This window comes from Oreochromis niloticus, linkage group LG4 (assembly GCF_001858045.2).
Source record: "Oreochromis niloticus isolate F11D_XX linkage group LG4, O_niloticus_UMD_NMBU, whole genome shotgun sequence".
In the NCBI taxonomy this organism is placed as follows: Eukaryota; Metazoa; Chordata; class Actinopteri; order Cichliformes; family Cichlidae; genus Oreochromis; species Oreochromis niloticus.
In genome coordinates this window covers 21,764,271-21,869,297 of record NC_031969.2, presented here as the reverse complement: position 1 = coordinate 21,869,297, position 105,027 = coordinate 21,764,271, and the positions used below count along the sequence as shown (strand labels likewise).

Below are 105,027 nucleotides of genomic sequence, written 5' to 3'. Positions count from 1 at the left end.
AAGTACCAGCCTACTCAGCGACCCTCCTCCTTTTTATTGGGGTCTTGTATTCAGGACTGGCCTTTCTATTAGCCATCCTGCTCTTACAATCTATAAACGACAACAACACAGTGGTGAAAAAGAGTGCTCAACATCAGGACTGGAAGCATTTTGATAGCAAAGACTTTTAAATTGCAACTGGTGAAATTATGACAAGTTTGATCTTGGGATAAAAAACAGACTAAAGACCAATGCAAGTCGATACTAACCCTAACCCGCTCTTACCTGCTGGGACAAAACGGCAGCCCTCTCTTTGAGGCATCTGTCTGCAGGATGAAAGGGAGGGTCAAGTTAGGAGTGTGTAACACTGGCTCCCTATAGAGAGCTTTTTTTACCTGCACAAACGCTGTCCGCCACTGCTCCATCCACTGGACCACATCTGGGACACCCTTTTGGGTGAGATCAGTCAAGGGGCTGGTCAGGTCTGCAAACCCGGGCACGAACTGGCGACAGTACCCAGCCAGCCCCAGGAACCACCTGACCTCCTTTTTCGTCTTGGGATGTGGCAGGATGCAATGACTGCCACCTTCTCCGCCTGTGGACGCACCTGCCTGCCTCCCAAGTCGTACCCCAAATACTGTACCTCCCTCCACCCAGCTGTACACTTCTTCAGGTTGGCCCTGTGCCGCACCTGCCTCAGCGACTAAAGGACCACAGCCACCCACTGCACATGCTCCACCCAGGTGTCACTGTGCATGATCACATCATCCAGGTAGTTAGCAGTGTGAGGACGCAGCACCTCGTGCATGAGGTGATCTGTTGGCTGTTTGACAACTACTCTTCCTTTTGATATGAAAGGAAGGTTGGAGATTGGCCTATAATTATCTAAGACCACTTGGTCTTGAGATGGCTTTTTAAGTAAAGGTTTAACTACTGCCGACTTGAAGGGCTGTGGTACATAGCCGATTATTAGATGGATCATATTTAAGATTGACGCATTAATTAATGGCAGGACTTCTTTAAGCAGTTTTGTAGGAATGGGGCCTAAAAGTCACATTGATGGTTTGGAGGAAGTAATTACTGAAGTTAATGCAGAAAAGTCCATTGGAGAAAAATACTCTAAATGAATATCAATGGTACTGAAAGTAGCTGTAGATAATGTTACATGTGTGAGATGATTATGAGTATTTTTTTTCCTCTAATGGTTAAAATTTTAAGTGTGAAGAAATTCATGAAGTCATTACTAGTTAACGTTAAAGGGATGGTTGGCTCAACGGTGCTCTGACTTTTTTTCAGCCTGGCTACAGTGCTGAAGAGAAACCTGGGGTTGTTCTAATTTTCTTCAATCAGTGACGAATAGTAAGATGTTCTGGCTTTGTGGAGGGCTTTCTTATAAAGCAACAAACTATTTCTCCAGGCCAAATGACAATCTTCTAAATTTGTGACACGCCATTTCCTCTCCAGTTTACGAGTTATCTGCTTTAGGCTATGTGTTTGAGAATTATACCACGGAGTCAGGTACTTCTGATTTGAGGCCTTAGTTTTCACAGGAGCTGCAGTATCCAGAGTCATACATAGTGAGGAGGTAAAATTATTAACAAGAAAATCAACCTGTGTTGGAGTAGCGTTCAGGTAGCTGCTCTGCTCTGTGATTGTGTACCAATCTTGTAATCTTGAACCAAGTATATTTGTCTTATTTTTAGTCAAAATAATCTCATCACACTTAAAATAAGACACAATCTGCTTCAGAGTTATATTTCAGTAAGATTGTTTTTAGACAGCGCATCTTGAAACTAGAGAATTTTCACTTGTTCTATTGGCAGATTTTTTTCACTTAATACAAGATTTTTTTTTGCTTGGAATAAGTGAAAAAAATGTGCGAAATTGAAAAAGTGAAAACTCTCCAGATCCAAGAGGCACTGTCTTGACTCAAATTATGTTAAATTTAAGGTAAAGACCCCAAAGAGTTAATCTCAGACAAATGTTCACAGAAATTGGATCAAAAGGCATCCATAATCGCCAGTTATATTTTGGAGCTCAAAAGGTTAACCTTTTGAGCTCCAAAATATATTAATATATAATTTTGAAAAATTAACTTTTGTTAATTGAGCTTCAGTCCAACACAGCTTCTCTGGTCTGTCTGTGATCTCTACCAGCACTGCTGTTCAGAGACCAGACTTTCCAAATCAGCAGCTCTCTGGCCATCCAGACATCAGACTGGAACATGGATAAAGTTTATACATGTAAAGTGTCTTTGGGCTCACAGACTCCCCCCACCCCCCCCCATTCAAACATGCAGACCTTCTGGCCATTGTGGCATGTCACCAAAGTTTTCACAGAAAAACGTCAAAAAGTCAGAAAAAAAAATCTGTCCCCAAAAATGTTTAAGTATAGAGACCTGAAGCTGAAATTTTGCACTTAATATCAGTTGCTGAGGAACTTTGTGTTAGGGTACCCTGGTCATCAACCCAGAGTTCTGAATTTTGCATTATTAAATGAGCTGGGATTTTGATATTGTTTATAATATCTAGTATTTTGGTTTCTTTGTTAGAGTTCTCTGTCTTATGGTTTATGTCTCTGTGTTCCATAGTTGCACTGTCTGTCCTGTCAGCTGTATCCCGTTGTCAAGTCCGCGTCTCATGTTAATGTATCTGGTTTTGCTTCCCTTGTCTCGTTAGCCCTGATTTGTCCCAGCTGTGTTTCCCTCCTGTCTCCCATTCCCTGATGGCTCCCTCTGTGTATTTAAGCCCTGTGTTTTCTTTGGTCTGTGTCACAATCTCCATTATCCTAAGCCACCCGCCCGCCAAGCCGGCGGTGTTCCCAGTTTCGCCAGTATTCTGTTTTTGTCACTCAGTAATAAATCTTTGGTTTAACTCTGCACTTTTTGGTCCATCATTCCTCCTATCCTGCCTGCACAAAGCCTAAACATGACACTTTGGAATATAATTTAAAATAGCCAAATTTAAATATAACCAATGAGATTTTTTTTTTAAATTTATTTATTACTTTTTATTTAGCAAGCTTTAATTTTGATTAAACTGATCGTTTGTAACAATGAAGGAGATCTCCGTCAGCTCTCATGATGCAACTGCTGTGACAAATTTTGACATAATTATACAGATTTATTTTACAGTTTATTTTAACTGTTGAATCTTAATGGTTTATCACAGGGTGGGAATTTCAAGCTGCAAACTGTTTCTGTTTTTAAAAAACTGTTTTTATACATCACATTTTTAAACAGGCCCATTTTGTTTACAGATATTTAGTTATTTAATTAGATGATCCCATTGTTGTGCAAAGTCACCACAAAGTTTGACGTGTGCGAGAATAACTTGCTGTGAAAATGATTTTTTTACAGAGCTAAAGCTGAAATTGTAAACTTTATGTTGCGTCAGAATATGCTAATCTAATTATAGTTTTTAAATACAATACAAGTTAAAAGTATAAAATATAACCAACCATAGAGAAAGAATGGCTATTAACCATTCCAAAATAATAAAAAAAACGATATATACAAGACATATTATTATTGTTATTAATATTAATAACACAGACAAGCAAAATTAAAAAAACTCCAATGCTCCTCCTCCTGTTAGTTGTATTAAATAGCTCCTCCACCATCATCTCTCCACTCAGTTCTCAGCCCACTCAGACAACATGCTGGTGACTCTCTGTGCTCTCATCACTGCTCTAACATGTAAAGAGTCTAAAATATACTGAAGAATAGATCTCATGTTACATTTAAATGTCAGTGTGTTTCTCTTGACTCCATGTCTTCTTGTTGTTTGCAGGTGTGAGTGGTGTGACGGTGGTGACACAGAAACCTCCTGTTTTATCAGTGAGGAAAGGAGAGACGGCCACCATGGACTGTAACCTGGGGACTGTTACTAATGCTGTTGCTGCCTGGCATAAAAAGATTCCAGGAGGAAGTCCTCAGCATGTGCTGTATTTTTATCATAGCTATACTTCTCCATACTATGGCTCTGGGTTCTCCTCTTCAAAATTCACATCCACTCATCAGTCAACATCAGATTATCGTTTGATCATCAACAATGTGGAGGAGGGAGACTCTGCAGTCTATTACTGTCAGACATGGGACGGCTCTGCTAGCAGTGGGGTATCACAGTGATTCACACTGTGACAAAAACCTCCTCACTGATACTTCTGCTTTTTGATGCTCTTTCACATGCTGAAAAAAAGACACATCCGAGAAACACACTGAAATCCCACCACCTTCAAATACTGTGTTATTCTTTTTTTTTAATTAATTTTAATATTCATCATTGAAAATATGAATAAAGCAAGCAGAGGAATATAGAGATATTATTCAGCCAAACAAGTCAGAAGTGGACTAATACTGTGTATAACTAAAAGTTATCTGTAAGTAATAGAAATTTAGTAAACACCAGTGTCAGCTCTTAAATAGTGATGACTATACATCCAGAATATAAGAAAGGAAGAAAACGTGATGTGTGCGGATAAGGACATTTGCATTAAACTACAACTGTTCTGAATTTGTTGAGACTTGTTCTACCTCATGTTCTTATAAACTTTACTGTTTATTCTTTTCACATAAGTCCTGCTCACATTTCAGCTAGAAAGAGATTGGCGTTAACTAAAACTGTCAATAATCAGTTATATAATATTTATTCCCTTTGCAACAGTATTTTCATGAGCAATATGTCATGACAGCCATAAGTGTGTCGGTTGAACATGAGCCAGAAACATTTAATTGATGTTATTTGAATTATAAATGATTTTTTAATCTATGAATGAAAATCATTTTGTTGAATCTCCTCCTCCTTTGGTTTGCCTCTCCTCTGTGTCTTTATAAGTGTCAGTATCGCTTCACTTCTCACTACAATCCTACTCACGTCTCAGCTGAACAGTAAAGATCATTTACACATTACACTGACAACATGCTGTGGACCCTGTGCACTCTCATCACTGCTCTAACATGTAAGATCTTCTGTTTTAGGGTGTATATTTTTGGAGGTAAACTTTTCATTCATGTTTTTGTGTGTGTTTCCTGGCAGATGTTGATGCGGTGATCGTGTTGACCCAAACACCTGCTGTCCACACAGTTTCTCCAGGTCAACAAGCTGTTCTCAACTGCAACATAGAGAGATATGATAGGAATTCTGTTAGGTGGTATAAACAAGTTCCTGGTGAGGCTCCTCAATATGTTCTAAGTTTTCTTCATTCTAGCAGCTCACTCAGCTTTGGAACAGGATTCTCCTCAGACAGGTTCAACTCTAAATCCTCATCAAACATTGATTACCAGTTCATTATCAAGCAAGCAGAGACAGGAGACTCTGCAGTGTATTACTGTCAGACATATGATGACTCTGCTTCTGCACCCGTATCACAGTGATTCTGGCTGTGACAAAAACCTCCTAAGTATTACTTCTGCTTTTTGAGAAACTTTTACATGCAGAAAAAAGACCCATCAAGAAAATTCAGTCAAACCCACCACCTTCACATAACATGTTGATAAACACTCAATTTTGCCTTTTTTTTTTAATGCTTTTTAATCTTTGTTATTAAAAGCATAAAGAGCAAAGCACTGAAATATGTACGTCTCATTTGCTCACATCACCCCAAATGATCATTTAAACCAAACGATCCAACATACAGTATTTTATGTTGCTGTTTTTTAATAACATAAATTTTATAGACACTACTCGTAGGTCTAACTGTTACATTAACTGTTACATTCCAACTGCAGTTTAACTTATTGTTTAAAACAAAGTGTTGTTAACATGCAATTAAACAAAAATACAAAGCTATACTGAAGATAGTTTAGAACATCTAGGACATCTTCATTTATATTTAGTTTTTATTGATCACAAACATATTTATAAGGCAGAAGGAAAATGTAGAAGGGTGAGGATAAGGACACTAGTAAATGTTTGATACTTTTACAACCACTTTTCAAGAACATTATTTTTGTCAGACATGGTGATTAAACATGACTTTGGTAATCCTGATGTTGTGATTGATTGTATCTATTGTATTATTAATGTATATATTTTTCTATCATTTGTACAAAATTATTATGATAAGTATTGTAGTAAATAATTAATATAGATAATATAGAAAATGACGATTAATTCTGTAGATCAAATATTGACGATCAAACTGACTGACATAATACTCACGGAAAGAAAATAAACATTATCTACTCAGTGTCTTTTCTTAAGTGATCTTCTCCTCCCTTAGCGGGCACGTCACGCCCACAGGCACGTCACTGCAACCCCCTCTGGCCTCTGCTCCGTGGCTGCTGGATGACCTCTCGTTTGGGGCTCTCCTCAGTTCTTCCTAGCAGGGTGGCACGGTTGCCACTCTCCTGGGAAGGGAGTGCCTGGATCTCCTCCATACCTGCTTCATGCCCTGGGGGACGGGGCTATGGCTCCCCACACTCCCTAGCACAGTGGTTCCCAAACTTTTTTTGCTAGGCCGCCCTTTGTTTTACAAGAAAAATGTTCACGCCCCCTGCCCTCCCCGCGCGTGAGCGCACGCAGGCACACAAACACATCCTCCAACCACACATACCCCTATTTTGGTCCATTGCAGTTTATTTCACACCTCAAACATTTAGTAAACAATTAAGCAAATACAAGTAAACTGCAATAAAATATAGGTAGTAATACCATCAAGAAGTCAGAATGTTCCACTGAATAGTCGAGGACCAGAAATTGCATTTAAAATTGGCTTGTCTACTGCTGTTTGCTAAAATATATTCGTGTTGGAAATCTGAATAAGTTATAGGATTTAAACCATGAGTATATTTTCTTGTCATTACTGCATAGTTGTAGGAATTCATGTTTTGCTGTCTTTTTCCTTATTTTAATAAAATGCAGTTAAAAAAAAATTCATGTATGAATATTTTAAAATTTCACATAAAATACCTTAATTAAAGTGTTGTTCATTTAAACTGTACTCATTCTTCTTTCTTTCTTGCTTTTGTTGTTTTCTGGCAAAAATAAGAAAACATTTTTGGCTTAAGTACATGTGCTGTTTGTCACAGCGTAATGTACAATCGCTGCACACCAGTGAGCAGTGCTTCCTAAGTATAGATAAACATACAAAAGTCACAGTGACACTAAGATGACATGTTGTTTCTACCCTGCATTAATTTGCATCCTCAGTCAGTGAACCATCACCTTTCTCTCTCTTCTCTTGTTTCCCAGGATGCACCTGCATTAGTTCATCTATTATTTATAGATATATGTAAATGAAGAACTGTCAGCTTTCTGTTTTAACTAGTCAGTTTTCACAACCGTAGGCATCAAGAAATAGTTTTTTTCTTTTTTCTCTTTAAATATAAAACAGAATTGAAGAGCTTCAGCTGTGCACACCATCTTTTTTTTCAATCATGACCCAAGCATATCATATTATTATTTTAACATGCTCTAAATTACATTTAATATTAAGACAGAATTAAACAAAAAATAATCACCAATTCTAAAGTCTGACTAGAGATACTGTTAGTATTAGTGGTCACTCATATTTCCATGAGGTGTTCATCAGGTTGCAGTAATATCTTTCACTGTCATAACCCTCCAACAAATTTTGCAGGTTTTTCTCAAATAAAAAAATGGTTTACTTACTTTTTTTTTATGAACAAGGGGAAGCATATTAAAAGATCTGTACCACAGTGCTTTATTTTGTGTCAAATACCTCTTTACTAAGCAGCCTTAGGTCCACTTGCTGACTGTGTATAAGTTTGCAGTGTGTACTGGATAAACTGGATAAACTCCTGTTTTTGTAATTATTCAGTTTAATTTCTGCTGTTACTGATAGATAGATAGACACTTTACAATTATGATAAATATTACAATTAAACCTACAGTTTAATGTAATATTTAGGGGAAGGGAGACATCAGTAACACTCAAATTCTAAATAAAAAAATAAGTTAGCCTCCATTCAAGATAACATCACAAACTATGCAGGTTTACCCAAAGCTCCTCCTTCTGTCAGTCTCTCAGTTTCAGTGACATATTTAATGGTTCACACCTCCTCTCATCATCCTACAGAGGCAGTGAAATCTCTTTCCAAGTTACAAGTCCATTCTCAGCACACGGTGACAACATGCTGGTGACTCTCTGTGCTCTCATCACTGCTCTGACATGTATAGATCCTCATTTATACTTCAGATTAGTTGTTATTTGTTGGATTGATGTGTCAGTGGGTTTCTCTTCTTGTCATTTGCAGGTGTGAGTGGTGTGACGGTGCTGACACAGAAACCTGTTTTATCAGTGAGCAAAGGAGAGACAGCCACCATGGACTGTAACCTGGGGACTGTTACTAATAATGAGGCGCGCTGGTATAAACAGATTCCAGGAGGAGTTCCTCAGTATGTGCTGAGGATGTATCATAGCTGGAGTTCTCCTGAATATGGCTCTGGGTTCTCCTCTCCAAAGTTCACATCCACTCATCAGTCAACATCAGATTATCGTTTGATCATCAACAATGTGGAGGAGGGAGACTCTGCAGTCCATTACTGTCAGACATGGGACAGCTCTGTTAATGAGTTCGTATTACAGTGATTTACACTGTGACAAAAACGTTCTCACTGATACTTCTGCTTTTGGGGACTCTTTCACATACTGTACACTCACAACTCTTTTACAAACACCTTTTCATCCTTAATCAAGTTTTGAATAGACGCTAATTTCAGTAAGCTTTACAGAAATAACTGTTACATTCCATCTGCAGTAAAAGTAATAGTACTCAGTAAATCCTATTTACTCTTTCAACTTAGGGTATATTTACTTTTCATAGAGCTACATGCATGCAAATACTCATACTGAGGACATCAACAAACTTCTAAATATCATATCATGAACATCACTGCCATGAAATCCAGGATTTCAGTTTGTGCCTAATATTTTCACAGTACACTTTGAAAGCACTCAGAATAAAGGAAAAAAAAAAAACATCTTTTTTAAAATTCCTGCAGCAGTTAGTTTATTAACTTACCATTCAGAAATCTTACCATCTTTGCCACTGGATTTTGCTCAGACAGATTCAGAGCTTTAAATCCTAGAACAGCGAATACTATTTCATTACTGACGGTACAGAACTGTCGACTCGTTGTACTACACCTATTCTAGTGAAGTTGTATCACAGTGATTCAGACTGACAAAAATCTGAATGAGATACAATGCAGTGGTTATGTATTCCTAGTATTAATCAGGCCAAACCATAAAATCTTCAGGAAAACAACTAATGACACAGAGGAGAAAAAAAAAAAAATGTCTAAAGAGACAGAAATTGTTTGAAACACGTAAGCAGTGTTTTAAAATATCAATTAAGGGAATGAGATGTTGACAGTGAAAGGTGGCCTGAAGAGGATCTTGCAATTCCACATGCCTTATTGGTGCAGTTTTGTAAAGCCATGTGTACAAACTGAGTCACTGTGGTATTCGGTACCAAGCTGATTGTAACCAGTACTTTTAACTGAAAAAGACAGATTTTCTGATGATTCATGTTTTCATATGTTTATGTTTTGTTGTTATCTTATATTCATTTTTATTTATTGATTTAATTATTTGTGGCGGGGGGGGGGGGGGTTACTTGTATTATACGCTCTGTTAATTATGTGTAACAGGGAGAAATGAAACAGGGGGAAAGTTTTGAACATATGAAGAAACTGAGGCGCTAAAAATGCACGGAAAGTTAAATCTATGAGTAATTTGAAAGCAATCCTGCCACTTTGTGCAAATTAATATCAGCTAGTTCATTCCCAACTGACGGTCTAGAAAAAGGTATCTAATTTACCAAGGTGTGAAACAAGAAACATCTCATGATGGTAAAACCAATGAGCTCTCTCACAATCTTCGCAACCTTATTGTTGCGAAACATACTGACAGCATTGGCACAGTTGGGGTCATAATCTGGAAGTGGAAAGACAATCATTTCACCATAACCGGTGACAACCAGGTGCTCCCTGCAAGAGTTCAGACAGAGTGAAAAGAATCCAAGGACCATTTGTAGAGAGCTACAGAAAGAAAAGAAATCAATAAGTAATGCACTCAATTTTTCAAACTATAGCCTGTATGCAAAAATTCATTACTGAAGAAAAATCATGTTGAAGTGCATTTAAAGTTTGCTGAACAACATTTAGACAAGCCTAAGAGATACTGGGAGATATACAGTCTTGTCAGATGAGATACAAATTTCCACAAAATGTAATTCTTCGGATGGCATAATAGACACCATGTTTGGAAGCCAAAAGCCACTGCAAATCACCCCCAACAGAGTGAAGTTTGGAGGTGGTAACATCATTGTGTGGTGCTGTTTTTCAGCATACAGCTCTGGCATATGTCATACAACTGAAGGAAGGATGAGTGGAAAATGGACAGAGACATTCTTGATTTAAAAAAAAAAAAAAAAAAAAAAAAAAAATGCTGCCATCTGTCAGGACATTGAAGATGAAGAGGGTGGACATTTCATCAAGACAATTATACTAAATGCAGCCAAGGAAACTCACAACTGGTTTCAGAGAAGGAAGATAAAGTTTCTACAATGGACCAGGTAATCATCTGACCTGAAGACCTAAAAATCTGCACCATCTGAAATAGTTTCAAGTTGTTGTATGTACAGGAGACATGAATCCGTTATATTAAAAATGTGCGAAAAGGTGTCAAACCAAATGTGTATATTTTTATATAAATGTTGTTCACTGAAAATGACGTAAAATATGTTTTTGTTCACTCTTGTTTTCATAATATTTTAATTTGTGTTGAGGTTGGCATAAATTAAAATATGATAGGTAGGCCGGTTTTATATTTCTTCAATAGTAGTGAACAGTGTTATTAAAGTTAAAAGTAAACTTTAAAAGTAATAAGAAACTGGCCTAACAGTTTTTTTTAAAAAAGAAAGAAAATTACTCATCACCTTTAAACTTCTCCCTCTGTTCCTGCCCAGCATGCACCTGCAGGTCTTAGTATCTCATTCATAACCTCACGTTATCAGTTCTCTGTCAAATAAACTGATCCTACGATATGAACTGCTGACTGAAGATGTTTCAGTTGCTGTCATTTGGTCATTCAGAAACTGTTTTATTTTGGTCAAACAAAACTTTATTTAGACTTAACAATACATAAAGTCTGTACTTATTTTTATTTTTTCAAAAAAAACCCAAAAAATATCAAACATGGAGAGCTTCTGGCTGTGGCAACATGTCACCAAATGTTTTCACAGAAAAAAGTCAGAAAAAAAAAAAAATCTGTCTCCAAAAAACACAGTGCTGAAGCTGAAATTTTGCACTTGATATCACTTGTTAAAGGCACTTTGGAATATAATTAAAAATAATCAAATTTAAATATGATCAATCAGAAATGTTCTCTCTTTTAAATGTATCTATTAGTTTTTTTTCCAGGAACAAAGAAACCAAAACTAGGAAAACAGAACAGGAAAACGTGCCACCATTAGGGATTGAAAGTTTTCTGCTTTTTATTTGTTATTTTTGAAAATTTTGACGTAATTATATTAATTTTATCCTACAGTTTCTTTTAACTGCTGCATCTTAATGGTTTAGCACAACGTGGGAATTTCAAGCTGGAAACTGGTTTCAAAAATCATGATAAACTGTTTTTATACATCACATTCATAAACAGGCCATTCTCATTTGCAGACATTTAGTTACTTACTTAGATGATTTGTGCAAAGCCACCACAAATTTGGCGCATCAAAGAATAACCTACAGAGTTGAAGTTGAAATTCTAAACTTCATGTTGCTTCACAAAATGTAAATCTAATTGTAATTTTTTTTAAAATAAAATACAAGTTAAAAGTATAAATATAACCAACCAAAATACTGCCACATTTATGATATGGACAAAGTCACCATTCCAAAATAAGAAACAAAAAATGTATTTTAAAAAGGATGATGATGATGATGATGATGTTGCCACAGGGTAAATACACAAGACATTACCAACACCAATAATAATAATATTAATAACACAGACAAGAGAAAGAAAAAAATCAAATGCTCCTCCTCCTGTTAGTTGTATTAAATGGCTCTTCCACCATTGTCTCTCCACTCAGTTCTTAGTCCACACTGACAACATGCTGGTGACTCTCTGTGCTCTCATCACTGCTCTAACATGTAAAGAATTTAAAGTATACTTAAGGATGGACTTCTTGTTACATTTAAATGTCAGTGTGTTTCTCTTGACTCCATGTCTTCTTGTTGTTTGCAGGTGTGAGTGGTGTGACGGTGCTGACACAGAAACCTGTTTTATCAGTGAGGAAAGGAGAGACGGCCACCATGGACTGTAACCTGGGGACTGTTACTAATATTGTTGCCTGGTATAAACAGACTCCAGGAGGAAGTCCTCAGTACGTGCTGAGGATGCATCATCACTGGAGTTCTCCAAGCTATGGCTCTGGGTTCTCTGCTCCAAAATTTACATCCACTCATCAGTCAACAACAGATTATAGTTTAATCATCAAGAATGTGGAGGAGGGAGACTCTGCAGTCTATTACTGTCACACATGGGACAGCTCTGTGGAAGAGCATGTATCACGGTGATTTACACTGTGACAAAAAACCTCCACACTGATACTTCTGCTTTTTGATGCTCTTTCACATCCTGATAAAAGACACCTCTAACAAACACACTGAAACCCCACCACCTTCAAATACTCTGTTATTTATTTATTTTTTCTTTTAATGTTTTTCATTAAAATCATGAACCACCACACATGGGCAGTGCCACCTCCTCCTCCAGTTCCTCACACCCAGAGCTGATTTCAGGCAATCAGAGTTATTTAAGCCTCACGCTGACGTTCATTCACCGCCAGTGCGTCATCAACCCATGTTGGTAGCTGGTTCTCATGTTTCAAGCTCTGTTTGTGATTTACCTTGCTAACCTAACTTTCTTGTGTCTACAGTTCCTGGACTCATCTTGTCTCAAACAGCTTACACTCCTCTCTCGGACTCAATATATTAAACCACCATTTTGTAAATCACTCTGTGCCTCACCTGCCTGCCCTCCTGCCACCACACTCCATCCGGAACCTCCAGATCTGAGGTCAGCCTTTCCACACTGTTCAGTTCACCCTGAATTCTCGTCACCCTCCTCTCATCACTCTTTTCCTCCACCTGCAAGTAAGAATAGTTACATAATCTATTTACCCACTTCTGAGAGCCACTCGACTACTTCCCTAACCTCGTTATCCTCTCTCTTCAGTGTGATTGCTAACTGCCCCATTCCAGTCTGCATCCCAGGCCCTTTTTCCCCTTTCCAGATCCACGTCCCCTTAGCCACATTACCCCCAGCTACGCCACATCAAGTTCTACATTTCATTGCTTCTTGTCTGTCACGTTTCTGAGTCAAACCAATAAATATATTGCAAAACCTCCAGCTGTCTCTGCTCTGCTCCAGTTTTGGTACTGACCTCTCGGTCCCGTGACAGTATGTCCCATCTGGTACTGTAGCAATCAGAATTATTGTCTGAAGGCCAAGGAAATGTCTAACAGATTCATTTTCCCAAGTGGACCATTACGGCTTTTGCCATAATGGTCCACTTGATTGTCATAGATTGTTTGATATTTATTAAATATTATTGATTTATATTTTTACTTTTAAGTCATTACAATCAAAACGGACAGAACCAGGGGATAGCAAAGAGAAAGACAAAGAACAGAGAAGTTGGGAAGAGGCTAAAGAGAAGGAGAGAAAAGACACTAAAAATTAGCTTGATCACCTACTTGGAAAAGAAAACAAGCACAAAGAGAACAACACAGTAGGGAAACCACAGCAACAACAAAGTAACAGTAAATAATAAATATTGAACGTTACTGAGCAGCACACAAGACCGACAAATCACAATATAATTAGTGGCAGCAGCCGCCCAAGACAGTGTGTGTGTCTGTGAGTACCTGTTTGTACAGACCTGTGTACAAACAGGAACTCACCACCAGGATTAGCACAGTTGCATACTGAGTGTTAGTAATAGTGGTGCTCAGTTTCATCAGGTTGCACTAATATATGTCACAGTGATAATCAGATTGTTTAACTCTCAAGATGTAGATGAGAGATGCTGTATTTGTTTTTGTGAAACAGGGGGACTATGTCAAAGCACCTGTATCACAGTGATTAAATTTGTGAGAAATATCACAAAACTCATGTGGCTCAAGCTTGCAACAAAAAAGGAAGCCCACACAATTCTATTATTGAAATTATTTTCTATATTTGAACTCTTTGCTCAGTTGTTCATTATTCATTAATGACATAACATTTCATAAAAATGTTCTCCTAACCCTAACTACTCTAGTTTATGTGAGTTTACACAAAAGTTCATACATTGGTGTTGACTATGTCATTATAACACTTAATCATAAAAACTAGTAATGGTTAAAGCATCAATAATAAATCTGAAGGACATAACAGCCAATTTATAATAATAAAACATAACACAATTTTAAGGGAGGAGAAGGAAACGTAACTATCACCAAAAACTGAATTACCCTTCACTAAAAACAAGTTACCCAAAAACATCACAAAGTATGCAGGTTTAGCTCCTCCTCCTGTCAGTCTGAGTGTCATATTTAATGACTCACACCTCCTCTCCTCATCCTACAGAAGCAGTGCAATCTCTTCCCAAGTTACAAGTCTCAACACACACTGACATCATGCTGGTGACTCTCTGTGCTCTCACTTTTGTCCAAGATAAACAGGTTACCTTGGAATAATATGGTGAATTCACAGTAAAGCATTGTGTTGAACTCTTCATCTTCCACTTATGATATACACGACCCTACAACATAACTTCTTACAAACCAGTCTCTCATCCATCACTGCATTGGGTCCCTTTGACAGTTTCATGGCCAACGTGAGTCTGAAAGTCTGCAGAAAAGCAGTTAATCAATTCAACAGTTTTGTTGGGTGCGCATGACAGACATAAACTGCTTTCCATGATGAGTAAGGGTTTGCTTCTTTGCCTTCTGGTGTTTGAGGCGCGAACCAGAATCCCAGGTACATGCCCTGCAAAGGCCAGGTTTCTTGGCTCACAGAGATATTGAAAGGGCTGTACACTTCAGCTTTATAGTCATTTAAAGAGCTGTATGCTTTTGTTGTACAGCCATTTAAAGGGCTAAACACGCCGTGAAGCAGTCCAGTCAAACACAGCTGCATGCTTCTGCTGTATAGTTATTGGCAGCTGCATACCGAGAAGGGTCCTATGCACATACTGTCAAGTGTTTTCTGTCTGTGAGGAGCCTACACTTGACAAAGACCAGACTTTGAATTTCACTCCATTTATTTTTGACCAGTTTCAGGTTCGTTCAGGTAGGTAGCTGTTTTGCTAGATAGATAGGTAGTAGGTAAATAGGTGAAAAACCTTTAAACACAACAAAATAAAGAACATTTCGTCAATCATTCAGATAAATTAAATGCATTATACAGAATACATAACAAAAATATATACACTTCAGTGAAGCCATTTAACATAAACAAAAGTATTTAACTTTAGCTAAACTATCATTTAACCCAGTTTTAGTTTTACATTCATTGGTTTTTAATCACAGAGCTAAGTAATTTCAAACAATGAAGACGAAATAAACTGTGGTACTTAAATACACAAAATGCGTCTACCTTGCATTTTATACTTTTTATAAACAATTACATTTTCAAAGTATACATTTTAAAGTCTGCAAATATTTTAATAGAGACTTTAACCAAGGATTTTCTTTTACACAGAATTGTTCACCTTAAATCAAACCAAACATATTTACACTAGTTTTAAGATTTAACCACAGATTTGGGGTAGCTATTTTTAGTATTAATTAACATAAATGTGGGAAACTATCTACATAAACAATTTATTCAAACTTAAACATTCCTTTTAATATCAATATAATGCTTTAAACTTAAATGCAGTAACTATTTCCCAAAGCATAAATACATTTCCACAATTGAGCTTCCATAGGTCCCAAACGTATAAGCAGCAAATATGAGACCAAGAGCTTACCGATAGCCCGTCTAGTCCAAAGTCTTCCTCACAGTGGCAAGTGGATTGCCTTGTTTGCTGTCCTCTCAGTATGTCGCTCTCCGGTCAAATGACTGCTGCATGCATTTTAAGGCTTACTAGGCACGCCCGCCCTTGATTGCTCTAATTCAGCTCACCTGGCGGAGCAGCACGCATCAGGTCTAATCAGCAGCAGCGCAGAGCAGGTAGTGCAGGAGGAGGAAGAGAAGAGCAACAGCCACACCTACTAGGTCAGCGCGACACATACTTTAGCAGTGCCAAGCCATATTAACCCTTTGCTCGACTAGTCACAGTTGGCCATAACACAATCAAAGGTTAGCTCATTGATCCTAATTATTACATTTTTAAACAGTATTAATCCACATGTGTTCATTTATGTATCTACGAACTGTTTTCTTCATTTTCTGGTATTTATTTATTTAATTAATTAGATGATCCCACTGCCACGGCATCATTAACTTTAATAATGACACATTAATATAAGTTATTATCTATAAACATCTAACAGGAACAGAATTGGATGAAAAACACAAAACATTGGGCAGAAGACCAAGAGTTTCATGAATACAGTACCAGTCCTTTTTAAATCAAATCATCCTCCAAAATACAGCACCATGGCATCTACAGGGATTTCACAGCCTAGGTTCTTTCTTAGAGTTAGACATATATCGTCCCAAAATATTATAATTTTATTGCATGTCTAAAGATTTTGTGAGTGGGTGGCATTCATGTGACCACACTGTCTCCTACTTCTGTGATCCACATTGCTTTTAAGGTATAACAAAAACACAAATTCGATTTTTTTCCAGAAAGATTCTCCCAGTTTTTTGACCTTGTGTGTCACCCACATAGAAGATCAATGCTTCTTTGTTATTTGTATGTCTAGTTCGTTTTTCCCATTTTGTTTTAATGTCAGTATTATTCCCTTTGTGCTTCTGGAGACCTTGGGATACTTTTCCCATTTTTCTTTTTTAATGCTTCAATTAAAATATATACATCATGTTGTTAATAAAGAAATAAATGAAGAAAAAAAGACAAAAAATGTTATGATGATGTAATAGGGTGAAAGGAGGAGACACAGCTCCTCCTTCTCCTCCTGTTAGTTGTATTAAATGGCTCCTCCAGCACCTTTTCTCCAAATCAGTTCTTAGTTCACGTCGACATCATGCTGGTGACTCTCTGTGCTCTCATCACTGCTCTAACATGTAAACACTTTGACCTATATTGCACACATATATACTAATCTCAGTGTGTTTGTCTTGACTCCATGTCTTCTTGTTGTTTGCAGGTGTGAGTGGTGTGACAGTGGTGACTCAGAAACCTCCTGTTTTATCAGTGAGGAAAGGAGAGACAGCCACTGTAACCTGGGGACTGTTACTAATGCTGCTGCCTTCTGGTATAAACAGATTCCAGGAGGAGTTCCTCAGTTTGTGCTGTATTTTTATCATAGCAATAGTTCTCCAACCTATGGCTCTGGGTTCTCCTCTCCAAAATTCACATCCACTCATCAGTCAACAACAGATTATCGTTTGATCATCAACAATGTGGAGGAGGGAGACTCTGCAGTTTATTACTGTCAGACATGGGACAGCTCTGTTAAGGAGTACGTATCACAGTGATTTACACTGTGACAAAAACCTCCTCACTGATACTTCTGCTTTTTGACACTCTTCCACATCCTGATAACAGAGAGATCAAGCGAACTCATTATAAACCCACCAAGATAATGTGGTGGGTTTACATTATCTGCAACACATTATGCAGATAATATTTTGTAGTTTTTCTCTGTCAATTTTTGCAAATTTCTCAAAGCAGAATCATCATAACACTCATTATGCAGTTCTGACAAACAGTTAGGGCATTTTTTATGACACAGACTCACCTGTGCACAGGACACCCCAACAATTACAAAAAAAAACTTTTCACATTCGCCAAAACACAAATAATCAGTCATTCACTTCAATTCTGGGATGAATGAATGTAAATTTTTCACCACCCTATAACGACAGAGACATTGAAATATGACTAATATCTAATAATATAATATCTAATATCTAGCAACTCGAAGCTAGCAACTTGTGCTTTTTTTGGTCCAAACTCACACAATTAGTTTTTAAACATTGTTCTGTTATTTTTATTGACTGTATTTTTATTTTCATTTCAATTTTCACTTTAAATAAACAAAGCACCAGAATATACACACATTATTCACACACAGCCTCACATCATCAGCTTTTATTATTAATGTAGTGTAGCATATATTTGATCAACAACTGTGAAGGTTCTCAGTCATCCGGGTCATCTTCTTTCCAAGCTTCTTAGAATTTGATCAAAAACATTCTCAACATGCTAATTGTTAATATGATTTCAAGCCACAGTAAGACAAAACTAAAAAACATGAGACTACACAAATTCATTTGACATTACAGTTCAGTAATTTCACTAACTCATGCTTAACTAAAATTCAGTCAAAATAAAACAAGACTGCATCAAACTCAGATGATTTATAATGTCAGATTATTTCTACCTCATAAATCTAACTCAGATTTATGATGTAGAAAGAGTATGTAAACATATATAAATCAGTGAATTTTTCTTTCTTTATTTCTATTGTGTTTTTTTTTTCATTTGTTTGTTTTTTTAGATGATCATTTTACCTCATTTGTTATGAAAGATGAATATAAACCAGATACACTGATTAAGTACTTTATTTTTTGAAGAGTAAATTCAAAGAAGATATGAAATCATTGAGATTAAAACAATAATGCTCATATAAAGGCAATGTTCACTGTATGAAATTATCAATCATTTATATCACTTAATTTAGTTTCTATAAATAAAACTTTGCTGAATCTCCTCCTCTTTCAGTTCTGCTCCTCTGTGTCTTTATAAGCTTCAGTATCTCTTCTCTGCTCACTACAGCCCCTCTCATCTTTCAGGATCAGTTTCACCACCTACTATCATCATGCTGGGAACCCTCTGTGCTCTCATCTCTGCTCTAACATGTAAGATTTTCTTCTCATTTATATAACAGTTTGTATATTTTGAGGTAAATTTTTCACTCATTTTTTTCTGTGTTTGTTGGCAGATGTTGATGCAGTGATAGTGTTGACCCAAACACCTGCTGTCCACACAGTTTCTTCAGGTCAACAAGCTGTTCTCAACTGCAACATAGAGAGATATGATGGGAATTATATTAACTGGTATAAACAAGTTCCTGGTGAGGCTCCTCAGTATGTTCTAAGATTTCATTATTCTGACACCTCACTCAGCTTTGGAACAGGATTCTCCTCAGACAGATTCAACTCTAAATCCTCATCAAACATTGATTACCAGTTCATTATCAAGCGAGCAGAGACAGGAGACTCTGCAGTGTATTACTGTCAGACATATGATGACTCTGCTTCTGCACCCGTATCACAGTGAATCAGGCTGTGACAAAAACCTCCTAATTATTACTTCTGCTTTGTCAGACTCTTTCCCTTACAGATTATAGATCCATCAAGAAAATTTTAAAGAAAACCCACCACCTTCAGATAATGTGTTTTTAAATACTGGATTGCTAGTTTTTTGTTCTTAAATTAAAAGTATCAAAAGCAAAACAATGAAACACATTCACAAATTATCAGATAAATCAAAATTCAATTTCTCTCAATCAATTTGGTGCAATTCTCACAGCAGAAAGGTCATTCTGACCAGTCTACATGCTTTGCTCAAAACAGTTAGGGCATTTTTCATAACTCACACTCAACTGTGCAAAAGACAATGTAACTATTTTATATTTGTCAAAACATGAATAGTCTGTCAGTCACCTCGTCTCTGTGATAAATGAACATTTCCCCAGCCTGAAGACCAATTCATTAAAATGTTAAGTTTTTTGTTTAGTTTTGGGATAGAATAGAATAGAATGGAATAGAATAAACCTTTATAATCCCACAAATGAGAAATGAGGTTTAAATATTTCAGTAAGATATAGGAACTTGTTTTTAGACAGCACATCTTGAAACTAGAGAATTTTCACTCGTTCCATTGGCAGATTTTTTTCACTGAATACAAGATGGTTTTACTTGGAACAAGTGAAAATTCTCCAGATCCAGGATGCACTGTCTTGACTCAAATTATGTTATATTGTAAGGTAAAGACCCCTAAGAGTTAATCTCAGACAAATGTTGGCACAAATTGGATCAAAAGGAGTGCAAAATGGTCAAAAAATGTTATATTTTGACCTCAGATGGTTAACCCAACAAATCATGAAAAATGAGGTTTAAATTTTTTTTCATGACAGTGCATGACATTAAATTTGCTACTGGTGTAGATAATTGTTATACTGATTCTGGCCAGTATTATTTGTCCACTTTTCTCATTTTTATTAATTTGTAATTATTTCCTGAATGTCCTTCATGTATTTTGTCCTGACAGTCTTCCCTCCGTCCAGTGCTGAGCTTCAGTCCAACACAGCTTCTCTGGTCTGTCTGTCCAGTCAGTCTGTGAAATTTGCAGATGTGAGCTGGTTGGCTGGTGGTAGTCCAGTGAGCAGTGGGATCTCTACCAGCACTGCTGTTCAGAGACCAGACTTTACTTACCAAATCAGCAGCTCTCTGACCATCCAGCCATCAGACTGGAACATGGATAAGGTTTATACATGTAAAGTGTCTTTGGGCTCACAGACTTCAGAGAAAACCATCAAGAAGTCAGAATGTCCCACTGAATAGTCGAGGACCCGAATGTGCATTTAAAATCTGCTTCTTTACTGCTTGTGCTGTTTGCTCATTACAAAAGAATCTGCTCATAAGCACATTATTTTTAAAATGTAGTTTTTCCATAGTAAAACATAAGTAAGTAAGTAAATTCTGAAATACACGCTCTGAACATTAGAGAGCATCATTAAGTAAGAGAGGTCGGGTGTCACTGGTTTAAAATGTTGTTTGTAAGCTTCAGTAATATCCTCACACTTAGTGAAGCATCACCTTTAAACTCCTCCCTCTCTTCCTGCCCAGCATGCACCTGCAGGTCTTGGTTCTCAGGTGTCATTCATAACCTCATGTTATAAATAAACTGCGCCCTCCACCCCCCCCAAAAAAAAATCTTCTGGCTGTTGTGGCATGTCACCAAATGTTTTCACAGAAAAAAATCAGAAAAAAAATCTCTCCAAAAATGGTGAAATACAGAGAGCTGAAGCTGAAATTTTGCACTTAATATCACTTGTTGAGGAACTTTGTGTTAGGGTACCTGGGTCATCGACCCAGAGTTTTGAGTTTTGCATTACTATTGAGCTTTGATTTTGATATTGTTTATCATTTGTAGTCTTTTGGTTTCTTTGTTGGAGTTCTCTGCCTTATGGTTTATGTCTCTGTGTTCCATAGTTGCTCTGTCTCCCCTGTCAGCTGTATCCCCTTATCAAGTCCGTGTGTCTGTGTTATGTTTCCTGTTTTACTTTGAAAGTCCATGTCTCATGTTAATGTATTTGGTTTTGCTTCCCTTGTCTTGTTAGCCTTGATTTGTCCCAGCTGTGTTTCCCTCCTGTCTCCCATTCCCTGATGGCTCCATCTATGTATTAAGTCCTGTGTTTTCTTTGGTCTGTGTCGCAATCTCCATTCTCCCATGCTGTCCGTCCGCCTGCCCGCCGGCCGTATTCCCAGTTTAGCCAGCCTTCAGTTTTTGTCACTCAGTAATAAATCTTTGCTTTAAGTCTGCACTTTTGGGTCCATCATTCCTCCTATCCTGCCTGCACACAGCCTAAACATGACACTTTGGAATATAATTTAAAATAGCCAAATTTAAATATAACCAATCAGATTTTTTTTGTATTTTTTACTTTTTATTTAGCAACTTTTAATTTAGATTAAACTGTTTGTTCGTAACAATGAAGGAAATAGCATCTCCGTCAGCTCTCATGATGCAACTGCTGTGACAAATTTTGACATGATTATATCATTTTTATTTTGCTGCTGAATCTTAATGGTTTATCACAGGGTGGGAATTTCAAGCTGCAAACTGTTTCTGTTTTTAAAAAACTGTTTTTATACATCACATGTGTAAACAGGCCCATTTTGTTTACAGATATTTAGTTATTTAATTAGATGATCCCATTGTTGTGCAAAGTCACCACAAAGTTTGACGTGTGCGAGAATAACTTGCTGTGAAAATGATTTTTTTACAGAGCTAAAGCTGAAATTGTAAACTTAATGTTGCTTCAGAATATGCTAATCTAATTGTAGTTTTTAAATACAATACAAGTTAAAAGTATAAAATATAACCAACCATGAAGAAAGAATGGTTATTAACCATTCCAAAATAAGAAAAAAACTGTGTATACAAGACATATTATTATTGTTTTTAATATTAATAACACAGGCAAGCGAGAGAGAAAAAAAACTCCAATGCTCCTCCTCCTGTTAGTTGTATTAAATAGCTCTTCCACCATCATCTCTCCACTCAGTTCTTAGACCACTCAGACAACATGCTGGTGACTCTCTGTGCTCTCATCACTGCTCTAACATGTAAAGAGTCTAAAATATACTGTAGAAAACACTGTTAGATTTAAATGTCAGTGTGTTTCTCTTGACTCCATGTCTTCTTGTTGTTTGCAGGTGTGAGTGGTGTGACGGTGCTGACACAGAAACCTCCTGTTTTATCAGTGAGGAAAGGAGACACAGCCACCATGGACTGTAACCTGGGGACTGTTACTAATGCTGTTGCTGTCTGGCATAAACAGATTCCAGGAGGAAGTCCTCAGCATGTGCTGCGTTTTCATTATAGCTTTAGTTCTCCGGGCTATGGCTCTGGGTTCTCTGCTCCAAAATTCACATCCACTCATCAGTCAACAACCGATTATCGTTTGATCATCAAGAATGTGGAGGAGGGAGACTCTGCAGTCTATTACTGTCAGACATGGGACGGCTCTGTTTACAGTGGGGTATCACAGTGATTCACACTGTGACAAAAACCTCCTCACAGATACTTCTGCTTTTTGATGCTCTTTCACATGCTTTAAAAAATACACATCCAAGAAACATACTGAAATCCCACCACCTTCAAATACTGTGTTATTTGTTTTGTTTTTTAAATTACTTTTAATATTCATCACTGAAAATATGAATAAAGCAAGCAGAGGAATATAGAGATATTATTCAGCCAAAACAAGTCAGAATTGGACAAATACTGTATATAACTAAAGGTTATCTGTAAGTAATAGAAATTTAGTATACATCAGTCTCAGCTCTTAAATAGTGATGACTATACATCAGGCAGAAATAAATATAAGAAAGGAAGAAAACGTGTGATGTGTGCGGATAAGGACATTTGCATTTAAACTACAACTGTTCTGAATTTGTTGAGACTTGTTCTACCTCATGTTCTTATAAACTTTACTGTTTATTCTTTTCACATAAGTCCTGCTCACATTTCAGCTAGAAAGAGATTGGCGTTAACACTTAAAACTGTCAATAATCAGTTATATAATATTTATTCCCTTTACAACAGTATTTTCATGAGTAATATGTCATGACAGCCATAAGTGTGTCGGTTGAACATGAGCCAGAAACATTTAATTGATGTTATTTGAATTATAAATGATTTTTTAATCTATGAATGAAAATCATTTTGTTGAATCTCCTCCTCCTTTGGTTTGCCTCTCCTCTGTGTCTTTATAAGTCTCAGCATCGCTTCACTTCTCACTACAATCCTACTCACGTCTCAGCTGAACAGTAAAGATCATTTACACATTACACTGACAACATGCTGGGGACCCTGTGCACTCTCATCACTGCTCTAACATGTAAGATCTTCTGTTTTAGGGTGTATATTTTTGGAGGTAAGCTTTTCATTCATGGGTTTTTTTTGTGTGTGTTTCCTGGCAGATGTTGATGTGGTGATCGTGTTGACCCAAACACCTGCTGTCCACACAGTTTCTCCAGGTCAAGAAGTTGTTCTCAACTGCAACATAGAGAGATATGATAGGAATTCTGTTAGGTGGTATAAACAAGTTCCTGGTGAGGCTCCTCAATATGTTCTAAGATTTCTTCACTCTAGCAGCTCACTCAGCTTTGGAACAGGATTCTCCTCAGACAGGTTCAACTCTAAATCCTCATCAAATATTGATTACCAGTTCATTATCAAGCAAGCAGAAACAGGAGACTCTGCAGTGTATTACTGTCATACATATGATGACTCTGCTTCTGCGCACGTATCACAGTGATTCAGGCTGTGACAAAAACCTCTTCAGTATTACTTCTGCTTTTGGAAACGCTTTCATATGCAGATAATATATATATCCAATGAACTAAGTGTAATCCACTATCTTTAGACTGTGTTTTTAAACACTGGAATGTTGTTGGTGTGTGTTTTTTTTATTCACTTTAACCTTGATTATTAAAAGTATAAAAAGAAAAGTACTGAAAAATACATCTCATTCACTAACATTGGCCCAAATTATAATATGTAAAAACACATAAACCAAACTATCCAAGATACGGTATTTTATGTTTTTGCAAGTTATTTTTAAATAATAAAAATTTTATAGACTACTCTCAGCTCTTTCATGGTTATAATTGTTTAATTGTTACATTCCAGCTGCAGTAAATTTGACAGTAACCAGATTGCACAAATTCTATCTGTCAGACAGAAAGAATCAATAGAAATATACACTGGATTCATCAAAGACACATTTTTAAATGGAGAAGCAAATTCTCATTTCATTTGCTATATAGAGATGTGTTTATGATGTTTGTCTTAATTGTACACACATTTATATTTATACATTACATGTGTACATTTACATGTGTACATGTTCTGATTTTGACATGGTTACATATATAAATGTCGATGTTTTTGCTTTTGAAACTGTAATAACATATATTTTTTTTAACCTTTCTAGTTGGTTTTCCCTCATTTATCAAAGGCTAGGACTTCCTAGCTTCTGATTAGTGAGTGAAATCATGTGGGGAGTCCAAACAAGAAACTTAAGTTGTTGAAGTGTGCCAAGAACAAAGGTGCTGCTAAGAAAGATATCCATCTCCATCTGGGTGTTTATAATAGTTCAGACAGATTTAGTACCATATAATGAACCTTCACGTTAGATGTGTATAAGCCAGAAAGAAAATCTAGAAATTTGAAGACAAGAACACTAGAGATTTCATTCTTTTACAACCTTTTTTCAATAACATTATTTATGCAAGTCAGGTCTTTAAAATATGACCGTGAACTAGTAACACTGAAGGTGTGATTTACTACACTAAGTGTAAATATAGTTGAGATTGAAATGACTCTGTTATAGATACAGAGAGACTTCACTAAAACACAATTAGGTCACACATTATTATAATTACACATTATTAAGCATTAGTAAGCTACTAGTAAATACTTATTAGTCATTTATATATATACACAACCAGTCAAAAGTTTTAGAACACCCCAATTTTTCCAGTTATTAATTGCAATTTAGGTCATTCAAGCCTAACCTCTAGCAGTTCACCACTTACCTTTCTACCATTTCAAGGTAAGTGGTGAACTGCTAGAGGTTAAATAAAAGGTAAGGTTACCCAAAACTGAAAAATAATGTACATTTCAGAACTATACAAAAAGGCAAAGGCACAGGAAACACAGCAATGGATCAATGGAGGTTGATCAAGCCTTGAAAGCTGGTGCTACTAATTCCTACAGGTATTCCAACCTTTCTGGATTACTTACAACCAGTGTTGGGAAGGTTACTTTTAAAATGTATTCCACTACAGATTACAGAATACATGGCCCAAAATGTATTTTGTAACGTATTCTGTTAAGTTACTCAATGAGAGTAACGTATTCTGAATACTTTGGATTACATTATATTATCATGCTGTTTACAACTACATGAATGTACTATTGCTGTGTGATTTATTACTATTACTGAAGGTTACTCGCCATTTTTGCAGCGATCTCGTATAGAAAACTATTCTGCGCTTATATAAAACAGGTCCGCAGGACCTCTGGCTAATACGTCAGGTTCCGTGTCGGGCTCGTAGCTGAAAACTAGCTTTACTTTGTTGTCTCGGGTCAACTTTGCTAGCAAGAGACAGAGAGAGGCGTTAAATTTTGGGTTATCGTTCTCGAAATTTCCACTTATGAACTCGAAATTTTGATTTATTAGCTCAAAATTCAGAATCAGAATCAGAAAGACTTTATTTATCCCCAAAGGGCAATTAACATAAAACAGAGCAGCATAATGTTGAAGATACGGACAATAAGGACAGGCAATAAGAGTGACATAATAAATACACAGAATATACAGTATATACAGTTTTAAAATTACACATTTTAAAATTAAAGTGACTGAAAGGTGAATAAATAACTGTAAGTGACTAAAAGTGAATAAAGTGTTGGTAGTATAAAAAGAGTGTAGAGTAGTTTATGTTTCTTGTGTGGGAAATGGTCTTATCTGCTGGAGTTAAAAAGCAGAGTGGCTTTGGGGACAAAGGTGGCTCTCCTCCTCTCAGTCCTGCAGGAAATGCAGTGGCGGCGGCACCCAGAGGGGAGCCATTGAAAATACTTTGAGAAAAGTAGCTTGAAATTTCGAGTTAGCTCTGCCAATCAGTAATCTACGTGTCATGGTTCTGGGTCATTTTGACCCAGCTTTTTCTTATATTTTGGTATTTTTCTGTATTATGATTTATGTTCTGATTCTTTGAGTTGTTCTGTTTCGATTATTATTCTAGGTTTAGTTCAGTGTCAAGTTTGCGTCTTTGTGATTTGTTTCTTGTTTCCTGTTTTATTTTGATAGTCCCAGTCCTATGTCAGTGTATTCAGTTTTACTTCCCCCTGTCCCTTTAGCCCTAATTTCTCCCAGCTGTGTCTCCCTCCTGTTTCCTATTCCCTGATTACTCCAGTGTGTATATAAGCCCTGTGTTTTCCGTTGCTCTCTGTTGTGTCATTAATGTCTGTTACCCTGTATGTGCTGTGTGTTTGTTGTGTTCCAGCTCCTCTGTTCTGAGTTTTGTTTTATGACAAGGTTTTTCCAGCAATAAAAGCTACGTTTTTTTGTCATTGAGAGTCCTGCATTTTGGGTCCTTCTTCCCTGCCTGCCTGCACACAACCTATCATGACACTACTTGACAGACGTAATTTTCTTGTTACCCAGAAGAATATGGCGCAGAGGAACACGCACTCAAAACCGGATTGCAACAAATTGGCGCTTTCGAGAGTACGTTTGCTGATAGTAATGCCATGTGATTCAGCCAATAACACACAAACTTCTGCAACAATTTTGGGAAGAACTTTCTGAAGAATATTTGATTTCTATTGCAGAAATAATGTCAGGAGTGTGTTCAGCTATTATATCTGCCAAAGGTGGCTGCTTTGATGAGTCAAAAGTTTAGAATACATTTTGGCCTATAAATTGATTCCATGAGTTCTTTTTTTTAAATCCAAATGCTTATTTGTACTAAGCTTTTATTTTAGAGTGCAATGAGACATTAAACTGCATAATTGTCAATATAAAACTGGAAAATGGAGAAGTTCTAAAACTTTTGACTGGTAGTTTTTGTATATGCATTTGTTATCCTTTGAAATTCCTTATTAATAAACCTTTTAAAATAGTGAGTTGTCAGCCTCCTGCTTTGGAGTCCTTAAATTATTGTTGCTGCACTTGACTGTTACAGTTTCTGTAGTCTTGCATGAAGTATCAAGACATAATTTGAGAACCATTAATGGCTGAAGGTATCATTAAGGAATTTTTAATTATTAAAAAGTATATTGGAAAACATTATATCATTGTTATGAAATATAAGCAGACTGATGAGGTGCATGATATGTTGACAGTGAAAGTTGGTCTCAACAGGATGTTTCAGTTCCTCTCCCCTCATCAGTGACAGTCAGGAGGTTTTTGTACCGCCATGTATACAAACTGAATCACTGTGGTATTCGGACAAGGCACCAAGCTGATTGTGACAAGTAAGTGCTGTTTAAATTCATCCTGAAACATTAGAAAAATTCAGATAGTTTACTGAAAAGTTCTTAATTTAATATTTTTATTGTTCATAATCTTTTTTTATATATTTATAGTATCTGATGCAGAGCCAACTTGTATTTTATACGTTAGACATGATTATGAGTTATATTAAAATCGAGAAATGTTTTCAATCAATTTAAAAAAATGTTGTTTACTGAAAAAGTGAAAAATTTTGTCATTCAATCTTGTTATTTTCAAAGCATTTTAATTTTTTAAAAATACATAAGTCTATTTTGTCTTTTCTCATTAAGAGTTTTACCTGATTTAAAATATTAATTTAAAGCACAAAATTTAAAAATATCTGGCTTTAAACCTGTCACCTTTGAAATTGAAGGGAATGACTTACATTGTATAACATATTGCTTGACATATACTCGAGAATTAAAAACAAATTCTCTTGAATATAAAATTAGGGCTTAATTTAGTTTTGTTTTATTTTTTAACATTTTTTAAAATCAGTTGAAAATGTGTGATTACGTGTTTATTTATTTGTTTTTACAGATAAACTGTTTATTTTGTTTGATTTTTATGGAACTTATTATCTTTATTCTGTATTAAATCTTGTTGATTTTTTTTCATCACTTCTATTTTTATTACTCTAGTTCTATTTTTCCTGAACATCCTTCATGTATTTTCAGGCTCCAGCCTCCCTCCTCCTGTCCTGACAGTCTTCCCTCCGTCCAGTGCTGAGCTCCAGTCCAACACAGCTTCTCTGGTCTGTCTGTCCAGTCAGTCTGTGCCTTTTGCAGATGTGAGCTGGTTGGCTGGTGGGAGTCCAGTGAGCAGTGAGATCTCTACCAGCACTGCTGTTCAGAGACCAGACCAGACTTACCAAATCAGCAGCTCTCTGACCATCCAGACATCAGACTGGAACATGGATAAGGTTTACACATGTAAAGTCTCTTTGGGCTCGCAGACTTCAGAGAAAACCATCAAGAAGTCAGAATGTCCCACTGAATAGTCGAGGACCAGAATGTGCATTTAAAATCTGCTTCTTTACTTGTGCTGTTTCCTCATTACAGTCTTTACATGTTAGAAATCAGAATAAAGCAAAAGGTTTAAGTCATGTATTCATTTGCTGGTTTTTAACAAGTATTTTCAGGAATTCATGTTTTGCATTAAATTAATAAAAGCATTGTTTTAAAAAATGTGTTTTCTTGTGAATAAATGGGAAATTGTGTCACTGTTTCACACTAACATAAATTTAAGGTGATTGAAATGAACTGTTACATTTTAGAGAGGGGCACACAGAGGAACACACACTCATAAGCACACAATTTTTAATTGTGTTGCTCCCATATTTAAAACACAAGTATATTCTGACATACAGACTAAGTAATATTTGAACACTAGAGAGCATGATTTAATAATTCTTCCTGAGTAAGAGAGAGGGCAACTGTCACTGGTTTAAAATGTTAGCTGTAGATTTGTAAATGAATCTTCACTCTCGGTTAGTGAAGCATCACCTCTCTGTGCTTCTGTTTCTTCGTGTCCAGGATACACCTGCAGGTCTTAGTAACTCAAGTAAATGGCAAATATGCTCCCTGTAAAATAAAATGGACCTGCTGTTTTTAATGGAAATGTTTCAGTTCATATCATTTGATCATTCAGAGACAGCTGAATACAGTTCGATGTTTGCCTAAACCTAACTTACTTACTGTTAAAGAACACTAAATGAAGTCCCGTCATGAAACTAAACCTTTCTGCATCTTTCTGCTGTCGTTTCTTGTTTTGCATTGAACATTAAAACCATTACATATAACCAGTTGGTAATATCTAACAAGAACAGAAGTTGAATGAAAAACACAAAACACTGGGCAGAAGACCCAGGACCATGACACATGAAGGCAATCCATTTCTTCCACTTCTGTGAAAAGGCGTCTCCTTTAGACCTTTGCCAAAAACTCATCCCCTCATAAAGATTTCCTTTATATACCTGTTCTTGGAGCCATTTTTTTTTTTTTTGTAACTAACAATGAGCCTTTTTTTTAACCACAACATCCTCTTTAATTACTCCAAGATACAGCACCATGGGATCTACAGGGATTTAGCCACCTATTTCCTTTCTTAGAATTAGACATGTATCGTCCCATAAAATATTTGAACTGTATTGCATCTCCAGCGTTTTTGTGAGTGGGTGTCATTCATGTGACCACATTGCCTCCTGCTGCTGTGACTCACATTGCTTTTAAGGTGTAACAAAGACTCAAATTCAATTTTTTCCAACCAAATTCTCTCCAGTCTTTTGAGCTTGTGTGTCACCCACATAGAAGATAAATTCTCCTTTATTATTTGTATGTCTAGCTCTTTTTTTGTTTTAATGCAGGTTTTATTCCCTATGTGCTTCGGGAGGCCTTGGTATATTTTTCCAATTATTCTTTTTATATGTTTCAATCTTAGTATATACACTGTGATGCTAATAAAGAAATAAATGAAGAAAAAAGAAAAAAATATTATGATGATGTAATAGGGAGAAAGGAGAGACACAGCTCCTCCTCCTGATAGTTGTATTAAATGGCTCCTCCAGCGACTTTTCTCGAAATCAGTTCTTAGTTCACATCGACATCATGCTGGTGACTCTCTGTGCTCTCATCACTGCTCTAACATGTAAACACTTTGACTTATTTTGCACACATATATACTAATGTCCGTGTTTTTCTCTTTACTCCATGTCTTCTTGTTGTTTGCAGGTGTGAGTGGTGTGACGGTGGTAACACAGAAACCTGTTTTATCAGTGAGCAAAGGAGAGACAGCCACCATGGACTGTAACCTGGGGACTGTTACAGATGTCGCTGTCTTTTGGTATAAACAGATTCCAGGAGGAGTTCCTCAGTATGTACTGAGGTTTTATCATAGCTGGGGTTCTCCAAAATATGGCTCTGGGTTCTCCTCTCCAAAATTTACATCCACTCATCAGTCAACAACAGATTATCGTTTGATCGTCAAGAATGTGGAGGAGGGAGACTCTGCAGTCTATTACTGTAAGACATGGGACAACTCTGTTGATGAGTACGCATCACAGTGATTTACACCGTGACAAAAACTTCCTCACTATTACTTCTGCTTTTTGTGTACAAACTCAGTGCACCAAAGGCACACAATTAGTTCTTAAACATTGCTCTCATAACTTTATTCATTGTATTTTTTCATTTGCACTTTCATTTTAATTAAACAAAGCACCAAAATATACACACATTATTCACACATAAAACCTCACACCATCAGCATTTAATATTATTGTACTGTAAATATGTTTGATTAAAAAAAATTCCAACATGTTAATTCTGAATCAGATTTCAAGCTACAGCCTCTAGCTGCAGAGAATTTTTATTTTGAATCAGCTTTAGTTCATCAGAAGCATGTTCATGAGGCAGAAAGAGAATGTAAACATATACAGATCAGTGAATTTCTCTGTTTATTTATTTCTATTTTTTTGTTATTTTTTTAGATAATCAATTTATCTAATTTGTTGTTATGAAAGAGGAGTATAAACCATATACTGTCATGTTACGGCTGTGACCGGCAGGAGTAGGACCCAAACGCAGGACTTGAACTGAAAAAGGCAGCTTTATTTGCTGTGACAAAAACCTGGAATATTACAATTGAGAAAAACAAAAACAAAAACTGGAAACTAGAAAAACACAGAGCTAGAAGTTATCAGGAGCCACACAAAAAAAAAACCACACATAGCAATGAGGGAGTATGATGGCAGCAATCACAAATAACCAGACGTGAAGGAAATAAAAACTGGAAACATTAAGAAAGGACACGAGACTATCAAAGTAAAACAGGAAGCAGGAGAAGGTACGGAGATACAGACTTGACACAAAAATCCGACTGACAGCGGAGAGCGAATATGGAGCACAGAGACAAGAGTAACTAACAGTGACAAGGCGATGCTACTGATTGGGGAGACAACAGAGATGAACAAACACAGAGACAAAGTGATCACTCCAGAGTTGTGACTGACAAAAGTACAAAGAGTTTTGATGAGAACTGAGGTAATGTGAGAAAAACTGAAATAAACACTGAATTACTTTTTTGTGACTCATTTTAACATTTATCACTGAGTGTATAAATAAGCAAGGAATTTCAGTAATACTCACATTCATCTACAACAACACAAATGATCGTACATAAAACGTTTAAAAAGACAAAAATGTGTATGCTATTGTATGTGATTTGTTTTAATAATATACATTTGATGTATACTAGTCTATAGTGGTAAAACTCTGATCAAACATTGATTCCTAGTTCATAATTAAACAGGCAGAGACAGGAGACTCTGCAGTGTATTACTGTAAGACATGGGATAGCTCTGCTAACAGTGGGGTATCACAGGGATTCACACTGTGACAAAAAACCTCCACACAGATACTTCTGCTTTTTGATGCTGTTCCACAAACTGGTAAAAGACACCTAACAAACACACCTTCAAATAGTGTGTTATTTGTTTGTTTGTTTGTTTTTTCTTTTAATATTTATCATTGAAATCATGAACAAAGCAAACAGGGGAAAATCCACATGTTATTCAGCCACAACTACTCATATACACAACCATATACAAAAAAGCAGACCAACATTGTATGCTGTTATAAATAATATAAATTTCGACACCAGACTCAACTCTTAAATAGTTATAAACATACATCCAGTATCATTAAATGTAAGAAAAGAAGAAAATGTGTGATGTGTGACAATAAGGACATTTACATTTAAACTAAAACTGTTCAAGGAACTGCCTGTAATGATTCAAGTCTCTGATGGAGCTCCTCAGCATGTAGAGTTTTTCAATGAGGATAATTGACTTTACTTTGTAACAGGATTCTCCTCAGACTGACTAAATTTGACATCATAATTAGACGTAGATTAAGAGTTAAAAGGAGGAGACTAAGCATTGTACTGCACTGAAACATAGACTCTATTAAGTAAAACATAAGACAATCATGAATACTGAGACAAAAAAAAAAAAACACAACTGAGTGACACTACAGCTTTTATGAATTCTGAAGAGTTAACATTTCCAACCATTAATTGTAGAACAAAACACATAAATACAAAAATGAATATGAGTGTCTAAAACCAAAATGTTTCAGTAAAATCAAATTAGTCAGTCCTCTAATTGTTGTGTTTAACTCTCAAGATGTAGATAAAATATGCTGGTATTTGTTTTTGTGAATCGGGGTGTCAGTTTGGCCGGCGGTCATAGGTTCTGTCCAATAATATGATGCGAGACTGGAGTAAAATACATCCACTTTATTAAAGAAGGAGTATGACAACACCACAAACACTAACCTCAACTAAACAAAATGGCTTCCTTTTATACTCTACCTTTTCAGGTGAGCATTCGGGAATAGCCCAAGTGTGGGGGTTAACTAATCAACATGAAACCATAACCCTCCACACAAACAAACATGCAATAACATTAAAGCACATCACAAACATATACATATTTCCAACACATACTATAAACAAACCAATAACATAAGCTTCACCGATTACTATATAAATTAAAAACCCTCTTTATCCATACTCCCTAACCTGGCACACTGGTCTGCTCCAAGAGCTCTTAAACAGGTGATTGAGCCGCTTTCAGTCTTTTGCTCCACATCCTGCACGAAGTGACCAGGACAGGTGAGTACCTTTATAAGTTCTCATTTCACACACCTTTAGCTTATTGACAAATGATTAACTGCAAGCAGCTCTAACTTTGGCTCTTCTCTGACACAGGTAGGATGGCCAGTCCCACTGTCTCATCACCGTTACAAGCTGTCAATTTAATTGTATGTCAAATAACCTAATAAAAACTCCATAAGAACTAATGTGTTTTTTATTTATTACAGTATTTTAAATTCCCAATCCAACAATTCATCTCTAACAATGCAAACAAGGTAATGGAACCCCTGGTCTCCATTACACGGGGGAACTATATCAAAACGCCTGAATCACAGTGATTTCATTTGTGAGAAATATCACAAAACTCATGTGGCACAAGTTTGCAACAAAAAAGGAGCCCACTCAATTCTAGTACTAAAATTATTATCTTTATTTGAACTCTTTATTCAGTAGTTCAGTATTCATAAATGGCGTAACATTTTATGAAATGTTCTCCTAATCCTAAACACTCCGGTTTCATGTGAATTTACAGAGAAGTTCATACATTTCAAGGTTGTTGATTATGTAATTATAACAGTTAACTGTAAGGGTTAGCGGGATTCTGCTCTTTTTTTTTTTTCTCCAAACATAAAAACTGATAATGGTAAAAGCATCAGTAATAAACCTGAAGGACATAGCAACCATCCATACATACATACATTTTCTTCCACTTATCCGGGGCTGGGTCGCGGGGGCAGCAGCCTAAGCAGAAAACCCCAGACCTCCCTCTCCCCAGCCACCTCCTCCAGCTTCTCTGGGGGAACACCAAGGTGTTCTGAGGCCAGCCGAGAGATATGCATGTCCTGGGTCTGCCCCGGGTAATCCTCCCAGTCAGATATGCCCGGAACACCCCACCCAGGAGACATAGCAAACAATTTATCATAATAAAATGCAGTAGCACAATTTTAAGGGAGAGGAGGGAGACATCACAATCACCAATATTTATTAATACAAAAACAGAATTACCCTCCACTGAACATAAATTACCCAAAACATTACAAACTATGCAGGTTTAGCTCCTCCTCCTGTCAGTCTCTCTGACTTTCTGTCACATATTTAATGGTTCACACCTCCTCTCCTCCTACAGAAGCAGTGCAATCTCTTTCTAAGTCACAAGTCTCAACACACACTGACAACATGCTGGTGACTCTCTGTGCTCTCATCACTGCTCTAACATGTATGGAACCTCATTTATTCCTCTGATCGGTAGTTATTTGTTGGATTCATATGTGCTTGCATTTCTCTTGACTCCATGTCTTCTTGTTGTTTAGGTGTGAGTGGTGTGACGGTGCTGACACAGAAACCTCCTGTTTTATCAGTGAGGAAAGGAGAGACAGCCACCATGGACTGTAACCTGGGGACTGTTGATAACACTGTCCGTTGGTATAAACAGATTCCAGGAGGAGTTCCTCAGTATGTACTGAGGTTTTATCATAGCTGGGGTTCTCCAACCTATGGCTCTGGGTTCTCCTCTTCAAAATTCACATCCAATCATCAGTCAACAACAGATTATTGTTTGATCATCAACAATGTGGAGGAGAGAGACTCTGCAGTCTATTACTGTCAGACATGGGACAGCTCTGTTAGTGAATACGCATCACAGTGATTTACACTGTGACAAAAACCTCCCCACTGATACTTCTGCTTTTTGATGCTCTTTTTTCACATGCTGACAAAAGACCCATTCATCAAACTCAGTTTAAACCCACCACCTTCAAATAGTGTGTTTATTGTTATTTTTTATTTTAATGTTCATCAATGAAAACTCAACAACTTCAGACAGTCTGTTAATAAACACTGAATTACTTTTTTTGATATATTTTTACATTCATCACTGAAAGTATAAAATATTGAGGAGTATAATGACCACCAACAACACAAATTGTCACATATATGTACACAATTATGTGCATTTTAAATTATGTGCATCTAACACAATTCAACCAATTATGTGTGCGTTTTTAAATAACAGCAATTTGACAAACGGTTTCCTAAAACTCTGATAACTGTCACATTCTAGCTGCAGTAAATGACATTAATCAACCTAAATGGATACTGATAAAGTTGCAAAATGAAGTTTAAAAATGTTTCATATGAAATAAAAATGCAGCTAAATTGCATTTTATCTCTTGCTTCTCACTACAATCGTTTTCACATCTCAGCTGAATATTAAAGGATGTTTACACCTCACACTGACAACATGCTGGGGACTGTCTGCTCTCTCATCACTTCTCTAAAGTGTAAGATGTTCTTCTCATCTGTTTCATAGCCCATCTTTTTGGAGAAAGACATTTCAGTCATGTTTTTCTGTGTTTGTTGGCAGATGTTAATGCAGCAGAAGTGTTTATCCAGATACCTGCTGTCCACAAGGTTTCTCCAGGTCAAGAAGTTCTTCTCAGGTGCAGCGTGTTTGAATTATGTTAGATGGTCTAAACAAGTTCTTTTAAGGGTTCCTCAGTTTGTCATTCTGGCAGCTCACTTGGCTTTGGAACAGGTTCTCTGTCCCCAGAGGTGGGAAGTAACCAAGTACAAATACTTACTGTACTTAAGTACAATGTTTTCAACTAGCTGTTCTCAGCTGCAACATTGAGAGAGATGATAGGAATTCTGTTAGCTGTTTCAACAAGGTGCTGGAGAAGATCATCTGTATGTTCTAAGATTTTTCCATTCTGACAGCTCACCCAGCTTTGAAACAAGATTCTCCTCAGAAAGATTCAACTCTACGTCCTCATCAAACATTAATTATCATTTAATGATCAAGTTCACAGAAATAGAAGACACTGTACAAATCACAGTTGTTCACAATGTGTCACAAACCTCTTGAGCAGGACATATGCTTTCTTAGACTCATTCAGTTGAGTACAGTCCAATCAAGAAAATTCAGTGTAATGTACAACCTTTAGATAATGACTTATTAAACATTGGATTGCTCATTTTTTAAATTCTTTTTTAACCTTTAACCTGCTCAAATACAATATTAAAAAAGCAAACAGATTAATATCTAAATCCTGACCAAACACTGATTTCAAGTCTATTATCAATCATGCAGAGACGGGAGACTCTGCAGTGAGTTCCTGTTAGACATTGGAAGACTCTCCCAACAAACCACCATCATAGTGAAGCAGACTGTGGCCAAAATCTTACTGAGAGACATTACAGCTCTGATTAATACTGGCCAATAATGAGGACTTTATTAAATCTTGCACAAAACAAGTGACCTAAAGGAATAAACATGACTACACAGAGAGAGACACAGTTATAAAATGCAAACAGATGAAGTGAATGAGATGTTGACAGTGAAAGTTGGTCTCTACAGGATGTTTCAGTTCCTCTCCCCTCATCAGTGACAGTCAGGAGGTTTTTGTACAGCCATGTATACAAACTGAATCACTGTGGTATTCGGACAAGGCACCAAGCTGATTGTGACAAGTAAGTACTTTTTAACTGATCATAAAACAAGAGAGATTTTGCAAAAATCTACTGATGACTACTTAACTCAATATGTTTCTTGTTCAGCATCATTTTTTTATGATTTTGTACAATCTGAAATAGTTTCAGGTTGTCTCATATACAGGAGACATGAATTACTTATGTTTAAAAAATGTGAAATGGTGTCAAACCAGTTCTCTGAAAATGGTGTGAAATATGTCGTTTTTCCATTCTTAATGCTTGCATAATGTTTTAATTTATGTTTAGTTTGGCATTTCAAAAACATACATAGGCCCGTTTTCTCTTTCTTCAATAGTAGTTAACAGTTTTACTAAAGTTCAAAATTACTTTGAAGTGATTAGAACCTGGCTGTACACTTTTCTTTGACGTGAAAGAAAATTACCCACATTAGCTGACAAGTTATGCAGAAACCTGTAGAATTAAATCAAAGACATCTTACATGGAAAGTTAAACAGTAACTAATCATATTTTATATTTTAAAAATACAAAAAGAAATTCAAATGATATGTTGGACACATATACTTTAGTATTGTACATTAGTTTTGTTTTCTTCTAACTTCATAACAAATGTTATGTTTATTTCATATTGACTCTTCTTGATCTCTTCTGGTTTTATGACTTCATTTCCAATTTCCTTCTTTCCTTTCATTTATTTATTTATTTTTTTCTTGTTTTCTGAACATCCTTCATGTATTTTCAGGCTCCAGCCTCCCTCCTCCTGTCCTGACAGTCTTCCCTCCGTCCAGTGCTGAGCTCCAGTCCAACACAGCTTCTCTGGTCTGTCTGTCCAGTCAGTCTGTGCCTTTTGCAGATGTGAGCTGGTTGGCTGCTGGGAGTCCAGTGAGCAGTGGGATCTCTACCAGCACTGCTGTTCAGAGACCAGACCAGACTTACCAAATCAGCAGCTCTCTGACCATCCAGACATCAGACTGGAACATGGATAAGGTTTACACATGTAAAGTGTCTTTGGGCTCGCAGACTTCAGAGAAAACCATCAAGAAGTCAGAATGTTCCACTGAATAGTCGAGGACCAGAATGTGCATTTAAAATCTGCTTCTTTACTGCTTGTGCTGTTTGCTCATTACAGTCTTTACATGTTAGAAATCAGAATAAAGCAAAAGGTTTAAGTCATGTATTCATTTGCTGGTTTTTAACAAGTATTTTCAGGAATTCATGTTTTGCATTAAATTAATAAAAGCATTGGTTTAAAAAATGTGTTTTCTTGTGAGTAAATGGGAAATTGTGTCACTGTTTTGCACTAACATAAATTTAAGGTGATTGAAATGAACTGTTACATTTTAGAGAGGGGCACACAGAGGAACACACACTCATAAGCACACAATTTTTAATTGTGTTGCTCCCATATTTAAAACACAAGTATATTCTGACATACAGACTAAGTAATATTTGAACACTAGAGAGCATGATTTAATAATTCTTCCTGAGTAAGAGAGAGGGCAGCTGTCACTGGTTTAAAATGTTAGCTGTAGATTTGCAAATGAATCTTCACTCTTGGTCAGTGAAGCATCACCTCTCTGTGCTTCTGTTTCTTCGTGTCCAGGATGCACCTGCAGGTCTTAGTAACTCAAGTAAATGGCAAATATGCTCCCTGTAAAATAAAATGGACCTGCTGTTTTTAATGGAAATGTTTCAGTTCATATCATTTGATCATTCAGAGACAGCTGAGTACGGTACGATGTTTGCCTAAACCTAACTTACTTACTGTTAAAGAACACTAAAGGAAGTCCAGTTATGAAACTAAACCTTTCTGCATCTTTCTGCTGTCGTTTCTTGTTTTGCATTGAACATTAAAACCATTACATATAACCAGTTGGTAATATCTAACAAGAACAGAAGTTGAATGAAAAACACAAAACACTGGGCAGAAGACCCAGGACCATGACACATGAAGGCAATCCATTTCTTCCACTTCTGTGAAAAGGCGTCTCCTTTAGACCTGTGCGAGAAACTCATCCTCTCATAAAGATTTCCTTTATATACCTGTTCTTGGAGCTATTTTTTTTTGTAACTAACAATGAGCCTTTTTTTTTTAACCACAACATCCTCTTTAATTACTCCAAGATACAGCACCATGGGATCTACAGGGATTTAGCCACCTATTTCCTTTCTTAGAATTAGACATGTATCGTCCCATAAAATATTTGAACTGTATTGCATCTCCAGCGTTTTTGTGAGTGGGTGTCATTCATGTGACCACATTGCCTCCTGCTGCTGTGACTCACATTGCTTTTAAGGTGTAACAAAGACACAAATTCAATTTTTTCCAACCAAATTCTCTTCGGTCTTTTGAGCTTGTGTGTCACCCACATAGAAGATAAATTCTCCTTTATTATTTGTATGTCTAGCTCTTTTTTTGTTTTAATGCAGGTATGATTCCCTTTGTGCTTCGGGAGGCCTTGGTATATTTTTCCTATTACTCTGTTTATATGTTTCAATCTTTATATATACACTGTGATGCTAATAAAGAAATAAATGAACAAAAAAGAAAAACAATATTACGATGATGTAATAGGGAGAAAGGAGCAGACACAGCTCCTCCTCCTGATAGTTGTATTAAATGGCTCCTCCAGCGACTTTTCTCGAAATCAGTTTGTTGTAAAGGCTCACCTTTTAGCACATTCACTTCACCAGATGCACCTTGTTTCTTTTCCTCACCTTTAATTGGGTGTGGTGCTTGGCCTTAATTGCACTCACCTGTCACTCATTATATAAGGACTGCACTCACCTACCCCTCACTCTTCCTTCACTCCCACATGGGGCGGCAGCTGAGGTGAGTTTCTCTTTGAGTCTCCTGAGTTCATGTATTATTTTGAGTTACTTAAATCATACTCTATTTCCTTTCAGAGAGAGCAGTCCATGTGTGTCTTTCCTTCTTTGCTTTATTGAATTGAGAATAAAAGGAGAACCCTGTGAATGATTAGATGACTGCTTATTCTCATTCTGATCGGATGAGCCCATGATGCTGATTATTTAAACCCTGAGCCTTCCTTCCTCCAATACATGGTCCTCCGAGCCGGAGTAGTGTTAGCGTCATGGATTCACAGCAGCCATTGACTGAAGATTTGAGACGTTCCGGTCGTGAAAGGCGACCTCCTACCTACCTGCAGCAATATGACGTTCAGTACCCTGGGAGTATCAGTGCTAGATGTGATACAGAGAGTCAAACAGAATGCCAGCATAGTGACACAGACACACATGGGCTGAAGGATCCTGGCGGAGAGTCAGAAAGCCAACCAGAGACATCACCTGCTCCTTTACCTACCAGTCAAGATGAGGTGATGAGGGAACTCCTGATGACGATGAGGGAGATTAGGCAATTTATGATTCAATTATCTCCTCCCCATTCTCGCGGTTCCTCCAGATCTTCAATTCACACTGTCTCATCTGATGAAAGCAAATCCTCTGTATGCGGTTTACAAGTCATTCCCCAAACACATCAGCAACATGAGCAGTTCCCAGCGATTGATCCAGCAACCTGTCAATCACCCTTTCAGCCCCCACAGATTAGCCGTCAGTCTGGTGCAGTTCTGGCTGCTAGCCCTCCTTTCCCTAATTCAACAATATTGGATGCTGCAGTTCCTTCAAGTGGTTTGCCTAGACCAGTTTTTCCCACACCACTGCAAGGTCCCCACCAGATTTCATGTGTTCAACCTGCTGTTCCTCTAGATGAAGACCCCGCTCAACCTCTCATTTGCATTCCAGAACAAAGGCAGCACCCTCCTGTAAAGCCGCAACCAGCTACATCTAATGGCTTACATGAACAGAAACCTTTGGTACCTGTTACTGCTAGCTCGGGTCACTCCTCTAGCACTAGAACACATGTGTATAAGCTTGAGGGTCCTTCTTTCCCAGACCTTACCAGTGAAGATGAAATCCAGTATAGGCTGTTACGAATGGCCCTTACTAACCTTCTTGACCCTCATGAGACAGAGCACTTTAAATATCATGTCCTTCTCGATCATCTGAAAGTAGACCAAGCTAAACGGTTAGCTATTTCCTTTTCCTATGCTCCTGATCCATACACTCAAGCCATCAAAGCCCTTGATGAGCGTTATGGGCAACCAAGACATCTAGCATTGAAAGAGCTACGGAACATACTGGAGCTTCCTCCTATCAGAGCAGGTGATGGTCGGACTCTGGATAACTTTGCTCTTCGTGTGCAAGCTTTAGTTGGTTTGCTTAGCACTATGGGTGATCAAGGACGGACAGAACTAAATTGTGGCTCCCATGTTGATCGCTTACTTGAAAAGTTGCCTGCAGAGCATTCTAGTCGCTTCAAACGGCACATTTACAGGGAACAAGGAGATATGATGTATGACTTACCTTTGTTCTCATCCTGGTTGCAAATGGAATGCAAGTGTCAACCAAGAAAGGACAGTAGTCCGGTTTCATCCTTTAACCAGCCACGACCTGCCCGTAAGTACACCTCTCCACTTACAACAATATTACATGGGACAAATCCATCCAATCCTGTACAGGCAACACAACCCATCATAATGACTAAGGCAAGATGTGCATATTGCTGCTCACCTGAACACCACATTAGCAAGTGCCCTGAGTTCATTAACAAGACAAAGGATGAGAAAATACACTGGATAAAAGCAAACAAACGGTGTTGGCGTTGTGCTAGGACTCATCAGGCTGCAAAGTGCAATCTGAGAAAAGACTGTGCTACCTGCATGAGAAGACATCTACAGATCCTGTGTGAGGTGAATCAGAGACCTAAAACTGAAGTTAATCCTGTAGTGAGTACACTGTACTTTGATAAACCTAGTGACTGTCCCAGTGTACTATTGAAAGTTGTGAAAGTGCTCCTGCGAAATGGCAAAAGAACTCTTGAAACATATGCCGTACTTGACGATGGCTCCCAACGCACCATGCTTCTGACATCAACAGCTCAGCATCTCAACCTAACTGGGGAGGCAGAGAGATTATCACTCAGAACTGTCCATCAAGAAGTTGAAACTATTCAAGGTTCTTCTGTAAGTTTCCAGATTTCTCCCATCGCACATCCAGAGAAAACTTACACAGTTAATAATGCCTTCGCTACAAGTCACTTAGCACTTTCAGACCACACCTACCCCGTATCATCTCTCCAACGGAGATACAAGCATCTCCAAGGTATCCCATTAACCTTTATTAACAAAGCAGCTCCACTACTGCTCATAGGCTCTGATCATACCCACCTTATTACGCCTATTGCACCAATTAGACATGGACCATTTGGATCTCCTTCAGCAGTCAAAACCCGCTTAGGATGGACACTTCAAGGTCCGATCACAGACTTCCAACCCCAGAGCAGTTCCACGCATGCCCAGTGTTTGTTCACATCTTCCAGTTCAGGTTCAGGAGAACCGCTCCAGCACATCCTCGTGTCCACTGATGGCTCTGAATTCATTCAGCCACCTCCTACTCTACCATCAGCAGTACCTACGTCGTCACCGGCAGTGCCGCTATCACCAGTTCCACCGCCTGTGGCTGCCATTCCGCCAGTGGTCAGGGCACCGCCTGCTCCTGCATCACCTGGTCCTGCCTCTGCCAAGCCCCGTAAATTACCCCCAGCACCTGCAAAACTGCCTGACGGTCTGCAGGTCTGGGCCTGCAGCTGCATCCCACGCAGTTGGCATTTGGACCTGCTTTGCCGCCACCGCTGGCTACATGGTCATCCCCCTGAACTGTCTGGCCTGTGTTGACCTCCAGGTCGACCCCCTGAACTTATATTAGACCTGTAGAATGTCTGATTCCTCTGCCCCCGCTTCATGAAAAAGAACAACTCTAATCATTTGAACATATTTCTCAGTAGAAATATGGGGGCGGCTGTTGTAAAGGCTCACCTTTTAGCACATTCACTTCACCAGATGCACCTTGTTTCTTTTCCTCACCTTTAATTGGGTGTGGTGCTTGGCCTTAATTGCACTCACCTGTCACTCATTATATAAGGACTGCACTCACCTACCCCTCACTCTTCCTTCACTCCCACATGGGGCGGCAGCTGAGGTGAGTTTCTCTTTGAGTCTCCTGAGTTCATGTATTATTTTGAGTTACTTAAATCATACTCTATTTCCTTTCAGAGAGAGCAGTCCATGTGTGTCTTTCCTTCTTTGCTTTATTGAATTGAGAATAAAAGGAGAACCCTGTGAATGATTAGATGACTGCTTATTCTCATTCTGATCGGATGAGCCCATGATGCTGATTATTTAAACCCTGAGCCTTCCTTCCTCCAATACACAGTTCTTAGTTCACATCGACATCATGCTGGTGACTCTCTGTGCTGTCATCACTGCTCTAACATGTAAACACTTTGACTTATTTTGCACACATATATTTTAATGTCAGTGTGTTTCTCTTGATTCCATGTCTTCTTGTTGTTTGCAGGTGTGACGGTGGTAACACAGAAACCTCCTGTTGTGCCAGTGAGCAAAGGAGAGACAGCCACCATGGACTGTAACCTGGGGACTGTTACTAACTATGCTGCTTGGTGGTATAAACAGATCCCAGGAGGAGTTCCTCAGCATGTAGTGAGGTTTCATCTTAGCTGGGGTTCTCCAAGCTACGGCCCTGGATTCTCTTCCCCAAAATTCACATGTACTCATCAGTCAACAACAGATTATCGTTTGATCATTAGAAATGTGGAGGAGGGAGACTCTGCAGTCTATTACTGTAAGACATGGGACACCTCTGTTAATGAGTACGCATCACAGTGATTTACACTGTGACAAAAACTTCCTCACTATTACTTCTGCTTTTTGTGCACAAACTCAGTGCACCAAAGGCACACAATTAGTTCTTAAATATTGCTCTGTTAAATTTATTTATTGTATTTTTTTTCATTTGCACTTTCACTTTAAGTAAACAAAGCACCAAAATATACACACATTATTCACACATAAAACCTCACATCATCAGTTTTTAATATTATTGTACTGTAAAATATGTTTGATTAAAAACATTCTCAACATGTTAACTGGTTAATCTGATTTCAAGCCACAGTAAGAAAAAAATGAGACCACACAAATCCTCTTTATATTACAGTTCATTAATTTCACTAATTCATGCGTCACTAAAATTCAGTCAAAATAAAACAAGAGTGCATCAAACTCAGATCAGGTCCTTTAGTTGTAGAGAGTTTTTATTTTGAATCAGCTTTAGTTCATCAGAAGCGTGTTCATGGGGTAGAAAGAGAATGTAAATATGCAGATCAGTGAATTTCTCGGTGTTTATTTATTTTTATAAAAAAAATTTTTACTTAACAGTTTATCTAATTTGTTGTTATGAAAGAGGAATAAAAACCATATGCTGTCATGTTACAGCTGTGACATTGGATTAGGACCCAAAAGCAGGACTCAAACACTTGCTGTGACAAAAACATGGAATATTACAATGGAAAAAACAAAAACAAAATTGGAAACCAGAAAAACATAGACCTAGAAGTTAACAGGAGACACAGAGAAAAACCATAACAATAAGAAAATATGGTACAACACGACAACGGAAGGAGGAGAAAACAGGGCTTAAATACAGGGAGCAATGAGGGAATCAGACACAGGAGGAGAGAACAGCTGGGAGCAATCACACATAACCAGACGTGAAGGAAGCAAAACTGGAAACATTAAGAAAGGACACTAGACTATTAAAGTAAAACAGAAAACAGGAGAATGGTGACTTAACATGAAACGAGGAACACCGGAACGGCATAAAGAAAACATGGAGGCAGAGACTAAACACATCCTGAGATAAACACTAAGGGAGGGAGAACTAAGATCACTGAGAACTTGAAAGGAAACCAAAATCATGAACAACAGTAATCAAAGAATATAAATCCAAAACCTGAAACACAAATACTGAGTCGTAGACCCACTATACCATGGCATATACACTGATTATATCATTTATATTAGTTTTCGAAGAGAAAATAGAAAGAAGATTATATGAAATCATTTAGATTGAAACAATAATGCTCATATATAGGCAATGTTCACTGTATGAAATTATAAATTATTGATATCAGTAATTTAGTTTTAATCTTTTATAAAAGAAGCCTGTTTTTCTGAAACTCCTCCTCTTTCAGTTCTGCTTTCCTCTGTGTCTTTATAAGCTTCATTGATTACCACTTCATAATTAAACAGGCAGAGACAGGAGACTCTGCAGTGTAGTACTGACACACATGATGACATAATAATAATGAGTAAGTATCACAGTGATATGGCTGGGACAAAATGTACTCGGTATTACTTGTGCTTTTTGAGACTGGTTCATGTTAAAATAAAAGAGCTATTAAGAAAGATCAATGTAAACAACCACCTTAAACCTTTTCCACATTTGTCAAAAACATGAATAGTCAGTCAGTCACCTCTGTGATGAATGAATCCAACCTTTCACCATCCCTGAAGATCAAGTTATCAAAATATTCAGTTTGAAGTAATTTGATTGAAAACATTAATTCTGGATAGTATTCAGGAAAATGATCACTACAGAGTTGTTACTGACAAAAGTACAAAGAGTTTTGATGAGATTTTAGCCAATGCGAGAAAAACTGAAATAAACACTGAATTACTTTTTTGTTACTCATTTTAACATTTATCACTGAGAGTATAAATAAGCAAGGAATTTCAGCAATATGCACATTCATCTACAGCAACACAAATGATCATACACACAATGCTTACAAACACAAAAATGTGTATGCTGCTGTATGTGATTTGTTTTAGTAATATAAATTTGATGTATACTAGTCTATAGTGGTAAAAAACTGGTTACTGTTACATTCCAGCTGCAGCACATGTGGCAATAATCAGACTAGTAAAATAGATACATGTAAATGAAGAACTGTCAACTGTCAAGACAAACTTTTTATATTTAAGTTTTAAATGCAGCTAAATTAAAGTTTAGTTGGTAATCAATCATAAACACGTGTCGGTAGAAAGAAAATGTAATGTGTGAGCATGAGGACATCAGTGACAAACACTGATAAACATATTTTATGACAAACATGAGTGTAAATGATGAATATGAATCAGAAATGTGAAATGTGAAAGTGCTCATAAATCATTTGATCTATGAATGAAAGTAATTTTGTTGAATCTCCTCCTCGTTTAGTTTCCTCTGTGTTTTTATAAGCTCGAGCATCTCCTCTCACAATCCTACTCACATCTCAGCTGAACAGTAAAGATCATTTACACCTCACACTGACAACATGCTGTGGACCCTGTGCACTCTCATCACTGCTCTAACATGTAAGATCTTCTTCTCATTCCTTTTTTTATTCCATATTTAGAGCTCAACTTTTACCTTCATTTTTTTCTGTGTTTCCTGGCAGATGTTGATGCGGTGATAGTGTTGACCCAAACACCTGCTGTCCACATAGTTTCTCAAGGTCAACAAGCTGTTCTGCAACTGCAACATAGAGAGAGATGATGGGAATGATGTTAGATGGTCTAAACAAGTTCATGAAGAGGCTCCTCAATATGTTTTAAGATTTCTTCATTCTAGCAGCTCACTTGAATTTGGAACAGGATTCTCCTCAGACAGGTTCAACTCTAAATCCTCATCAAATATTGATTACTATGTAACCCAGCTGGAGAAAAATAAGATGAGCTTTATAAGGTATTTGTTTAGTTTCAGAGTCATTCTTTTATTTGTTTTATTTTATTGTCACAAGAAGTGATAATGTGAAAAAACGTTTTATTCCCACACTTCCTGCTGTGCCTAGCGGGAGCTTTATTTTGAAGTTTTCACAGGAAGTTGTGTGTTTACGTGGCGTATTGTTACCAGCCATTCGAGGTGAAAGAAAAATCCGAAGCTATCTTGATTAGCAGCAGAAACTGCTTCGGTTATGGAAGCAAGGCTTCATAAAAGTTGTTAAAAAGTGTTCAGAAGTTGTCAGCTAACATTTCAATAGTGAAGTGAACAGAGGTGTGGACTCGAGTCACATGACTTGGACTCGAGTCAGACTCGAGTCATTAATTTTATGACTTTAGACTTGACTTGAAAAAAGGTTGTAAGACTTGTGATTTGACTTGGACTTTTACACCAGTGACTTGGGACTTGAATTGGACTTGAACCTGTTTACTTGAAAAGACTTGATATTTTACTAGTGATGGGTAGATGAGGCCTCGTGAAGCGTTTCAGCACATTCCCCAAACTGTATCGATACTGTGTTGACACAGTGTTGCTGTTTTGCTCCATACTGACACCTGCTGGACCTTAAATATCATTGCAGGGAACTTACTTGAGACTCACAACAGACACTGATTCAATGACCTAGTCATACGTGTATACACTGTAAGGTATTGTACTTTCCATGGAATCATTTTATATGTTTTACATTGCAAATATTGTAGAAAACTTTAAAATATATTGTGAATGACATAAAGTAAAAATTAAAATGAAAGTATTGTGAATATAATATTACCCATTTAAATGTAATTGATTCAGAGTTTATTATAAATTTCTATTCAGAAAAATAAGTTTATCCAATGTTTTTGCATTCAGTCTATTGCGGGGGGGTTTTCACACCATTTCCCCAGCTTTGGAAAACTCACAGGCACAGATGAAGCTGGGGTACACAAAAACTGTAAAGTCAGGTGGAAAAGGTTCAGATAAGATGTCTTCCTCATCCCCCAGTACCTTAAAGGATCCTCTAATCTTGGAATTTTTCTCTCCGGCACTCTCCACAATACTAAGGGGTTGGCAGTCCTTTATAATAAACTTCAGGACTGCCTGGTCCAGAACAGTCTTCCTAGATGCTTGATTTCAAAATAATAAAACACATATTAATTTAAAAAAAAAATTGTTGATAAAGCTGTTCAGTGTCAATATAAGCCGACCTGTGTTCATTCTGTGTGTTTGTCTCCTCATTTTCATGTTTGGCTCTGTAATGCCTCTGTAACACTGAGGAGGTGCTTTTGTTTGTAAGAAAGCTCCGCAGAACAGATGCGACATTTATCCTGCATAAAATGAAATAAATAATTTACACTGCAAGTCACATTGCTGTTTTTCCTATTCTGATAGATTACACTGAAACAAAGACAGACAAACTATTTGCAGTTAAAAGATCAAAATGATCCCACACAGCAGAAACATTTCCATTTTGTTATGGAAAGATGTGTATTTTTATTTATCTTTGCGAGAGTCAATTTGTGGGGGTTTTTTGGTGGCGACTCGTTCCGTTGACAGATGCGGATGCGGTACCTTTTAAACACAGCTTGGCGCGTTGGTAATGAGCGATACAGCAGCTGTATCGATCACGTGACTTTTTCTTAAAGCGACGCACGCACCGATACAGGCATCGCTAGGTGAGCTTGATACATGCGCCGGTGCGTCAGTGTTGCTGGACCCATCACTAGTGAACAGACAAAAAGAGTGCACTCCAAACTACAAAAACACTAAGTGTGAAACTTCACTACTACTTTTGCTGACTAACGGATCATTACAGATCATTTCCTCATCCGATCTGTGCTTTGACTTGACTGACCTTCTATAAACTCTGAGGAACAAACTGATCTATAACATTGCAACCTAACAAATACTTTCAAAGGGACAATTTCAATGATTAAGGACAATGCATTTTATTTCTATTTTTATTTTAAGGGCCCTAGTTGTTGTTTTGCTGTGAAATTGTTGTGAAACTGTTACCTGTTTAAACTAAATTACAGTTAACTGAAATTTCTGTGTGTTATGATTATTCGCACTCATGTCCATCTCCTCCCCGAACCTCGAGTGAGGTGAGTAGGATACAACTAGTTTATTATCAATTGAGCAGAGACAGAAGACTCTGCAGTGTATTACTGTCAGACATATGATACACTCTGCTTCTGTGTACAAATCACAGTGATTTAGACAGTGACTAAAACCTCCTCATTAATACTTTCACTTACATATTATAGATTCATAAAGAAAATTCTAAAGAAAACGCACCACCTTCAGTTAATGTGTTTCTTAATACTGGATTTCTAGTTTTTTGTTCTTTAATTAAAGGAAAACAGTGAAACAAATTCACAAATTATCAGATAAACCAAATTACAGGTTCTCTCAATCAATTTGGTGCAATTCTCACAGTCCACTGTGCATGCTCATCTCAGAACAGTTAGGATACTTTTAATAACACAGACTCATCTGTGCAAAAGACACTTCAACAATGAAACTGTTTCACGTTTGTCAAAACATCAATAGTCAGTCAATTATTTAAACTCTGTGATGAGTGAATGTAAAACTTTGACTACACTACAGAGTAGGGCTGCACGATTTTGCATAAAATGAGAATCGTGATTTTTTTGCTTAGAATTGAGATCATGATTCTCTCACCATTTTCTTTTCCAATATAAATATTTATTGCACTTATTAACTGCACATCAACTTCATAACAGTTGAGACTGAACATAAAAACAATAAATGTCTTACTTGTCTACTCTTACGTACAAAACCTTAAAATACTGTACTGACTTTAACAATAACATTTTGAACAGTATTCTTTGCGTGTGTAAGGTGATGAGAGAGGTAGGTAATAGGTATGTTTCTTAAAATGTAAACCACAAATATTAACAAAATATAATGCTTGACATGACAATATGATAGTTGACCATGGCAGGACCACAACAGTGAACATAGTCCTTTTTTTATGCAGCCAGCTGCTTAAAGTTTTTTTGCCAAGAACACAAGTGGGTCAACATTTTGAGGCTTCAGTGAGGAACGGAGACACGTTACAATGTTCCCCCCCTGTGCTGAACACCCTTTCAGAAGGGGAACTTGTGGCAGGAATACAGAGGTATTTTTTGGCCAGTATGGACAGTCTTGGAAATTCTCCCTTGTGTTCCCTCCACCAGACTAAGGGGTCCGCTTCACTATCAATGTTGCTTAAGAGCAAATATGACTGTAGTTCTGAGACAACATCTTGCTCAGGCTGGGATGGTGCCTCATTGCCTTTTGCTGCTTTAAGGAAGCTGCCTAAGGTCTTTCGGCTCTTCTTCATGGGGGTGGCCGGGGATGCAGTTGAGGTGGAACTTTGCTTTAAAAGAGAGAATATAATTGACAAAGCTCATCTTAACATTCTATTTCACACCACAGTGTAATACCTTTAAAACAATAAAGTACAATATCTTTTTTTTTCTAATAATTTAAAATGTGTGAATATCATTATGAGTCTGATATGATCTGATGTAAACATAATTACCACAACGGAAGTTATGCTAGTCATCTCATGTGTCAGTCTGGCTTTGATAGTAGTTTTTTTGTCCTCATGGATGTAGTCCATCTTGAATCTTGGATCCAGAGATGTGGCAATGTCTAACAGCTCCTGTGTGTTTGGATCACTGTACTTTTCCTGAAGGTACCCCAGGACTTTGGACTTAATTGATCGTGTGAGATCCAAGTCATCTTCCTGCACAGCCACAACTGATGTTTCAAAGAGGTGGAGAACCGGTTTCACTGAGGAGATGCTCACATATTGCTCTCCTGAGAGGGCATCAGTGAAGTCTGTCAGTGGGCTGAGTGTTTTGTTGAGTGACTCAAGAACTTCAACATCCTGCCATGTTGGAACCAGGTGTCTAGCCTTCCGATCAGAGGAGAGAACATGTGAAATAGCAGGTAGCTGTTAATGTACCCTCTGGACCATAGCTTGTCTGGAGCCCCATCTTGTTGGACACTCAATTTTAAGCTTGTATTCTGGTAGCTTAAGCTCCTTTTGGGCCTCAGCAAGTTCCCTCTTCCATCTCCAACTGTAACTGAAGCAGTCCACAAGCTTTTTGCAGAGACCTACAGCACGATTAATTCTTGGATGTTTCATTGCATTCTCTAACAAGAAAAAATAGAAGAAAATTTGAATCAGTTCTTGTCATTAACTAATTTATTATTATATTTAAAATCTTACAGTATCATTATCAATATCATTATTGCCTAATTATTATTGTTTAAAACATACAGCTGTATTAATATGAACTATTTTTGTAGTATTATTAATGCTGCTATTGTTGTTTATAATATACATCATACTAGCATATAGCTATTGTTTTTTTAAACAAAATAAAATTATCAACTTACAAAAGCTTACCTATAGCAAGATGTAGTCTGTGGCCAAAACACTGAAGCTTTGTCCAGTTGTTAAGGGATGCTGCTTTCACAATGTTGGCTCCACTGTCTGTTGTTATGCACACCATTTTTTCCTCCTCCAAACTCCAAGAGATAAGACCCTCCTTTAATCCATGTGCAAGAGTCTCGCCTGTGTGATCCTCGGGGAAAAAGGCAGTTTGTAAGCACCGACTTTTCATGGTGAAGTCCCTGGTATCATAATGGACTGTCAGGCTCATGTATGGCTTCATAGTTCGGCTGGACCATAAGTCTGTGGTTGCCGCAAAATGTTGTACTGCTTGTAATTCTGTCTCCACCGTTGCTTGACACTGCGTGTATAGAGCAGGTAGTGCAACATTTGAAAAATAGTTGCAGGACGGCACTGTGTAGCGTTTGTCTAGAGTGTTGATCATTTTCCTAAATCCCTCGTTTTGCACAGTGTTGATGGGAGCCATATCTTTAGCCAGGTGATAAGTGATAGCCTCCGTAATTTCTTTGTGCCTGCGGGAGTTCGACGGGTATGGGGAAGCGCTGTATAAGGTTCCCGTTATTGATGTTTGGGTGGTTGACGGGGACGGATTTTCTCCTGTCACTTTCTTGGCCTTTACAGCTTCGTCGTATTGCACTTTATGGTGACGTTTGAGGTGGTTATACAGATTTGTAGTGTTACCTTGCGGTGCTGCTACTATGGCAAAACACAGCTTGCAAATTATATTTTTTTGACTCTCATCGTCTTCTTTGAAGCCAAAAAACTTCTACATGGAGGAATGCGAACCTCTTCTTTTACAGTGGGGTTGTCATTCTCACCGCCATCAGCAAACATTTCCTCTGTGCTCATTGTGTTTTCTCCCCTCGGGCAGTTTCTCTCATGTGCTCTCCATTGTTTTTTCCCTGCCAGATGGCTTCTGTATCATGTGGTATAAGGCTCCGCCCTTGTCATTTGTTGAGCAGGAAGTGTGAGCGCTTGTTTTCATACAGATTATGTCCTGGATCAAAATGCGGTACAATCGTCTTTTTTTTTTTTTTTTTTTTTAAATCGTTGTCATTTGGAAATGAGATCGCACATAAGTATGAATCGAGATCGCGATTTTCTAACGATTAATCGTGCAGCCCCACTACAGAGTCATCAAAATGTTTAGTTTAGTTTTTTTTTTTTTTTCCCTCAAACCATTACTGACCTTTCAACCACTTTTCAAGAATATTATTTTCGTCAGACATGGTGATTGAACATGACTTTAGTAATCCTGATGGTGTGATTGATTGTAGCTATTGTATTATTACTGTATATATTTTTCTAGCATTTGTACAAAATTATTATGATAAGTATTGTAGTAAATAATTAATTAGATAATATAGAAAATGACGATTAATTCTGTAGATCAAAAGATGAAGATCAAACTGACTTACATAAAACTGACGGGAAGGAAATAAACAGTATCTACTCAGTGTCTTTTCTTCTTCCTGGAATTCTGTCAAGAATACTTGAATGTCACGTTTAGTTAAGCAGGACTCAGAGCTGTGCAGTCAAAAGGGGTTTTATTTACAACACCGGGTGAGTTATTTCAATATATACGGTGATAATGAGAAAAGGGTTCCAGGGATTCCAAGGGAAGATCCAGGGATGGATTCCAAGGGAAGATCCAGGGTCGGGGAAAACTCACTCACACTCCTCTTTGTGCAGTCCCTGACAAGAAACACAATCAATCCAATTCCACACTGTGACTCACTCTCATCCATGTCAGGTCCAAGGGAAACAGGCTAGTGTCCAGGAAGATCTATACATGGAGACCGAGACAGGTGTTAGAAGAAGTACTAGGGAACACAGGAAAGCACACTAGAGAGAGCCGGGCTACACTAACAGAGGTAAGAACAACAACCCAATGATGAACAGCACTCCAACAAGGCCTTCAGTACTGCCTGGATCGATCAGCAGTGATAGGGATCAGATGAGTAGCACGCGGGTGTAGAAGCCAAGAGGACACAGGAGACCCGACACCGCCCTGGCAGAAAAGGTGAAGACAGCACCTTAGAGCAGCAAAAGGAGTGCCATGAAACTTGAATTAATTTCAAGTATTTCACATGGTTAAAAGATTAGTACAAGTGCCCATAAACCGCCAAGAGATGATCTGTGAATGTGCTTGAAAATAACTGCTGTGTATTGTATACAGTCATGTTAAAAAGACATTTCTTGTATTTTCCTGCTCTATTAGCTGGTCCAAAGGCTATCTGCAAATAGAAATTACAAAAACTAAAACTTATTTTATTTTCAAAAGCAACCAGATGTGGTCTGTAACGAAATGGGACTCCAGTGCAGAAACCCAAAACAGAGACAGCAGGTGGTTTAACAATATTTTATTGGTTAGGCTTAGACTTTGGAAATGTGGCAAGGACAAAAGCAATGCAACTTAGAGCTTGATGTGGCGTGGCCTGAGTAATGTGGCTAGGGAAATGCAAAATCACTCTGGCTTGATTGCTCCAGGTGTGCAGGAACTGGAGGAGGTGGCCCTGCCCAGGGGCGGATCCCAGGTAGGTTCAGGAGCGTCATGGAAATTCCACCCAACCACCGCAGACCATGACAAGTACATTCCCCTAACAAAACATACATACTGTTATTGATGACTGATAAATAAAATGATGAATGGGGAGTAACTTTACACAATTCTGCCTGGCTACACAAAGTGAAAGGTGACACTGGTTTAAAACGTCGGTTATAAATTTGTAAATAAATCTTCACACTCAGTTAATGAAGCATCACATCTCCTCCCTCTCTTCCTGTCCAGGATACATCTGCAGGTCTCGGTATCTTTTATAACTTAATGCAAATTAAGTTATGTCAGCTCTCTGTAACATTAGATGGGACTTTCCTGGACTATAAAATGTGATTTGTATTATTACATTTTCAGGCTGCATTTCACTATAATTTGGTAAATTAAAGGCAGTTTACCTCTTTGGTTTGGTCTTTGAACTTCTCATAATAAAATAAACCAAATGGAGTCCAGCTCTGTAACTAATCTTCACTGCAGCTCTACTCTCAACTCTACTCTTATATAGTTCACTTGGTCTTCAGGAAGTTTCTGTATACTCTCTTCTCATGGGTATTGTTGTGCACCAGTAGGAACCCGGAATCCACTGGACCAGAGAAACACACTCCCCCACCGCACTGGAGGAGTTGGAGTCCAGGTTTTTCTTCATTATACCAGCTAAGACACTGACCATAGCCAAATACTAAACTAGTGAAGAAACACTCAGAAAAAGTAAAAGGGGAAGATGTCAGTGACTTCCACGTGTAAAATCATTTGTTTTGATTGTTCTTTCATCATTGCCTGTGTTGTGCACCTGTTGTTGATTGCATTAAGACTAAAGCAGCTGAAACTGATTAACAATCTAACAAACCTCTGCTACTTGACTGATCAGACCAGAAGTTTAACTTGATGCGATACTCACACTGCACTCACACTCACACTGGATGTTCTTAATGGTTTTTCACAGTTTGGAACTTTTAATCTGAAAACTTAATGTTGCTGCAAATAATGCTAATATCATTACTGTCATTTTCTAGACTTATATAGTCACTAACGTAACTTTTAGTGAGGTAGATATACAAGAACCTCAGAATCATTAACAATATCTAACAGTGTTCTCTAGACAGTGATGAATTTAAATTTAGCAAAATTCACATCAAGGCTTATTTTTTGAATAAAGCACAAGTTTAAGTATAAAATATAACCAACTATAATCCTGTCTCAATTTAGATGTGGAGATAGTAACCATTGTAAAATTCAAAACAACAATCAAACAAACAGAAAAGAAATGAATGAAGGGAAAATGAAGAAGAAAACAACAAGACATTACCAACATCAGTGTTTATGAAAATAAGGTTAATAATACAGGTTAGAGAAAGGGGGAGAAATCCAGTGCTCCTCCTCCTGTCAGTCTGTCTGAGTTTCAGTGACATATTTAATGGTTCACACCTCCTCTCCTCATACTACAGAAGAAGTCAAATCTCTTTCCAAATTACAAACCCATTCCCAAAACCCACTGACAACATGCTGGTGACTCTCTGTGCTCTCATCACTGCTCTAACATGTAAAGAGTCTAAAATATACTGAAGAATAGATCTCATGTTACATTTAAATGTAAGTGTGTTTCTCTTGACTCCATGTCTTCTTGTCGTTTGCAGGTGTGAGTGGTGTGACGGTGCTGACACAGAAACCTCCTGTTTTATCAGTGAGGAAAGGAGAGACAGCCACCATGGACTGTAACCTGGGGACTGGTACTAATGCTGCTGCCTGGCATAAACAGATTCCAGGAGGAAGTCCTCAGCATGTAGTGAGGTTTTATCATGGCTGGAGTTCTCCAAGCTATGGCTCTGGGTTCTCCTCTCCAAAATTCACATCCACTCATCAGTCAACAAAAGATTATCGTTTGATCATCAAGAATGTGGAGGAGGGAGACTCTGCAGTCTATTACTGTCAGACATGGGACAGCTCTGTTAGTGAGAACGTATCACAGTGATTTACACTGTGACAAAAACCTCCTCACAGATACTTCTGCTTTTTGATGCTCTTTTACATCCTGATAAAAGACACCTTCAACAAACACACTGAAACCCACCACCTTCAAATACTGTGTTATTTGTCTTGTTTTTTATTTTAATATTAATCAGGAAAATCAGGAAAAAAGCCAAGAGGGGACTATTCAGTCAAAACTACTCAAATAATGATATACAAAACAGGAGACCAATACTTTATGCTGTTATCTATAAGTAATATAACTTTAATAGACATCAGACTCAATTCTTTTTTGTTTTTTCGTATGTCCTGTCCGGCACTGCAGCAATCAGAATTATTGTCTGAAGGCCAAGGAAAATGTCCAACAGATTTATTTTTTGCAAGCTGATCGTTACAGCTTTTGCTATAATGGTCCACTTGATTGTCACAGTTTGTTCGATATTTATTATTTATGTATTGATTTATTTTTTAAAATTTAAGTTATTACAATCAGCATGGACAGAACCAGGGGATAGGAAAGACGAAGAAAAGAGAAGTTGGGAAGAAGCTCAACAGAAGGAGAGGGAAAGAAAAACAGAGACAGAGAGAAAAGACAGTAAAAATCAGTTTGATCACCTGCTTGGAAAAAAAAACAAGCAAAAAGAAAACAACAAGGTAGGGAAACTGATATCTGTTTTTGTCAATCGTTTGTATCACAGTGATCTGTATTTGAACAATTTGTTCAGTTGTTCAATATTCATTAATGATGTAACATTTTATAAAATGTTCTCCTAACCCTAACAACTCCGGTTTCATGTGACGTTACACAAAAGGTTATGCATTTTGTTTGTTGACTAATTATTACAATATAAAAACTGTTAATGGGTAAAGCACCAATAATAAGTCTGAAGGACATAGTAACCAACTTATGATAATAAAATATAAAACCACAATTTTAAGGGAGAGGAGGGAGAAATCAAATTGGCAATAATTATTAATACAAAAACAGAATTACCCTCTGCTTAAGATAAGTTACCCAAAACATCACAAACTATCCAGGTTTAGCTCCTCCTCCTGTCAGTCTCTCTGAGTTTCTGTGTCATATTTAATGGTTCACACCTCCTCTCCTCCTACAGAAGCAGTACTATCGCTTTCCAAGTCACAGGTCTCAACACACAGTGACAACATGCTGGTGACTCTCTGTGCTCTCATCACTTGTCTAACATGTATGTAACCTCATTTATACTTCAGATTAGTGGTTATTTGTTGGATTCATATGTGGTTGTGTTTCTCTTGACTTCATGTCTTCTTGTTGTTTGCAGGTGTGAGTGGTGTGACGGTGCTGGCACAGAAACCTCCTGTTTTATCAGTGAGGAAAGGAGAGACAGCCACCATGGACTGTAACCTGGGGACTGTTACTAACACTGTCTATTGGTATAAACAGATTCCAGGAGGAGTTCCTCAGTTTGTGCTGTATTTTTATCATAGCTCTAGTTCTCCAACCTATGGCTCTGGGTTCTCCGCTCCAAAATTCACATCCACTCATCAGTCAACATCAGATTATCGTTTGATAATCAAAAATGTGGAGGAGGGAGACTCTGCAGTCTATTACTGTAAGACATGGGACAGCAATGATGCTGTATCACAGTGATTTACACTGCGACAAAAACCTCCCCACTGATACTTCTGCTTCTTGATGCTCTTTTTTTCACACATTGACAAAATACCCATTCAACAAACTCAGTGTAAACCCACCACCTTCAAATAGTGTGTTTATTGTTATTTTTTATTTATTTTAATGTTCATTAATGAAAACCCACCAACTTTCGTGAGTGTTTTTATAAACACTGAATTACTCTTTTTGATACATTTTAGCAATCATCACTGAAAGTATATAATATCGAGGAATATGATGACCACCAACAACGCAAGTTGTCACATATATGTACACAATGATGTACCCGTTTTTAAACAACAGCAATGTGATAAATGATTGTCTAAAAATTCTGATAACTGTCACATTCTAGCTGCAGTAAATGAATTTAATCAACCTAAATAGATACTGTTAAAGTTGCACAATGTTTCATATGAAGTGAAAATGCAGCTAAATTAAATTTTATCTGTTTCTTGCTTCTCACTACAATTCTTTTCACATCTCAGCTGAATAGTAAAGGATGTTTACACCTCACACTGACAACATGCTGGGGACTGTCTGCTCTCTCATCACTTCTCAAAAATGTAAGATGTTCTTCTCATCTGTTTCATAGCCCATCTTTTTGGAGAAAGACATTTCACACATGTTCTTTCTGTGTTTGTTGGCAGATGCTAATGCAGTGTTAGTGTTTATTCAGATACCTGCTGTCCACTCTTGGTAAAGAAGTTGTTCTCAGCTGCAACACAGAGAAATGGTTGAATTATGTTAGATGGTCTAAACATTAGTTGCTTTTTTTATTCATATAACACATTTAGTTACAACAGCAATGTTGACCAAAGTGCTGTATAAAAATACAAAATAACTAGTACCAAATAACTTATAATATTAGTACCAAACACCAAATAAATATCAAAGAACTCTTTTACTGTATTAAAAGCCAATGAACACAAAAGTGTTTTAAGATGAGATTTAAAAAGATTGACAGCAGGAGCCTGTCTGATATGTAAGGGTAGATCAGGTGTAGGCAACTCCAGGCCTCGAGTGTCAGTGTCCTGCAGGTTTTACATGTGTCCAAGATCCAATACGGCTGATTCAAAATGCCAAATGAACTCCTCAACATGTCTTTAAGTTCTCCAGAGGCCTGGTAATGAACTAATCATTTGATTCAAGTGTGTTGACCCAGGGTGATATCTAAAACCTGCAGGACACTTGCCCTCAAGACCTGCAGTTGCCTATCCCTGGTGTAGATTATATCACAATTTAGGCGTTACAACCCCAAACGCTTGATCACCTCTGCGAACCAGCCTCGACCTTGGTATGGTTAAAAGCAAAAGATCATTTGATCGACAAGATCTAGAGGGCACACAAGGCTGTAAGACATCAGACAAATATCCAATTCAAGGCTTTGTAAGTCAACAATAAAATTTTAAAATCAATTCTGAAGTGAACAGCGAGCCAGTGAAGATAGGCAAGCACCGGGGAAATATGTTCACGTCTATTGGTTCGTGTCAGAAGACGAGCTGCAGTATTTGTCAAAGTCATTATGGCAGCTTACTTGGCTTTGGAACCTCTATCCCCAGAGGTGGGAAGAACCAAGTATAAATACTTTGTTATTGTACTTTTTAACACAAATATATCTACTTCTTACATTTTCAAAACAGAATCGCTGCTTTTGGTTCATTTATAGCATTTACGCTCGGGAGTCAAAGTAGGCTGGAAGGAGTGCAGGTGTCTTCAGGTACTTCAGAATCTAGCTAGCTCTACAGAAGAGGATGAGGAATTAAGAAAGTGACTGGCAGATGTTGATGCAGTGATAGCGTTGACCCAGATGGCTGCTGTCCACACAGTTTCTTCAGGTCAAGAAACTGTTGTCAACTGCAACATTGAGAGAGATGATAGGAATTCTGTTAGCTGGTATAAACAAGTTCTTGGAGGAGTTCCTCGGTATGTTCTAAGATTTCACTTTTCTGACAGCTCACACAGCTTTGAAATAAGATGCAGACAGATTCAACTCTACATCTTCATCAAATATTTATTATCACTTAAATATCAAGCGGACAGAAACAGGAGCAGTGCATTACTGTCAGACATGGGATGACTGCTGATGATTCCATATCACAGTTATTTACATTGTGGGAAAAAACCTCTTCAGCATTATTTCTGCTTTCTTAGAATCTTTCCCATATGGAAAAGATATATCTAAATCTTATAAAGTTTGTATCTGTCTTGTGTGAAACTTGTATGAAAAGCATACAAGAGTGAGAACAGATATAAGATCCCTTGAAATATATATATAAATGAAACTTGTATGTTTTGGAAATAGTTTTTCCTATTTCTTTTCCATATGGATTCACTTGAAAACAGTCCCATCAAGAAAACTCAAGGTAACATATAACCTTCAAATAACCCGTTATTAAACAACGGCTATCTAATTTAAAAAAAAAATATTTTTAACCTTCATTATTAAAAATAGCTGGAGTAAATGTAATAGTATTTTAGATTACACAAATTTGATCACTGTTACACTTTGTTTAACACTTGATACTTAATAAGAACGTTAATAAGATGCAGCTATTAAAATTAAAGCTACACTAAACTCTGATTAGATCTTCTAGATTGAGAAAATTTAAAGAAACTTAATTTAGATTAATCAAAAACACATTTATAAAAATGGAAATGAAGAAATGTTAGGACAAGGCCAACATTTGATTTCTTTGTAAGACATAGTAATCAAACACTATGTGACAATTTACACTCTTTTATCTGCTCTAACATGTAAGAGATCCTTCTGCTTCATTTTATAAACTGTACAAGACAAAAACATTATATTTATTTAATCTGTTTTTATTTTCTGAGAGGTGGGGATTCAGCAAAAGCGTTGACCCAAGTAACCAACCTCCTAACAATTTCTTCCAGACAAGAGGTTCTGCTCAAATGCTGAAAACTGAAAGCTTTTATGTCAGCTGGTACAAACAGGCTCCTGGTTCTTCTCCTCAGTTGTGAGATTTTGTCGTTCTTCCAGCTCACCTGCCTTTTCAGCAGGATTCTCCTCAGACAAATTCAATTCTAAATCCTGACCATGGGGGACAGGGCTATGGCTCTCTACATCCTCTAGCAGATCGCTACATGGGGAAACCTTTGAATACAAGCGCGCTGATCCACACAGGTGTGCACACGGGTGTTCACTGTTCATAGACATAAACTACACCTTTATTGGCTGCTATTTCCAAGATCAATGTGACGGCTAAAGAACCAAATGGGACAGGCAAAAAAATAAATAAATAAATCCTGACCAAACATTGATTTGCAGTCTATTATTAATCCTGCATAGACAGGAGACTCTGCAGTAAGTGCCTGTCAGACATGGGAAGACTCTCCCAACAAAGCTGCATAGTGAAGCAGACTGTGACTAAAATCTTATTGAGAGACATTACAGCCTTGATTAATTCTGACCAATAATGAGGACTTTATTAAATCTTGTACAAAACAAGTGACATGAAGGAATAAACATGACTACACAGAGAGAGACAGTTATAAAATACAAACAGATGAAGTGAATGAGATGTTGACAGTGAAAGTTGGTCTCAACAGGATGTTTCAGTTCCTCTCCCCTCATCAGTGACAGTCAGGAGGTTTTTGTACAGCCATGTATACAAACTGAATCACTGTGGTATTCGGACAAGGCACCAAGCTGACTGTGACAAGTAAGTACTTTTTAACTGATCATAAAACAAGAGAGATTTTGCAAAAATCTGCTGATGACTACTTAATTCAATATGTTTCTTGTTCAGCATCATTTTTTATGATTTTGTACAATCTGAAATAGTTTCACGTTGTCTCATATACAGGAGACATGAATTACTTATGTTTAAAAAATGTGAAATGGTGTCAAACCAGTTCTCTGAAAATGGTGTGAAATATGTTGTTTTTCCGTTCTTATTGCTTGCATAATGTTTTAATTTATGTTTAGGTTGGCATTTCAAAAACATACATAGGCATGTTTTCTCTTTCTTCAATAGTAGTTAACAGTTTTACTAAAGTTCAAAATTACTTTGAAGTGATTAGAACCTGGCTGTACACTTTTCTTTGACGTGAAAGAAAACGACCCACATTACCTGACATGTTATGCAGAAATGTGTAGAATTAAATAAAAGACATCTTACATGGAAAGTTAAACAGTAACTAATCATATTTTATATTGTAAACATACAAAAAGAAATTCAAATGATATGTTGGATCCATATATTTTAGTATTGTACATTAGTTTTGTTTTCTTCTAACTTCGTAACAAATGTTATGTTTATTTCATATTGAGTCTTCTTGATTTCTTCTGGTTTTATGACTTCATTTCCAATTTCCTTCTTTCTTTTATTTATCTTTTGTTTTGCTTTCTGAACATCCTTCATGTATTTTCAGGCTCCAGCCTCCCTCCTCCTGTCCTGACAGTCTTCCCTCCGTCCAGTGCTGAGCTCCAGTCCAGCACAGCTTCTCTGGTCTGTCTGTCCAGTCAGTCTGTGAAATTTGCAGATGTGAGCTGGTTGGCTGGTGGGAGTCCAGTGAGCAGTGGGATCTCTACCAGCACTGCTGTTCAGAGACCAGACCAGACTTACCAAGTCAGCAGCTCTCTGACCATCCAGACATCAGACTGGAACATGGATAAGGTTTATACATGTAAAGTGTCTTTGGGCTCACAGACTTCAGAGAAAGCCATCAAGAAGTCAGAATGTCCCACTGAATAGTCGAGGACCAGAATGTGCATTTAAAATTGGCTCTTCTACTGCTGTTTGCTGAAATATATTCATGTTGGACATCTGAACAAGGCATAAGATTTACACCATGAGTATATTTTCTTGTCATTACTGCATAGTTTTAGGAATTCACGTTTTGCTGTCTTTTTCCTTGTTTTAATAAAATGCTGTTTAAAATATTCATTCATTGCATTTTTTTTTCTTTTTGCGTAAAAAACTTTAATTAAAGTGTTGTTCATTTAAACTGTACTCATACTTTTTTCTTTCTTTTGTTGTTGTTTTCATCTTATTTTTGCCAGAAAAGGTTTAAGTACATGTGTTGTTTGTCACAGCATAATATACAATCGCTGCACACCAGTGAGCAGTGCTTCCTAATTTTAGATAAACATACAAAAGTCACAGTGACACTAACATGACATGTTGTTTCTACCCTGCATTAATTTGCATCCTCAGTCAGTGAACCATCACCTTTCTCTCTCTTCTCTTCTTTCCCAGGATGCACCTGCATGAGTTCATCTATTATTTATAGACATATGTAAATGAAGAACTGTCAGCTTTCTGTTTTAACTAGTCAGTTTTCACAGCCGTAGTCATCAAGAAATATTTTTATTTTTTCTCGTTAAATATAAAACGGAGTAGTAGAGCTTCAGCTGTGCACACTTTTTTCAGTCATTGCCCAAGCATATCATATTATTATTTTAACATGCTCTAAATTGCATTTAATAATAAGACACAATTAAACAAAAATTCATCATCAATTCTAAAGTCTGACTAGAGATACTGTTATTATTAGTGCTCAGTCATATTTCCATGAGGTGTTCATCAGGTTGCAGTAATATCTTTCACTGTCATAACCCTCCAACAGATTTTTGTGGTTTTTCTCAAATAAAAAAATGGTTTCCTTACTTTATTTTTGTGAACAAGGGAAGCATATTAAAAGATCTGTACCACAGTGCTTTACTTTGTGCCAAATACCTCTTTACTAAGCAGCCTTGGGTCCACTTGCTGACTGTGTATAACAGTTTCCAGTGTGTACTGGATAAACTCCCGTTTTTGTAATTATTCAGTTTAATTTCAGCTGTTACTGATTGATTGATATACATTTTACACAATTTATCACAATTTACAATTATGATAAATATTACAATTAAATCTGCAGTTTAATGTAATATTTAGGGGAAGGGAGACATCAGTAACACTCAAATTCTAAATAAAAAAACAAGTTAGCCTCCACTCAAGATAACATCACAAACTATGCGGGTTTACCCAAAGCTCCTCCTTCTGTCAGTCTCTCAGTTTCAGTGACATATTTAATGGTTCACACCTCCTCTCATCATCCTACAGAGGCAGTGAAATCTCTTTCCATGTTACAAGTCCATTCTCAGATCACACTGACAACATGCTGGTGACTCTCTGTGCTCTCATCACTGCTCTGACATGTATAGAACCTCATTTATACTTCAGATTAGTAGTTATTCGTTGGATTGATATTTCAGTGGGTTTCTCTTCTTGTCATTTGCAGGTGTGAGTGGTGTGACGGTGCTGACACAGAAACCTGTTTTATAAGGAGAGGCAGTCACTATGGACTGTAACCTGGGGACTGTTACTAATAGTGAGGCGCGCTGGTACAAACAGCTTCCAGGAGGAGCTCCTCAGTATGTGCTGAAGATGTATCATAGCTGGAGTTCTCCAAGCTATTTCTCTGGGTTCTCTGCTCCAAAATTTACATCCACTCATCAGTCAACATCAGATTATCGTTTGATCATCAACAATGTGGAGGAGGGAGACTCTGCAGTCTATTACTGTAAGACATGGGACAGCTCTGTTAATGAGTTCGTATCACAGTGATTTACACTGTGACAAAAACGTTCTCACTGATACTTCTGCTTTTGGAAAATCTTTCACATACTGTACACTCACTTGACTCACAACTCTTTTACACACAGCTTTTTGTCCTTAATCAAGGTTTGAATAGACACTAATTTCAGTAAGCTATATAGAGATAACTGTTGCATTCCATCTGCAGTAAAAGTAATATTACTCAGTAAATCCTATTTACTGTTTCACCCTAGGGTATATTTACTTTTGATAGAGCTACATGCATGCAAATACTCATACTGAGGACATCAACAAGCTTCTAAATATCATATCATGAACATCACTGTCGTGAAATCCAGAATTTCGGTTTGTGCCTAATATTTTCACAGTACACTTTAAGAGCACCCAGAATAAAGGAATTTTTTTTTGTTTTGTTTTTTTATTCCTGCAGCAGTTACTTAGTTTATTAACTTACAATTCAGTAATCTTACCATCTTTGCCACTGCATTTTGCTCAGACAGATTCAGAGCTTTAAATCCTAGAACAGCGAATACTATTTCATTACTGACGGTACAGAACTGTCGACTCTTTGTACTACACCTATTCTAGTGAAGTTGTATCACAGTGATTCAGACTGACAAAAATCTGAATGACATACACTGCAGTGGTTATGTATTCCTAGTATTAATCAGGCCAAACCATAAAATCGTCTTGAAAACAACTAATGACACAGAGGAGAAAAAAAATGTCTAAAGAGACAGAAATTGTTTGAAACACGTAAGCATTGTTTTGAAATATCTATTAAGGGAATGAGATGTTGACAGTGAAAGTTGGCCTTTAACTGATGATTAATGTTTTCATATGTTGTTATTTTATATTCATTTTTTATTTATTTATTTATTGGGGGGGGGGGGTCACTTGTATTTATACCCTCTGTTAATTATGTGTAACAAGGAGAAATGAAACGGGGAAAGTTTTGAACATATGAAGAAAATGAGGTGCAAAAAATGCATGGAAAGTCAAATCTATGAGTGATTTGAAAGCAATCCTGCCACTTCGTGCAAATTAATATCAGCTGGTTCATTCCCAACTGATGGTCTAGAAAAAGGTATCTAATTTACCAAGGTGTGAAACAAGAAACATCTCATGATGGTAAAACCAATGAGCTCTCTCACAATGTTTGCAACCTTGTTGTTGCGAAACATACTGACAGCATTGGCACAGTTGGGGTCATAATCTGGAAGTGGAAAGAAAATAATTTCACCATAACCGGTGACAACCAGGTGCTCCCTGCAAGAGTTCAGACAGAGTGAAAAGAATCCAAGGACCATTTGTAGAGAGCTACAGAAAGAAAAGAAAACAATAAGTAATGCACTCAACTTTTCAAACTATAGCCTGTATGCAAAAATTCATTGCTGAAGAAAAATCATGTTGAAGTGCATTTAAAGTTTGCTGAACAACATTTAGACAAGCCTGAGAGATCACCATACTGGGAGATATACAGTCTTGTCAGATGAGATACAAATTTTCACAAAATGTAATTCTTCGGATGGCATAATAGACGCCATGTTTGGAAGCCAAAAGCCACTGCAAATCACCCCCAACACAGCATACCAACAGTGAAGTTTGGAGGTGGAAACATCATTGTGTGGTGCTGTTTTTCAGCATACAGCTCTGGCATATGTCATATAACTGAAGGAAGGATGAGTGGAAAATGCACAGAGACATTCTTGATAAAAAAAAAAAAAAATGCTGCCATCTGTCAGGACATTGAAGATGAAGAGGGTGGACATTTCAGCAAGACAATTATACTAAATGCAGCCAAGGAAACTCACAACTGGTTTCAGAGAAGGAAGATAAAGTTTCTACAATGGACCAGGTAATCATCTGACCTGAAGACCTAAAAATCTGCACCATCTGAAATAGTTTCAAGTTGTCGTATGTACAGGAGACATGAATCCGTTATATTAAAAATGTGCGAAAAGGTGTCAAACCAAATGTGTATATTTTTATATAAATGTTGTTCACTGAAAATGATGTGAAATATGTTTTTGTTCACTCTTATTGTTTTCATAATATTTTACTTTGTGTTGAGGTTGGCATAAATTAAAATATGATAGGTAGGCCTGTTTTATATTTCTTCAATAGTAGTGAACAGTGTTACTAAAGTTAAAAGTAAACTTTAAAACTTTAAAAGTAATAAGAAACTGGCCTAACAGTTTTTTTAAAAAAAGAAAGAAAATTACTCATCACCTTTAAACTTCTCCCTCTCTTCCTGCCCAGCATGCACCTGCAGGTCTTAGTATCTCATTCATAAACTCACGTTATCAGTTCTCTGTCAAATAAACTGATCCTACAATATGAACTGCTGACTGAAAATGTTTCAGTTGCTGTCATTTGGTCATTCAGAAACTGTTTTATTTTGGTCAAAGAAAACTTTATGTATTGTTAAGTCTAAATAAAGTCTGTACTTATTTTTATTTTTTCAAAAAAAACAAAAAACAATATCAAACATGGAGAGCTTCTGGCTGTGGTAACATGTCACCAAATGTTTTCACAGAAAAAAGTCAGAAAAAAAAAATCTGTCTCCAAAAAACACAGCGCTGAAGCTGAAATTTTGCACTTGATATCACTTGTTAAAGGTACTTTGGAATATAATTAAAAATAATCAAATTTAAATATGATCAATCAGAAATGTTCTCTCTTTTAAATGTATCTATTAGTTTTTTTTCAGGAACAAAGAAACCAAAACTACGAAAACAAAGAGCAGGAAGACGTGCCACCATTAGGGATTGAAAGTTTTCTGCTTTTTATTTGTTATTTTTGAAAATTTTGACGTAATTATATTAATTTTATTATACAGTTTCTTTTAACTGCTGCATGTTAATGGTTTAGCACAACGTGGGAATTTCAAGCTGGAAACTGGTTTCAAAAATCATGATAAACTGTTTTTAAACATCACATTCATAAACAGGCCATTCTCATTTACAGACATTTAGTTACTTACTTAGATGATTTGTGCAAAGCCACCACAAATTTGGCGTGTCAAAGAATAACCTACAGAGTTGAAGTTGAAATTCTAAACTTCATGTTGCTTCAGAAAATGTAAATCTAATTGTAATTTTTTTTAAATAAAATACAAGTTAAAAGTATAAAATATAACCAACCAAAATACTTCCACATTTAGGATATGGACAAAGTCACCATTCCAAAATAAGAAAACAAAAATGTATTTAAAAAAAGGATGATGATGATGATGTTGCCACAGGGTAAATGCACAAGACATTACCAACACCAATAATAATAATATTAATAACACAGACAAGAGAAAGAAAAAAACTCAAATGCTCCTCCTCCTGTTAGTTGTATTAAATGGCTCTTCCACCATCGCCTCTCCACTCAGTTCTTAGTCCACACTGACAACATGCTGGTGACTCTCTGTGCTCTCATCACTGCTCTAACATGTAAAGAATTTAAAGTATACTTAAGGATGGACTTCTTGTTACATTTAAATGTTAGTGTGTTTCTCTTGACTCCATGTCTTCTTGTTGTTTGCAGGTGTGAGTGGTGTGACGGTGCTGACACAGAAACCTGTTTTATCAGTGAGGAAAGGAGAGACAGCCACCATGGACTGTAACCTGGGGACTAGTACTAATATTGTTGCCTGGTATAAACGGATTCCAGGAGGAAGTCCTCAGTACGTGCTGAGGATGCATCATCACTGGAGTTCTCCGGACTATGGCTCTGGGTTCTCTGCTCCAAAATTCACATCCACTCATCAGTCAACAACAGATTATCGTTTAATCATCAAGAATGTGAAGGAGGGAGACTCTGCAGTTTATTACTGTCACACATGGGACAGCTCTGTGGAAGAGCATGTATCACAGTGATTTACACTGTGACAAAAACCTCCACACTGATACTTCTGCTTTTTGATGCTCTTTCACATCCTGATAAAAGACACCTCTAACAAACACACTGAAACCCCACCACCTTCAAATACTCTGTTATTTATTTGTTTTTTCTTTAAATGTTTTTCATTAAAATCATGAACAACCACACATGGGCAGGGCCACCTCCTCCTCCAGTTCCTCACACCCAGAGCTGATTTCAGGCAATCAGAGATATTTAAGCCTCACGCTGACGTTCATTCACCGCCAGTGCGTCATCAACCCATGTTGGTAGCTGGTTCTCATGTTTCAAGCTCTGTTTGTGTTTTACCTTGCTAACCTAACTTTCTTGTGTCTACAGTTCCTGGACTCATCTTGTCTCAAACAGCTTACACTCCTCTCTCGGACTCAATATATTAAACCACCCCTTTGTAAATCACTCTGTGCCTCACCTGCCTGCCCTCCTGCCACCACACTCCATCTGGAACCTCCAGATCTGAGGTCAGCCTTTCCACACTGCTCAGTTCACCCTGGATTCTCGTCACCCTCCTCTCATCACTCTTTTCCTCCACCTGCAAGTAAGAATAGTTACATAATCTATTTACCCACTTCTGAGAGCCACTCAACTACTTCCCTAACCCCGTTATCCTCTCTCTTCAGTGTGATTGCTAACTGCCCCATTCCAGTCTGCATCCCAGGCCCTTTTTCCCCTTTCCAGATCCACGTCCCCTTAGCCACGTTACCCCCAGCTACGCCACATCAAGTTCTACATTTCATTGCTTCTTGTCTGTCACGTTTCTAAGTCAAACCAATAAATATATTGCAAAACCTCCAGCTGTCTCTGCTCTGCTCCAGTTTTGGTACTGACCTCTCGGTCCCGTGACAGTACGTCCCATCTGGTACTGTAGCAATCAGAATTATTGTCTGAAGGTCAAGAAAATGTCCAACAGATTCATTTTCCCAAGTGGACCATTACGGCTTTTGCCATAATGGTCCACTTGATTGTCATAGATTGTTTGATATTTATTAATACATTTATTAAATATTATTGATTCATATTTTTACTTTTAAGTCATTACAATCAAGACGGACAGAACCAGGGGATAGCAAAGAGAAAGACAAAGAACAGAGAAGTTGGGAAGAGGCTGAAGAGAAGGAGAGAAAAGACACTAAAAATTAGTTTGATCACCTACTTGGAAAAGAAAACAAGCACAAAGAGAACAACACAGTAGGGAAACCACAGCAACAACAAAGTAACAGTAAATAATAAATATTGAACATTACTTAGCAACACACAAGACCGACAAATCACGATATAATTAGTGGCAGCAGCCACCCAAGACAGTGTGTGTCTGTGAGTACCTGTTTGTACAGACCTGTGTACAAACAGGTACTCACCACCAGGATTAGCACAGTTGCATACTGAGTGTTAGTAATAGTGGTGCTCAGTTTCATCAGGTTGCACTAATATATGTCACAGTGATAATCAGATTGTTTAACTCTCAAGATGTAGATGAGAGATGCTGGTATTTGTTTTTGTGAAACAGGGGGACTATGTCAAAGCACCTGTATCACAGTGATTAAATTTGTGAGAAATATCACAAAACTCATGTGACTCAAGCTTGCAACAAAAAAGGAAGCCCACACAATTCTATTATTGAAATTATTTTCTATATTTGAACTCTTTGCTCAGTTGTTCATTAATCATTAATGACATAACATTTCATAAAAATGTTCTGCTAACCCTAACTACTCTAGTTTATGTGAGTTTACACAAAAGTTCATACATTGGTGTTGACCAGAGCTGGACTGGCCATCGGGCATACCGGGCATTTGCCCGGTGGGCCGCTGGCGATTTTTTGTTTTATGGGCCGATGGATTTTTTTTTTTTTTTTTTTTTTTTTTTTTTTAGGAAGGGTATATATATAATGAAAGGTGTTGGATTGGCCAATTGGTAATGATCGACTCTGGGCTGGACCAATTACAGCCGAGGAGGCCGGATGCACCCTCCCCCTTGTTTAGCAATCTTATAGACGAACTAAAGAAAATGGAGAACAAAAAAAGGAAAGGAGGTGTTTATGAAAATATCACTAAATCTGTCATTTATTAATTTTAATATTAATTAATGATCATGTCTCACCTCTAGTGTTCTTGGTCTTAATTTAAGGTTTTCCCTATAGCGATTGACAGATCACGTGACTTTCGCGCATTGCATGCCGGGAACTCGAGGCAAAACAATCCAAGTACCGCATCAAATCCAAGCATTTGCAGCACCGCAAAAAGTTCATTCTCCGGTTCCAGTACCTTCTTGATTTTTCTTTGCCGCACAAAAAAGGAATGTACAAAACTAAGGAGAATAATGCCGGTCCGTACAAAGACAGACTCGACGAAAAGGCAAAGAAAAGATACGAGGAAAAAATCAAAGGAGTGAAAGGGTCAGACCCTTATGAGCACACAGAGTGGACAAAAGACGTTAGCGTGCTGCCCAACTTTCACCACCCTCAGATTTATAATTATACGGTTCTTGGAGTGAGTGCATACACTCATGAAGTTTTTATTAACTTGAGGTCACTGCAACAAGCCCGGGTACAGTTTACCGACGGATGGGTACAGGACCTTGAAATGCACCGTGTAGAACGAAAGACCATCGTACAAACAAAGGTAAGCTTACCAATCTCACAAATCGTCGTCATAAATACACATTCGTTAACCGTTTATTAATAGGACCTTTGAGCTCAACGGTAATTAATTAGTAGTGGAAATAATTTCTGGTACATTACAGAAATGTAGCAGTGACAATAATATTGTATGCTGTAATCGCACTGGACAATTAGTGATACAAAACAACTGTTTTATCCTGTGAATATGTTTTTGTCAATGTACCGTGGTAATAACAGAAGGGAAACGCAATATTGTGTCAGGACAAGTCACTATTTATGCACAATAAATAAAGAAGCATAGCGCGACAATTTCTGTTCAGCGCCAGACTTGCTTGTAACCTATATCACCAATTATGTTAAGAAAAGTGACATATTAACTACTACAAAACACTGACTTTTGTGGGAATGCTTGGAGCAGACTAACATGTGAGCTGGAGTGTTCTGAGACGTTATATTTGGTATATCCAGAGCATCCGTTGGCTCTTACTTCAGAAACATGGCTTAAAAAATTTCTCTTCAACGACATAATCCGATAAAAAAACCGATCTCTTTGCCCGTCGGCTTCCCGTGGCTGTCATGCGACCGGCTTTTGCAGTTAATAATACAACAGCTTCTTGCCATTTTTTGGGTTTCTTTTTATCGCTGTGTAACTGAGTTCAATTGAAAGCCTGCATGCGCTAGTACCTCTTGCCTCAAGTTACCAGAATCCTTTGCGGTTTTAGCCCTGAATGACGTCACATTTTCAATCTCTATCCTGGTGGGCCGGTCTCTAGTCAAAATGCCCGGGCCGATTTTTTGTCCCAGTCCAGCCCTGGTGTTGACTATGTCATTATAACAGTTAATCATAAAAACTAGTAATGGTTAAAGCATCAATAATAAATCTGAAGGACATAACAGCCAATTTATAATAATAAAACATAACAACACAATTTTAAGGGAGGAGAAGGAAACATAACTATCACCAAAAACTGAATTACCCTTCACTAAAAACAAGTTACCCAAAAACATCACAAAGTATGCAGGTTTAGCTCCTCCTCCTGTCAGTCTGAGTTTGAGTGTCATATTTAATGACTCACACCTCCTCTCCTCATCCTACAGAAGCAGTGCAATCTCTTCCCAAGTTACAAGTCTCAACACACACTGACATCATGCTGGTGACTCTCTGTGCTCTCACTTTTGTCCAAGATAAACAGGTTACCTTGGAATAATATGGTGAATTCACAGTAAAGCATTGTGTTGAACTCTTCATCTTCCACTTATGATATACACGACCCTACAACATAACTTCTTGCAAACCAGTCTCTCATGCATCATTGCATTGGGTCCCTTTGACAGTTTCATGGCCAACGTGAGTCTGAAAGTCTGCAGAAAAGCAGTTAATCAGTTAATCCATTCAACAGTTTTGTTGGGTGTGCATGCCAGACATAAACTGCTTTCCATGATGAGTAAGGGTTTGCTTCTTCGCCTTCTGGTGTTTGAGGCGCGAACCAGAATCCCAGGTACATGCCCTGCAAAGGCCAGGTTTCTTGGCTCACAGAGATATTGAAAGGGCTGTACACTTCAGCTTTAGTCATTTAAAGAGCTGTATGCTTTTGTTGTACAGCCATTTAAAGGGCTACACACGCCGTGAAGCAGTCCAGTCAAACACAGCTGCATGCTTCTGCTGTATAGTTATCGGCAGCTGCATACCGAGAAGGGCCCTATGCACATACTTTAGCAGTGCCAAGCCATATTAACCCTTTGCTCGACTAGTCACAGTTGGCCATAACACAATCAAAGGTTAGCTCATTGATCCTAATTATTACATTTTTAAACAGTATTAATCCACATGTGTTCATTTATGTATCTACGAAGTGTTTTCTTCATTTTCTGGTATTTATTTATTTAATTAATTAGATGATCCCACTGCCACGGCATCATTAACTTTAATAATGACACATTAACATAAGTTATTATCTATAAATATCTAACAGGAACAGAATTGGATGAAAAACACAAAACATTGGGCAGAAGACCAAGAGTTTCATGAATACAGTACCAGTCCTTTTTAAATCAAAACATCCTCCAAAATACAGCACCATGGCATCTACAAGGATTTCACAGCCTAGGTTCTTTCTTAGAGTTAGACATATATCGTCCCAAAATATTATAATTTTATTGCATGTCTAAAGATTTTGTGAGTGGGTGGCATTCATGTGACCACACTGTCTCCTACTTCTGTGACCCACATTGCTTTTAAGGTATAACAAAAACACAAATTCGATTTTTTTCCAGAAAGATTCTCCCAGTTTTTTGACCTTGTGTGTCACCCACATAGAAGATCAATGCTTCTTTGTTATTTGTATGTCTAGTTCGTTTTTCCCATTTTGTTTTAATGTCAGTATTATTCCTTTGTGCTTCTGGAGGCCTTGGGATACTTTTCCCATTTTTCTTTTTTAATGCTTCAATTGAAATATATACATCATGTTGTTAATAAAGACATAAATGAAGAAAAAAAGACAAAAAATGTTATGATGATGTAATAGGGTGAAAGGAGGAGACACAGCTCCTCCTCCTCCTCCTGTTAGTTGTATTAAATGGCTCCTCCAGCACCTTTTCTCCAAATCAGTTCTTAGTTCACATCGACATCATGCTGGTGACTCTCTGTGCTCTCATCACTGCTCTAACATGTAAACACTTTGACCTATATTGCACACATATATACTAATCTCAGTGTGTTTGTCTTGACTCCATGTCTTCTTGTTGTTTGCAGGTGTGAGTGGTGTGACAGTGGTGACTCAGAAACCTCCTGTTTTATCAGTGAGGAAAGGAGAGACGGCCACCATGGACTGTAACCTGGGGACTGTTACTAATGCTGCTGCCTTCTGGTATAAACAGATTCCAGGAGGAGTTCCTCAGTATGTGCTGTATTTTTATCATAGCTATAGTTCTCCATACTATGGCTCTGGGTTCTCCTCTCCAAAATTCACATCCACTCATCAGTCAACAACAGATTATCGTTTGATCATCAACAATGTGGAGGAGGGAGACTCTGCAGTTTATTACTGTCAGACATATGACAGCTCTGTTAAGGAGTACGTATCACAGTGATTTACACTGTGACAAAAACCTCCTCACTGATACTTCTGCTTTTTGACACTCTTCCACATCCTGATAACAGAGAGATCAAGCGATCTCATTATAAACCCACCAAGATAATGTGGTGGGTTTACATTATCTGCAACACATTATGCAGATAATATTTTGTAGTTTTTCTCTGTCAATTTTTGCAAATTTCTCAAAGCAGAATCATCATAACACTCATTATGCAGTTCTGACAAACAGTTAGGGCATTTTTTATGACACAGACTCACCTGTGCACAGGACACCCCAACAATTACAAAAAAAAAACTTTTCACATTCGCCAAAACACAAATAGTCAGTCATTCACTTCAATTCTGGGATGAATGAATGTAAATTTTTCACCACCCTATAAAGACAGAGTCACTGAAATATATGACTAATATCTAATAATATAATATCTAATATCTAGCAACTCGAAGCTTGCAACTTATGCTTTTTTTGGTCCAAACTCACACAATTAGTTTTTAAACATTGTTCTGTTATTTTTATTGATTGTATTTTTATTTTCATTTCAATTTTTACTTTAAATAAACAAAGCACCAGAATATACACACATTATTCACACACAGCCTCACATCATCAGCTTTTATTATTAATGTAGTGTAGCATATATTTGATCAACAACTGTGAAGGTTCTCAGTCATCCGGGTCATCTTCTTTCCAAGCTTCTTAGAGTTTGATCAAAAACATTCTCAACATGCTAATTGTTAATATGATTTCAAGCCACAGTAAGACAAAACTAAAAAAAATGAGACTACACAAATTCATTTGACATTACAGTTCAGTAATTTCACTAACTCATGCTTAACTAAAATTCAGTCAAAATAACACAAGACTGTATCAAACTCAGATGATGTCTAATGTCAGATTATTTCTACCTCATAAATCTAACTCAGATTTATGATGTAGAAAGAGTATGTAAACATATATAAATCAGTGAATTTTTCTTTCTTTATTTCTATTGTGTTTTTTTTCATTTGTTTGTTTTTTTAGATGATCATTTTACCTCATTTGTTATGAAAGATGAATATAAACCAGATACACTGATTAAGTACTTCATTTTTTGAAGAGTAAATTCAAAGAAGATATGAAATCATTGAGATTAAAACAATAATGCTCATATAAAGGCAATGTTCACTGTATGAAATTATCAATCATTTATATCACTTAATTTAGTTTCTAAAAATAAAACTTTGCTGAATCTCCTCCTCTTTCAGTTCTGCTCCTCTGTGTCTTTATAAGCTTCAGTACCTTGTCTCTGCTCACTACAGCCCCTCTCATCTTTCAGGATCAGTTTCACCACCTACTATCATCATGCTGGGGACCCTCTGTGCTCTCATCTCTGCTCTAACATGTAAGATTTTCTTCTCATTTATATAACAGTTTGTATATTTTGAGGTAAATCTTTCACTCATTTTTTTCTGTGTTTGTTGGCAGATGTTGATGCAGTGATTGTGTTGACCCAAACACCTGCTGTCCACACAGTTTCTTCAGGTCAACAAGCTGTTCTCAACTGCAACATAGAGAGATATGATGGGAATTATATTAACTGGTATAAACAAGTTCCTGGTGAGGCTCCTCAGTATGTTCTAAGATTTCATTATTCTGACACCTCACTCAGCTTTGGAACAGGATTCTCCTCAGACAGATTCAACTCTAAATCCTCATCAAACATTGATTACCAGTTCATTATCAAGCGAGCAGAGACAGGAGACTCTGCAGTGTATTACTGTCAGACATATGATGACTCTGCTTCTGCACCCGTATCACAGTGAATCAGGCTGTGACAAAAACCTCCTAATTATTACTTCTGCTTTGTCAGACTCTTTCCCTTACAGATTATAGATCCATCAAGAAAATTTTAAAGAAAACCCACCACCTTCAGATAATGTGTTTTTAAATACTGGATTGCTAGTTTTTTGTTCTTAAATTAAAAGTATCAAAAGGAAAACAATGAAACACATTCACAAAATATCAGATAAATCAAAATTCAATTTCTCTCAATCATCCATCCATTTGCTTGTCCTTTTCAGGGTCGCGGGGGGTGCTGGAGCCTATCCCAGCTGTCATAGGCCGAGAGGCGGGGTACACCCTGGACAGGTCGCCAGTCTGTCGCAGGGCCAACACACAGGGACAGACAACCATTCGCACTCACATTCACTCGCACATTCACACCTAGTGGCAATTTGAATTATCCAATCCCCACAAGCTGCATGTCTTTGGACGGTGGGAGGAAGCCGGAGTACCCGGAGGGAACCCACGCAAACACGGGGAGAACATGCAAACTCCACACAGAAAGACCCCGGCCTGATGGTGGAATTGAACTCAGGACCTTCTTGCTGTGCGGCAACAGTGCTAACCACCGTGCCGCACTCACATTCACTCCCGCATTCACACCTAAGGGCAATTTAGTGTTTCCAATTAACCTATCCCCACTAACTGCATGTCTTTGGACTGTGGGAGGAAGTACTGGGGAGAACCCACGCAAACACGGGTAGAATATGTAAACTCCACACAGAAAGACCCGGGCTTGATGGTGGAATTGAACTCAGGACCTTCTTGCTGTGAGGCAACAAAGCTAACACCTGCTGTCCACACAGTTTCTTTAGGTCAACAAGCTGTTCTCAGCTGCAACATAGAGAGATATGACAGGAATTATGTTTACTGGTATAAACAAGTTGCTGGAGAGGTTCTTCAGAATGTTCTAAGATTGAACTATTCTGACAGCTCACTCATCTTTGGAACAGGATTCTCCTCTGATAGATTCAACTCTAAATCCTCATCAAACATTGATTACCAGTTCATTATCAAGCGAACACAGGCAGGAGACTCTGCAGTGTATTACTGTCAGACATGGGCTGACTCTGCCAATGGAGCTGTGAATTAGACCATGACAAAAACCTCCTCAGTATTACTTCACTTACAGATTATGTTCTTTAATTAAAAGTATAAAAAGAAAAACAATGAAACACATTCAAAAATTATCAGATAAACGAAATTACACTTTCTCTCAATCAATTTGGTGCAATTCTCACAGCAGAAAAGTCATTCTGACCAGTCTACATGCTTTGCTCAAAACAGTTAGGGCATTTTTCATAACTCACACTCAACTGTGCAAAAGACAATGTAACTATTTTATATTTGTCAAAACATGAATAGTCTGTCAGTCACCTCGTCTCTGTGATAAATGAACATTTCCCCAGCCTGAAGACCAATTCATTAAAATGTTAAGTTTTTTGTTTAGTTTTGGGATAGAATAGAATAGAATGGAATAGAATAAACCTTTATTATCCCACGAATGAGAAATGAGGTTTAAATATTTCAGTAAGATATAGGGACTTGTTTTTAGACAGCACATCTTGAAACTAGAGAATTTTCACTCGTTCCATTGGCAGATTTTTTTCACTTAATACAAGATGGTTTTGCTTGGAACAAGTGAAAATTCTCCAGATCCAGGATGCACTGTCTTGACTGTCTTGACTCAAATTATGTTATATTGTAAGGTAAAGACCCCTAAGAGTTAATCTCAGACAAATGTTGGCACAAATTGGATCAAAAGGAGTGCAAAATGGTCAAAAAATGTTATATTTTGACCTGTTGGTTAACCCAACAAATCATGAAAAATGAGGTTTAAATTTTTTTTCATGACAGTGCATGACATTAAATTTGCTACTGGTGTAGATAATTGTTATACTGATTCTGGCCAGTATTATTTGTCCACTTTTCTCGTTTTTATTAATTTGTAATAATTGCCTGAATGTCCGTCATGTATTTTCAGGCTCCAGCCTCCCTCCTCCTGTCCTGACAGTCTTCCCTCCGTCCAGTGCTGAGCTCCAGTCCAACACAGCTTCTCTGGTCTGTCTGTCCAGTCAGTCTGTGCCTTTTGCAGATGTGAGCTGGTTGGCTGGTGGGAGTCCAGTGAGCAGTGGGATCTCTACCAGCACTGCTGTTCAGAGACCAGACCAGACTTACCAAATCAGCAGCTCTCTGACCATCCAGACATCAGACTGGAACATGGATAAGGTTTATACATGTAAAGTGTCTTTGGGCTCACAGACTTCAGAGAAAACCATCAAGAAGTCAGAATGTCCCACTGAATAGTCGAGGACCAGAATGTGCATTTAAAATCTGCTTCTTTACTGCTTGTGCTGTTTGCTCATTACAAAAGAATCCGCTCATAAGCACATTATTTTTAAAATGTAGTTTTCCCATAGTAAAACATAAGTAAGTAAGTAAATTCTGAAATACACGCTATGAACATTAGAGAGCATCATTAAGTAAGAGAAGTCAAGTGTCACTGGTTTAAAATGTTGTTTGTAAGCTTCAGTAATATCCTCACACTTAGTGAAGCATCACCTTTAAACTCCTCCCTCTCTTCCTCCCAGCATGCACCTGCAGGTCTTAGTTCTCAAGTCTCATTCATAACCTCATGTTATAAATAAACTGCGCCCCCCCCCCAAAAAAAAAAATAAAAAAATCTTTTGGCTGTTGTGGCATGTCACCAAATGTTTTCACAGAAAAAAGTCAGAAAAAAAAAATCTGTCCAAAAATGGTGAAATACAGAGAGCTGAAGCTGAAATTTTGCACTTAATATCACTTGTTGAGGAACTTTGTGTTAGGGTACCTGGGTCATCGACCCAGAGTTTTGAGTTTTGCATTACTATTGAGCTTTGATTTTGATATTGTTTATCATTTCTAGTCTTTTGGTTTCTTTGTTGGAGTTCTCTGCCTTATGGTTTATGTCTCTGTGTTCCATAGTTGCTCTGTCTCCCCTGTCAGCTGTATCCCCTTGTCAAGTCCGCGTGTCTGTGTTATGTTTCCTGTTTTACTTTGAAAGTCCATGTCTCATGTTAATGTATCTGGTTTTGCTTCCCTTGTCTTGTTAGCCCTGATTTGTCCCAGCTGTGTTTCCCTCCTGTCTCCCATTCCCTGATGGGTCCATCTATGTATTAAGTCCTGTGTTTTCTTTGGTCTGTGTCGCAATCTCCATTCTCCCATGCTGTCCGTCCGCCTGCCCGCCGGCCGTATTCCCAGTTTAGCCAGCCTTCAGTTTTTGTCACTCAGTAATAAATCTTTGCTTTAAGTCTGCACTTTTGGGTCCATCATTCCTCCTATCCTGCCTGCACACAGCCTAAACATGACACTTTGGAATATAATTTAAAATAGCCAAATTTAAATATAACCAATCAGATATTTCTTGTATTTTTTACTTTTTATTTAGAAACTTTTAATTTTGACTAAACTGTTTGTTCGTAACAATGAAGGAAATAGCATCTCCCTCAGCTGTCATGATGCAACTGCTGTGACAAATTTTGACATGATTATATCATTTTTATTTTGCTGCTGAATCTTAATGGTTTATCACAGGCTGGGAATTTCAAGCTGCAAACTGTTTCTGTTTTAAAAAACTGTTTTTATACATCACATTTTTAAACAGGCCCATTTTGTTTACATATATTTAGTTATTTAATTAGATGATCCCACTGTTGTGCAAAGTCACCACAAAGTTTGACGTGTGAGAGAATAACTTGCTGTGAAAATGATTTTTTTACAGAGCTAAAGCTGAAATTGTAAACTTTATGTTGCGTCAGAATATGCTAATCTAATTGTAGTTTTTAAATACAATACAAGTTAAAAGTATAAAATATAACCAACCATGAAGAAAGAATGGTTATTAACATTCCAAAATAAGAAAAAAACTATATATACAAGACATATTATTATTGTTATTAATATTAATAACTCAGGCAAGCGAAATAAAAAAAAACTCCAATGCTCCTCCTCCTGTTAGTTGTATTAAATAGCTCCTCCACCATCATCTCTCCACTCAGTTCTTAGCCCACTCAGACAACATGCTGGTGACTCTCTGTGCTCTCATCACTGCTCTAACATGTAAAGAGTCTAAAATATACGGTAGAAAACACTGCTAGATTTAAATGTCAGTGTGTTTCTCTTGACTCCATGTCTTCTTGTTGTTTGCAGGTGTGAGTGGTGTGACGGTGCTGACACAGAAACCTCCTGTTTTAACAGTGAGGAAAGGAGAGACAGCCACCATGGACTGTAACCTGGGGACTGTTACTAACTATCCTGCTTATTGGTATAAACAGATTCCAGGAGGAGTTCCTCAGTTTGTGTTGTATTTTTATCAGAGCCAAAGTTCTCCAAGTTATGGTTCGGGGTTCTCTGCTCCAAAATTCACATCCACTCATCAGTCAACATCAGATTATCGTTTGATCATCAGCAATGTGGAGGAGGGAGACTCTGCAGTCTATTACTGTCAGACATGGGATGACTCTGCTAGCAGTGGGGTATCACAGTGATTCACACTGTGACAAAAAACCTCCTCACAGATACTTCTGCTTTTTGATGCTCTTTCACATGCTGAAAAAAAGACACATCCAAGAAACACACTGAAATCCCACCACCTTCAAATACTGTGTTATTTGTTTTGTTTTTTAAATTAATTGTAATATTCATCACTGAAAACATGACTAAAGCAAGCAGAGGAATATAGAGATATTATTCAGCCAAAACAAGTCAGAATTGGACAAATACTGTATATAACTAAAAGTTATCTGTAAGTAATAGAAATTTAGTATACATCAGTCTCAGCTCTTAAATAGTGATGACTATACATCAGGCAGAAATAAATATAAGACGGGAAGAAAACGTGTGATGTGTGCGGATAAGTACATTTGCATTTAAACTACAACTGTTCTGAATTTGTTGAGACTTGTTCTACCTCATGTTCTTATAAACCTTACTGTTTATTCTTTTCACATAAGTCCTGCTCACATTTCAGCTAGACAGAGATTGGCGTTAACACTTAAAACTGTCAATAATCAGTTATATAATATTTATTCCCTTTACAACAGTATTTTCATGAGCAATATGTCATGACATATGAATGAAAATCATTTTGTTGAATCTCCTCCTCCTTTGGTTTGCCTCTCCTCTGTGTCTTTAAGTGTCAGTATCGCTTCACTTCTCACTACAATCCTACTCACATCTCAGCTGAACAGTAAAGATCATTTACACCTGACAACATGCTGTGGACCCTGTGCACTCTCATCACTGCTCTAACATGTAAGATCTTCTGTTTTAGGGTGTATATTTTTGGAGGTAAACTTTTCATTCATGTTTTTGTGTGTGTTTCCTGGCAGATGTTGATGCGGTGATCGTGTTGACCCAAACACCTGCTGTCCACACAGTTTCTCCAGGTCAACAAGCTGTTCTCAACTGCAACATCGAGAGATATGATGGGAATTCTGTTAGGTGGTATAAACAAGTTCCTGGAGTGGTTCCTCAATATGTTCTAAGATTTCGTCATTCTGACAGCTCACTAAGCTTTGGAACAGGATTCTCCTCAGACAGATTCAACTCTAAATCCTCATCAAATATTGATTACCAGTTCATTATCAAGCAAGCAGAGACAGGAGACTCTGCAGTGTATTACTGTCAGACATATGATAACTCTGCTTCTGCGCACGTATCACAGTGATTCAGGCTGTGACAAAAACCTCTTCAGTATTACTTCTGCTTTTAGAAACGCTTTCATATGCAGATAATATATATATATATATCCAATGAACTAAGTGTAATCCACTATCTTTAGACTGTGTTTTTAAACACTGGAATGTTGTTGGTGTTTTTTTTTATTCACTTTAACCTTGATTATTAAAAGTATAAAAAGAAAAGTACTGAAAAATACATCTCATTCACTAACATTGGCCCAAATTATAATATGTAAAAAGACATAAACCAAACTATCCAACATACAGTATTTTATGTTTTTGCAAGTTATTTTTAAATAATAAAAATTTTATAGACTACTCTCAGCTCTTTCATGGTTATAATTGTTTAATGGTTACATTCCAGCTGCAGTAAATTTGACAGTAACCAGATTGCACAAATTCTATCTGTCAGACAGAAAGAATCAATAGAAATATACACTGGATTCATCAAAGACACATTTTTAAATGGAGAAGCAAATTCTCATTTCATTTGCTATATAGAGATGTGTTTATGTTTAAGATAAGATAAGATAAGATAAGATAATTCTTTATTGTCATTGCACAGTCATACATAGTACAGTAGTACAATGAAATTGGAAAAACTGTCCTACGTCGGCACTACATATAACACAACACGACACGATATGACACATCACAACGCAACACAAACAACACAACACAGTATATTAACTTAAAAATAAAAAAGAAGAATAAGTGTTATGTGTATTGCACACTGTTATTATTGCACATTAATTATTATTGCACCTTGTTATAAATATAAATATTATTGTTGTTATTGTTAAACATTGTTACCTCCCCCTAAAAAAAGTCCAGGGAGGTAGCCAATCAGGTCAGCTATTTGCATTGATTAGGGCTATTGCCCTATTGTAAAAGCTGTCCTTGAGTCTGTTTGTTCGGGACCTCAGCAGCCTGAACCTCCTGCCAGACGGCAGCAGCTTAAACACCCGATGTCCTGGGTGTGTACAGTCTCGTAGGATGCTGCGTGCCCTCTTGAGACAGCGAGTGCTGTACAGGTCCTTCAGGGAGGGAAGAGGATGTCCAATGATTTTTTGGGCCATATTGATGACCCTCTGGAGTGCCTTTCTGTGTGCTGTGGTGCAGCTGGAGAACCATACACCGATGCAATATGTCAGCACACTTTCAATGGAGCAGCGGTAGAAGACGGTCAGCAGCTCCTTCTTCAGGTCCATTTTTCTGAGGATTCTCAGAAAGTGGAGACGCTGTTGGGCCTTCTTTAAGACCGCAGAGGTGTTAGAGCTCCATTGGAGGTCTGTGTCTATGTGCACACCCAGAAACTTGAAACTGGAGACCCTTTCCACGCACTCCCCGTTGATGCTGACAGGCTGCAGCTCAGACTTCCTCCTTCTGAAGTCGACTACCAGTTCTTTTGTCTTGGTGGTATTGAGGTCCAGGTTGTTATCTACACACCAATCTGACAGCCTCTGAACTTCAGCTCTGTACGCCGTCTCATCTCCCCCTGAGATGAGATGTCTTAATTGTACACACATTTATATTTATACATTACATGTGTACATTTACATGTGTACATGTTCTGATTTTGACATGGTTACATATATAAATGTTGATGTTTTTGCTTTTGAAACTGTAATAACATATATATTTTTTAACCTTTCTAGTTGGTTTTCCCTCATTTATCGAAGGCTAGGACTTCCTAGCATCTGATTAGTGAGTGAAATCATGTGGGGAGTCCAAACACGAAACTTAAGTTGTTGAAGTGTGCCAAGAGCAAAGGTGCTGCTAAGAAAGATATCCATCTCCATCTGGGTGTTTATAATAGTTCAGACAGATTTAGTACCATATAATGAACCTTCATGTTAGATGTTTATAAGCCAGAAAGAAAATCTAGAAATTTGAAGACAAGAACACTAGAGATTTCTTTCTTTTACAACCTTTTTTCAATAACATTATTTATGCAAGTCAGGTCTTTAAAATATGACCGTGAACTAGTAACACTGAAGGTGTGATTTACTACACTAAGTGTAAATATAGTTGAGATTGAAATGACTCTGTTATAGATACAGAGAGACTTCACTAAAACACAATTAGGTCACACATTATTATAATTACACATTATTAAGCATTAGTAAGCTACTAGTAAATACTTATTAGTCATTTATATATATACACAACCAGTCAAAAAGTTTTAGAACACCCCAATTTTTCCAGTTATTAATTGCAATTTAGGTCATTCAAGCCTAACCTCTAGCAGTTCACCACTTACCTTTCTACCATTTCAAGGTAAGTGGTGAACTGCTAGAGGTTAAATAAAAGGTAAGGTTACCCAAAACTGAAAAATAATGTACATTTCAGAACTATACAAAAAGGCACAGGCACTGGAAACACAGCAATGGATCAATGGAGGTTGATCAAGCCTTGAAAGCTGGTGCTACTAATTCCTACAGGTGTTCCAACCTTTCTGGATTACTTACAACCAGTGTTGGGAAGGTTACTTTTAAAATGTGTTCCACTACAGATTACAGAATACATGGCCCAAAATGTATTTTGTAACGTATTCTGATAAGTTACTCAATGAGATTAACGTATTCTGAATACTTTGGATTACATTATATTATCATGCTGTTTACAACTACATGAATGTACTATTGCTGTGTGATTTATTACTATTACTGAAGGTTACTCGCCATTTTTGCAGCGATCTCGTATAGAAAACTATTCTGCGCTTATATAAAACAGGTCCGCGGGACCTCTGGCTAATACGTCAGGTTCCGTGTCGGGCTCGTAGCTGAAAACTAGCTTTACTTTGTTGTCTCGGGTCAACTTTGCTAGCGAGAGACAGAGAGAGGCGTTGAAAGGCTGCTCCAATGGAACTTACTGTTTCGGAGAAAAACACGAACACAGTGTACAGTCTTAATAGCTTACTTACAACTGGGCTCGTCAGGCACTCTTTTTGGCTGCTGTGGTTATTATTGTATTTTCATGCTTCCATCTCCCATCTATGGAAGGCTGTTTCCATCACCAAAAAAAAAAGTATCCATAAGTCGAAATTTTGGGTCATCGTTCTCGAAATTTCCACTTATGAACTCGAAATTTTGATTTATTAGCTCAAAATTCAGAATCAGAATTAGAAAGACTTTATTTATCCCCAAAGGGCAATTAACATAAAACAGAGCAGCGTAATGTTGAAGATAAGGACAATAAGAACAGGCAATAAGAGTGAGATAATAAATACACAGAATATACAGTATATACAGTTTTAAAATTACACAGTTTTAAAATTAAAGTGACTGAAAGGTGAATAAATAACTGTAAGTGACTAAAAGTGAATAAAGTGTCGGTAGTATAAAAAGAGTGTAGAGTAGTTTATGTTTCTGGTGTGGGAAATGGTCTTATCTGCTGGAGTTAAAAAGCAGAGTGGCTTTCGGGACAAAGGTTGCTCTCCTCCTCTCAGTCCTGCAGGAAATGCAGTGCGGCAGCGCCCAGAGGGGAGCCATTGAAAATACTTTGAGAAAAGTAGCTTGAAATTTCAAGTTAGCTCTGCCAATCAGTAATCTACGTGTCATGGTTCTGGGTCATTTTGACCCAGCTTTTTTTAGTTTCTTATATTTTGGTATTTTTCTGTATTATGATTTATGTTCTGATTCTTTAAGTTGTTCTGTTTTGATTATTATTCTAGGTTTAGTTCAGTGTCAAGTTTGCGTCTTTGTGATTTGTTTCTTGTTTCCTGTTTTATTTTGATAGTCCCAGTCCTATGTCAGTGTATTCAGTTTTACTTCCCCCTGTCCCTTTAGCCCTAATTTCTCCCAGCTGTGTCTCCCTCCTGTTTCCTATTCCCTGATTACTCCACTGTGTATATAAGCCCTGTGTTTTCTGTTGCTCTCTGTTGTGTCATTAATGTCTGTTACCCTGTATGTGCTGTGTGTTTGTCGTGTTCCAGCTCCTTTGTTCTGAGTTTTGTCTTGTTTTACTTTTGTGAGTTTTATTTTATGACAAGGTTTTTCCAGCAATAAAAGCTACGTTGTTGTCATTGAGAGTCCTGCATTTTAGGTCCTTTTTCCCTGCCTGCCTGCACACAACCTATCATGACACTACGTGACTGACGTAATTTTCTTGTTATCCGGAAGGATATGGCGCAGAGGAACACGCACTCAAAACCGGATCGCAACAAATTGGCGCTTTCGAGAGTACGTTTGCTGATAGTAATGCCATGTGATTCAGCCAATAACACACAAACTTCTGCAACAGTTTTGGGAAGAACTTTCTGAAGAATATTTGATTTGTATTGCAGAAATAATGTCACAAGTGTGTTCAGCTATTATATCTGCCAAAGGTGGCTACTTTGATGAGTCAAAAGTTTAGAATACATTTTGGTCTATAAATTGATTCCATGAGTTCTTTTTTTTTTTTTTTTAACTCCAAATGCTTATTTGTACTAAGCTTTTATTTTAGAGTGCAATGAGACATTAAACTGCATAATTGTCAATATAAAACTGGAAAATGGAGGAGTTCTAAAACTTTTGACTGGTAGTTTTTGTATATGCATTTGTTATCCTTTGAAATTCCTTATTAATAAACCTTTTAAAATAGTGAGTTGTCAGCCTCCTGCTTTGGAGTCCTTAAATTATTGTTGCTGCACTTGACTGTTACAGTTTCTATAGTCTTGCATGAAGTATCAAGACATAATTTGGGAACCATTAATGGCTGAAGGTATCATTAAGGAATTTTTAATCATCAAAAAGTATATTGGAAAACATATCATTGTTATGAAATATAAGCAGACTGATGAGGTGCATGATATGTTGACAGTGAAAGTTGGTCTCAACAGGATGTTTCAGTTCCTCTCCCCTCATCAGTGACAGTCAGGAGGTTTTTGTACAGCCATGTATACAAACTGAATCACTGTGGTATTCGGACAAGGCACCAAGCTGATTGTGACAAGTAAGTGCTGTTTAAATTCATCCTGAAACATTAGAAAAATTCCGATAGTTTACTGAAAAGTTCTTAATTTAATATTTTTATTGTTCATAATCTTTTTTTATATATTTATAGTATCTGATGCAGAGCCAACTTGTATTTCATACGTTAGACATGATTATGAGTTATATTAAAATCGAGAAATGTTTTCAATCAATTTAAAAAAATGTTGTTTACTGAAAAAGTGAAAAATTTTGTCATTCAATCTTGTTATTTTCAAAGCATTTTAATTTTTAAAAAATACATAAGTCTATTTTGTCTTTTCTCATTAAGAGTTTTACCTGATTTAAAATATTAATTTAAAGGACAAAATTTACTTTAAACCTGTCACCTTTGAAATTGAAGGGAATGACTTACATTGTATAACATATTGCTTGACATATACTCGAGAATTAAAAACAATAAATTCTCTTGAATATAAAATTAGGGCTTAATTTAGTTTTGTTTTATTTTTTAACATTTTTTAAAATCAGTTGAAAATGTGTGATTACCTGTTTATTTACTTGTTTTTACACAAACTGTTTATTTTGTTTGATTTTTATGGAACTTATTATCTTTATTCTGTATTAAATCTTGTTGATTTTTTCATCACTTCTATTTTTATTACTTTAGTTCTATTTTTCCTGAACATTCATCATGTATTTTCAGGCTCCAGCCTCCCTCCTCCTGTCCTGACAGTCTTCCCTCCGTCCAGTGCTGAGCTCCAGTCCAACACAGCTTCTCTGGTCTGTCTGTCCAGTCAGTCTGTGCCTTTTGCAGATGTGAGCTGGTTGGCTGGTGGGAGTCCAGTGAGCAGTGAGATCTCTACCAGCACTGCTGTTCAGAGACCAGACCAGACTTACCAAATCAGCAGCTCTCTGACCATCCAGACATCAGACTGGAACATGGATAAGGTTTATACATGTAAAGTGTCTTTGGGCTCCCAGACTTCAGAGAAAACCATCAAGAAGTCAGAATGTCCCACTGAATAGTCGAGGACCAGAATGTGCATTTAAAGTCTGCTTCTTTACTGCTTGTGCTGTTTGCTCATTACAGTCTTTACATGTTAGAAATCTGAATAAAGCAAAAGGTTTAAGTCATGTATTCATTTCCTGGTTTTTAACAAGTATTTTCAGGAATTCATGTTTTGCAATAAATTAATAAAAGCATTGGTTTAAAAAATGTGTTTTCTTTTTATTAAATAAGAAATTGTGTCACTGTTTTGTTAGTAACATAAATTTAAGATGACTGGAATGAACTGTTAAATTTCACATAGAGGAAAAAAACACTCATAAGCACACCATTTTTTAAATGTCTTCTTCCCATAGTTAAAACACAAATATATTCTGAAATACACGCTATGTAATATTTGAACACTAGAGAGCATCATTTAATAATTCTTCCTGAGTAACAGAGAGGGCAAGTGTCAAAGGTTTAAAATGTTGGTTATAGATTTGCAAATGAATCTTCACACTCAGTTAGTGAAGCATAACCTGTCTGCTCTTCTGTTTCTTCCAGGATGCACCTGCAGGTCTTAGTAACTCATTTATAACCTCAAGTAAATGAAGTATCAGCTCTCTGTAAAATAAAATGGAACTGCTGTTTACTGGCAACGTTTCAATTCATATCATTATTTTATTCAGAGACAGTTAGCTGAATACTGTTTGATTTTTGCCTAAACATAACTTACTTACTGTAAAGCAGCACTAAGTAGAGTTCAGTTATGAAACTAAACCTTTCTGCATCTTTCTACTGTCATTTGCTGTTTTGCTTTAAACATTTAAACCATTATATATAACCAGTAGGTAAGTCTGTCTCATTCCGGATGTAGCTTTTTTACAAACAGTATTTTTATTTTTTAGTTATCAATAAACTGTATTCTTGATTTTCTGGTATTTATTTATTTAGTTATTTAGATGTTCCCACTGTCATGGCATCATTAACTTTAATAGCTGCACAGTGGCTCAGAGGAAAGCAATCCAAGGGATCTTTAACATCGTCCAAAAGATCACTGGCCACGCTGCCCTCTCCCCACACTGGAAGATCTACACAACACCCGCTGTCTTAAAAAAGCCCAAAACATCATAAAAGATACCTCACATCCTGGCCAGTCCCTGTTTGAACTGTTGCCCTCAGGCAGACAGTACAGAGCAATCAGTGTGAGGACTAATAGACTCAAACACAGCTTTAATCCAACTGCAATAACATATTTGAATACTGCTACAAAAAAACTGTCCATCACGCCACTCTTGTATTAATCTATGCACTGACTGAAGCATGTATGTGGGAATGTATGTGAATGTTTGCTGATACTTCTTATTAGCACTTTAAGTATTCTATTTATTTTATTTATTGAATTTTATTGTTTTATTTATATTTTGATATTGTTAGGGATGATGCATTGATCGGGGACCATTTTTAATTTCGTTGTACCTGTGACAGTGACAGTAAAGATTCTGATCTGAATAATGACACATTAATATAAGATATTATCTATAGATATCTAACAAGAACAGAATTGAATGAAAACAAAACACTGGGCAGAAGACCCAGGACCATGACACATGAAGGCAATCCATTTCTTTTACTTTTGTGAAAAGACATCTACTTTAGACCTTTGCAAGAAAGTCATCCTCTCATAAAGATTTCCCTTTATATTTCAGTTCTTTGTTTTATTTTTTATTTTATTTTTGCAACCAAACAATGAGCAATATTTTAGCATGAATACAGTATTGATCTTTTTTTTAATCACAACATCCTCTTTAATTACTCCAAAATACAGCACGTTGGCATCTACAGGGATTTCACAGCCTGGCTTCTTTCTTTGAGTTAGAATTGTATTGTTCCAAAATATTATGATTTTATTACATTCCCAGAGGTTTTGTGAGTGGGTGGCATTTATGTGACCAGACTGTCTCTTGCTTTTGTAACTTATACATTCCTTTTAAGGTGTAACAAAAACACAAATTCAATTTTTTCCAAGTAAATTCTCTTCAGTTCTTTTACCTTGTGTGTCACCCACATAGCAGATCAATCCTCCTTTGCTATTTGTATATCTAGTTCTTTTTCCCATTTTGTTTTAATGTCAGTATTATTCCCTTTGTGCTTCTGGAGGCCTTGGGATACTTTTCCCGTTTTTCTTTTTTAATGCTTCAATTGAAATATATGCATCATGTTGTTAATAAAAAAGAAATGAAGAAATATCATGATGATGTAATAGGGTGAAAGGAGGAGACACAGCTCCTCCTCGTCTTAGTTGTATTAAATGGCTCCTCCAGCACCTTTTCTTCAGTTCTTCGTTCACGTCGACATCATGCTGGTGACTCTCTGTGCTCTCATCACTGCTCTAACATGTAACCACTTTGACTTATATTGCACACACATATACTAATGTCGGTGTGTTTCTTTTGACTCTGTGTCTTCATGTTGTTTGCAGGTGTGAGTGGTGTGACGGTGCTGACACAGAAACCTGTTCTATCAGTGAGGAAAGGAGAAACAGCCACCATGGACTGTAACCTGGGGACTGTTACTGGCAGTGGTGCTCGTTGGCATAAACAGATTCCAGGAGGAGTTCCTCAGTTTGTGCTGTGGTTTTATCGTGGCAATAGTTCTCCAACCTATGGCTCTGGGTTCTCCTCTCCAAAATTCACATCCACTCATCAGTCAACATCAGATTATCGTTTGATCATCAAGAATGTGGAGGAGGGAGACTCTGCAGTTTATTACTGTGAGACCTGGGACAGCTCTGTGAAAGAGGAGGTATCACAGTGATTTATACTGTGACAAAAAGCTCCTTGCTGTTACTTCTGCTTTTTAACACTCTTCCACATCCTGATAACAGAGAGATCAAGCAACCTCAGTGTAAACCCACCAACTGCAGATAATGTGTTGTCTGCAGTTTTTCTCAGTCAAGTTTTTGCTCATTTCTTACAAGAAAATCATTATAACACTTGTTATGCAGTTCTCCGAACAGTTAGGACATTTTTTATAACACAGGCTCACCTGTGCAACACACACTTCAACAATAAAAAAAATCCTTTTCACATTTGCCAAAACATGAATATTCAGTCAATCACTTCAACACTAGGATGAATGAATGTCAACCTTTCACCACCCTACAAAGACAGTCATTGAAATGGGTTTTTTGTGTTTGTTTTTTTTTTCTTCTCAAAACATTACTGACTTTGGAAAGAGTTTTGTAAAACTGTATGCATAATGTAGAGTAAAAGATATTCCAGAAACAAAAATGAAATGTCAAAATATTTTTTGAAACTTTACATAACTGATGAAATGGAGAAAAGCAAAATAATACTTGTGAAACTACATACATCAGAAAGCAGAAAAAGAAAATTTGAGAACATGGCATGAACTAGACTATAGTCCAATAAAGTCACACTACATACATCAGCTCATCTCTTTTTTAGGTATGCCTATTCCGCTGCTCATTACAGTAACCCACATATCTAACCAGCATTTCACATCAGTAGCAACTCAAAGCATTTAGCCATGCAGGCATGATCAAGACACTATACTGGTGTTCAAACCGAGAATCAGAATAAGGAAGAATGATAGTTGATGTCAGACATGCTGGTGTGAGTATTTTAGACATTCTTGATGTACTGGGATTTTCCCGAATAACCATCTCTAGGGTTTACAGAGAATGGACTCAAATGAGAAAATATCCAGTAAGCAGCAGTTCTCTGCTGAAAATACCTTGTTGATGTCAGAGGAGACTGGCCATATTACTTTGAGTCGATAGGAAGGCAAAAGTAACTCAAATAACCATTAATTACAAACAAGCTTTGCAGAAGAGCATCTTTGAAAGTACAACATATCTGACCTTGAAGCAGATGGGCTACAGCAACAGAAGACCACACTGGGGGCCACGCCTGTCAGCTAAGAGCAGGAAACTGAGGTTACAATTTGCACTGTTTCACCAAAATTAAAGAACAGAAGACTGAAAAACACTACCTCTCACAGGGTGTTACTGGATTTGCTTTTTCATACATATGTGAATAACATTTGCAGTAATTACACTGAAAGCATTAATGCAATGCTGGAATTCAGGAAAGTGAGTGACTGTGAATTGTGACTGACAAAAGTACAAAGAGTTTTGATGAGTTGTCAAATTCAAGTGAAATGGTGCATGAACACAGTAACAACTATCTTTAGTAGTGAAACATACAGGCAGTGTGTGTAACAGCAATGCCAGTGAGGGAATTCTTTACTGATTTGAGAACTGCATTAAGAGTAGTGATGCTGCGAAAATTGAGCCAAAGTGATAAAAAACAGTTTTTAACATACACTATTATAATAAATAAACAAAATAAGTAACATAAATGTCATAGACAGTATTCTCAGTTCTTACAACATGATGGCTGTTGCACTCCAGCTGCACTAAGGTTATCAGTAATGTCAATAATCAAATACTTATTAATAATACAGCTACACAAAAATAAAATGTTATAGTGAATATAACTCAGATCTTGTAGAGTGAGAGAATCTTCCTTTAAATTTAGTTTGTATTAATCAGAGACACATTTATAAGGCAGAGGGTTTTTTTTTTAATCTAATAATCAGCGTTTGAAACTCAAAATTTGACCTGTGAATGGGAGCTTATTTGCTGAAACTCCTCTTCCCATTGATTTTCTCTATACCCAGTGTCTTCAGCAGCTTTCATATCACTTCTCTTCTAGGTGCAATCCTGTTAACATCACTTGAATGTTAATCATAATAACCCATTCCTATTATCTAAATGGTTAGTAATCAAGTAATGAAATGTATTTTACCCAGTTGTGAGCACTAGTAACCTCCCTTGTCTCACTAACACTCCTCCTCACATGGAAGAGTGATTCAGACTGTGACCAAGACCTGAATAAGATATACTACAGCTTTTAAGGAATCTGAACGACATTTAACATTTCCACTCATTTGCAGCAAATATAAACAGATTGATGAGGGAAATGACATGTTGACAAAGCATTTAGAATATGCCTCTTTACTGCTTGTGCTGTTTGCTCATTGCAAAGTTTAATCAGAAATCAGAATAAAGCAAACTGTTTAAGTCATGTGTTTATTTGCAGATATTATAATGGACTGCTATTTTTCATACATCAAATAAAAGCTTTAGACATACAACATTTGTTTTCCTTTTATTATCCAAGAATACACTTTCAAAGTAGTCACTAACATAAATTCAAAATGAATGACTAACCTGAAATTGTTACATTTTAATAAGATGAAGATACGAGAACGTAATCAGTGTGTAACCACATATGTAAAATTTCCACTCTAACTCTAAATAAGTGCTCCAAAAATGTATGTTTTTCCATATCTGTAGAATGGGGAGTAACTTTACACAATTCTGCCTGGCTACACAAAGGGAAAGGTGACACTGGTTTAAAACATTGGTTGTAAATTTGTAAATAAATCTTCAAACTCAGTTAATGAAGCATCACATCTCCTCCTCCCTCTCTTCCTGTCCAGGATCCATCAGCAGGTCTCGGTATCTTTTATGACTTCATGCAAATGAAGTTGTGTCAGCTCTCTGTAACCTTAGATGGGACTTTCCTGGACTATAAAATGTGATTTATATTATTATATTTTCAGGCTGCATTTCACTATAATTTGGTAAATTAGAGGCAGTTAACTGTTTACTTCTTTGGTTTGGTCCATTAACTTCTGATAATAAACTAAACTAAATGGAGTTCAGCTCTATAACTAATCTTTACTGCAGCTCTACTCTCAACTCTACTCTTATACGGTTCACTTGGTCTTCAGGAACTGCCTGTATGCTCTCTCCTCATGAGTATTGTCATGTACCAGTAGGTACTAGTAGGTACAGGACTGCACCACTGCACCAGCGCAGGGTTCCACAATGCGTCCAAGGATTATATCTGATACCTAATGACAGTCAGGGTGCTGTTGGCTGGCCTGTAGAGGTCTGTGCGTCACTCCTTGGATATGCCTCCCCAGACCATCACTGACTAAACACGAGTGGTCATGCTGAACAATGTTACAGGCAGCTTAACATTCTCAATGCTTCTTGTAGGGCTCTCACAATGCTCATCCTGATTGTTCCTCCCTACAAAAACAAATGATACCAGTCCTGCTGACGGGTTAGGGACCTTCTGCACCCCTGTCCACCTCTCCTAGAGTAACTGACTGTCTCCTGGAATCTTCTCCACCCTGTTGAGACTGTGCTGGGAGACAACAAATATTCTGACAATGGCACGTAGGAGTTGGAGTCCAGGTTTTCCTTCATGCTACCAGCTATGACACTGAGCCTAGCCAAATGCAAAACTAGTGAAGATACACTCAGAAAAAGTAAAAGGGGAAAATGTCAGTGACTTCCACGTGTGAAATCATTTCTGTTTTGATTGTTCTTTCATTATTGTCTGTGTCGTGCACCTGTTGTTGATTGCATTAACACCAAAGGAGCTGAAATTGATTAACAATCTAACAAACCTCTGCTTCTTAACTGATCAGACCAGAAGTTTAACTGACTTGATGCGATACTCTTAAAAAGGTTTTCTTTAATTTTTTGCTTCCCTTTCCCTTAATGGTTTATCATAGTTTGGAAATTTTAAGCTGAAAACTCAATGTTGTTGGAAACAACTTTTAATGTTATAACTGTCACTTGCTACACTTTCAGACTTTTCTGTTTTTTATGACTTTTGCTGTTTTTGACTTTTTTATGGCATTTGTATTTTCAGGCTGTGCTTCTGTGGTGTTGGTCATTGCTCCGTCCAGCACTGATTAACAACCCCCTCTGCTGCTTAACTGCAGCTGGGGATGATCAGCTAATCAGGCTCTCCCTATATCAGGAGGTGACTTGGACTGGAGGAGAGAGCTGTGCTGGGAGCTAGACAGCTGAAAAAGCTGCACAAGCATTCTGATCAAAGAACTTAAAGTGTAAATAAAACATCACCAATCCTGCAGCACTGTGTATATGTCAGGTCCTTTCTTTAACATGGATTACCTCAATAAAAGAATTGACTTAAAATCATTCTTTTTCCTTTTTTAGTGAACAGAATAATTTTTCAGTTAGTGTTAAAGTAGTCAGTAATGTAACATTTAGTGAAGTAAATATACAAGAACATCAGCATCATCAAAAAATGTGACATTAACAATATCTAACAGTGTTCTCTAGACAGTGATACATTTACATATAGCAAAATTTAAATCAAAGTTTAATTTTTGAATAAAGCACAAGTTTAAGTATCAAATATAACAACTATAAATCCTGTCTCATGATATGGAGAGAGTAACCATTCCAAAATTAAAAACAACAATCAAACAAACAAACTAAAAAAAGAAGAAGAAGATGACAAGGCATTACTAACACCAGTGATAATAATAATAATATTAGTAATACAGGCAAGACAAAAAAAAAAAAACTCCAATGCTCCTCCTCCTGTTAGCTGTATTAAATGGCTCCTCCACTACCAACTCTCCACTCAGTTCTTAGCCCACACTGACAACATGCTGGTGACTCTCTGTGCTCTCATCACTGCTCTAACATGTAAAGAGTCTAAAATATACTGAAGAATAGACCTCATGTTACATTTAAATGTCAGTGTGTTTCTCTTGACTCCATGTCTTCTTGTTGTTTGCAGGTGTGAGTGGTATAACGGTGCTGACACAGAAACCTCCTGTTTTATCAGCGAGGAAAGGAGAGACAGCCACCATGGACTGTAACCTGGGGACTGTTGATAACTATGATGCTCGGTGGTATAAACAGATTCCAGGAGGAGTTCCTCAGTTTGTGCTGAAGTTTCGTCATGACTGGAGTTCTCCAGGCTATGGCTCTGGGTTCTCTGCTCCAAAATTCACATCCACTCATCAGTCAACAACAGATTATCGTTTAATCATCAAGAATGTGGAGGAGGGAGACTCTGCAGTCTATTACTGTAAGGCATGGGACAGCTCTGTTGATGAATATGCATCACAGTGATTTACACTGTGACAAAAACCTCCTCACAGATACTTCTGTTTTTTGATGCTCTTTCACATCCTGATCAAAGACACCTCCAACAAACACACTGAAACCCCACCACCTTCAAATACAGTTTTATTTTTTTTTCTTATAATATTTATCATTAAAATCATGAACAAAGCAAAGAGGGGAATATTCACATGTTATTCAGTCACAACTACTCAAATAATCATATACAAAAAAGGAGACTGATAGTATATGCTGTTATCTATAAGTAATATCAATTTAATAGACGTCAGACTCAACTCTCCTTCATTTTTTTTTTTTTGTATGTCCCGTCTGGCACTGAATTATTGTCTGAAGGCCAACAGATTTATCTTCCCAAGTGGACCATTATGGCTTTTGCTCTTTCCTATCCCCTTTTACCAGGGGATAGGAAAGAGAAAGACGAAGAAAAGAGAAGTTGGGAAGAGGCTCAAGAGAAGGAGACGGAGAGAAAAACAGAGAAACAGAGAAAAGACACTGAAAATCTGTTGGATAACCTGCTGGGAAAAAAAACAAGCAAAAAGAGAACAACATAGTATGGAAACCACAGCAACAACCAACATAAGCATAAATAAGAGTAAATAATAAATAGCTGAATGTTACTGAGCAGCACACAAGACCAACAAATCACGATATGTTTAGAGGCAGCAGCCAACCAATGGTGTGTGTCTGTCAGTACCTTTTTGTACACACCTGTGTGCAAACAGATATTCACCACCAGCATTATGCACCAGGATTAGTACAGGTGCATCCTGAGTGTTAGAAACAGTGGTGCTCAGTTTCATCAGTTTGCACTAATATGTGTCACAGTAATAACCCTCCAACAGATGGCTCTGCTTTCTTTTTCTATCTACTCACCAGTAAAAATCTGATTGTTTAACTATCAAGATGTAGATGAGAGCCGCTCGTATTTGTTTTTGTGAATCGGGGGAACTATATCAAAATGCCTGTATCACAGTGACTTACTTTGTGAGAAATACCACAAAACTCATGTGACAAAAAAGGGTTCCCACACAATTCTATTACTAAAATTATTCTCTATATTTGAACTCTTTGTTCAGTTGTTCAATATTCATTAATGACATAACATTTTATAAAATGTTCTCCTAACCCTAAACACTCTGGTTTCGTGTGAGTTTACATAAAAGTTCATACATTTTAGGGGATGTTGACTATGGAATTATAACAGTTATTCTAACAGTTAGTGGGGTTCTGCTCTGTTTTTGTCCAAACATAAAAACTGGTAATGTTTAAAGCATCAATAATAAATATGAAGGACATAGTAAACAATTTATAATAATAAAATATAGCACTACAATTTTAAAGGAGAGGAGGGAGACATCACTATCACTAATAATTATTAATACAAATAGTGAATTAACCTCCACTGAACATAAGTCACCCAAATACATCACAAAATATGCAGGTTTAGCTCCTCCTGTCAGTCTCTCTGAGTTTCAGTGTCATATTTAATGGTTCACACCTCCTCTCCTCCTACACAAGCAATGCAATCTCGTTACAAGTTACAAGTCTCAACACACAGTGACAACATGCTGGTGACTCTCTGTGCTCTCATCACTGCTCTAACATGTATGGAACCTCATTTATACTTCAGATTAGAAGTTAGGTTTTGGATTCATATGTGCTTGTGTTTCTCTTGACACATATATACTAATGTTAGTGTGTTTCTCTTGACTCTGTGTCTTTATGTTGTTTGCAGGTGTGAGTGGTGTGACGGTGGTGACACAGAAATCTCCTGCTGTGTCAGTGAGGAAAGGAGAGACAGCCACCATGGACTGTAACCTGGGGACTGTTGATAACTATGATGCACGGTGGTATAAACAGATTCCAGGAGGAGTTCCTCAGTTTGTGCTGAGGATGTATCATAGCTGGAGTTCTCCAGACTATGGCTCTGGGTTCTCTGCTCCAAAATTCACATCCACTCATCAGTCAACAACAGATTATCATTTGATCATCAAAAATGTGGAGGAGGGAGACTCTGCAGTCTATTACTGTAAGACGTGGGACGGCTCTGTTAATGAGTTCGTATCACACTGATTTACAGTATGACAAAAACCTCCCCACTGTTACTTCTGCTTTTTGATGCTCCTTTTTTCACATGCTGACAAAAGACCCATTCAACAAACTCAGTGTAAACCCACCACCTTCAAATATTATTTTTCATTGTTCTTTTTGATTTATTTTAATGTTCATCAATGAAAACCCACCAATGTCAGTCTGTTCATAAACACGGAATTACTCTTTTTGATAGATTTTAACATTCATCACTGAAAGTATAAATTATCGAGGAATATGACGACCACCAACAACACAAATTGTCATATATTTTGTACACAATTCTGTGCGTGTTTTGAAATTTTAAAAAAATTAACAAACAATTGTCTAAAACTCTGATAACTGTCACATTCTAGCTGCAGTAAATGACATTAATCAGCCTAAACAGATACTGTTAAAGTTGCACAATGAGGATAAAAATGTTTCATATGAAGTGAAAATTCAGCTAAATTTTATCTGTTGCTTCTCTTTTCATTACAATTGTTTTCATATCTCAGCTGAATATTAAAGGATGTTTACACCTCCCACTGACAACATGCTGGGGACTGTCTGCTCTCTCATCACTTCTCTAAAGTGTAAGATGTTCTTCTCATCTGTTTCATAGCCCATCTCTTTGGAGAAAGACATCTCATGCATATTTTTCTGTGTTTGTTGGCAGATGTTAATGCAGTGGTAGTGTTTATCCAGATGCCTGCTGTTCACAAGGTTTCTCCAGGTCAAGAAGTTGTTCTCAACTGCAACATGGTTCAATTAAGTTAGATGGTCTAAACAAGTTCATGGAGGGGTTCCTCAGTTTTGTCAAGTATTTGTCATTCTGACAGCTCACTTTCATTTGGAACAGGTTCTCTGTCCCCTGAGGTGGGGAGAACAAAATACAAATATTTTGTTCCTATACTCAAGTAGCATTTATTTTTACTTTTACTAGCCACACTTTAAGACAAATATCTGTACTTTGTACTCATTACATTTTCAGACTTGTTACTTTTGGTTCATTTATAGTGTTTATGCTCAGGAATAAAAGTGGTCTGGAAGAAGTGCAGGTGTCGGTGAGTTGTGCTTGCGTTACTTCAGAATCTAGCTAACTCTACAGAAGAGGAGCAAGTGACTTTTTTTTTTTTTTTTTTTTTTTCCGAGTGTAAGGTAATTTCAAATTGCATTAATGTGGTGAATTCACAGTAAAGCATGGTGTTGGACTGCTGCACAGTACCACTGGTGCTCACTGTCAGAGGCAGGTTAAGTGTAGCTGAGATGAATTTGCATTTAAGATTTTGATGCTTAGATTAACTCACTGAATTCCAACTTTATATTAACTGTATACTCTCTAGTATAAAGACAGTATAAGCAATGTAGTTTCAGTGGAGTGCAGGTGCATTATAACTTGTGAAACTGCTGACAGCTTGTTGAATTCAGTTGTGTAAATCCACAAAGAGCAGCAGGTCAGCTGATCATATGGGCAGAGCTAAGAAAATCTGCTGAAGCTCATATTAGAAATAACTGCACTGTGATTCTTTTCTTTACTTCTGCTTAAGTAAAGAGAGTCTGTACTTTTGCCACCTCTATCTATACCATCTCTTTACTTAGTTTTATATTCCATATGTATGGGGAATAGGCCATTCCCTGTACGAAGTACAATAAAAAAAAGGTCATGATGCATAAAACGAGTGAGCTCTCTCAAGACCTTTGCAACTTTATTGTTGCAGAACATAATGACAGCATTGGTTACAGAAAAATTTTAAACTACTGAAGATTCCAGTGAGCACTGATGGGGCCATAATCCAGAAGTTGAAAGAACATAATTTAACCATAAACTGGCCAAAACACGGTGCTCCCTGGAAGATTTTAGAGAGAAGAGTTAAAAGAATTATCAGACGGCTTGTCCAAGAGCCAAGGACCACTTGTGGAGAGCTGCACAAAAGCCTGGAATCAGCAGGTACAAATGTTTTAAAGAAAACAATAAGTAATGCATTCATGCCATTGTGGTGAGCGTGCAAACAGGCCATGGCAGTCATGGCCTGTTTGCACGCTCACCATGTAAGACTCCATTGCTAAAGAAAATGCATGATGAAGTGCGTTTAAAGTTTAGACAAGCCAGTGAAATACTGGGGGAATATAGTCTGGTCAGATGAAACCAAAATTGCCTTTCTGGTGTCATATTGTACACCATGTTAAGAAAAACAATAGAATATGATAAGATAAAAAGAATAACATACTATATGAAATAGAATAAAATACTATACACAACAGAAAAAAAATTACATTTAGTGTTATTGCACATGTGTGGATGTGTGTGTTTGGTCAGCTGCAAAGTCTTTGTTGTGAGTCTGACAGCAGTAGGAAGGAAAGAACCAGTTTGTTGTTCAGATGAACACCAAGATACCTGTAGCTATCCACAGCCTCAATGTCCATACCTTGTGGAGGATATTTGTGCCTGCAGAAGTTTATCACCAGCTCCATGATTTTCCAGTGTTGATCTGGAGATAGTTCTGCTGGCACCAGTCCACAAAGCCTTGGGTCAGTGTTCTGTAGTCCTTGTCGTCCCCATCAGTGATGAGACCGACTATTGCAGAGTCATCAGAGAACTTCTGCAGGAAGCAGTGGGTGGAGTTGTGGGAGAAGTCTGCAGTGTAGATGGTGAAGAGGAACGGAGCCAGAACTGTTTCTTGTGGGGCCCCCGTACTGCAGATGACCCCATCTGACACACAGACCTGAGTTCTTACATACTGTGATCAGTCGGTGAGGTAGTCCAGTATCCATGTTGTGAGGTCATGGTCCACTCATGAGCAATGTTCCCTCTAATTTTTCATGTGTCTGAGCGAACACACAAACTCCCTGAGCGTCCCTTGGACCACTGTGAGCAACATTACACGTGTGCACTGTGGTCACGCCAGCATCAAATCCATCCAAGTTACATGGTTTATTAAAATAATGAAATTACAGCATTTACATTTATGTTAGACTACTTTTAATTAACTGCTTTAGCCCACTTACAATGAAAAATGTAAAAAAATCCTGTTCATGACCTGTGTAAAATAACTTGAACTCCAATTTTGAAAACACAACTTTTTTTTTTTTGCTCTGACTTTTTTTTTTGTATTATGAGTATGAGTCTGTGGTCTGGGAGAGCGTCCTGTAACTCTCTGTCTGCAAAATACAGTATATAATGACCAATGTTGGGCAATTAATGATATAGTTACTTCTTCAAAAAAGTAACTCAGTTTTGCAAACAACAAAGTTTTTTGCAGCTGTTTACCTAAAAATGCAGCCAAGGCGGTTTTTAAAATAAACATGTCAAACTATTTACAGAACAATCAGGTGTTCTGCATCAAATTTGATGCCACACAAATTATTTGTGCCACTCCAAAAGATAATTTCTGTCCACTATGAGATAAAGGAGAACAACAGCCTGATACCTGCAGGCCTGACAACAGGAGATGTATCACTCCTGTAACACCTGTAACATTCAGCAGTCGCCTCATTGTTCTGACACACACAACAAAACTATTGACTACACTACACACTAACTACACAAGATTTGTGCTAAACGTCGCAAATCTCTCATATCTCAAACTCCTCCTAAACTCCTTAAATACTCCTAAAACTTCCCTCTTCCTAAACAACTAAATGCCATGTTGCCATATCATTTTTTGATTGGTCCACATAGTATATTTGCTCACAGGCGGAGAGTGCTTTCGAGCGTTTTCCTTATAAAACGCTGTTTTTACCGTTTCTTCCTGCAGTAAATATAAACAATGATAGTATTAAGGAAAAAAAACAAACATTGCATATATTTTTTATCATAACTCTGGTTTTATGTGGCCTATCAACACAATTTAAAAACTGGTATAAAGTCCACACTTTTTTCATCAATTGTTCCATCTGTCCTGCTCACATCTCCAATGGTTGTACACGTTGTCATTAACGTGGCTTCACTCCACATCAGCCACGCCGCTTTGCTAGATAAAACACCGGTGTCGGCACATAAGGACGCTGTCATAGCCTGTCAACGACGTTGATTGGCTGCGTATATACGAATGTGAATTGCATCATTGGCTGGACTATGGGATAGGTTAGTTTTTTTTTTGTGCGCAACGGAGATTTTCTGTGCGCAGAGACCGTGCCAGCAGTGTGCAATTGCACACGCGCACAGCTTAGAGGGAACATTGCGTGAGTTCTCCAGCTTATCCTTCAGGACTGTCGGAAGAATGGCGTTAAAGGCACTGGAGAAATCAAAAAAACATAACACAAGAGGTTTTCCAGAGCTGTGGAACTCTCCCCAGCCTCAGGCTCAGGTTGAAGATGTGCTCCATCACCCCACACAGTTGATCTGCACAGGACCTGACAGCCCTTGAGCTGATGTCATCTGGACCCACTGCCTTCTTAGCTTTAATCCTCCTCAGTTCCCTCCTAACCTGGGTGGTTGAGAGAGACAGGCTGGAGTCGTGTGTTGGATGTGTGCTGGATGCTGTGGTTGGGGGTGGGAGTAGTGAGCAGGGAGAGTAGAGGAGGTGTGAAGTGGCTGAGGTGTCAGATGTGAAACAGCAGCAGCACAAGATCACACCTGAGACATGCATGCGACTAGTTTTTTCCATACAGGAGGCATCTTGAAGCTGTCACCACCAACAAAGACTTTTATACAAAGTATTAAATAAATTTCAGTAACTGTGTTCAATACTTTTTCTTTGAATCATTTCTCAATATTACATGTAACTTAATTAATGGAAATCTATGGTTTGATTTCTTTGCATGTGTGAATTGGATAGGTTGTTTCTGTCATCTGGTGAGAATTTCATGTCAGTAAGGCCTTTAGAAATATTTTTACTTGGACAACTGGTCAGTACTTACTTTACTTGCTGTACCGATTAAAATAATAATGCATATACATGGAGTCTCCATTATATGAATTTAAAAATTATTACTATTAGTTGATCCAATGAAATGTTTAGGTTTAATCTATGAATGAAAGCTGTTTTGCAAAATCTCCTTTTCTTATAGTTCTCTTCTCCTCTGGGTCTTTACAAGATTCAGTGTCTCGTCTCTTCTCACTATAACCTTCTTACCCCTGCTCAACAGTTTCACCAAACACTGACAACATGCTGTGGACCCTGTTCAAGTTCATCATTGCTCCGACATGTGAGATGTTCTACTGGTCTGCTTTACAGTTTGTATATTTTGAAGTAAAGCTTTGACCTTTGACTTGTTGTTTTTTTTTTTATGTCATTTTAGGCAGATGTTGATGCAGTGATAGTGTTGACCCAGACACCTGCTATCCACACAGTTTCTTCAGGTCAACAAGCTGTTGTCAACTGCAACATAGAGAGAGATGATACGAATTCTGTTAGCTGGTTAAACAAGTTCCTGGAGGGTTTCCTCTGTATGTTCTAAGATGTCTGTATTCTGACTGCTCAGCCAGCTTTGAAACAAGATGCCCCTCAGACAGATCCAACTCTGTCCTCATCAGACATAACTTACCACTTAACTATCAAGTGCACAGAAACAGAAGACACTGTTGTTCACACTGTGGCAAAAAACCTCTTGAGCAGTACACATGCTGTCTTGACTATTTCACTTGAAGATTGTACGTTACACTGAGTTGGACTAACTTCATATAATATGTTATTTAGCATTGGATTGCTCATTTTTTATTCCTTTTTTTAACCTTTAACCTGCTCAAATGTAACGTTAAAAAAGCTCCTCAGTTCTGAGATTTTGTCATTCTTACAGCTCACCTGCATTTTGAGCAGGATTCTCCTCATAAAGATTGACCAAACACTGATTTCAAGTCTATTATTAATCATGCAGAGACAGGAGACTCTGCAGTGAGTTCCTGTCAGACATGGGAAGACTCCCAACAAACCACCATCATAGTGAACCAGACTGTGACCAAAATCTTATTGAGAGACAGTGAAGCTCTGTTTAATTCAGATCAGTAATGAGGACTTCATTAAGTCTTACACAAAACAAGTGACACAAAGGAATAAACATGACTACACAGAGAGAGGAAGACAGTTATAAAATACAAACAGATGAAGTGAATGAGATGTTGACAGTATAAGTTGGTCTCTACAGGATGTTTCAGTTCCTCTCCCCTCATCAGTGACAGTCAGGAGGTTTTTGTACAGCCATGTATACAAACTGAATCACTGTGGTATTTGGACAAGGCACCAAGCTGATTGTGACAAGTAAGTACTTTTTAACTGATCATAAAACAAGAGAGATTTTGCAAAAATCTGCTGATGACTACTTAATTCAATATGTTTCTTGTTCAGCATCATTTTTATGATTTTGTACAAATTAAAATAGTTTCATGTTGTTGTTTGTACAGAAAACATGGTTAGTTGTATTTAAAAAAATATGAAAAGCTTTCAAAACAAATTTGTATATTTTTATATAAATGTTGTTCACTGAAAATTATGTGAAATATGTTGTTGTTCGCTCTTATCATTCTCATGTTTTACTTGACTTTTAGGTTGGCATTTAAGGCCTGTTTTCTCTTTCTTCAATAGTAGTTAACAGTGTTACTAATGTTCAAAATTGTTTTGAAGTGATAATAACCTGGCTTAACAGTTTTCTTTGAAATGAAAGAAAATAATTCACATTAGCTGACATGTTATGCAGAAAGCTGTAGAATTAAATCCAAGATGTTTTACATGAAAAGTTAAAGAGTAGCTAGTGATATTTTATTTTGGAGAAATGTAAAAAGAAGTTCAAATGATATGTTGCATTATTTTTTCTGTACTTTTGCAATCACATTAGTATTGTTTTCTTCTAATTCCAAAACAAATGTTATGTTTATTCCATATTGACTCTTCTTGATTCCTTCTGGTTTTATGACTTCATTTCTAGTTTCCTCCTTTCCTTTCATTCTTCTGTTTTTGTTTTTTTGTTTTCTGAACATCTTTCATGTATTTTCAGGCTCCAGCCTCCCTCCTCCTGTCCTGACAGTCTTCCCTCCGTCCAGTGCTGAGCTCCAGTCCAACACAGCTTCTCTGGTCTGTCTGTCCAGTCAGTCTGTGCCTTTTGCAGATGTGAGCTGGTTGGCTGGTGGGAGTCCAGTGAGCAGTGAGATCTCTACCAGCACTGCTGTTCAGAGACCAGACCAGACTTACCAAATCAGCAGCTCTCTGACCATCCAGACATCAGACTGGAACATGGATAAGGTTTATACATGTAAAGTGTCTTTGGGCTCACAGACTTCAGAGAAAACCATCAAGAAGTCAGAATGTCCCACTGAATAGTCGAGGACCAGAGTGTGCATTTAAAATCTGCTTCTTTACTGCTTGTGCTGTTTGCTCATTACAGTCTTTACATGTTAGAAATCAGAATAAAGCAAAAGGTTTAAGTCATGTATTCATTTGCTGGTTTTTGACAAGTATTTTCAGGAATTCATGTTTTGCAATAAATTAATAAAAGCATTGGTTTAAAAAAATGTGTTTTCTTGTCAGTAAACAAGAAATTGTGTCACTGTTTTTTGTCAGTAACATAAATTTAAAACGATTAAAATGAACTCTTAAATTTAAGAGAGGGGCACATAGAGGAAAAAAACACTCATAAGCACACCATTTTTTAAATGTCTTCTTCCCATAGTTAAAACATAAATATATTCTGAAATACACGCTATGTAATATTTGTACACTAGAGAGCATCATTTAACAATATTGAGTAACAGAGAGGGCAAGTGTCAAAGGTTTAAAATGTTGGTTATAAACTTGCAAATGAATCTTCACACTCAGTTAGTGAAGCATCACCTCTATGCTCTTCTGTTTCTTCATGCCCAGGATGCACCTGCAGGTCTTAGTAACTCATTTATAACCTCAAGTAAATGACTTATCAGCTCTCTGTAAAATAAAATGGAACTGCTGTTTTTAATCGAAATGTTTCAGTTTGTATCCTTTGATCATTCAGAGACAGTTAGCTGAATACTGTTAGACCATGACACATGAAGGCAATTCATTTCTTCCAC

At 37.3% G+C, this 105,027-nt stretch overlaps 6 protein-coding genes, 1 long non-coding RNA gene and 3 gene segments (V, D, J or C); 9 read left to right on the top strand and 1 right to left on the bottom strand.

The window, feature by feature from the left end:
- Positions 1 to 3,636: 3,636 nt before the first annotated feature.
- Positions 3,637 to 4,108, top strand: LOC112846731 (immunoglobulin lambda variable 3-21-like). The segment is given in 2 exon segments: positions 3,637 to 3,676; positions 3,771 to 4,108. Coding segments are annotated over 2 exon segments (378 nt in total).
- Positions 4,109 to 8,020: 3,912 nt separating this feature from the next.
- LOC112846730 (uncharacterized) lies at positions 8,021 to 29,119 on the top strand. Its single transcript, XM_025906653.1, has 9 exons — positions 8,021 to 8,114; positions 8,198 to 8,520; positions 12,041 to 12,101; positions 12,196 to 12,334; positions 17,277 to 17,384; positions 18,911 to 18,993; positions 19,077 to 19,208; positions 20,393 to 20,746; positions 28,995 to 29,119. The coding sequence occupies exons 1-8, from the start codon at positions 8,075 to 8,077 to the stop codon at positions 20,698 to 20,700; spliced, it is 1,194 nt and encodes a 397-aa protein (XP_025762438.1). The 5' UTR covers positions 8,021 to 8,074; the 3' UTR covers positions 20,701 to 20,746; positions 28,995 to 29,119.
- On the top strand, positions 22,435 to 29,089 carry LOC106097742 (immunoglobulin lambda-1 light chain-like). 2 transcript variants are annotated; one of them, XM_025906278.1, is made up of 4 exons: positions 22,435 to 22,488; positions 22,579 to 22,904; positions 27,880 to 27,913; positions 28,610 to 29,089. In XM_025906278.1, exons 1-4 carry the CDS (start codon positions 22,449 to 22,451, stop codon positions 28,930 to 28,932), a joined length of 723 nt encoding a protein of 240 aa, XP_025762063.1. In that variant the 5' UTR covers positions 22,435 to 22,448; the 3' UTR covers positions 28,933 to 29,089. The 2 variants fall into 2 exon arrangements, with proteins under 2 accessions (XP_025762063.1, XP_025762064.1); XM_025906279.1 differs by lacking the exons at positions 22,435 to 22,488; positions 22,579 to 22,904 and adding exons at positions 23,711 to 23,765; positions 23,848 to 24,173.
- Positions 29,120 to 30,475: 1,356 nt separating the features above from the next.
- Positions 30,476 to 38,289, top strand: LOC100696858 (immunoglobulin lambda-1 light chain). The gene is made up of 4 exons (XM_019357883.2): positions 30,476 to 30,578; positions 30,662 to 30,984; positions 37,022 to 37,055; positions 37,777 to 38,289. The coding sequence occupies exons 1-4, from the start codon at positions 30,539 to 30,541 to the stop codon at positions 38,097 to 38,099; spliced, it is 720 nt and encodes a 239-aa protein (XP_019213428.1). The 5' UTR covers positions 30,476 to 30,538; the 3' UTR covers positions 38,100 to 38,289.
- A 5,045-nt stretch (positions 38,290 to 43,334) lies between these two features.
- LOC100700024 (immunoglobulin lambda-1 light chain) lies at positions 43,335 to 62,294 on the top strand. Of its 4 annotated transcripts, none has more exons than XM_025906252.1 (4): positions 43,335 to 43,389; positions 43,473 to 43,789; positions 60,973 to 61,006; positions 61,719 to 62,294. In XM_025906252.1, exons 1-4 carry the CDS (start codon positions 43,350 to 43,352, stop codon positions 62,039 to 62,041), a joined length of 714 nt encoding a protein of 237 aa, XP_025762037.1. In that variant the 5' UTR covers positions 43,335 to 43,349; the 3' UTR covers positions 62,042 to 62,294. The 4 variants fall into 4 exon arrangements, with proteins under 4 accessions (XP_025762037.1, XP_025762034.1, XP_025762035.1 ...); XM_025906249.1 differs by lacking the exons at positions 43,335 to 43,389; positions 43,473 to 43,789 and adding exons at positions 55,088 to 55,244; positions 55,339 to 55,661; XM_025906250.1 differs by lacking the exons at positions 43,335 to 43,389; positions 43,473 to 43,789 and adding exons at positions 55,186 to 55,244; positions 56,971 to 57,287.
- On the bottom strand, positions 52,678 to 54,395 carry LOC102078343 (uncharacterized). Its single transcript, XR_266555.4, has 2 exons — positions 54,103 to 54,395; positions 52,678 to 53,747 (listed from the first exon to the last, which is right to left on the bottom strand). It is a non-coding gene; the product is annotated as an uncharacterized LOC102078343 (long non-coding RNA).
- A 1,320-nt stretch (positions 62,295 to 63,614) lies between the features above and the next one.
- Positions 63,615 to 87,178, top strand: LOC100692545 (immunoglobulin lambda-1 light chain-like). Of its 10 annotated transcripts, none has more exons than XM_025906288.1 (4): positions 67,250 to 67,332; positions 67,427 to 67,746; positions 85,960 to 85,993; positions 86,678 to 87,178. In XM_025906288.1, the coding sequence occupies exons 1-4, from the start codon at positions 67,293 to 67,295 to the stop codon at positions 86,998 to 87,000; spliced, it is 717 nt and encodes a 238-aa protein (XP_025762073.1). In that variant the 5' UTR covers positions 67,250 to 67,292; the 3' UTR covers positions 87,001 to 87,178. The 10 variants fall into 10 exon arrangements, with proteins under 10 accessions (XP_025762074.1, XP_025762073.1, XP_025762066.1 ...); XM_025906281.1 differs by lacking the exon at positions 67,427 to 67,746 and adding an exon at positions 79,524 to 79,849 and having other exon boundaries at positions 67,278 to 67,332; XM_025906287.1 differs by lacking the exon at positions 67,427 to 67,746 and adding an exon at positions 73,171 to 73,496 and having other exon boundaries at positions 67,278 to 67,332.
- A 2,095-nt stretch (positions 87,179 to 89,273) lies between these two features.
- Positions 89,274 to 89,779, top strand: LOC112846729 (immunoglobulin lambda variable 3-21-like). The segment is given in 2 exon segments: positions 89,274 to 89,361; positions 89,445 to 89,779. Coding segments are annotated over 2 exon segments (423 nt in total).
- Positions 89,780 to 94,478: 4,699 nt separating this feature from the next.
- LOC112846728 (Ig kappa chain V-VI region NQ2-6.1-like) lies at positions 94,479 to 94,964 on the top strand. The segment is given in 2 exon segments: positions 94,479 to 94,532; positions 94,627 to 94,964. Coding segments are annotated over 2 exon segments (378 nt in total).
- A 1,539-nt stretch (positions 94,965 to 96,503) lies between these two features.
- On the top strand, positions 96,504 to 104,493 carry LOC102083070 (immunoglobulin lambda-1 light chain). The gene is made up of 4 exons (XM_019357876.2): positions 96,504 to 96,581; positions 96,712 to 97,037; positions 103,213 to 103,246; positions 103,980 to 104,493. Exons 1-4 carry the CDS (start codon positions 96,542 to 96,544, stop codon positions 104,300 to 104,302), a joined length of 723 nt encoding a protein of 240 aa, XP_019213421.1. The 5' UTR covers positions 96,504 to 96,541; the 3' UTR covers positions 104,303 to 104,493.
- Positions 104,494 to 105,027: the final 534 nt, after the last annotated feature.

What these genes read in the sequence shown, in the direction of transcription:
- LOC112846730 (XM_025906653.1), top strand. Translation starts at nt 8,075, where the DNA reads ATGCTGGTGACTCTCTGTGCTCTCATCACTGCTCTGACAT. An exon ending in TCTCATCACTGCTCTAACAT is followed by an intron (nt 12,102 to 12,195) that starts GTAAAGAATTTA and finishes TGTTGTTTGCAG; the next exon opens with GTGTGAGTGGTGTGACGGTG. An exon ending in CTGGTATAAACAAGTTCCTG is followed by an intron (nt 19,209 to 20,392) that starts GTGAGGCTCCTC and finishes TGTCCTTCATGT; the next exon opens with ATTTTGTCCTGACAGTCTTC.
- LOC106097742 (XM_025906278.1), top strand. Translation starts at nt 22,449, where the DNA reads ATGCTGGTGACTCTCTGTGCTCTCATCACTGCTCTAACAT. An exon ending in ACGGCTCTGTTTACAGTGGG is followed by an intron (nt 22,905 to 27,879) that starts GTATCACAGTGA and finishes TGAATCACTGTG; the next exon opens with GTATTCGGACAAGGCACCAA. An exon ending in CACCAAGCTGATTGTGACAA is followed by an intron (nt 27,914 to 28,609) that starts GTAAGTGCTGTT and finishes ATGTATTTTCAG; the next exon opens with GCTCCAGCCTCCCTCCTCCT.
- LOC100696858 (XM_019357883.2), top strand. Translation starts at nt 30,539, where the DNA reads ATGCTGGTGACTCTCTGTGCTCTCATCACTGCTCTAACAT. An exon ending in TCTCATCACTGCTCTAACAT is followed by an intron (nt 30,579 to 30,661) that starts GTAAACACTTTG and finishes TGTTGTTTGCAG; the next exon opens with GTGTGAGTGGTGTGACGGTG. An exon ending in CACCAAGCTGATTGTGACAA is followed by an intron (nt 37,056 to 37,776) that starts GTAAGTACTTTT and finishes ATGTATTTTCAG; the next exon opens with GCTCCAGCCTCCCTCCTCCT.
- LOC100700024 (XM_025906251.1), top strand. Translation starts at nt 56,757, where the DNA reads ATGGTTCACACCTCCTCTCCTCCTACAGAAGCAGTACTATCGCTTTCC. An exon ending in TCTCATCACTTGTCTAACAT is followed by an intron (nt 56,875 to 56,970) that starts GTATGTAACCTC and finishes TGTTGTTTGCAG; the next exon opens with GTGTGAGTGGTGTGACGGTG. An exon ending in CATGGGACAGCAATGATGCT is followed by an intron (nt 57,288 to 60,972) that starts GTATCACAGTGA and finishes TGAATCACTGTG; the next exon opens with GTATTCGGACAAGGCACCAA.
- LOC100692545 (XM_025906281.1), top strand. Translation starts at nt 67,293, where the DNA reads ATGCTGGTGACTCTCTGTGCTCTCATCACTGCTCTAACAT. An exon ending in ATGACTCTGCTAGCAGTGGG is followed by an intron (nt 79,850 to 85,959) that starts GTATCACAGTGA and finishes TGAATCACTGTG; the next exon opens with GTATTCGGACAAGGCACCAA. An exon ending in CACCAAGCTGATTGTGACAA is followed by an intron (nt 85,994 to 86,677) that starts GTAAGTGCTGTT and finishes ATGTATTTTCAG; the next exon opens with GCTCCAGCCTCCCTCCTCCT.
- LOC102083070 (XM_019357876.2), top strand. Translation starts at nt 96,542, where the DNA reads ATGCTGGTGACTCTCTGTGCTCTCATCACTGCTCTAACAT. An exon ending in TCTCATCACTGCTCTAACAT is followed by an intron (nt 96,582 to 96,711) that starts GTATGGAACCTC and finishes TGTTGTTTGCAG; the next exon opens with GTGTGAGTGGTGTGACGGTG. An exon ending in ACGGCTCTGTTAATGAGTTC is followed by an intron (nt 97,038 to 103,212) that starts GTATCACACTGA and finishes TGAATCACTGTG; the next exon opens with GTATTTGGACAAGGCACCAA.